Raw genomic sequence first — 144,179 nt, forward strand, 5'->3', positions numbered from 1 at the left:
TTTTTAATAACAGTAATATGAATTCTTATGCCCTCTTTCTCTGACGAAAGGAATACTTAATTTGTCAATGATCATCGTATTGCGCAGGTAATTCGTGACGTAAACTATACTCAGGTAAAACGAGATTAATCGAACCTTTACTAGTAACTTAGACTCATTGATTCTAGCTCTACTCAAGTAACATACCTTTCTCTTATCGGATATTATTTCCACTGTCGATGTGCTAGTGCAGTATCCAGTATATGTCATATTGTCATTCTAATTCATCACTTCCATCTAATTTTAAAATCTTAAGTATTTCACACATTACTTATATTACACACGCGTTCTTAATTACTTCATAAATCACCAAACTCTCAGCACATGCCAAAATAGATTGAGGGTGCAGATTGCAAGAAACTACTCTACTATAGAAAAGTATGGACTTAGCTCGTCAGTTGCTACATCTGGTCTGGTGGTTGCTCCGTCCTTCACTTGCTGCTAGACCCTCAGATTGGAACTGGATCTCTGTCTGAACTGGACATTCGCGGTCATCTGCTGGTTACATAGCTCGTCAGACCACTTCGTATCATCCGGTCTTTCGGCTGGCCGATGCTCATCCAACGTCATCATCTCCACTGGTTGGTCTGTCCAATAATCTCCGCCTGGTCATCTGATTCGACGGTACATATCCCCAGTTCGGTCCATCTTGATGAATTAGCAGACAGTCATCATCCTGTATCTGTTGACAATGAAAAGAATTCCCTGTGCGCAGTAATTAGTCATGATATTCTGCATTTTCTGTTATTTAAAATAATCGCTAAAGTTTTTCTTTCTGTAAAAAGTTTTCTCCGTAAATAATTATTATTTTTTACTGCTACGGTAGTTATACTCTTCTCGTGTGTAGTTATTAAATATTTCACAATGGTGAATTCCGATTCTTTCGATCGTTACGTTGCTACTTGATATTCAAAATCCGTCGTATACCACCAAAATTTATATATTTATATTTTTTCTCGGCTCATCTACTGGCATACAGCGATGAATACTTTAATTATATGCTGTCGCGAATATATATAATTAATATTCTTCTTCAGTAGGCAAATCTATTCTTGGAATATGTAGATCTGCTCGCATCTGCGTCTTGTCTACATGAAAGTAATTTTTTAGAGTCTCGTTAAACAATTCACCCGCTGCTATATTTTTTTTAAAACAATTCAAATGAACCTCTACTGTTCTCCAGTGTCTTCGAAACCTATCCTTTCCGTGACGTACATAGCCTCCTATACGTTGCATTGATACGAAGTTCATTGCCTTAGTAGATCGCATGGGCCATACCTTCCTACGCCGCCATTTTGTTGTTGGTCTACGAGATGCGAACGGGCACAATATCTTCGTATCAAGAAAACAAGAGCACTTCTCCTCAAACTACACAGAGAAATGATTGAAGGACTTAAAATACGAGCACGAGATCATCGGAATACTACCGATGAAATGTCATCATTGTACCATCTCATTCGTGAGAGTAAACGAGGCAAACAAAAATATATTTCGAAACTGGCATCGTCAAGTGGTGAGTCTTCTGGGGATGTCAATATCATTAAGAACACTATTGAGCATTTCTTTACACAGTTGTATGAACAAACGAATGATGTTCTTCTTGACAGCAACAGCGCCTTTTTTGATTCTGTTCGAGGAAGACTGACACATGTGCAACAAGACTATCTTATTGAAGAATTGCGGGAGGAAGACATTTATGAAGCCATACAGCGCAGTCTGCCTAACAAATCCCCTGGATTAGATGGCCTTGGACGAGAATTCTACCTGACATTTTGGCCAGTTATCAAGGAAGACCTTACGCTAGCTTTAAATGATGTGTTATATTCAAGACCAAATATAAGTCGCCTAAAAGAGGGATTGATTGTACTGGTACCAAAAAAGCCTAATCCTAAGAGTATAGATGATTACAGACCAATTACTCTGCTGAATTTCGATTACAAGTTACTCACCCGATGTCTTAAACAGCGACTGACCTTCCTTATGTCCGATGCTTTAGGGGCACACCAATCGTGCGGAGCTCCCGGTAGGAGCATTATACACTCAGTATGTGCAATAAGAGACATTATCAGTGATTGTAGGGTCAGACGACAGTGTAAACAACTAATATCTTTAGATTTCGATCACGCGTTTGACAGAGTGAATCATACCTATTTAATTGCTGTTCTCCGTGCAATGGGACTAGACAACCGCTTTTTTGGTATCCTACAACATGTTCTTCAGGGCGGTTCTACGAAGGTCCAATTTAATGGTTTTTTACTAAGGCAATTAACATAAAAACAGGAGTACAACAAGGATGTCCGTTATCTATGTTATTATTTGTGCTATCTCTGGAACCACTATTGAGTAATTTAGCATGTTTACGCGACCGAGATATGATGGAAATCCTTGCCTTTGCTGATGATGTCACTATCATTGCGGACCGCAGAACAAACGCACAAGATCTCCAAAAAACTATCAGTGACTACTGCAATATATCTGGTGCACAGCTGAACGTTAATAAATCGTGTTTGTTAAAACTAGGAGCAAGCCATATACGTGATAAACCTTTGTTAAACTGGGCAACAGTTCAGAACGAGGTAAAAATCTTAGGCCTTAGTTGTTTTAACAGTATTCATCAAATGATCCAGCGTAACTGGGGCAAAACAGTGAATGTGATACGCGGACTGTTACAGCGAGAAAAATACAGGAATTTATCATTACTGCAAAGAATTCAGTACATCAATACATACATAATCAGTCAACTGGGTTACATGGGTCAAATCCTACCTCTGCCTCGGGTATCCGGTATTAAGATAATGTCTGCTGTAGGATGGTACATATGGCAAGGTTCAATCCTACGGGTGAATCGTGATACTTTAACTCTGTCAAGATCTACTGGTGGATTAGGACTCAAGAATATCCGGAACCATGTGACAGCCTTATTCCTCAATCGACACATAAAATTCCTTATTGGTGAAGGTCATCCGTATTCTCAAAATTTTCTCCAACAGTGGTGCAGTTTACAGCAGTTGCCTAACCCTCCCCCTTTCCATGATGTAGATAAATTCGCCCCTCATGCGCGATATTTGAAATATGAAATGAGCTATCTACCACAAACTTTTATGAACAATAACGTGACCTCGAGAAGCATCTATATGTTTCTGCAGCGTAGCCAATATGTAGCTCCCAGGATTCAGCAGTCTATTTTGGTATGCAACTGGAATCGCATCTGGAGGAATATTACGCATCGGGTTCTTCCTCTTGAACTTCAAGCAAAGTGGTATATAGTTGTTCATGATATTGTGCCAACAAATAGTAAACTGTATAATATTCGTATGGCAGAAAGTTCACTATGTACCGTGTGTCGCAGAGGAGAAGACACTCTTCTCCACCGTCTGCATGATTGTGCCCGTGTTACGCAAGCTTGGCGATATGTGACGTATATCATCAAACGGACTGCTCGATCCCAACATTTTGAAGTACCACCGGAATGGCTTGTCCGCCCCACCTTTGGGACAACTTCAGCTCATTTTACACCTGTGCTCGTGTTAGTGCTTGCAGTGTACGTGCATACAGTATTAAAAACTCCTGGAACTTGGAACTCTCGACACAATAGTTTGTGTCCAGATATTCAAGATGGTATTGGTCAAGTTTTATCGTCACCAAAAGCTAAATATGTGGGGGAATATAGTCCGTTATTGTACTCAATCATGGAAGACTTCTATACTGAAAACAACATGAATAATTAAGCAACTTATTTATTTTTAATGTTTTTTGTAATTCTCCGAAACGTGTGCTACTGTTTCAGCTCGGTAAAGCCAAAAAGAGTGTGTTGCTATTTTATTTTATTATTTGTATTTATTTTCATCCTAACGTTTACATAATAATGCTTTCTAACAAACTTCAATAGTGCCAAGTTATCAAAGCAAAAAGAGACCTTTTACTTTTTTTTTACTCTCTATATTTCTACTAAGGCATTGTTTGTTAAATTTGTACTGTCATCTATGTCATTATTGGTGTTGTATTCTGTATGTGTACCAACTGCGCCGAAGGATTAGGCACAAGAACTATTCCTTTTTTTGCCCAAGACCAGGTCGTTAATGGTCATCAATTAATGTCATAGCAATGTAAGAATGTTCCAGAACTGACAAGTGGTAGTGGAAGTGGAACGGACTTACTGTAGACCAGGAGACCTGTAAACCTACCAACTGTAAAACTTGTAAGCATGTATTTGTCTCAATAAAAGTTGTTATAAAAAAAATGCACCAGAAGGGAATCTAAACATCCTGTATCCGGCAGTAGAGACTTTACTACAATTAGGTGCAGAACAACTCACCATTATGTAATAAATATGCACACAAATTTAGCACTATTCTGTCTCTGCACGCGGTGATTAAAGCAGTACGTTCAATGTGACAAAGCGAGCGCACGTAGGAGAAACTAGAGTTTGATCACACGGTCCCTTGCGCATGTATGAACCAAAATGGCGGCTAAGCATACCCATCTTATAGAGCTTGCTGCGTTCCGGAGTATGCCGCGGTCCATGCGACCCCTCGCGTAGTGACTCCATTTCCAAGAAAGTTTCTTAAGTAAAGTTCATGAGGTTTATGGTGGCTTTCAGTGAAGTGTGCTGCTGTAGTTTTATATTGAATTGTGACCAAATCATTCATTGAAATGTTGAGGCCATTTGCTCACGCGTGACCTCTCGCGTTCTTTAAAACCTCTCGTAACTTTACCAGATTTTGGGAAAAAATTCATGAATGCTTTTACATTGAAAAAATAATATTCCTGGGTAATTATGTTAGTACTAGTAGAAAGGCAGTTAAAATGGGTACATATTTATATTTTTATCAGAGCATTCACCGCCAAAGGTAAATAGCAGCTCATTAAAATATTAAGCGTGAGCAACTTGCCTTCGCGTGTTAACCTAATTCCTGGATAACACTCTACGCTGGTACCCTTTCCTCCATACGCTTTCCCGACATGTCCAACAATGGAATCCCCCATGGCCAGAGCCTCAACCCTACCCACCTCATTTGAGCCCCTCCCCCCCTGGTCAGTCCTATCCTACCAGACAGCTACAGAAGCTACTTCATCTTCCCTTTTCAACATCCCATTACCCTGTTCCACCCGTCTTTTCCTATCCATTACTCCAGATTTCCCTTTCCTACCTTTTCCCTTTCTCCTACTTCCATACTTCTCAGCAAAAGTTCCCAGTTCCACATCTTCCCTCGGTTGTTCTACCTGCTTGACTCGTACCGATTTCTCACAGACACCTGTCTGGAATTCCGATCCTGAATGGAGCCCTTAGCCTGCAATCTCCTTCCCCTTAAAACGTTAGACCAGCTGTCTTCCACAATTCCCCCCCTTTCCTTCCCATCCCTCTTTTAAACCTACTGTATCCTATACATAGTTTGAGGCAGGCCTACTTTCCTTCCCGTTGCTTCAGAGAATCCTAATTATCTCCTTTAAACTCTCCAATTCCTCCCTCATACTCCTTAATGACTGCCCACACCCACATTTCCTTTACGTGCGCTACTTAGTCATTCTTTGCTCAATAATAAAAAGAAAAGGAAAATAAGATAACTTAATCTGTGCAAAATAAAAATGAAAGGAAATAAATATTGTCTAGGATAGTTTACAAATATCACATGACAATAAGGTAATTAATAGAGGTTACTACTACACTACAATACTACTTAAATTGTACGACTTTTTATTCCTACAAGACCCTAACAGGATGAAAATTGCTGTTGGTTACTGGAAACAGAGAATAATACACAAAAATTACACAATTCTAAACTGCAGTTAAGTCGACAACAGAATTCTAGTATGGGAGTTACTACACAATTATTCCACAGTAATAGAACAAACACACTACTTTATTATAAAATACTATAATACACTAAAATAATTTTAAACTACGTTCAGACTACGTTCAGATACTACACTACACTAAATAATTTTAAATTACGTTGGATTAATAATGTATTTTTAGGAGAAAGTAAAATAATAAGTTGAAAGACACACTTACCACTGTCCGTAGTTCAAACTATAGTATTAGGTTTCATATTTTAATTTTTATTGTAAATTATTTATAAAATAAGAAAAAAGAAATGGAAATGTTTCGTAAGTGGGCAAAAATGCCGGTTGAACAATAAAATTAAATAAATAAATAAATAAATAAATAAATAAATAAATAAATAAATAAATAAATAAATAAATAAATAAATAAATAAATAAATAAATAAATAAATAAATAAATAAATAAATAAATAAATAAATAAATAAATAAATAAATACAACAGGTTTTTACTAAGCAGAAAAAAAAATTATAATTAAAGTTCGAAATTTGCAAGACTGCTCAAAATAATGGAATAAGAACTCTAATTTCTATAAGTTACTTAGGTACACTAAAACAATATTTAAATTACATTCAGAGGTATCCTATTTAGAATAGGTTATTACTAAGCACAAATAGAAATGGAAATTCCAATTAGGCCTAAAGTTAGATATTCGCAATAACTACCGGTACTCAAGGATTACCAACAAAGTTAAACACGTAGACAAATTAATATTAGTGTACCGGGAGGTACACCTCAACTCCGCTCATTCAAAACAAGCACCTTAACAAACTCCTCTACCGATCAAAAGGTGAACTGATACTACATGAACCTGGAAATTAAATCAGAAAATGTCACTATTGAAATATTAAGTAATTGTGTTATTGTGAAGTTTCCTAAACTGATTGAATTTCTCCTTGTTTTTTTCGCTATACATCAAGAAGTTTAAACATTTTCCCACAGATAACACTACCTAAAACTATGATCATGCACTCTGGTGCAAGGTGGAAGAACTATAACACATAAATTTCGTATTCCTAGGTTTTTCATAACTGAATCTATGTTCATTTTTTGGGGTTGGCAACACTACTTTTTCTTTCCACCATTTTTTAATCTGGCCAATCATACATTTTTGGAATTAATTTTCAACCAATCCCGCATTTCTTGTTCGCTTCGAATTTGCCAATAAAAATTGAGAGGTTGTGGCCGGATTAGTCCTGAATTCTCTCGAACCTTCCCTGAGGGTATAAAAACTGCGGCATGTATGGCTACCTTGTCAATTGATCGCTGTGTTTCTAAGTGTGTGTGTGTGTTAAGGCAGGAGGCGGGGCGCCTCTTTCTTCGGCCGGCAGAACATCTACAAAGTAATGGCCACGTAAATTCTGTCTTTCTTGCTGTCTCCGCACATTCATCCGAGGAGAACATCCGAATCTTTATCTATGTAACAAAATTTCTAAAATGTAAATCTCTTTTCGGCTAATGTAAAAATTCCAGTCTTTAACTGTAAATCGGGGATAGAGAGTGAGTTACCCTCTCGAGCTCCCCTTCATCTTGGTTGAGGTGACTACGTTTTCGTAACTGTTTTCTTCATGTAATGTATTAAAGTTATTTCCATACGAGACACCTCAGTAGTTTGCGAATAACCCCTGTTTCGTTGACCGAGAGCGCTGTAGGTTTTCATTTTTCAACATCTTGGAGCGCTGTGTACGCCTCCATTCGGTTTGTGTTCGGGCCGTTTATTTAGCCTGTTCTTTTTCGCAAAGGCCCTGTAGGTTGGGTACTAGATACCCCTGTACAAAACTGTTTCTATTTGTAAGTTGTGCCTTGAGAGGCCAGAGTTTGTAAGTTTTTGATGTTGCCTCGAGTAGGCTGGAAGAAAATGAGAGCCTGTTAGCTCTTTCAAAGTTATGTAATAGTGAAGGGTGTCTCTGGAAGGCTAGATATTGCAACTTAGGGAGCAAGTGCTCTTGAATTAGGGGATTTCTGCCCTTGACTAAATTATTTCTCATTTTGAATTGTAAACTTGAGCTGGTAGCTCAGAAATTGTAAAATTAGGGGCTTGAAGCCCAAAATTGTTAACGTTCTGGATCTTGGATTTTTCCAAGTCTCATTTCAAGATTGGCTTCGTACCAGATTTTTCATTGTGATTCCACCTAGAGGAAATTTGTTAAATTTGTTTTCATTTAATATTGAAAGGAATATCACCGTTGTAAAAATTTTAATTCACTTCATGGTATTGTCGTTAGACCCATTCAAACCCGTACCTTCTTTCACCATCTCTGCGTTCTGCAGACACCCCGGAACATTAGTAGTAGTTTATCCTACTATGCTGTAATAGAAATGAAACCTGCCGTTTGCACAAAAATACTATCTAATATACGGCATCTACACTACAATAATGAAATGTTCGCAGATGATGGATTACTATTATTCTCCCTGCTGCGTGGGACGGAGAGTAAAAGTGTCCTTAAATGCTGAAAAATATGAGGCTGTTTACAATAATGTCTATATATTGCACCCGCCCACCTCCTGAGTCCCAGACTAGCATTTATCTCAGGGGTGATCAGTTCGAAAACGATAAAAAAATGTATCTAAAGAAAATCAAAAAAATATATATCGGCGCATCAAATGAACACAGGGATGAACGGGGCATGAAAATTTAAGGTTACGGGGGACGACTCATTCATGGATACAAAATTCTGACTCCACAATAGGACTGGGAAGTGACAACTTAAATTCCATGGGCATACTGGACTAACTACAATGAAAAGATATGGAAGCTGTTTCCTATTGAAATTGCAATGAGGAGCAATTTATTCACTTATTTTGCATACTACACATGATGACAAATTTACATTGGGACACTTTTAATCCTGAAAAATAAATGACATAATATTTGGATTTTACCTCACTACTCTGGTAGTGTAAAACATCTGGTGAATTCGTCCCAATTGGTTACTGGGGATCGAATTCACATCCGTATGATTGGACGTTTCACCGCTGGAGATATTCTTTCGGCGACGAAGGCACGACAGTAACTTTTTACTGTCGTCTCCTCGTTCCGTTTGGACATGAGACACTTCCGGTATGTACATTCTGGTGAGCCGGACACCCACCGTAGAAAATGTTATCGCCTCGAAAAAACGGGAATTTATAATACGGACAAACTTTAGCCTATTATTTCCAGATTCACAAACACACCAGGTAGAGTTCATTAACTCAAAAGCTACTTTAATATTTACACTTGTCAATACGACAAGACGTACGGAAAGGTTCATTACTCTGCTCTGACCCTGGGTTATTTACGTATCTACCGCTGACAATCGCTCCGTGAAAACCCAACATCTGGTTCAGAGCAATTCGACACAGGATGACTGTCCCTAGCATATCCTCCTATTATTATTAGATAATATCATTACCATTCTTTATCTGATCATTAGCATATACTTTGACTACCATCAATTAATTTATCATTATCATTAATTTCAATTATAATCCTGTATTTGATTATTATCATTTGTCATCCGGGATGATTATATGCCAACCCTTGCCGACGTTTCAAACGAAGGTTAGTTCTTCCTACTAATTTATCTGCACAATATAATGATCAGCTTCCTCATAAATATTATTATTATTATTATTATTATTATTATTATTATTATTATTATTATTATTATTATTATTATTTAAAAATCTCAAATCTTTCATTTCAACTCCTAACATCATTATTATGTCCAAAATAAAAAAAAATTCTTCAAAAAAATAAAAAAAAGTCGTTTTTCTTAATATTTATTATTATTATTATTTTTAAAAAAACTTAAATTCGCCTGTTACACGGTAGTTCACTCTTAATATGTTTAACGCATAACCCCTTTTACAATTTCGATTTATCTTGGCACTAAGCACTTGATTTAAGACAAGATTCACTTGGAGTATGATTATTGTTATTATTATTATTAAAAATGGAAAGATGATATTTTAATTTCCACTCTTTAGAATTTAATCACATATGTTAAATCCCGTTATGAACCACTAATATCTGCTTTATATCGGGCGGGAACACGGTATTCGGGACCGTACCTTCACTTTCGTACTGCCGTTAATTTTATATGGGGACACACGTCCTCCCAAGATACATCTCACAACCTATGGCACATCGCGGCTGGGCAAATACCTCCAATGCCGGCGATTGCTAAACTATTCCTTCCAATTTGAAGTCCATTTCCTTTCATCGGAACTCTTCAAACATTTAATTCATAAATTAATCCTCGGTGCGTGGATTCTACCACTAAGAACACCGGCATATGCATTTATATCATCTTAGGCCTTGAGATTCATCTATTTCATCATTACAAACAATACGGCTCAATTTATTTCACGCCGGATATTCGTCCCTCATGACTTCCGACTTTATATGGGCTCAAATCATTCTGGGCTTTTAACATATCGTGACCATTCTAATTCACGTGCCTATATCGCTCCTAAACAAAATTTTAATGGTTAAAATAAAGTCCAAAAACGTAAAATCAAAAATTTACGTAAAATCAAACTGACTACGCGAATGAAAGTCTTTAACGCTACATGTCATCTCCACTTTGATTATTATATCTGCACTGGCTAACTCGCGAAGCACCGTCATTATTATTATTATACTTTAACCCGCAAACGCATAAATATTATTATTATTATTACTACTTTACTTTCCTTTGTCAACTCACAAACATTATTATTATTATTAGTATTTTAATGACCTTCCGTACGCAACACAAATCTTACATACTCTGGCTCTTTCATAATCTGGATGTCTAATAGAAAATATTCCTAATTAAAATACAAATGATCACCGCAGTGAATGAAATTCAAATAAATGGGTTAGCACAAAAAAAGAATTTAACACTTGAAATGAACTTAATTCAAAGTATTACAAACAGCATGCATTAATTGAAAGAAATATATCCCATATTTACATTATATACAACAAACAATTACTCAAATTAATTAATCTAACCCATTATTACGTTAATATAAATCAGTTCGTCCGTCTAACAAAAAAATAAAATCATGGACTCGGGAAGCGGACCATGTTAAGTAACCATAATTAATTTACACTGAACCCCGTTTAGTCGCGATAACATCCCCTAAATATCAAAATTGTGTACTCATTCCTGTGTAGAATTCCATTGTCTCGTAGCGGAGGAGATATAGGCTTTACGGCCCCATGGTGATTTACACGTCCATCATGTCGCACAATACAAATTTTACACAATAAAACACTTCTGGGTGACTACCCATGATTAATACCTTATTACACTAATTTACACAAGAATAATAATAACAAAAAAAAACACTTATCGGTGCTCCTAGACCCCTGACACTCGCACAATATACTCTTCATATACGCCCGAAACACACGTCGTGACACATTACGACGAAATGTCGTTCATTTGAACCGGCGCGTATCGCGTCTTCAATCGGCACTTCCTGGTTTATTTTCAAGCCGTCTTGATCCTCGCCTAGCTCCTATAATTCCCTGCTCGGATAGTTATTCACCGTCTATCTTGAGGTGTTTACTTCAGGCTCCGCACACTGCCTTCCAAAGGTACTATCGGCGTTCCGTTAGTTAGTTATTATTTAAACACATGACATTCATTAATTTCAACTTACAATTGTACTGATTATACACACTCGGTACTATGGATAATTTCACTGTTCGTATTCATTCTCCTAATAATTCACGTACTTTCAGCTCTAACTGACTTCGAATACGTCCCGAGGTACTGACTTACAGAGTCAACGTGTCAGAGTCTCAACTACTTCATACGACTGACACGACTGGTGACCGATAACGACTGGTGACTGGTAAGAACTGAGTGCTGGTAAGAACTGCTGTGATGTGAGGTCCGCTACTGGACTTTTATGGACGATATGATTTCCCGCCGGGGTCATCCGCGGTCAACTTCTGGAGAGGGGGGTTGGTTATCCTAAATCGGCAGATGCAGGTGGAGTTGGATCTCTTGCTTTATCCTACTTAATACACTGGTGATACACATTCATGTGTCGTATTCTGAACTCCTATCGTTCGGTGATCATGGAAATATCACTTAATTTCTGTCCTCCACCTTTCGCGCGCTAACTCGGCGTCCCTGATGGCGTGCCCATCTCGACCAATGGCGAGATAGCGTGGGTCATTTCCACGAATTCAATACTTTAATTTATTATGATTACAATTAATCAACATGGGAATGATATCACAAAAATCCCCTCTATTCAATCATGTGGTTGGAATAATTTAATTATTGTTATCGGAGAAGCTAACTGGAGTTCACTCTGAGTTTTTCTTACGTTGGTTCATCTGCGGGCTTACGATAAATTTTCTCATTGGTCAGCACTGCTTTGGTTAGTTTGAAATCTCTGCCTGTGAAACGTGGCCACACCAAATGCCTCGGGCGTGGACAAAACCCGTACGTCATATTCTCGGTATTGGTGATACATCTTGCTCGCCCTTGGTCCGAAATATATACTCTTTCACTTCCTTGTAGTAATTATTCTGTTGTTGTGAGCTCTAGATTTAATCCTCTTATCTTTTGACCAGGAAACCTTCTTCCCCTTAATGACAAGCTTACCGTGGCGCCGGACTGTCGCGATCATGTTGAAATTTTCCCGTCCACACAAAACTGACACTGTATTTATTTAATATTCCAATATATCTGTATTTCTCATATCAAAATCAAATCATGAAACTAGGGGCTATCTCATCAGGGTACAATATATTCCTGTCTAAACTACGCCATGGACTTGAACTACAATTATTGGGATGTAGGAACTTAATTATTAGCTAACCGCTCATAAATACTGAAATGTCGAGGGTGTGAAATTTAAATTACGGATACTTTAACTGGCTACTCAAAACTACAAATGATAGGAATACAAGAATCAGCTGATTTTTATTTATGTTTTCTTGATACACTACACCCTTTGTTCACGACTGTAGCCAACAATGCCAATATTTGAATACGAAGAACGACAATAATCAATAACAATACGACTTTTAACTATTTCGCCCATGAAATACTGTATATTCTGTTGAAATCCTTTCTTTCAACAAAATTTGCAACAGTATCGTGTTATTTAAAGAAGTTATTAACCGTTGAACTGCTATTTTAAATACCCTGTCAATAATAAACTATAACCACTGCCGAAGGTACGACACTTTTTAATTACCGTCTTTGTAAGTACGTTATCAACCAACCTCCTGATACTTTAATAATAATATTAAAATACAAATTATATTAAGTTATCATTTACTAAATTATTATTAAATTATTATTGTACCGGGAAGTATACTTTAATAATAATATTAAAGTAGAAATCGTATTAAATTATCATTAAATTGTCATTAAATTATTACTAAATGATTATTATTATTGTACCGGGAGGTACACCTCAACTCCACTCATTCAAAATCAGCACCTTAATGAACTCCTCTCCCGACCAAAATGTGAAATTGCTACTACACAAAGTTGAGACTTTAATCAGAAGATGTCACTACCGAAGTATTAAGCAGTTGTGTTATTCTGAAGTTGCCTAAACTGACTGGTTTTATTTGCTGTGTGTTTGTCTACATCTGGAAATTTGTACGTTTTTCAACAGACGTCACTACCAAAAAACTATAGTCGTGCACTCTGAAAGAAATTTTGTATTTGTAGGTTTTCTCAACTTTCATTTGTTTTTAATGTAATTCTAGGTTTGCAATGCTTCTGTCTCATTCCGCCAGTTTTCAATCTGACCAATGAACATTTTCTGTAATTAATTTTCAGCCTATCACAGGCTTCTTGTTCAGTTTTGAGTGTAACTTTTGGGTTCAACCAATAAAAATGAGAGGGTGTGTACGGATTAGCCCAGAATCCTCTTGAAACTTCTCTGAGGGTATATACGTTCCGGCTTTTCGAGTTTTCTTGCCTATTGATGGTCGTCTTTCTGAGTGTGGGTGTTAGGGCCTCCTTCTTCGGCCGGCAGAACATATACCAGGTAATGGCCACGTAAATTCAATCTTTCTTGCTGTTTCCGCATAATTACCCGAGGAGAAGGTCCAAATTTCTATCTATGTAACCGTTTTAATGGAAACTTCTTCTTTCTGATGTAAAATTTCGTAAAGTCTTGAACTGTAAATCGGGGATAGAGAGTGAGTTACCCTATCGAGCTCTCCTTCATCTTGGCTTGAGGTTACTACGATTTCGCAACTTTCGTTTTCTGTTATATATTAAAGTTATTTCCATGCGAACCACCTCAATAGTCTAGGACTAGCCCCAGTTTCGAGCCCTGTAGGTTTTTATCTGGGAACGCAGTGTACGCTTCCATTCAAGTTGTGTTCGGGCCATTTATTTAACCTGTTATTTTTCCGCAGTAGCTTGGGTACTAGATATCCCTGTGTAAAACAATTTCCATTTGTAATTTGTGCCTTCTGAGGACAGAGGGTGTAAGATTGTGATGTGATGTTGCCTTGAGTCGACTGTTAGAAATCGAGAGCATGTAAGCTCTTTTCAAGGTTTTGTAATAGTGAAGGGTGCCACTGGAAGGTTAGATATTGTAATTTTGGAAGCAAGTGCTCTTGAACTAGGGGATTTCTGCCCTTGCCTAAATTATTCCTCATTTGTGAATTTCGTAAACTTGAGCTCGTAGCTCAGAAATTGTAAATCATGGGCTTGAAACCCAAAATTTTTAATTTCCTTCTTCTGGGGTGTTCCACCCTTGTTTTGGCGTTGTACCTGAGATATCATTGTCGTTGTCACCTAGTGAAACTTTGTTATGTTGTTTTGAAGAAAAACAATTTCAGTTCAAGTTTTAAATTAATTTTGATATTGTAGATAGACCCATTCACCCCAGCACCTTCTTTCAGCTCTGTGCTATCCACCAAACCCAGGTAACAATTATATTATATATTATATTATATATATGATATTAAACTTAATATTAAAAGGAAAGGGATACTTCCTCTTTCACGCAGTCCTAAATTACAGGTTGTAATATAGCGAACGTCTGGACCCCGGCTAAGCTTAATTTAGTGGATGTGGCCGGAGCAATGCATTTTTCCTACTGTTGCCATTTCACTGCGAAAGCCAACCAGCAGGAGTTGTGATGTATCGTATTATTGAGAACACATCAAACATTGTGCCCTGAGTTCGTTAGACATTGTCATTATTTCCCTGACTGAGGAGTGGTAAGTATCCCTCATTCATATATTTGTGAGAGACATCGTCTTTATCTCGGTGATCGAGAAGTGTTAGTGGTCCGTTCCTCACATGTTTGTGATAGCTATCGTCGTTATCTCGTGACTCTGGAGGGATGAGGACATGATTCCCTGGAGCTGAAAAGGGCAAGTCCGTAGCCATGACGACTGAGTAATGACTGCCTTGTTGTTAATTGGCGAGTGCCTACATTGCACGATAACAACGCATATTTGGTTTGGATTTTCTCTCGTTTTTGCATTCACTTGTCGAGATATTTGGCGCAAGTTTGTGAGAAATGTAGTCGTGAATGTCTCAATTGTTGACAACTAATATTATGAACGCCCCTGTGTACCAGTGAACGAGCGTAGTTATACTTCCCCAGTGATGCCATAATAAACATCTAATGCCAGAGCAAAATGTAGTGAGCGAGAAGAGTTACACTACTACTCTGCGGTGCATCTAATAGCGCTAGAGCGCAAAGGGTGCAGCGAACTAAGACGGTCTAGGTTTTCCTCACAGTCTGATAAACTTTAGTAGTTTACTGAACCTCGCTACTTTTTGGGGTTCAGAAATAGCGTCACTTACCTCGAAGAGGAACCTTTAAGTACCAACTCAGGGCTAATAAAGGAGACTTAGTTGTTCTTTTGCGTTTTCCGTTCCTGGCCATTTAATTTAACGAGCGTAAAAAATCTCTCTCGACTGACTTCACCTATTACAACCGGTACTGCCCATCATAAAATGTTAGCAATATCTTGTCATAAAATGGGCAGTAAATACTCCTGCTTTCAAACTGCTTTACCACTAAACAGAGGTAGAACGAAGGTGTGGCGAGAGAAAACAGGGGCCAAAAAAGAGCGTGAGAATAAAAAAATCCCATCACCTCACAAATTTAATACCATTTGGGTGGGAATATCTGGAGAGGTCAGACACAAATCTTGTACACGTAAGTGAGAAGAGTGCCTGACTCAGACGCTCTGACATGAACGCTATCACACATTTTTCGAAGTCCGTTAGTGGTAATTCATGCACTCCTCTGGATGAAACGTTTCCTATGTTGGCTACACATGCACATATTGAACCCGATATTAGCCTGTCGCTGAACTAAGCCGGTGATATTTGTTTAAAAATAAAATGGTTCTTTTCTTAGGAATACAACAATAAACATCCTTGAAAATTACAGATAATCATGTTAAATAAAGTGTATTCAAGTGATGCTGAGACTGCAGACCTGTAAATAGAAAATATGATCAATGTTAAATTTACATTTTAAACATTTTCCACACTAATTTCAAACAAATTAAGCGCCTCCAAGAGAGCCACTCTTCCTTTCTTTCATTTCTTCACGTTCTGTCTCAGAAACCGCACTTGCACTTTATAAACTTAGGCCAGCTAGTTTTCTGACACAGTTCTTCGGACAAGTAAGAGCTCTCCTTATCCAGATACTGATATCCGAGTGTGTATCTTCTCTACTTGCACGACATAAGTGAGATACGTTGTGCACATAGTAACAGCACTACTGCAGATGCCTTAAAACTGAAGGTCAGACGGCTTAGCCAGTCAGAGGCAATGTAGATGTCTGACTGATTTATAACGGATTGTACAAGCCCCCTAAATTTTCTCCATACCTCCTGACGACTTCACACTGAGCAAGTCTGTGATGTACGGTATCACTACAGCTCCTGCATGACGTGCACAAATCCCTTTCCTTCATATGGATGCGGTCTACCTTACCGTTTCTGATCGTATACCGAGTGACCCGAGGTGTTTCGATGCATTCCTCCATACACGGTATAGATGAAAATGAGCGCCATCTTCATGATGTTAGTGGCTTGATATTGTTGCGGAGCATAGGGTGTACTACTTCTTCGTTGTTATTTCTGTAGATGTAAGTAGATCCAGAGGAAGATAACCAAGTTCATATCTCAAGTATCGTTCATGCGGCGCGTGCTGATTGATATTATATATTGCAGGCGGATTACTACTTTCGCTTTCCAGTGAACTCAGTAACAATGTCACTGATCTCCAAAACCAGGGTATTATTTTTAAAATTATCTCAGTTTAAAGCGCAAACTTCAAATTTTCAAAACAGGATGCCTATTCATAGCTGCTCCTAAGATAACAATGCTCAAAACATTTCATTTTAAGAAGAATTTCACTTGAATCTGCACTACTCCCTGAGTCAGAAGGCGGTCTCCTCGGTGTTGTGGCAGAAGTGCTGCTTTTCTAGAGACTAAATGTGCCTTCTGACTGTGTTGTCACTCACAGCTGAGCCATATCTGCATGGCAAGTTCGTAAATATTACTGTTCGGTTATTGATAATGGCCTCTTCTGGCTTCACCTTGACTGACTTAACAACTTCCTTAATTGTACTAGACACGGCAGCTCCCTCGATGTTGGACACGGATGGTCAGTATCTTTCCGACGAGGTGTGAATTTTATCTCTTTGACTCGATTCTTTGCTTTGGTTTTGAGTGAAGAATAAAAATGGACCCCACGCAGATCGGAGTTGCGTCTTTGACTTACAGAAAAGTCTTTAAACGATTCAAACTTAGCCCATATCACCATACTTCTCTTTCCCTTGCTGATTAATATACTTCAGGAATTTTTACGTAATATTTGTTCTATTATCTGTAGCTGATTGATATGTTTCGTTCGCTTCTCTGTAAGAATGGACTGCATGTTGTTCTTGTGGTTATTGTGTTTATGATATGTTGATGTTTGGGTCTCATATTACTTCTGTTCGTGTGCGCTGCATTTTTCATTTTTATGTAATTTCCCATCTGATGGCTGTTTGCCCTTTGTGTCGCGCGAGCTTCCACTCGTGTCGTACGAAGTGCCTGATGGGTTTGTGCATGACTGCGGGATTTCTCTGATCCCACAGCTGAATTCGTTTGTCCTGTGCACGTAGCTTCTGTTTAAATGAGGCCTCGTTTGTGACCTTGGAGTCATGCTATATGGAATTGAGTTCGTCTTTTAACTGACGTTGCTGCTCATATTGCTTGCCGATACCGGCTGTGCCTAAATGGGTGCGCGAATGTTAGTATGAGAGGGGAGTGAAAGAATGACGTATCAAGCAACCGAATTTACATTTTGATCTTGTTTCTGTATCGTATTCCCGCATTTTCGTATGGTGCTACTTCTTTTACCTTCGCACCTGCCTTGGCCGCTCGGTTACCTTTAGGGCCACCATGTTTTATGTTTCTTTCATTTTGGCTATGCGAATGCCTGGGATTTTCCCCTTTTGTTATTTATATTATCTCCTTGGTCCGGAGTTAAGTCTCTGATATCTTATATATTATATTTTATTTTCAACTCGGGGTTTTCTCCTTGATGCGTGGGAGTTAGACGATCTGTGGTGATTGGTGTCGGAACGATGTTGTGTGAAAAATGAAAAGAAATATATATAAAGAACGATCCCTTTTGATCTGTGGCACATTCAATAATGGTATTGCACTTAACTGAGTGGGTTTGGTAACTTCATGCACATATAACAATGTTGCGCCATCAACGGGACCAGGACTGTTTATGTATGAACCCGTTCTTATCCTTTTAATTGATTATTTTCCTTTCCTCCTATATTTATTTTATATTTTCAAGAAACCCTTGTTACATGTACTTGAATTTTATTACTTATATAATTAGTCTCTTACTATTTTTAGTTTGTAAAGAGGCTCCTTTCCAGTTCAAGGCATTTTTGCCCTTTCCTAGTCGCGATCTACGCCTCAATATCTTTCATGGTATTTATTTGTGCTGGGATTGTTTCCGAGATAGAGGGGGCTGTGGCTCACAGCTACGTTGTGGACCTGCGTCACACCACTGCGAGCCACAAACACTGTGAGGTGTCGGTTCACTCAACACTTTAGCAGAAGTGCACTTACTGCGGCCTGAGCCAGGCTTTCTGTGGTGAGATACAGCCCGATGAATGCTTGTGGAAAACCTCAGCTACATAGCGGTAGGTGTGTCCAACATTCACCAATGCTACTGCTTTTCACCAAGTCCATCGAGCTTTGACTCGTGTTGATGAGTTGTTTATGACTCGGGTAATGCTTAAAGTCTGGTCAATCAGCGTCAAAGAACGACTGGCGTTCTGATTGGCACGAAGTGAATAAGGAATGTGAGGGAGCACTCACCATTGCTGATTGGGGGATTGATTGTTGCCTCTCCTTCCATAATGTTCATAGTAATCGTCTTCAACGTGGAATTTAACTGAGCTTCCTACCAAAATATCAAGTTCGAAGCTTTTATTTGTCACCTAAGTCTCGTTTTCTCCGATTTAACTCTCAAACTCGGGCGTGTTCGGTGTACGCCCTCTTACGAACATCTAACTACATACACTTCCACTGACAGGGTGGAGCTATCCTAAACACTCGATAAATTTAATCAAATTTATTCGAATGAAGTGCAATAGAAAATCATTCAACAAGCAGACATCAGAAATCTCCACTGAAATGAACAGGAATTTATACGAATCGAAATTCACCGATGTAACTTGAAATCATATAGTCTGTGGACTTAACAAACTGGCAGACTACCAAGGATGGAACGGTAAATTCAAGTATTTCTTATTATTATTATTCTTATTATATATATTACACCCTTCCGGGCTTCGAATGGATGACCCACGCATAAGAATGCCTCCACGTGACGGGGTAAACACCCACGGATGAGATTGGATTGAAGAGCGGGTCGAATTGCTTAACGAGCTTCGAACCGCTCCCCTTCCTACTTTCTGTGCTGGCCCGGCAGCCTGAGCACTTGGGGGGGTGGTACGTTCGAAAGAAAGAAAACAAATACTTAAGATGGAGCCTTATGTCTATAATATGAAAGTAGGATCTCTGGGTTCAAATGCCTATTGGATACTGCTTAGCACTGCTACAAATGACAAGAATCATAAAATAGGGGTTACCAATACGAATTTATTCAAATATGACATATTAAAGAAGTTGACACAGCTCTATTCAATGAACTCTCCACATATGGGAAGAAAATAAAATAATGATCACTTTAAAATATGAATCGCCCATGGGCGTCGTCTGCATAACGGTATGATTGAGGTTTTGCGACTTGCTATCGTTCATCTTTCCTCATTAGTTCAGACCGTTCATGAAATTTTTATATTATTCTGTCGATCACACCGTGAGATGATCTGATGTCCCTATTCACAAATTACTTGTTGTTCTTAGCACGAACATAACCGGGGCCTACGCTACATAATTATCATATTAAAAGAAACATTTACATGATACACAAACAAACACACACACCATTTAGCTAAACCCCGGACTCCTCATCTATCACCAAGACCACACAACGTGCACATAGGTTCTGTTTGAACGCAAAAATATATGCACATAATTACGAAACATACACAGATATACGGATATATACACTTCATGCACAAAGGAGAGCCATTCCTAGAAAGAAACAGCATGGTTATCAATGTCTCCGGCCCAAGGCGCAAGCCTGGAGCAGCCCGCTCAAGGGCGCCATCATAATCCGGAGTCGAACTGGCCGACTCCCGACCGAGAGGTACTGTGGGTTTCTGTAGATCCCTAGAATAGCTACAGTCTCATATCACCGGATATCTGGGGGAGATCCCTACTCATTTATTAAATACCTTTTAAAATTACCGTGATATTATCATTATACAAGTATTCTTAGCTAAGCCATTTAAACCAAACAGAAGAGCACGGGGTTGACCCAGGGCTCCAAGTCTTAACACAATGGTACAAAGGGATCCCCCTGTCACGAGGGCGAGAGCCAGACATTCACAAAAAAAGGAGGGCGGCCATTCACTTCGCACGGCCGTTTCTCATTCATTGGCCACGCCAGATTCTTCTCTCCCTCACACGTCCACCCTCTCATCTCGGGGACACATATCCATGGCCCACATCATTTGTTTATTCATATTATCGTGGAATTCCCCTGAAATACTCTTTTATTCTCTCCCTTCTCATTATTATCGCTGATCGCCGACTGTGGGCACGATCACTTCTAACTCATCTCATCATAAATTACTAGGGCATTCGGCCCTCTCACTACGTCTCATATCGCGTATCTTCTTCCCTTGGGCATAGGGCTCTCATGACTATATCGTTCCTGCCACAGGAAATATACTTATATTTAAATCTTCTGACCAAAGATTAGGGACTTCTGCCTCTGGGCCTCACCCCGGCTATAGATTAGAAGAAAAACACTCCAAACCATTCTGGCCAGTTAATCAAAAATCACGGGAGACTTGCACATGGTCCCTCACACCTACCTAAATAATACAACCTATACCTCTCCCGGTCGGGATTTCTTCTTTCTTGCTGTTCATGCACTGATTATATGTGTAAGCTAGGCATGCATTGTCTGACTGACCCATGAGTTTCCCCGGCATACGCGACAGCCACGTGGGACAGTAACTACCAACATTTTGACATGGTTTTCCCTGCTCGCCAGCACTATTGTTCCAACCACCCCTAAGGGAAACTCAAATATTCTCCTAACCTTGTTCCCATATTTGCTAGGACATTCTACATATTACTAAAAATATAACCCTCACGATAAGCTAATCATTAAGAAAAAATGAGTCGTCCGGGAATTTAGCTCCCTTGAATTTACTCCAACATTATAAAAATCAATAAAATTTCCATATAGGACATGCATTATCTTACAACATTTTGATATTTACAAAGAAAGCTAATCCTATCCCCCGGTTATGTTATCATGCTTAGAAATTAGATTTGGACATCACTCATCTGTTTGGTGGCCGTTGTTTCTCCTTCCACGGGAGACCCATGGTGGAGCTTTAGTGCTGCATGGCCCCGCGGTTGGTGGCGGGCGTGCAGTCCTTCATCCCTGGTCCATACAAGTCCGACATCCTGGGGAACTCGTTCACAGCTGAAATCTTACAGTAATCCAAAATGGGTAACACTTTACACTCGTCACACGGCCTCTATTTCCAGAGTTTACACCACGAATAAGACGGTCTTTCAAATCACGGCGGGCGCGTTCACAGCAAGAATCGGGTGGCTCACGAGACTCGAGCCCCCTGATTCAGAGTAACACTTTGGATGATACCAAATTATGAATTTCACTGACTCATTAAAGCCGGCACCGTCTCAGCCGTATTCTGCTACTCGTTTGTAAATTATGCTCGCGGATTAACTAATTTGACACGCAGCACAGAGACAATTCACCTAGGCTCGTTTGGCCTCCCGTTCACTTCACAAAGGCTTTGTACTACACAGCGGCGCTGGACACAATAACCCTTAGTAAGCGGTCAATGGGTTCGGACCGTAGAACTAGAGCACCGCGGGTCACAGTGTCCTTCTCAACGACCCGCAAAGAAACAACTCTCTTCTCCGATGGCCAGCCCGGCCTATATCATTTTGCCCGCCGGAAGCCTGGGGGCGTAAACGTTCACGGTTCATTAAAAACAAGAGCTCCTTTCATACCAAGAATTGAAGACATTTAAATAGTGCATCTTGTGGCCCTCTATCTGCTCTTTCATTTGTGCAAGGCGTGCTGGACCTACGATCGGCAGTTTTTATGTAATTTGCTTCCCGCCTTTGATTAATTCATTAGCGTCCCTCGGGGGTGGAGTCATCTTTGAGCGCGACTCTTAGCTTGGGTGACGCTGTTGTATTCACATGTGTTAGCAATATGTTACATCTGGACAGCTGGTGACCTCATTTCTTCCCCTGAATAAGTTATTACATATTTTTAGTCTGGGAACCGCAGAAAATTCCGCTCTATTCAATGGTGCGTCTCACATAATTTTCCTATGTCTGGATCAAAAATATCATCCCATTTTTACGCGCGAAAATCCGACGTTGGCACCCGTGACACGTGCATAAAAAACCGGAAGTTCCTTATGTTAGTTTGGAACTCTGGGAAGCTAAGCCACACCTCGGGGCGTATCTGACTACTCCAGCATCGCGTCCTCTTCTATCTCTCTCTGCAAGTTGAGAGGGTATTTCCGTGGGGGCTTGGCTCTTGCTCTGTCTTCCCTTTGTTTTGCAGGCGCTCTTTCGCGGGTTCCGTTCTGGCCGGACGCCGCTCGATCCGCTTCGATCATACTGTTACCAATGACGCGACCTTTAGGAGTAATTTTAATGGAGTAGAAAGGAACATATCATTCCCATGAGCTGTACAGGACACTGTACGGTTTCAATATATATAATTCTCTGGGGCCATCAAGGATCACGTTAAGTCTGGTTGCATTTGATACTAAATTTGGCCTTCTTTAGAGCAGAAATTTCCCCTCATTCTTTGTGAGTGGGCCTGCTTACGCTCCTCTGTCCAAGGGGCACCGTGTCTTCTCTTCGGTTGTTCGTCTCGGTTTAGCCCGTTCGTTAATATTTTCTTGCGGAAGAGATCTCTGTTAAGGGCGTCTTCAGCTGAGATATGTAGCATTTGCAGGTCTTCTTTGGTATTTCTAAACCAGGCAATTGTGGTTTTGGGGTTTGAATAAAAAAAGTGAAAGATTTCTTTAGTTACCTAACTTTCTTCCGTCCATTCTTTTCAGATGAGAGTAAAATCGTGCCCGTCTTTTTCTGATTGTGTCGGTAATTTTCTCTATTTTGCTGTAGACTTCCTTGTTGGATCTCCTTTGATGGATTCCATTTCTGTACTTTGATCCCAAGATTCCTCTCACAATTTTGCGTTCTCTTTTCTCCAGTTCTTCAAGGAGTCCTTTGTTGGCATTTAGAGACAGGGTTTTATTATTATTATTATTATTATTATTATTATTATTATTATTATTATTATTATTATTATTATTGTACCGGGAGATATACCTCAAATCCGCACATTGAAAGTAAGTGCCTCAATGAATTACTCTATCGACCAAAAGGTGAAACTGATACTACATGAATTTGGAACTTTAAACATAAGATCTCACCACTGAAGTATTAAGTATTTTTTTCAAATAAGTTATTTTCTTCTTCTTTCGAATGGGCCAACAGAGGACCACGTGCCAATTTCAATTCCTTCTTCTTTGTTCTTTCCTTTTCTTCCAGTACGCTTTCATCTGTTCACTATGTTTCTTCTTTCTGTCTTCAGACCACTTTGAATCAGTCTTTTTTACTTTCCTACCTTGGAATCCTTCTATTTTCAATACTTTTTCCCGAAAGCCTTCTCTATTATTTATTTCTTCTGTTGTTATATTGTTTTTTTGTAAATCCTTTCTTAACTTCATTGACCCAGCTTGTCGTTGATTTCTTACCCCACAAATATATGAAAATCTTACTGGTTAATTTACTATCTTGCATTCGATATAAATGTCCAAAAATCATAAGTCTCCTTTTTCTCATTACATCTGATATATTTTCTATTTTTTGATATATTTCAGCATTATTTCGTAATTTCCAACCTTCTGCTGTGTTTTGTGGGCTTAATATTTTCCTCATGATTCGCCTTTCTAGTATTTCTAGTTTATCTAAATTATAGTTTAATGCCAGACATTCGCTTTCATATAGGCATTCTGGCTTCACTACTGTGTTGTAATGCCTTATTTTTGCATTTTTGGATAGACATCTTTTATTGTAGATATCTTTGGTGACACCATAAGCTCTCTCCATTTTATGTACCCTCTCCTCTACTGCAGATTTTTCTAAAAATATTTCTTGGATTATTTTATTTCATTTTATTTTTATTTTCATTTTTTCCGAAAGGAATAGCTAAGGAGCGCGAGTGTACAAACTGTGGGTGTGGCGAGGCATTGAGGGGTATGAGGGACGAGTTGGAGAGTTTGAGGGAGATAATTAGGATTCTCGCAGAAGACAGGAAGGAAGATATGACTCCCTCAAACAATGTACAGGTTACAGTAGGTGTACAAGCGGGAGGGGAAGGAAAGGGAGGAGTTGTAGACGACAGGTGGTCTAATGTTCTAAGATTGCAGGCTAAGGGCTCCATTCAGGATCAAAATTCAGGACAGGAGTGTGTGTGTGTGAAATCGGTACGAGTCACTCCAGGTAGAATAACAGAGGGAAGATGAGGGACAGGGAACTGTTGCTGAGATGTGTGGAAGTAGGAGGAAGGGAAAAGGTAGGAAAGGGAAATGTAGAGTAGAGGATAGGAAAAGACAGGTGGAACAGAGTCATGGGAAGGAGAAAAGGGAGGAGGAAGTAGCTTCTGCAGCTATCAGGCAAGATGGTGCTGTCCAGGAGGGGAGGGGATCAAATGAGGTGGGTAGGGTTGAGGCTCTTGTCATGGGGGATTCCATCGTTAGACACGTCGGGAAAGTGTGTGGAGGAAAGGGAACCAGGATACAGTGCTATGCAGGGATTGGGTTGAGGCAGTTCTTGAGGAAAGTAGAAGAGAGGGAGGAGGGGAAGAAGAAGGTGGTAGTGTTTCACGATGCTACCAACAACGTAAGGCAAGCTGATATAAGTACCAACATAGTTGGAGATGTGTGTGATTTGGTAAATGCAGCACGGATGAAATTTAAGAAAGCGGAGATTGTTATTAGTGGAATACTGTGTAGGAGGGATACTGACTGTAGGGTGATTGGGGATTTAAATGAGACTATGGAGTGGGTATGCGGGAAACAGGGGGTGATATTTCTAGATCCTAATGGGTGGGTAGGAGAAAGGGATCTGCGCACAGATGGCCTTCACTTAAACCGCAGTGGTACGTGTAAGTTAGGAAATTTTTTTGGAAGGGTAATAGGGAGGTACATTCAGGGAAACGGGGTGGCCTAGGGAGCAATGATAAGGGAAGAGCGAACTGGAAATCAAGTAGGGATGACATAAAATCGTTAGTGTTGAACTGTAGAAGTAGTATAAAGAAAGGAATAGAATTAAGTAATTTAATAGATATATATTTATCAGATATTGTAATAGGGGTTGAATCATGGCTAAGAAATTATATAATGGATGCAGAAATTTTCTCACGTAACTGGAGTGTGTATCGTAGAGATAGGAATGGTGGGAGGGGGAGTATTCATTCTGGTGAAAGAAGAATTTGTAAGCTACGAAAAAGTTAAAGATGAGACACATGAAATTCTAGGTGCAAGGCTCATTTCTAAAGATAATAGGCAACTTGATATATTTGGAGTGTACAGAGCGGGAAAGGGTAGCACTGACACAGATTCAGAATTATTTGATAAGATAATCAACTCTGTAGGAAACGACACGAAAAGAAATGTGATTGTAGCGAGAGATCTGAATTTACCAGATGTCAATTGGGAAGGAAATGCGAACGGCAGGAAGCATGACCAACAAATGGCAAATAAGTTAATATGGGAAGGGGAGCGGATTCAGAAAGTGATGGAACCAACCAGAGGGAAAAGTATCCTGTATGTGGTGCTGATAAAACCAGATGAGCTCTATAGAGAAACTGAAGTAATAGATGGTATTAGTGATCTTGAAGCTGTTTTTGTTGTAGTTAAAAATAAATGTGATAGAAAGAAGGTCTTAAAAGTAGGAATATTAGGCAGTACCACACGGCTGATAAAGCAAGCATGAGGCAGTTTCTAAAAAGTAAATATGATCGGTGGAAAACGGTAAATAAAAATGTAAACAGACTCTGGGATGGGTTTAAAGCAATTGTTGGGGAATGCGAAAACAGGTTTGTACCTGTAAAGGTTTTAAGGAATGGTAAAGACCCTCCTTATTATAATAGAGAAATAAAGAGACTAAGAAGGAGGTGCAGACTGGAAAAAAATAGAGTTAGAAATGGCTGTGGAAGTAAGGAGAAATTGAAGGAACTTACTAGAAAATTGAATCTAGAAAAGAAGGCAGCTCAGGATAACATGATGGCAAGCATAATTGGCAGTCATACAAATTTGAGTGAAAAATGGAAGGGTATGTGTAGGTATTTTAAGGCAGAAACAGGTTCCAAGAAGGACATTCCAGGAAGTGTATGTGAGGATCTTCAAAAGGCAGAAGTATTCAGTCAGGAGTATGCAAAGATTGTTGGTTACAAGGATAATGTCCAGATGGAGGACAAGACTAAGGCTAAAGAAGTATTAAAATTTACATATGATAACAATGACATTTACAATAAGATACAAAAGTTGAAAACCAGGAAAGCGGCTGGAATTTATAAGATTTCTGGGGATATACTAAAGACAATGGGTTGAGATATAGTACCAAACCTGAAGTACATATTTGATTATTGTTTGGTCGGAGGAGCTATACCAGATGAATGGTGAGTTGCTATCGTAGCCCCTGTGTATAAAGGAAAGGGTGATAGACATTAAGCTGAAAATGACAGGCCAGTAAGTTTGACATGCATTGTATGTAAGCTTTGGGAAGGCATACTTTCTGGTTATACTAGACATGTTTGCGAAATTAATAACTGGTTCGATAGAAGGCAGTTCGGTTTTTAGAAAAGGTTAATCAACTGAAACTCAACTTGTAGGATTCCAACAGGATATAGCGGATATCTTGGATTCTGAAGGTCAAATGGACTGTATCGCGATTGACCTGTCTAAAGCATTTGATACGGTGGAACATGGGAGACTACTGGCAAAATGAGTGCAATTGGACTAGTCAAAAGTGTGACTGAATGGATTGCTATATTTCTAGAAAATAGATCTCAGAGAATTAGAGTAGGCGAAGCTTTATCTGACCCTGTAATAATTAAGAGAGGAATTATTCAAGGCAGTATTATCGGACCTTTATGTTTTCTTATATATATAAATGATATGAGTAAAGAAGTGGGATCAGAGGTAAGGCTTTTTGCGGATGATGTTATTCTGTACAGAGTAATAAATAAGTTACAAGATTGTGAGCAACTGTAACGTGACTTCGAAAATGTTGTGAGTAGGACAGCAGGCAATGGTATGTTGATAAACGGGGTTAAATGTCAGGTTGTGGGTTTCACAAATAGGTAAAGTCCTCTCAGTTTCAATTACTGCGTTGATGGGGTGAATGTTCCTTTTGGGGATCATTATAAGTATCTAGGTGTTAATATAAGGAAAGACCTTCATTGGGGTAATCACATAAATTGGATTATAAATAAAGGGTACTGTACCAGTAAAAGAGCCCGACTTTAAGATTTTAATTTTAACTAAGCATGAAATAGTTCTCAGGGCGAGACTAGATGGACACTAGCTAGGGCTTGGTACAGGAGGCAGGGTTCTATCTACAAGAACAAATTTAATCAGATTGAATAAGAGTTTATTCTTGAAATGCATATCAAATTGCACATCACCTCATTGTAGATAAGGGTTATGTTCAACATCGTCCTTTAAATGGTCCGGGTCTCCAGCTCACCGGGCCGAACAGGCTGGAACACGTTCCGGAAGATGCCAAATACTCCGTTAAAATGAGGCCGGAACACCCAGGTTGGTTGTGTATGAATAAGTCTCGAACTCCCGATGTTCTGGATGATCTCCGATGGTCTCTGACGACGTTGCAGGTAGTCACTCATTACCTAAGTCCAATGTGGCTGATAGAATCAACGTCCACGAAGACTTCGAAAATGTGTTCTTCATCACTCGCAGAATTTACAAGTCAGTGTTCATAAAGACTTTCAATAATTGGTTTCTCACCACTGGCAAAATTACAAGTCACTGTCCATAAAGACTTTAAAGAATTTGTTCCTTAACACTTGCAAAAATGACAAGTCCATGTTCATAAATACTTTGAATAATTATAGAGTTCATCACTGGCGAAAATTACAAGTCACTGTTCATAAAGATTGATTGATTGATTGATTGATTGATTGATTGATTGATTGATTGATTGATTGATTGATTGATTGATTGATTGATTGATTGATTGATTGATTGATTGATTGATTGATTGATTGATTGATTGATTGATTGATTGATTGATTGATTGATTGATTTATTGGTTGGTTGGTTGGTTGGTTGGTTTATTGATTGATTGATTGATTGATTGATTGATTGATTGATTGATTGATTGATTGATTGATTAATTGATTGATTGATTGATTGATTGATTGATTGATTGATTGATTGATTGATTGATTGATTGATTGATTGATTGATTGATTGATTGATTGATTGATTGATTGATTGATTGATTGATTGAAGTACTTGTGTTATTGTGAAGTTTCCGAAACTAATACGATTTCTGTTGGTTTTGTTTTTGCTGTACATCAAGAAGTTTGAACATTTTCCATCGATGTCACTACCAAAAACAATGGTCATGCACTCTGGTCCAAGGTAAAGGAAGTTGTTATTGAAATAAATGTTGTGTTTATTGGTTTTCTCAACTTTCATTTGTTTTTATGTAATTCTAGGTTTGAAACACTTCTTTCTCAATCGGCCACTTTTGAAACTGGCCAATGAATATTTTCTGTAATTAATGTTCAGCCTATCACAGGCTTCTTGTTCAGTTTAAAGTGTAACTTTTGGGTTCAGCGAATAAAAATGAGAGAGAAGGTCCGGATTAGCCCAGAATCCTCTCGAACCTTCCCTGAGGGTATATAAGTTGCGGCTTTTCAAATTTCCAAGTCTCTTGATCGTCGTCTTTCTGAGTGTGTGCGTTAAGAGAGGAGGCGGGGATCCTCTTTCTTCGGCAGGCAGAACATCCGCCAGGTAATGACCATCAGACTTAGTTTTCTGTAGCTACCTCCGCGGCCTTATCCAAATGGAAGTTCCGAACTTTTAACTATGGAACAAACTTTTCTAAAATGTAAATTTTCTTTCGGCTAATGTAAAATTTCATAAAGTCTTTAACTGTAAATCGGGGATAGAGAGTGAGTTACCCTCTCGAGCTCCCCTTCATCTTGGTTTGAGGTAACTACGATTTCGTAATTGTTTTCTTTCCTGTAATATATTAAATTTATTTCCATGCAAGCCACCTCAGTAGCTTGGCACTAGCGCCTACTTCATCGGGCGGAGAGCCCTGTTAGGTTTGTAATATTTCACTATCTGGGAGCACAGTGAACGCCCCCATTGTGTGTGTGTTCGTGCCATTTATTTGACCTCTTCTTTTTTCCGCAAAGGCACAGTAGGTTGGGTACTAAATACCGCTGTGTAAAACTTTTTCTATTGGTAAATCGTGCCTTGTGAGGCCAGAGAGTGTAAGATTTTGCTGTAAGGTTGCCTTGAAACTTCTGGGGTAAGTGCCCTAAATTGGGATATTTTCGTCCTTGTCTAAACATTGAGAGTTCACAAGTTTTGTAAACTGGATCCGGTATCTCAGAAAATGTAAACAAAGGCTTGAAGCCTTAAATCTGTAGAATTTCACCAATCTTGAATTATCCTAGTCTTGTTTCGAGATTGGTATTGTACCTGATATTTCATTGTTATTTCACCAAGTGAAAATTTGTTGTTATTGTTAAAGAAACAACCTTTTAAAGTTTTAATTCAATTCATGATATTGTAGTTAGACCCATTCAAGCCCACACCATCCTTCACCTCTCTGCGATCCACCAAAACACGGTAACAAGTGGTAGCAGAGCGTGGTTGAATAGGTCAAAATGAAGTCCCCTTTGCCGGCTAAACATAGGATCCGCGTCGAACTCTAAGAATTTTCTCGGTCGCTGGGAAGTTTTCAAAATTGTAGTTTTTCTGTAATCATGTCCGGCCCTCGCAAATTCCTCCTTCCTGGGTTCTTCCACAAAGAGGAATTGATCTATGAGTTACACATAGGAAAGTTCAATCTGGAGGCACGGTTTCGGCAGATATTTTCAAACTTAGAGAATCCTTAGAATTTCCAATTTGTATCCCCATTTTGGGGGAAAAGGAAATTGATGAAGCTCTCTCCACTATCACGGACAACACCACCAAGGAAGCGTCAGCAGGTAATTTTTTTGAAGTAAACGATCCACCTACTAACCAACTTAAAAGAGTACAAGCTAGACTGCTCCATTTTTACCACCAGGCTAGGGACCTATTGTCTCTCAAATTAAAAGAATATCATGCTAAGGAGGGTAGTAATCTTGTTGAACAACTTTCAGAAATGTCAAATAGAGTTAGTCAATTGTTGACTGGGGCAGCTGCTCCCAAAATCGATTAAGCCCCTTTAATCAATTTGCCTACTGAGGAGGATTCTTCAAAAGTTGTAGAAAGTAGTGTTACAGACTTCTCAACCTTCTATGCCGTCACCAATTATGTAACCCTTTTTCAGTAGTTACCTCATCCATTGGCTATGTTGCTTAGAGGAATTTCTAAATTTTCAATAAACTCCACTAATGATGTCATATCATTTCTCATGTTCTTCGTTGAATTTCAAGATCACGCTTTAGTCTTTTCCCTCTCTGATTCTCAAATTCTTCAAATCATGTATCCATATTCCGTAGGCGTCCTCTCGAACAAAGTAGTTAAAGCCATTGCTGATCGCTCATCCACATAAGACTTCCACCTACACATTTTGGCAAATTTCTTTCCGACTAGAGCAATGTCATCTTTGGTCCAAAAGTTCTATTTTAGAGTACAGCGATTGGATGAAAATATTGCCGATTTCATCCAAGACATTAAATTCTACACTAGGGTGATCGCACTCCACTTTTTGGCAGACCAAATAGTGCAAACTATTGTGGAAGATATCTAGCCACCTTATAGATCTTACTTATGCTTTGCGTCTCGTCCCCAAACTTTTGTAGAGGGGCAAGGTATGCGGACACCTTACGAGTCGCTAAGGAGCCCCCTCCATTCTCTCAAAGTTTTCGGCCTCCACCTCACCGAACTTTCACCACCCGCAAATGCTTTTGCTTCCTACCGCATTTAACCTACTCTTTTCCACTTACTAACACCTCCTCATATCCAGAACACTTAACTGCATCTCGCTAGTCAACCAAACCTTCCACTCGAACTTGCTTACATTTCACTTATATATATCACTCACCCTGCTCCAGTAACCTTGACTGACAACACAGCGACCCCAACTCAGCCCGGCAAAGTGCGGAACGTAAACAATACACAAGTTTGTGTGGCTAACACAAACAGAGTTTCCTACTCTTCAAGAAAAAACATCTAAACGGATGAAAATAGACAGCGGTGAATCCCATTTCCATAATTCCTTTCTGTCATCGACAACTGAACTCACTGGCGACCATGCACCTTTTTCCCAGGTTACTGATATTTCCATCCCATCCTCTAATCGAGCGCCCCGAGTTGACAGTGAAAAGTAGTGGTGATCCTCGTTTGCGTACAGTGTTGAGCGGATGGAAGACCACCCTAAGTCACGTGATGTTTGCAGTCGACCAAATGGTTTCTAACGTTACTCTGTCTTCTTGTTATGCCTTCAATTCTAACGAGTTTTGCCACGGAGTGAGAAGTGACACAGCGTTGGGACCAGCAGTCATTTAGTTTAATTATGGTTATGTAGTAAACATTGGTGACAGTGCCCAAGGAACTGCTATTGTGTACTGGACATGACAATGGACCACACGGGAAGAATATTATCAGCCTCTTTTAATAATATAACGATCATTAACGTGTACAGTCCATCTGGTTCCCCGTTTAAACAGAAACAGAATTCATTTTTCACTCAGGACATTCTACCACATATAGCGACACCGAATACTGTCCTTCTGATAGGCGACTTCAATTGCATTTTACAACCACGTGACTCAACAGGTGTTTTTAACTTCTGCGCAGCACTACAGACCCTAGTACAAAGAATATAGTTGGCTGATGTTTGGGAGACACTCCATGCTTTTCGTGTTGAATATACATTTTGCCGCGGTGATACAAAATCTCGGATAGACAGAGCGTATATCTCTGCAACAAAGGCAAATATTCTAGAATACTGCAGAGTCGTACCAGTTGCATTCAGCGATCATCATAGCGTAATATTCACGTTAAACGTTGCCAGATTATCCATTTCTCAGCCAGGAAGGGGGATTTGGAAAATGAATAAACATGTTTTTAGGACTGAGGAAGATGTTCAGGTGTTCAGCGATTTCGTGTTACGTATCATCAGTGCAAAAGCAGTCTTTCGCGTTATAGGAATATTATGGACTGGTGGATGCAGAAATTGAAACCGGCTATGAAATCAGAGGCAAGGACCATAGATCATGAACACCGGCGGGAACTTCATTCTAGTCTAGAATTCTATGAGCGGGTAATGTGCGATTTACATTCCAAAGAAAAACGTGGGGAAAATGTGTTCAATGAAATGAAAACGATTAAACAGACCATCTTACGACTCAACGAGCACAATTTACAACGTCTTCAGCAACACGTTAAAAGATCTCTCCTCTTGGACAAGGAAAGGATATCTTTACACCACGTAGCAAATGTGCTTAAATCTGGTAATCGACAATTTATACACCAGTGGATAGACTCTCAGGGGAACATTCTTACCTCCAAAGACGAGCTGCTACGCGAGGGTGAACGATACTTCCACGAAATGTTTGCAGACGATGACGAGTCCGGCATAGGTGTGGACAACATGCTTTCCCTTGTAGTACACCCTTGCGGGCCTCGAACGGACGACCCACGCATAAGAATGCCTCCGCGTAACCTGGTAAGCAAACACGGACGAGACAGAGCGGCACGGAGCTCCTAGTTTCTGTGCTAGATCGAGCACTTGGGGGTCGTACGTTCGCAACAAGAGCGGAGCCTTATATAATGTGCAAGAAGGATCTCTGGGTTCAACTGTCTACTGGATGCTATTATAAATGACAAGAATCATATAATGGAGGTTACCAGGACTAATTTATTCAGAAATATGACATAAAAACATTCCTATACAATGAATTCTCCACATACGGGAGGAAAAGAAAATAATTAACACTTTAAATTAACCCGCCTGAGGGCGTCGTCTGCACAAAGGTATAATTGAAGTTTTGCGACCAATATCGTCTATCTTTCCCTCATTTGTTCGAACCTTTGTCGTAAAATTTATTATTCCGTCGATCACACCGTGTTAATCTGACCTGATGTCCCCCTACTTGATACATACTGTTCTTAGCGGTTCCTACACTACATGATTGCCATATTAAAAAGATATTTACAGAAATACACAGACACAAACACACTTACCATTCCGGACTTCCTTTATCTGGCACCTAGAAAAACAACGTTCAATCAATCAATCAATCAATCAATACTGATCTGCATTTAGGTCAGTTGCCCAGGTGGCAGATTCCCTGTCTGTTGTTTTCCTAGCCTTTTCCTAAATGATTTCAAAGAAATTGGAAATTTATTGAACATCTCCCTTGGTAAGTTATTCCAATCCCTAACTCCCCTTCCTATAAAGGAATATTTGCCGCAGTTTGTCTTCGTGAATTCAAACTTTATCTTCATATTGTGATCTTTCCTACTTTTATGAACGCCACTCAAACTTATTCGTCTACTAATGTCATTCCACGCAATCTCACCGCTGACAGCTCGGAACATACCACTTAGTCGAGCAGCTCTTCTTCTTACTCCAAATTCTTCCGAGCCCAAACTTTGCAACATTTTTATAACGCTACTATTTTGTCGGAAATCACCCAGAACAAATCGAGCTGTTCTTCTTTGGATTTTTCCAGAACATCAGTTCTGTTCGAACTCAAAATAATGCACACTAAACACTAAACACACTCATATGTACACACCGTGTATAAATGGTTCAATTCCTGTAAGGAAAACATGGTTATCAATGTCTTCTGCCCCAGCGCAAGCTTAATGCAAGCTTGCCCAACGTGGCCCACTCTGACCTGGGCTCGAACTGGACGACTTCCGACTGAGAGGTACATTTCTGAAATCTCTAACTAGCTACGGCCTCATACTACCGGATATAGGGGGAGATCCATAATCATTTGTTAATTACCTATTAAATCACCGTGATATTTTCATTTACATAAGTGTTCTTAGCCGAACCATTTAAAACAAACTAACCGCACGGCGTGAAAACCCAGAGCCCCGAGTCCTTAATTACAATAGCACCGAAGGCCGCTTTGTTGCGAAGGGAGAGAAGCAAACACACACACAAAAAGGAAGGATATTCCCTTTACTACAACATCACTCATTCATTGGCTACGACGGATTCATGACCCCTCTCAATTACAACGGCCAGCCCTCCTTTCTCGGAGACACACATTTCTGGCCTACTTCATTTGTTTATCTTACCGCAGAATTCCCAAGAAATATTCATTTATTCTCTACCTTCTCATTCTTATCGTTGAGCGCCGACTGTGAGCACCATCACTTCCGAATTATCTCATCGTAAAACTATCTGGGGATTCGGCCCTCTCATTACGTCTCATATCGCGTATCTTCTTTCCTTGGGCATAGGACTCTCATGATTCCTCAGTTCCACGCTTCTCATCCTCTTCGTTCATCGCCCAAAATTTAGGTATATTTTATATTTTGACCATACATTAAAGACTCCGGCCTCCCACGGTCTCATCCCGGGTACAGACCAAAAGGCACTTCATACAATTCTGGTTAAATAATAAGGAATCACGGGAAACTCGCAAATTGTCCATCACACAAATTAAATAACACAGTTATGTGCCTCTCTCGGTCAGGACTTCTTCTCTCTTGCTGCACATGCAATGATTATATGTATAAGCTACGCATGCATCGTCTGACTGACCCATGGATTTCCCCAGCATATACGATAGCCATATTGGATATTAACTAACAACCTTTGGACATGGTTTTCCTCGCTCATCAACACCATTGTTCCAACCACCGCTAGGGGAACTCAAATATTCTTCTATCCTTATTTCCCATACTTGCTAGGATATTCTACATATTACTAATAATAATCCCTCACCAAAAACTAATCACTAAGGAAGAAATGGGTCGTCCGGGGAGTTAGCTCCCTTGAATTTACGTTATCATCATTGTACCGGGAGGTACACCTCTACGCCGCACATTTAAATCTTGCGCCAATTAGAACTCCTCTACAGGAGAAACACTGAACTTGGAACTTGACCTACTTAAAATTTTCCTCAGAAGATGTCACTACCGTAATTTTGTGATTATGAAGTTGCCATTACTGTGTTAATTTCCACTTCTTTAGTTTTCCATTCATCAAGAATTTTGGATATTCTCTAATAGATGCAACTACAAAAACAACTTTGATCATGCACCCTGGTGCGAAGTGAAGGAACTTTGTTGAAGGAATTTTGTATTCATAAGTTTTTACTTACTAAATTTCGTTCATTTCATTGGTGGCTTGGCAATAATTATCTCTTCTTTCCGTCAGTTTCGAATTTAGCCAATCCAAAATTTCTGTAATAAATTTCCAACCGATCACAGGCTTCTTCTTCGATTTTGTGTGTAACTTTTCATCTTCCAATAAAATTGAGAGGGTGTGGCTTCATTATTCATGAAAGTTCTCGAACTTTCCCCGAGGGTTTATAAACTGCGGATTTTCACGTCTCTTCGCCACTTGATCAATATCTAACTAAGTGTGTGTGTGAAGCAGGAGGCGGGTGGAGCCTCTTTCATCTGGCAGCAGTACTCCGACAAGGTATGGCCACTTAACATCTTCAACTTTTACTAGCTCCGCAGTTTAGCCCGAGGGATAGGTCCGAAACTTTGATAAGTAACCAACTTACCTTACATGTAATTTTCTGACGGCTTATGTAAAACTTCAAAACATCTTTGAGTGTAAAACCGGAGATAGAGAGTGATATACCCTCTCGAGTTCCCCTTCATCTTGGTTTGAGGTACAGCATTTGTTTCTGCAATGTATTGAAGTAATTTCCATGCGCGCTACCTCCGAAGTGTGGTATTAGCCCCTGTTTTGTTGGCCAAGTGCCCTATATGTCTGAAAATTATTTTGGGAGCTCAATCTTTGACTCCATTCCTGTCGTACTCGGGCCGTTTATTGAACCTGCTCTTCTTCACTAAGGCCCCGTAGGTTGGGTACTAGATACCTCTGTATAATAAGATGGCTATTTCTAAATAGTGCCGTGTAAGGCCAGTGATTATTAGATTCTTATGTTGTGTTGCCTGGAATAGGCTTTAGAGCTGAGAGCGTGTGAGCTCTTTTTCAAGCGTTGTAAAATTGCCTCTGGGAGGCCAGATTTTGCAATTGTAGGAGCAAGCGCTCCAGGTTTTAGGGAATTTCTGCCCTTTGGGTAAATGTATATCTCTTGTAAAATTGAGTTGGGTAACCCAAAAATTGTGAAACTATGGGCTTGCTGCCCACGAGTGTTAAAATTCTGAAATCTTGGAACCTTCTAAGTTTTATTTTTAAATTGCTATGCCTTTGTAATTTCTCTAAGTGAAAAGTTGTTACATTTTGTTGTTATCGATTGTTAAAACTCCAAGAATATAACCTTGTTAAAGTTTTAAATTAACTTTGATGTGGTAGTTAGACCCTTTCACCCCAGCACCTTCTTTTCACCTCTGCTGATCCACCGACGACGGTAACAAGTAATTAAGCCCGTTTGGACGGCTAAGCATTGCATTCGATTTGAACTCTAACCATTTTCTCAGTCGCTGAAATTTTTCTTCTCCAGTTTTCTAAATTTCGTAAGTTGCTGTTATCATGTCCGGCCCTCGCGAAGTCCTCCATCCCGGCTACTTGCGCAAGGAGGAAGTGATTTATGAATTAGCTATTAGAAATGTTCAATCTGGAGGCACGGTTGCGGCAGATACTACTAAGCTCAAAGAATCATTAGGTTTACCTCTTAGTCTCCCAACCTAGAGAAAGAAGGACATTGATGAGGCTCTGTCCACTATCATGGACAACACCACCGAGCTAGCTTCGGTAGTAAGTTTTTGGAAGTGATGCATCTCCAAATCAACTCAAAAGAGTACAAGCTAGAGTGTTCCATTTTTACCATAGAGTTAGTGATCTATTCCCTCTTAAGTTAAACGTAGTTCAGTTTAAGGAGGCAAGTAATCTTGTTGAACACATTTCTAGTATATCCAGTAAAGTTAGTCAATTGTTAACTGCGTCTCCTACTCCCAAAACCGACCAGCCCCCTGTGGTAAACATAGCTAATGAGGAGGATTCTTCCAAGGGTGAAGAAGGTAGAAAATCGGTAGCTACTCAACAAACTTCTGCCCCATTAGGAAATGAATCTGATCGCCGTACCTCAATTCCACATTTCGTTTTGAATAATGCTGTCTCTGAACCCATTATGTCACCTGGGTTTAGTAGTTTGCCTCATCCTTTAGCTATGTTACTTCCATCAATTCTACTAGTGATGTCATTGCTTTTTTAAGATTTTTAGTTGAGTTTCAGGATCACGCTCTGGTGTTTTCTCTTTCCCCTTCTGAAATTCTTCAGATTATTTACCCTTACTCCATAGGTGTCCTCTCGGATAAGATCGTTGGAGCCATCGCTGAGCAATCTTCTATTGAAGACTTCCATGCACACCTTCTGGCAAACTTCATTCCCGCTCGAGGCATGTCGTCATTAATACAAAAGTATTATTACAGAGTACAGCGACTGGATGAAAACCTTGCCGACATCTTCCAGGATATTAAATTTTACACATGGGTATTTGCTCTTCATTTCCCAGAAGATGAAATTTTGCAAAGCATTGTGGAAGGAATTTCACCACTCTACAGGTCATATTTGTGTTTTGCGTCGCGTCCGCTAACTTTTGCTGAGCTAGAGGCCATGGCTGTCTCAGCCGAAGGAGTTAGGTATGCCGACACCTTACATGTCGCGAAGGAGACCCCTCCGTCGTCGAATAATTTTCGGCCTCCATCTCGCCGAACATCAACCACCCGCAAATGTTATGCTTGTGGGTCGGAAGATCACCTCCGAAACAAGTGTCCCTTGATTAAATCCAGTAGGACAAAGAACGGAGCAGGGTCATCCCAAGGCTGTTTTAAATGCGGCTCGTTTTCCCATATAGCCAGGAATTGCCCTAATGCTAATAGCAGCCCCTCCTGTTCAACTTCTGGTGCAACTTCCACCAACCCAAATAATCAAAAGTGACTAGTGGCATCGGCTGAGTCGACAAATTCATCTTTCCAAGGCTCAGCCCCGGTTAAAGCCTCCGAAAGCTTGGGAAAGGGTAGAAGTTCTTCTAAACCATCAGTGGAATGCCCTAAAGAATGTATTAAGATTGCGGCGGAGACCCCCGAACCTGTACCTTTTCTGACAATTGAGTTGAATAATGAACACGTTACCGCTCTATTAGACTCTGGGATCGTTTCTTCTATTATTTCAGCTGAATGGTACTCTAAATTAAAGTCTGTCTGGAAATTTCCCGATTATTGTTCCCCTTCGGTTCAATGCGTTTCGCCTAACTCCCCTCCATTAGAAATTTTAGGTTTCATCTTTGCAAAAATTCGTACGTCAAAATTTACTTGGAAAGTAAAACTGTTTGTGGCCAAGCACTTGTCTTGTCCCATTACATTAGGAGCAGATTTCATGTCTCACACTGGTCTAGTACTCAACATTCAGAGCAAGTCGTGCACCTTCAAATTTGCTAGTAATTGTAAAATCCCCTTACTAAAATGGAATTCTGTGTCATGTTCATCTGTTTCGCCTACCCAGGATGAGATGTTATTAGACCTTAGACATCTACCTGAGGAGCTGTCTGAGAGTATTCGTAAGTTGTGTCAGTAATTTCCAGATGTTTTTCTGATACTCTTGGTGTTACTGACCTTATCGAATACACGATTGAGGTTAATGATTCGATCCCAGTTAGGTTTCAACCTTATTGGTTACCTCCACCTAAAATGAAAGCTCTCAAGGAGATCATAGGTCATATGCTGAGAGATGGTATAATTCGGCCCTCTAAGTCGGCATATTCCTCGCCTATTTTCCTGGTTCCAAAACCCCAAGGTGGCTTCAGGCCTGTGATTGACTATAGGGCTTTAAATCGGAAGGTGGTGTTACAACCTGTGCCTCTTCCCGACCTTCACTCTTGTTTTTCACGGTTTCGGAAAGCTAAGTTCTTCATCATAATAGACCTTAATCAGGCTTATAATCAAAACCCCATTGCCCAAGAATCCAAATATCCGACAGCTTTTGCCACGGATTGGAACTTGTATGAGTACAACCACGTGCCGTTCGGGCTCCCCAAGGGTCGGCCGTGCTAACGAGACAGCTAGATATGGTCTTCTCTGACATCAAATTTGAATACATGTACAATTATCTTGATGATGTCGTATTTCCTGAGACCTTTGAAGAACACCTTGATCATCTGAAAGAGGTCCTTAGTCGCCTTCGTAAGGCAGCGTTAACGGTGAAGTTATCTATGGTTGCCTTTGCTAAGCCTTCCATGTCATTTCTAGGGCATATTGTGTCGCCCGATGGTGTTTCGATCAATCATTCTAGAACACAGGCCATCCGTGATATCAGACCTCCTAAGAATATTAAATGTATTGCCAGGTTCATTGGCATGGTGAATTTCTTCAGGATATTTATTCCTAATTTCGCTAACAGAGCGGCGCCTTTGAACTTACTTCATAGGAAAGGCGTCAAATTTGAGTGGGCGCCCTCTCAACAAGCCGCTTTCGAAGACCTGATATTATCTCTGTGTAATGCCCCTGTTCTTGCTATGCCTGATTTCTGGAATAAAGTCATTGTTCAAACCGACGCGTCGTCACCGGCGGCGGCTGCAGTGCGTTTTCAAGAGACTGAACTTGGTAGGCGACCCATCGCCTATGCGTCTAGGACACTATCGGCTCAAGAAGCCAAGTATTCCATCTATTAACTTGAAGGTTTAGCAGTCTTATTTGCACTAGAGAAATTCCGCCTCTATCTGGAACATGTCAAGTTCGACTTGGAAACAGACAATGAAGCCTTAAGTTGGGTCCTAGCTAGATCGCGTCGTACGGGTCGTATAGCCCGATGGGCCATCTGGATTTCGGCCTTCCAGTTTGATGTTAGGCATATAAGAGGATCTGAAAATATTGGGGCGGACGCACTAAGCCGTACGTTTTCTAATAATGTGGAGACCTCTGAATTGGAAGATAGTTCTTCTCTACCCGAGGCCATACCTATTGGTGTAAATGCCATGCTAACCGATGCCCCATGTTGTTTAGGGACCTTGAAAAATATCAACGCGGAGATCCAGTGCTGGCTCCTATTATGGAAACCCTTCCTTCTGGGGAACATATCGTCCCTTATGTGTTGAAGAATGGGGTTTTATGTTGCCCGTCGCGGCATGATAAGAAAATGAAATTTGTGGTTCCAACGGGTCTTGTACCTATGATCTTCAAGTACTACCATGAGACCCCATTAGAAGGGCATTTAGGAAACTTCAAAACCCGAGAAAAGATCCGAGAAATGTTCATTTGGAAAGGCATGGACGATGAAATTCGCGAATTGGTAAAAGCTTGTAAATCTTGTTGGCTTAGTAAGCCCACATTGTCCACTAAGCTATGTCTATTGTCTTCTCATCAAGCGTCGCGCCCCATGGAAAGCCTCTATAGCGACTACGTAGGACCCTTCCCCCAATCAGAGGGGAATGCCTACAAATTCATTCTTGTGTGTGTAGATGGGTTCACAAGATTTTCCAGGTTATTTCTGACTAAGCTGGCTACCGCTCAGTCCACCATTTCGTGTTTAAATATCATCTTTTCTTCCTTTGGCCCGTGTCAATATATAGTTTCTGATAATGCTAAAGCTTTTACTTCCAATCTCTTCCGCAAGTTCTGTTTTGACTTGTCTATATCACACGTAAATACTTCAGCGTATTATCCCCAACCATCTCTGGCTAAGCGGATCAATCGTAATCTAAGGTCGGCTCTTATTACCTATCATCATGATGATCATTCCAGGTGGGATACATCCCTGCATTGGTTGGCCTTCGCTTTGAATTCGGCCGTTCATAACTCTCATAAGTTCACCCCAGCTTCCTTCATGTTTAAATTTGTACCCAACCGGTGCTCTGTAACCTTTGGTCTCTTAGTGATATTCTACCTGAGACAATAAATCCCGATAATATTAGAAGAAGGCTAAGGCCAATCTTAAAGTTTGTCATAAAAAGGTTATGGAAAAATATGATCGTGGACGGAGGCCCACCAATCTAAAAGTAGGAGATCAAGTCATGGTAAGGATCTTTTTTCCCGCGGCCAAGCTTGCCCCCAGATTTCATGGGCCGTGCACCATTTTGGATTTCCTGACTCCAGTAACGTTGTTGGTGAGCAATCCGGCCACGGAGAGGATATTTAGAGTGCACATATCTCAGGTGAAACCTGTGTAATATCATTGTATACTTTGCCATCTAAGGTTTGCAAGTGTGCATGGGTGGCCTTCGGCTGCAATTTATCTTAATTGCTATAGAAATATGTACTGGAAGTACGATCTTTCCCTCTGATTTTCCTGCTGTCTGTTACCAAGCCCCGCCTCCTACAGATCCACACGTGGCACGTAAAGCCTTCCACGTCGCCCAGTCCTCAGCATCACCAATAATGATCACAAGTCACCAAAAACCATCTTTGCTATCGCCGAGATCTTACTGTTTCGGTGTCCACGCAGCCGTTGGTCACCGTACCTCCACTGTGGTGGGGCACGGGTCACTCCACTCCCGCATGTCTGGGTCAATTTCCTGACAAGGCTGATGGCGGCGCACCAACCGCCAACTCATCTGGGGACTGTAAATACTCTTTTGATCTGCGGCGTCCTTCACGACGATTACCCCTCTCATAGAAGCGGTAAAGGTGTATCTGAGGATACTTGAGTGGTCCGGGCGAATTCAACTGGATGTCGGCAGCGGCGGCAGGACTTGTCGTCAAAAATATTCATATGTATTTCACATATGCATCAACAAAGACACTCTAAAGCTGAAATTTAACAAGTTGCTACCTGACTACTAAAAAATTAATTTTTTTCTCTAATGTTAAGGAATAATTTTAAAAAGTCTTCTGTGTAACCCCTTGGAAGGACATTTGGGCGGGAGAGGTCTGTACCGGGAGGTACACCTCTACGCCGCACATTTAAATCTTGCGCCAATTAGAACTCCTCTACAGGAGAAACACTGAACTTGGAACTTGACCTACTTAAAATCTTCCTCAGAAGATGTCACTACCGTAATTTTGTGATTATGAAGTTGCCATTACTGTGTTAATTTCCACTTCTTTAGTTTTTCATTCATCAAGAATTTTGGATGTTCTCTAATAGATGCCACTACAAAAACAACTTTGATCATGCACCCTGGTGTGAAGTGAAGGAACTTTGTTGAAGGAATTTTGTATTCATAAGTTTTTAGTTACTCAATTTCGTTCGTTGCATTGGTGGGTTGGCAATAATTATCTCTTCTTTCCGTCAGTTTCGAATTTAGCCAATCCAAAATTTCTGTAATTAATTTCCAACCAATCACGGGCTTCTTCTTCGATTTTGTGTGTAACTTTTCATCTTCCAATAAAATTGAGAGGGTGTGGCTTCATTATTCATGAAAGTTCTCGAACTTTCCCCGAGGGTTTATAAACTGTGGATTTTCACGTCTCTTGGCCACTTGATCAACATCCAACTAAGTGTGTGTGTGAAGCAGGAGGCGGGTGGTGCCTCTTTCATCTGGCAGCAGTACTCCGACAAGGTATGGCCATTTAACATCTTCAACTTTTACTAGCTCCGCAGTTTAGCCCGAGGGATAGGTCCGAAACTTTGATAAGTAACCAATTTACCTAACATGTAATTTTCTGACGGCTTATGTAAAAACTTCAAAACATCTTTAAGTGTAAAACCGGAGATAGAGAGTGATATACCGTCTCGAGCTCCCCTTCATCTTGGTTTGAGGTACAGCATTTGTTTCTGCAATGTATTGAAGTAATTTCCATGCGCGCTACCTCCGTAGTGTGGGATTAGCCCCTGTTTTGTTTACCAAGTGCCCTATATGTCTGAAAATTCTTTTGGGAGCTCAATCGTTGACTCCATTCCTGTCTTACTTGGGCCGTTTAATGAACCTGTTCTTTTTCACTAAGGCCCCGTAGGTTGGGTACAGGTTACCTCTGTATAATAGGATGGCTATTTGTAAATAGTGCCGTGTAAGGCCAGTGATTATTAGATTCTTATGTTATGTTGCCTGGAATAGGCTTTAGAACTGAGAGCGTGTGAGCTCTTTTTCATGCGTTGTAAAATTGCCTCTGGAAGACCTGATTTTGCAATTTTAGGAGCAAGTGCTCAAGGTTTTAGGGAATTTCTGCCCTTTGGGTAACAGTATATCCCTTGTAAAATTGAGCTGGGTAACCAAAAAATTGTAAAACTATGGGCTTGCTGTCCACGAGTGTTAAAATTCTGAAATCTTGGATCCTTCTAAGTTTTGTTTTTAAATTGCTACGTCTTTGTAATTTCTCTAAGTGAAAAGTTGTTAAATTTTGTTGTTATCGATTGTTAAAACTCAGAGAATATAACCTTGTTAAAGTTTTAAATTAACTTTGATGTGGTAGTTAGACCCTTTCACAGCGGCACCTTCTTTTCACCTCTGCTTATCCACCGACCACGGTAACAATGATAAAAACAATAATATTTCCATATTAGGACATGCAATATTTTACATTTAGGAATTACAAAAGAAAAGGACATCCTACGACTTGGCTATACTTTAACGTGCTAAGAAGATTATATCTTGACATCAACTCATCTGTTTGATGGCCGTGGTTTTACCTTCCACGGGAGACCCATGGCGGAGCTTACTGCTGCATGGCCTAGGCGCTGGAGACGAGCGTGTTGTCCTTCGACCCTGGTCCACACAAGTCCGTCATCCTATTTGGCTCGTTCACTGCTACAATCTTAAAGTAATCCAAAGGGGATAACACTCCACAACTCGTCACACGGTGCTCTGTTTACCGCGACACTCACGCAGAATGTACACAATAAACAGGCAGGTCATTCTAATCACAGGCGAGTACGAATCGGGTGGCTCACGGAACTTGACAACCCTGACTGAGAGTAGCGATTTGGATGATACCAATTTACTGATGCATCGTACTCATTTAGGCCGGCATTGTCCATAGCCGACTCCCGTTACTCATTCATAAATTATGCTCGCAGCTTGCGGCACAAAGACATTTGCCTAGGTTCGCTTGGCTTCCCGTCTACACTTCACAAGGCTTTTATAATTCACGGCCGGGACGGACACAATTACACTGCCTTAGTATGCGGTCATTAGGTTTCGGACTGTAAAAACTGGAACGGAATGTAACACACTGTCCTCTCTCAACGACCCGCTAGGAACTGTGTCCAGCCAGGGCACGCCCGGCCTTTATTACCTGCACACCGGCAAAATGGGGGCGTTGATCTTTCACGGTTCATTAAGGACAACAGCTCCTTTCATCCCAGGAATTCAAGACATTTAAATGATGCGTATTGTAATCCTCCCTTTCCTCCTCTGTTTGAACCAGGTGTGATCTACCGACGATCGGCTGTTCTCACGTAATTTGATTCCCGCCTTTTAATTATTCCATTAGCGTCCTCTGGTGGATGGAGTCATCTTTGAGCGCGACTCTTAACTTGGGGGACACTTTTCATTCACATGTGTTTGCTATACGTTACAGCCGGATATACGGTGACCTCATTTCGCCCCTTGAATAAAGTATTCCATATTTTAGTCTGAGATACGCAGAAAATTCAGCTCTATTCATTGGTATGCCTATCATAATTTTCCCATGTCTGGATCAAAATAACCTATAATTTTTATGCGTCAAAATTCGACGTCGGCATCCTTCTGTTAGTTTGGAACCCTAGGAAACTAGGCCACACCTCGGGGCCTGTTTGACAATCATAATTTTGCGGCGTATTTCCAACTCTATCCGCAAGTTGAGAGGGCCTTTTCACGAAGGCTCGTCTCCTGCCCAACCTTTCCTTTGTTTTCCAGGCGATCTTTTGTGGGTTTCGTTCTGGCCACAAGCCGCTCGATTCCATTCGCCCGTCATCGAACAAATGAGTCGACTTTTAGAAATGATTTTAATGGGGTAGGAAGGCACCTATGATTTCAATGAGCTGTACAGGACACTGTATGGTTTCATTCTCCCCTGCTTCACCAAACAAAAATCACGAACTCGGGATTTTTCTTTCTGATTCAACTGTCTCGGAACGTAGTTGCTGGCGACGTTCTCAATCAAGTCTGTGTTCTCGAGCTGTATCTGGTAATACAGGTTAATTAAGGCGTTCCTAAGAGAATGTTCACACTTCTCACTACAGAGAAAACAAATATAAATCGAAAAAGACACAGTTCAGAACTCTTCAAAATTTACAATAGCGACATCTTCTGAGAAACTTTAGAATTAACATGGTTGTTGAAGTTCAGGCTTCCTCCAGTAGAGGAGTTTCAGCTGGCGCAATGTTTAATTAGCGGCGCGGAGGTATACCGCCCGGTACAGACCTCCCCCCCAAAAGTACCACCAAGGGGTAACACCGAAGAACACCAAATTTTGTTTTAAATCATGGTCCAAGTTATAATGTTGACATAGAAATTAATTGCAGAAGGATTTACAAACAAGTTTTCTTAAAGTGGTTGGATCCAGTTTCAAAATTCTTTGTAGTAACTTTTGATGTAATGTCTTCATGCTTGTAGTAGTTGAATTCAGAAGGAAAAACTTTTAATTCTTGAAAGGAAAAAAATTCTAAGTCCACCAAATGTTGCAGTTGGATCCAAAAATGTAGTAATTGTTGATATGAAATGTCCATGTAGCTGATGAAGTACATTAAATGTTAATTAAGTTTGACGGCCAGACCAGCCGCCGCTGCTTGTGTCCAGAGGACCCCGCTCGGGCCCCTCAAGTACCCTGAGATACCGCTCTCCCGCACTATGAGAGGGGTAGTGGTGCTGAAGCACGCCGCACGCGCGGCGAACATTTACAGACTGCGGGCAAGTTGCAGGTCGTGCGCCGCACATCAGCCTTGGCCGGGAGGAGGGTTCCGGCTCGCCGTACACTGGTTGACCTCACTGAAGTAGATCGGGCCCGTACTCTACTCCAGTAGCGGCACGGCGCCGCGCGGCTGTGGGGGCACTGAAACATTAAGATCTCGACGGCAGAATTTGTTGGACCATAATGATTTCGGGTACAGTACTTGTGGTGGAGCCACTGTGTGTTTGAGCAGGAGACGGGAGCGTGGTAATGGCCATGGCAAGGACAGGATAGCAGTTTAACTGGTCGGGGGAGGTTGTACAATGAACTTTAGGAAACAAAGAACAAAATTCCAAGGGCAGAGGGCTCAAAATGAAACCAAAAATATAACCTTCAGATTTCTTTAAAAATGTAACAAAAAACAAAAACTAGCTAAGTTAGTGCGGAAATTACACAGTTCCACCTGCGACAGGTGAACCCTAAATATCCTCTCGGTGGCTGGATTGCTTAATAATAAGATAACGGGTGTAAGGAAATCAAGAATAAGGCACGGCCCATGAAATCTGGGCGCAAGCTTGCCCGCGGGAACAAAATACTTGACCATAACCTGGTCACCTACCTTCAAATGAGTGGGTCTCCTTCCACGATCATATCTTTCCCTAACATTTTCATGAGACACTTTAAGATTGGCTTTAGCCTTCTTCCAAAGATCTTTAATATTATCTGGATCTATTGTCTCAGGTAGAATATCACTAAGAGACCAAAGGTTAGAGAGCGGCGTGTTGGGAACAAACTTGAACATCAAAGAAGCTGGAGTAAACCTATGAGATTCATAAACCGCCGAATTCAACCAAAAGCTAACCAATGCAAGGACGTGTCCCACCTAGAATGATCGTCGTGGTGATAGGCAATAAGGGCCGACCTCAGATTACGATTGACCCGTTCAGCTAGGGATGGTTGAGGATAATAAGCCGAAGTAGTCACATGAGATATGGACAGATCAAAACAGAATTTACGAAAGAGATTGGATGTGAAAGCTTTAGCATTATCAGATACAATATATTGACACGGACCGAAAGAAGCAATAATGGAATTTAAACATGTAATAGTGGACTGAGCGGTGGCCAGCCTAGTCGGAAATAACCAAGAAAATCTTGTAAAACCATCTACACATACAAAGATAAACTTGTTAGCGTTCCCCTTTGACTGGGGGAAGGGTCCTACATAATCGATGTAGAGACGTTCCATGGGGCGCGACGCTTGATGAGAAGACAAAAGCCCTTGTTTAGTGGACATGGTGGGTTTACTAAGCCAACATGATTTACAAGATTTTACCAATTCACGGATTTCTCCGTACATACCAGTAGTATAATAAGCGGGTTCTGGAGCCACCGCCACCGCAGGTTCCCAGAGGCCACCTACACCACCACCACAGCCAGAGGCCTCCCAGAGGCCACTTCCACCACCACCACAGCCAGAGGCCTCCCAGATGCCTCCTCCACCACCACCACAGCCAGAGGCCTCCCAGAGGTCTCCTCCACCACCCGCGGGAAATTTCAATTTGTAAACAAAGCCACGTGCTTTTTGACATCTGTTATCGACAACAACGCATCGCTAACCTCAGTACTGCCATCTCGACGGGCCTAAACCTCAGTAGTGCCAACTTAACCTAACTAGCGCGATATAAACAAAGCCACGTGTTTTTGACAGCCACGTGCTTTTTGACAGACAACAACGCATCGCTAACCTCAGTACTGCCACCTTGACGGGCCTAAACCTCAGTAGTACCAACTTAATCTAACTAGCGCAAGATAAACAAATCCACGTGTTTTTGAGAGCCACGTGCTTTTTTGACAGCTGTCATCCGCCATCTTTAAACCACAGAGCACTTTATCGTAGTAGATTTAAATTCGTCACCTGTCATCGACAGTGCTGCCATCTTGGCGGGCCTAAACCTTAGTGCTACCAACTTAACCTCACTAGCGTGAGATAAACAAATCCACGTGCAGCTGTCACCCGCCATCTTTAAACTACAGAGCACAGTGCTGCCCTCTTTAGCTACTTACCTTTGAAATGTGGTACGTCACAGCTGTCATCCGCCATCTTGCATCGCAAACCTCAGTGCTGCACTCTTTAGCTAGATACCTTTGAAATGTAGTTTCGGTAATTTGAGAAATTATTTATGCTCTTGTTTGTAAACAAATACACGTGCAGCTGCCATCCGCCATCTTTAATCCATAGAGCACCATGCTGCCCTCTTTAGCTACTTACCTTTGAAATGTGGTACGTCACAGCTGTCATCCGCCATCTTGCATCGCAAACCTCAGTGCTGCACTCTTTAGCTAGATACCTTTGAAATGTAGTGGTGGCAATTTGAGAAATTCTTTATGCTCTTGTTTGGAAACAAAGCCACGTGCTTTTTTGACAGCTGTCATCCACCATCTTTAATCCAGAGAGCACCGTGCTGCCCTCTTTAGCTACTTACCTTTGAAATGTGGTACGTCACAGCTGTCATCCGCCATCTTGCATCGCAAACCTCAGTGCTGCACTCTTTAGCTAGATACCTTTGAAATGTAGTGGCGGCAATTTGACAAATTCTTTATGCTCTTGTTTGGAAACAAACCTATGCGCTTTTTTGACAGCTATCATCCGCTATCTTTAATCCAGAGAGCACCGTGTTGCCCTCTATGTGGGGGTGGTAAATTCTACGCGCTCTTGTATGGAAACAAACATATGTGCTTTTCTGACAGCTGTCGACCGCCAGAGAGCACCGTGCTGCCCTCTTTGTGCCGGTGGCAAATTCCACGTGCTTTTTGACAGCTGTCATCCGCCATCTTGCATCACAAACTTCAGTGCTGTACTCTTTAGCTAGATACCTTTGAAATGTGGTGGCGGCAAATTCTATGTGCTCTTGTTTGGAAACAAAGCCACGTGCTTTTTTGACAGCTGTCGTCCGCCATCTTTAATCAATAGAGCACTGTCCTGCTATCATGCGGGTAATTTCGTCAGCTGTCATCCACCATCTTTAATCTACAGAGCAACGTGCTGCTCTCTGTAGTAGCGGGTAATTTGAAAAGTTCGGTTACTTGTCATCCGTCATCTTTAATCAAGAGAGCACCGTGCTGCCATCTTTAGCTAGATACTTTTGAACTGTGGTGGCGGCAAATTCCACGTGCTCTTGTTTAGTAAACAAACTCACGCGCTTTTTGTCAGCTGTCATCCGCCATCTTACATCGCAAACCTCAGTGCTACACTCTTTAGTTGAAAAATGGTGGCGGATAATTTAAAAAGAAAAATTCTACAGCAGCCATGGCTCGACGCTAATTGCACAAGATGGTAGCTATACATGACTCCTTAAAGGTGCTTATGCAAGATGATCGCTATACATAGTTTCTTATGAGACTCCCTTGGGATGCTTGCGCAAGATGTCGGTTATACAAGGCTCCTTATGAGACACCCTAGGGATGCTTGCGCAAGATGGTGGTTGCTCTTATGAGGCGGCTTAAGGATCCTTGCACAAGATTTCTAGAGACGCCCCCCCTAAGGATGCTTGTCCAAGATGGTGGCTATACATAGCTCCTTATGAGACAACCTAGGGGGTGCTCGCACAAGATGGCGGCTACTCTTATGAAGAAAGCTAGCTTAGAGGCTACTGCGCAAGATAACGGTTGCTGTTATGCATGCGGAGGAGAGCAAATTGAAATTCTATGTGCTTAATCAACAGAGCACCCTGCTACCCTCTTTAGCTGAAATGTGGTGGTGGATAATTTGAAAAATTCTTTTGACAGGTGTCATCTTTAAACAATGACGACTATACATAGGCTGTTAAGACCTTATCATTCTCCTCCTCCTCCTTCTCTACCTCCGCCTCTTATGTCAAGGCATAGCTTTATATCGAACAAGTTTAAACCTGCATCGCGAAGGCAAGCGTGTGCAGCGATAACATTATTGTACATGTTTAGACTTGCGAAACATAATAAGGGTAGAATCAAACGCTGTACTCGATACAACATGTGATCAGAACATTGATTGATGTGTTCAGAACACAAAATAAGTGATCAAGACTAGAATCGAACACTGTACTCGATGTCGTTAACTTCAACATGGGTTTAAAACATTGTTTGGTGTGTTCAGAACACTACATAAGTAGAATCGAACGCTGTACTTAATACAACATGTTAGGGGATACCTTTGTTCTAAGAAGATCAGATTGAAACATAACAAGACTAGAATCGAACACTGCACTCGATGTCGTTAACCTTAATATGTGATCAGAACATTGATTGATGTGTTCAGATCACCAAACAAGTAGAACCGAATACTGTACTCGATACAACATGTTAGGGGATACCTTTGTTCTAAGAAAATTAGATTGAAACATAACAAGACTAGAATCGAACACTGCACTCGATGTCGTTAACCTTAACATGTGATCAGAACATTGATTGATGTGTTCAGATCACTAAACAAGTAGAACCGAACACTGTACAACATGTCAGGGGATACCTTTGTTCTAAGAAAATTAGATTGAAACATAACAAGACTAGAATCGAACACTGCACTCGATGTCGTTAACCTTAACATGTGATCAGAACATTGATTGATGTGTTCAGATCACTAAACAAGTAGAACCGAACACTGTACAACATGTCAGGGGATAACTTTGTTCTAAGAAAATTAGATTGAAATATAACAAGACTAGAACCGAACACTGTACTCGATACAACACGTTAGGGGATACGTATGTTCTAAGAAAATTAGATTGAAACATAACAAGACTAGAATTGAACACTGCACTCGATACAACATGTGATCAGAACATTGATTGATGTGTTCAGATCACTAAACAAGTAGAACCGAACACTGTACAACATGTTAGGGGATACCTTTGTTCTAAGAACATTATATTGAAACATAACAAGCTATAATCGAACACTACACTCGATGTCGTTAACCTTAACATGTGATCCGATACAACATGTTAGGGGATACCTTTGTTCTAAGAAAATTAGATTGAAACATAGAGAGACTAGAATCGAACACTGTAAGAACATTGTTTGATGTGTTCAGAGCAAAAGTACAACTTCAATGATTTACCTAGTGTAAAAATCAAAAACACTCACTGTGCACAAATCGCATAGCTATCTCGCCTGTCACTTGCCTAGTATGAAAATCAAAAACACACTGTGCACATATCGCATAGCTAACTCGGCAACACTTCAAATGATTTGCTTAGTACGAAAATAAAAAATAAAAATCTATACCGCGTAGCTAACTCGTTCATCGCATTGCTAAGACGCTTAGTAATTGCGAATACACTGATATATCTCATACGAAAATCAAGAAAGCACACTGCGTAGCCAACTCGCTCGGTCACCCGCTTAGTAATTGCAACACGACTAGAACACTGATACACGTTACTCATTTTGTTTCTCGAAACACACACACACGGATAAGAATGTTGCGAGATACTACATACTTACATGGTTTTTTTTTAAAATAGGGGGTGTGAAAGATCATAAATTATATGTACACATGTTGTCTCCTCCAAGTTGTAAGACGAAATAGACGCAGTACTGCGAGTTTCCGCTATAGCTGGCGAACGGAAGTAGCATGATATCTCAGCAAAAATACGCGTGAGCTTGCATACACACAAGTCAGACACAATGATGGATACCGCGATTCAAATCCTGGCAACTTATGCCGTCAGGAAGGCATCCGGCTAGATCATGTTATGACGATCGCGCAGGTCCCTCGCCTAGCATTTGCTATTTTTTACGGCTTCCGACAGTAGGAGTTCGAACCTGCTATCTCCCGAAGTAGCGAGAATGATTGCGGGTACAATTGTGTTGAGGGTGATTCATTTGTTGGATGGGGGTGATCCTACTGTTGCATATTACATTCTCACCTAGTTTCGAGGGCGTGCAAAGAGCCAGCATTAAGTAAGGGCTGTTGATGGGGACGTTAAACCTTGTGCAGACTCCTTCGAAAATGATTGTGAGTACAAGATCTTGACAGTGATTCATCTGTCGGATGGAGGCGATAAGCTGTGTGCAGGCTGAGGGCGTGCAAAAAGCCAGCATTAAGTAAGGGCTGTTGATGGGGGCGTTAAACCTTGTGCAGACTCCTTCGAAAATGATTATGAGTAAAAGATGTTGATGGCGATTCATCTGTCGGATGGAGGCGTTAAGCCTTGTACAGGCTTCTTCGGTAGGAGTAGGCTATGTACCGGCACCGGGTTTTACCCTCTCCCTACTATTGTATATTACATTCTTAGGTAGTTTTGAGGGCGTGCAAAAAGCCAGCATTAAGTAAGGGCTGTTGATGGGGGCGTTAAACCTTGTGCAGGCTTCCCCGAAACTGATTGTGAGTACAAGATGTTGAGGGTGATTCATCTGTCGGATGGGGGCGTTAAGCCTTGTGCAGGCTTCTTCAGTAGGAGTAGGCTATGTGCCGGCACTGTGTTTTACACTCTCCCTACTGTTGTATATTACATTCTTAGGTAGTTTCGAGGGCATGCAAAAAGCCAGCATTAAGTAAGGGCTGTTGATGGGGGCGTTAAACCATGTGTAGACTCCTTCAACAGGAGTAGTCTATACGCCAGCGTCGTGCAGGCTCTTTCGATAGGGGTAGGCTATATGCTGGTACTGTGTTTTAAACTCTCCGTACAATCATAATATTTTATGTTAGGAACTTACACCAGCTAAATGCTACACACAGCTAAGAAGACGTTCCGTGAGTTACAAGTGGCTTATCAGCACGCAGTGTCCCCGTTCAAGGTTAGTGCAGCCGGAAGATGCGTGTACAATTTCAGTCAACACATGCATTCCGCACATCGCTCTGAATGACTGCGCCGATACAAATTCGAAGACTGTGGAACAAAAAAATGTAACCTATAGCCTACAGTTTGGTTTAGTGTGCTTGCCTCTCACCCGGCAGTCTCGGGTTCGATTCTCTTGGATTAAAAATATGTTTTACAGCCGAGTGCCCCCTCCTGACGCAAGAGTTTAAATCACAAGAATCTGTTTTACAGCCGATTGCCCTTCCTGACGCGATATTTTAAATCACAAGAATCTGTTTTACTACTAGATACCCTTCTAGGATTTCAAAAAGCAGTATATAACCTCTTACATCATACACTGTTGTTTTACAGTACGGCCGGTTGCCCTTCCTGACGCGAGATTTTAAATCACAAGAATCTGTTTTACGACTGGTTGCCCTTCCTGACACAAAACTAGCAATATCTATCCTCTTATATCATACACTATTGTTTTCGACCGGTTGCCCTTCCTGACGTCAAAGAACTCGGATTAAGAATCTGTTTTACAACTAGTTGCCCTTTCTAACACGAGAATCGGGGATTTACAGCTAGATGCTCTTCTTAGTGCAGGAACTGATATTTTAAATCGCTGTATCACGAACTATTGTTTTACAGCCGGATGCCCTTCCTGACGCAAAATAAGATTTTAAATCGCAAGAATTTGTTTTAAGACTAGTTGCCCTTCCTGACGCAAAACTAGCAGTATTTAGCCTCTTACATCATACACTATTGTTTTCGACTAGTTGCCCTTCCTGACGTTAAAGAACTCGGATTAAGAATCTTTTTTACAACTACTTGCCCTTTCTAACACGAGAATCGGGGATTTACAGCTGGATGCTCTTCTTAGTGCAGGAACTAAGATTTTAAATCGCTGTATCATGAACTATTGTTTTACAGCCGGATGCCCTTCCTGACGCAAAAGTAAGATTTTAAATCAGAAGAATTTGTTTTTGGACTAGTTGCCCTTCCTGACACAAAACTGGCAGTATCTAGCCTCCTACATCATACACTATTGTTTTCGACTGGTTGCCCTTGCTGACGTCAAAGAACTGGTATTAAGAATGTTTTACAACAAGTTGCCCTTTCTAACATGAGAATCGGGGATTTACAGCTAGATGCTCGCCGGATGCCCTTCCTGGCGACATAAGTTGCCAGGATTTGAATCGCGGTATCCATCATTGTGTCTGACTTGCGTGTATGCAAGCTCACGCGTATTTTTGCTGAGATATCATGCTACTTCCGTTCGCCAGCTATAGCGGAAACTCGCAGTACTGCGTCTATTTCGTCTTACAACTTGGAGGAGACAACATGTGTACATATAATTTATGATCTTTCACCCCCCTATTTTTTTAAAAAAATGTAAGTATGTAGTATCTCGCAACATTCTTATCCGTGTGTGTGTGTTTCGAGAAAAAAAGAGTAATGTGTTTGACTGTTCTAGTCGTGTTGCAATTACTAAGCCAGTGACCAAGCGAGTTGGCTTCGCAGTGTGCTTTCTTGATTTTCGTATGAGATATATCTGTGTATTCGCAATTACTAAGCGTCTTAGCAGTGCGATGAACGAGTTAGCTACGCGGTATAGATTTTTATTTTTTATTTTCGTACTAAGCAAATCATTTGAAGTGTTGCCGAGTTAGCTATGCGATATGTGCACAGTGTGTTTTTGATTTTCATACTAGGCAAGTGATAGGCGAGATAGCTATGCGATTTGTGCACAGTGTGTGTTTTTGATTTTTACACTAGGTAAATCATTGAAGTTGTACTTTTGCTCTGAACACATCAAACAATGTTCTAACAGTGTTCGATTCTAGTCTTGCTATGTTTCAATCTAATTTTCTTAGAACAAAGGTATCCCCTAACATGTTGTATCGGATCACATGTTAAGGTTAACGACATCGAGTTTAGTGTTCGATTCTAGTCTTGTTATGTTTCAATCTAATGTTCTTAGAACAAAGGTATCCCCTAACATGTTGTACAGTGTTCGGTTCTACTTGTTGAGTGATTTGAACACATCAATCAATGTTCTGATCACATGTTGTATCGAGTGCAGTGTTCAATTCTAGTCTTGTTATGTTTCAATCTAATTTTCTTAGAACATACGTATCTCCTAACATGTTGTATCGAGTACAGCGTTCGGTTCTAGTCTTGTTATGTTTCAATCTAATTTTCTTAGAACAAAGTTATCCCCTGACATGTTGTACAGTGTTCGGTTCTACTTGTTTAGTGATCTGAACACATCAATCAATGTTCTGATCACATGTTAAGGTTAACGACATCGAGTGCAGTGTTCGATTCTAGTCTTGTTATGTTTCAATCTAATTTACTTAGAACAAAGGTATCCCCTGACATGTTGTACCGTGTTCGGTTCTACTTGTTTAGTGATCTGAACACATCAATCAATGTTCTGATCACATGTTAGTCAATCAATCAATCCATGAATACTGATCTGCATTTAGGGCAGTCGCCCAGGTGGCAGATTCCCTATCTGTTGTTTTCCTAGCCTTTTCCTAAATGTTTCAAAGAAATTGGAAATTTATTGAACGTCTCCCTTGGTAAGTTATTCCAATCCGTAACTCCCCTTCCTATAAATGCATATTTGCCCCTGTTTGCCCTCTTGATTTCCAACTTTATCTTCATATTGTGATCTTTCCTACTTTTATAAACGCCACTCAAACTTATTCGTCTAGTAATGTCATTCCACGCCACCTCTCCGCTGACAGCTCGGAACATACCACTTACAAGTTACAAGTAACTATTCTCATTTTTGTTCCGTATTGAAGATGACGTATTGAACCCTTGAACTTACCATTCCATCGTTGGTCGGCCACGGCTGCTACAGTAGAACAATTTAGAACTCTTAAATCTTGGGTCGTTGCGGGAATAAATTCGGTCACGATCTTAACCAAACGATGGGGTTCAGAAGAGAGCCTAACTACTTGAAATGAGGAGCAAAAATGTGCTTACTAACTTTTATTAAATTGAAAGAGCACGATAACATCATTAATTCAATATGCATTCTTGCAAAATAAAAAAATATATAAACTATTGATTTTTGAATGTTCCAAACACAGTCACATTACAGAACGTCAATTTGTGTCTTACAATGTCGAAGAGTTGCTTCGGAGAAGCTAATATGTTAGTGGAAAGCGAAACTGAAAACTGAAAAAGGGGAAGACCTGAAAACCGGGCACCTATTATTCCAAACGAGAACTGAGAATTAATCCACACGATCCGTGGAAAATCTGACTTTCAACAAGTAGAACGCCTGATTTTCTCCCAATTAAGGTTATCCACCAGTCAAATACCCTTCACGGATATGGAACACCCGCCGAATGGACCCTTAATCGAACCAAACTGACTATCAGTTGCTTTGGATAGGTTGCGAAATATTATGGGAAAGCATGGTGTTCACTACAAGTTAACAGCATCATTCACAATTGAAATAAAATCCCACCATGTATTTGTCATTCATGACACCCTTAAGTGATAAGGTAATCCCGATGCTAAATGTGCATCACCCAAAAACAGCTGTTCGAAAGGAACCAACAACAACATGATCCGAGAGGATCTTACGTTATGTCGTTCTGAAGGAACAAAACTGCGAAATGCAGGAAACAATTACTAATCATGCATTTAGAAGAAATGCCAAACACTGAAGTTAATTAAAAGTGGAAAGTCACTTGAAAAATATTATTATCGAACCGATTTTCAGGTTAGAAATGGGTTGGTTATGCTTAATAAAATTACCAGTCCACGCTAAAATTTACTACAACTTTAAGGAATTCTTTCCCTTGAAAAACAATGCTACCAGTACAGATCTCTCTATTTACTGTCTGTCCCAACACACTACTTGTAAAGTGATTACTTACTTACTTTAACTATGAATAAAAATGAAAGTACGACAGAATTGAAACTAAATATGTTACTGGCTGACGAATCGAAACCGCATTCGCAACTCAAGTCTCACACTAATACACTGAGTGTCAATATGCACACTATCAAACGAGAACGGACGTCAAAACAAGAAAACAATAAAGTCTGTAAAAAATAAATTAACATCTCGAAGTCATTAACGCTTAACACGCACGAAGAATTACAGTAAAAGCATTTAATCTATATCGAGCCGATATCCAACACTTGGACAACCCTCACTTATCAACAGCTGTCCCGTTATCTCAATGGAGAGCTACGCTTTGACCCTCTTCATAAATCATATCGTACTGTAACTGCTACCTTCCTCCAGGCCGCTTCAACAAACAAAAAAAAAAAAAGAGAAATATCTAAGCTGAGACTTGAGTGTGTACAGCTACCATCCCAGACCTATCGTCGGGCTCACTTGAAATCTGCACACCCTAACCCTAATCATTATGTACATGATGCCTTCCAAATTCTATCGTCGGGCGCGACCTAGGACGTCTCATCATCAATGACTCCAAGAATAACATGTGACGTCCTAAATCTATCGTCGGGCGTCAAAGTGGGTCGTACTACGCCTCCCTTAACATATCAGGCGAACTAGCAATTTCAAACATCTCCGACATTTAATACAAATCTGGTCAGACAAAATACGCACGACGGAACCACGTCTCTTACTATCAGATGAATACAAGTCGAAAAACACAGTAAGTCTCTACCATTACAATACATGAACTCAAAATAAATATACGTGACGAACGATTCTCCACCTCGAACACAATCTCAGCCTGTGCACTGAAGTGTTAGGGAAGCAAATGAAAATTCCCAACACACCTTTGCCATTTAGTGGATGCCTTCAAAATAATAATCATCACTACAGCATTCGAAATTCTCAAATCGTCTATCATCAATTCCAACTATATTATCAATGACCTCTCAAGTGAACAAATTCAATATAACCCAACCGTGTGTCCAAAGTGCTCTTTGATCCTTGAGGTCGCTCATTATCTTATCATCCATACGGGCTTTTCGTAACAAAAATCACTGGGTGTTTACTACCCAGACTTTAACATTTTACTAGAGTCGTTTTCACTTGGAATCGTTCTATAAATTTACAATGCTTCACACCATAGTCGTCTCAAATTCGGATTGATTGCGGAAAACAATACAGCCTGCCTCAACACAGCCTGTTCCTGAATACTTCCTCTACAAAATACAGCTTGTCTCAAACTCCTTCTCCTCGCTTTATTCCAGCGGTATCACTTCCATCTATCTCGTCTCCACATACATATAAATTCGTCGCTCTCAATTCCTCTTCCTTCAAGACCCTTTTTCATACTTCGATCCCCTGGTGAAAACGACAACCCTTATTAAACACATCTCTTACTTTACTATTATTACGACTTTCGAACCTCGAGAATCCAAGAGCACCCAGCGACCTTTCGTATCATTGACATACACGATGTCTCAAAATTTCCTTCCCATTAATGACTGTGACTCTAACAATTTTTCACCGAAATCATCTAAATATGCCTGCGATCCTTGTAAAAATATACTGGTTAACTGTACTTTAACATAGAAAAATTTCCTTATCCCGCGGTAGACATTATTATTATTATTACTATTATTATTATTATTATTATTATTATTATTATTATTATTATTATTATTATCGACCAACATTTATGAATGCAACTGACACCTGAGATTAAGATATTCGCCACGACAAATTTACACTTATAACGTTCACAAATCCACACTTTGAATGATATCTCATCTCAACACAAAATTTTAAGCGTCGCATTTTACCGTTCTTGACATGAACTTTACACACTGAAATTTTCACACGCTGACCAAAATTTACAACGCCTTTCGCCTGATAATTACGAATATCAACCCGACAATCATCTGGAAAAGTTGGTTAGGACAGACAGTAACTAACTAACTACCACATAATGTAAAATAGACAGACCTGCACAATGGTGACATTCCCAGCATTCTGATTACATCGTCAGCAGCTACCTCGGGCTTAGCCGCTCATTTTCACAGATAACATTTTCATTTCCAAAATCTCACTTATACAAACACTACCCTTCACACACACGAGATTAAAATTACCATATAAATAATGCACTTTCTCTGTAACTTGCACCACGAACTTCCCTCGTCCTGCAGTCGACTACAACTGTCCGATGCGTTCCCAGAGTGGTTTCTCTCTCCGTTGTTTCAATAAAAACAGGTGTTCGGCCGATAAGGGAGCAGAACTACTTTGAATAGCTTCCCCCAAGACTCTGCTTCACTTTCAAATGTACACAAGATGATATAAATAAAACCTGCTGCGGATATTTCAACCAGCCTACACCTTCCTTATTCGTCGGCAAACGTTCAGAACTTTCCCAATCACTTTTCTTCTTAACCAAGTATATGGACCTTAGCCACGGACATGTATTTAATTATTGTCGGTCAATCTGGCGCGAATTTCCAATGGCGGCGGGCGCAAGCTCCCGCGGCTTCAAGTTCCAGATCGGCACTGAAAAATCTACGGTGGGGGTTTCTTTTATAATTTCAGGAGGGACGCTATCCCCTCTATGAGGCTTGGTTGTGTAATCTGCCAATTTTGCGTCTAATAGACCAATTTCGATAAGACTTGTCCCAGAACTCCGGACAGACTTGCACTTAGGTGTTAATTTTATAATTTTTCTACACTCACAGCAGGAGAAATAAATTGTTTCTGCCCGTGCGTTTCGCGCGTTTTCTTCTTCCCCTGACCTTGGCACGTGTAGCTGGTTCGCTGGTCTCACGCTAACATGTACTTAAGCTTAACTGCCTTTAAGTTTTCCCTGGTGTCACTAACTTCACGGAGGGTGTACGAATAATTTTGCTTATTTATTTCTTTCTTTACTATATTGTCAGAATCCCTCGTTGTGCAGAATTCCATGAATTTAAAGAATTGTCGGGCACTCGAGTCCCACCGAGGTGTCCCGGCAATTCACGAGCTCACCGTGAGAGAGAACCTTCCCACGCGACATCGGGGCTCGTGGGAGCGCAACATGGCTGCCTTCAAACACAAAAGTACTTTCTTAATACCAAATAAATATTTGAGAAAAAAAATTTTCTCACCGTAGAATTATGGGTTCAGTATGTCTCAAATATTATTACAATATTGTAAGTCCACCCGTTCAATCCCATAGAATAATGTTAAGGTTAACGACATCGAGTGCAGTGTTCGATTCTAGTCTTGTTATGTTTCAATCTGATCTTCTTAGAACAAGGGTATCCCCTAACATGTTGTATTAAGTACAGCGTTCGATTCTACTTATGTAGTGTTCTGAACACACCAAACAATGTTTTAAACACATGTTGAAGTTAACGACATCGAGTACAGTGTTCGATTCTAGTCTTGATCACTTATTTCGTGTTCTGAACACATCAATCAATGTTCTGATCACATGTTGTATCGAGTACAGCGTTTGATTCTACCCTTATTATGTTTCGCAAGTCTAAACATGTACAATAATATTATCGCTGCACACGCTTGCCTTCGCGATGCAGGTTTAAACTTGTTGGATATAAAGCTATGCCTTGACATAAGAGGCGGAGGTAGAGAAGGAGAAGGAGGAGAATGATAAGGTCTTAACAGCCTATGTATAGTCGTCATTGTTTAAAGATGACACCTGTCAAAAGAATTTTTCAAATTATCCACCACCACATTTCAGCTATAGAGGGTAGCAGGGTGCTCTGTTGATTAAGCACATAGAATTTCAATTTGCTCTCCTCCGCATGCATAACAGCAACCGTTATCTTGCGCAGTAGCCTCTAAGCTAGCTTTCTTCATAAGAGTAGCCGCCATCTTGTGCGAGCACTCCCTAGGTTGTCTCATAAGGAGCTATGTATAGCCGCCATCTTGGACAAGCATCCTTAGGGTGGCGTCTCTAGCCATCTTGTGCAAGGATCCTTAAGCCGCCTCATAAGAGCAACCACCATCTTGCGCAAGCATCCCTAGGGTGTCTCATAAGGAGCCTTGTATAACCGCCATCTTGCGCAAGCATCCCAAGGGCGTCTCATAAGAAACTATGTATAGCGATCATCTTGCATAAGCACCTTTAAGGAGTCATGTATAGCTACCATCTTGTGCAATTAGCGTCGAGAGATGGCTGCAGTAGAATTTTTCTTTTTAAATTATCCGCCACCATTTTTCAACTAAAGAGTGTAGCACTGAGGTTTGCGATGTAAGATGGCGGATGACAGCTGACAAAAAGCGCGTGAGTTTGTTTACTAAACAAGAGCACGTGGAATTTGCCGCCACCACAGTTCAAAGGTATCTAGCTAAAGATGGCAGCACGGTGCTCTCTTGATTAAAGATGACGGATGACAAGTAACCGAACTTTTCAAATTACCCGCTACTACAGAGAGCAGCACGTTGCTCTGTAGATTAAAGATGGTGGATGACAGCTGACGAAATTACCCGCATGATAGCAGGACAGTGCTCTATTGATTAAAGATGGCGGACGACAGCTGTCAAAAAAGCACGTGGCTTTGTTTCCAAACAAGAGCACATAGAATTTGCCGCCACCACATTTCAAAGGTATCTAGCTAAAGAGTACAGCACTGAAGTTTGTGATGCAAGATGGCGGATGACAGCTGTCAAAAAGCACGTGGAATTTGCCACCGGCACAAAGAGGGCAGCACGGTGCTCTCTGGCGGTTGACAGCTGTCAGAAAAGCACATGGGTTTGTTTCCAAACAAGAGCGCGTAGAATTTACCACCCCCACATAGAGGGCAACACGGTGCTCTCTGGATTAAAGATGGCGGATGATAGCTGTCAAAAAAAGCGCATAGGTTTGTTTCCAAACAAGAGCATAAAGAATTTGTCAAATTGCCGCCACTACATTTCAAAGGTATCTAGCTAAAGAGTGCAGCACTGAGGTTTGCGATGCAAGATGGCGGATGACAGCTGTGACGTACCACATTTCAAAGGTAAGTAGCTAAAGAGGGCAGCACGGTGCTCTCTGGATTAAAGATGGTGGATGACAGCTGTCAAAAAAGCACGTGGCTTTGATTCCAAACAAGAGCATAAAGAATTTCTCAAATTGCCGCCACTACATTTCAAAGGTATCTAGCTAAAGAGTGCAGCACTGAGGTTTGCGATGCAAGATGGCGGATGACAGCTGTGACGTACCACATTTCAAAGGTAAGTAGCTAAAGAGGGCAGCATGGTGCTCTATGGATTAAAGATGGCGGATGGCAGCTGCACGTGTATTTGTTTACAAACAAGAGCATAAATAATTTCTCAAATTACCGAAACTACATTTCAAAGGTATCTAGCTAAAGAGTGCAGCACTGAGGTTTGCGATGCAAGATGGCGGATGACAGCTGTGACGTACCACATTTCAAAGGTAAGTAGCTAAAGAGGGCAGCACTGTGCTCTGTAGTTTAAAGATGGCGGGTGACAGCTGCACGTGGATTTGTTTATCTCACGCTAGTGAGGTTAAGTTGGTAGCACTAAGGTTTAGGCCCGCCAAGATGGCAGCACTGTCGATGACAGGTGACGAATTTAAATCTACTACGATAAAGTGCTCTGTGGTTTAAAGATGGCGGATGACAGCTGTCAAAAAAGCACGTGGCTGTCAAAAACACGTGGATTTGTTTACCACTCGCTAGTTAGGTTAAGTTGGTACTACTGAGGTTTAGGCCCGTCAAGATGGCAGTACTGAGGTTAGCGATGCGTTGTTGTCTGTCAAAAAGCACGTGGCTGTCAAAAAACACATGGCTTTGTTTATCTCGCGCTAGTTAGGTTAAGTTGGCACTACTGAGGTTTAGGCCCGTCAAGATGGCAGTACTGAGGTTAGCGATACGTTGTTGTCGATGACAGCTGTCAAAAAGCACGTGGCTTTGTTTACAAATTGAAATTTCTCGCGGGTGGTGGAGGAGACCTCTGGGAGGCCTCTGGCTGTGGTGGTGGTGGAGGAGGCATCTGGGAGGTCTCTGGCTGTGGTGGTGGTGGAGGTGGCCTCTGGGAGCCTGCGGTGGCGGTGGCGCCAGAACCCGCTTATTATACTACTCATACCCTTCCAGATTAACATTTCACGAATCTTTTCACGGGTTTTAAAGGTGCCTAAATGCCCCATTGGTCTCATGATAGTACTTGAAGATCATTGGTACAAGAACAGCTGGAACTACGACTTTCATTTTTTGATCATGCCTCGACGGGCAACATAAAACACCATTCCTCAATACATAAGGGACGACATGTTCCCCAGAAGAAAGGGTTTCCATGATCGGAGCCAGCGTCGGATCTTCACGTTCATATTTCTCAATATCCCTAAAGAGCATGGGAACATCTGTTAAGATGGCATTAACCTCAGATAGTATGGACACGGGAGGTGAAGAACTATCATCCAGATCAGGAGTCTCTACATCATTAGAAAACATACGGCTTAGTCCGTCAGCAACCACGTTTTCAGAACCTCTGATATGCCTAACATCAAATTGGAAGGCAGAAATTCGGATGGCCCATCGGGCTATACGACCAGTACGACTCGGCCTACCTAAGACCCAACGTAAGGCTTGGGTATCGGTCTCCAAGTCAAATTTGACATGTTCCAGATAGAGACGGAACTTTTCTAAAGCAAATAAGACTGCCAAACCTTCGAGCTCATAGATGGAATACTTGGCTCCTTGAGCCGATAGAGTCCTAGAGGCATAGGCGATGGGGCGCGTCCCTAGTTCAGTCTCTTGAAGAAGGACTGCAGCTACCGCCGACGACGACGCGTCGGTTTGGACGATGAATTTCTTGGAGTAATCGGGCATAGCCAGAACAGGGGCATTACACAGACCTAATTTGAGATCGTCAAAAGCGGCTTGTTGAGAGAGTCCCCACTCAAATTTGACGCCTTTCCTACGCAGTAAGTTCAAGGGTGCCGCTCTATTGGCAAAATTTGGAATACATTTCCTGAAGAAATTCACCATAAAAATGAATCTGGCGATACCTTTGATGTCCTTGGGAGGCTTGAAATCACGGATTGCCTGTGTTCTCGAGTGATCGACTGCAACACCATCGGGCGACACAATATGCCCTAGGAATGACATGGAGGGCTTAGCGAAGGCAACCTTGGACAACTTCACAGTTAACCCAGCCTTACGGAGGCGCTTGAGGACTTCTCGCAGATGATCTAGGTGTTCTTCGAAGGTCTCCGAAAATACGACGACATCATCAAGATAGTGGTACAAGTACTCAAACTTGATGTCGGAGAAGACCCTTTCTAGCAGTCTAGTGAGTACAGCTGCTCCCATGGGGAGCCCGAAAGGCACGCGGTTGTATTCATACAAATTCCAATCCGTTGCAAACGCTGTCAGGTGCTTGGATTCCTCTGCTAACGGTATCTGATTATACGCCTGGTTACGATCTAAGATGGTGAAGAACTTAGCTTTACGAAACCAAGAAAAACAAGAGTGAAGGTCTGGAAGGGGCAGGGATTGTAACACCACCTTCCAATTGAGAGCCCTATAATCAATGACAGGCCTGAAGCCACCTTGGGGTTTCGGGACTAGAAAAATAGGCGAAGAATACGCCGACTTAGGGGGCCGAATAATGCCATCCTTCAGCATTTGATCAATGATTTCTTTCAGCGCCTTCATTTTAGGTGGAGATAGCCTATAAGGGGGAAAACGGACTGGAATCGAATCCGTGACCTCAATTTTGTTTTCAATAAGGTCAGTAACACCAAGAGTGTCCGAGAACACCTCTGGAAACGACTGACACAGCTTACGAATACTATCAGCCTGCTCCTCAGGTAGATGTCTAAGATCTAACAACATCTCATCCTGGGTAGGCGAAATAGACGAACATGATACAGAATTACATTTCAATAAGGGGATTTTACAATTAGAAGCAAATTTGAATGTGCACGACTTACTTTGAAGATCGAGCGCTAGACCAGTATGGGACATGAAGTCGGCTCCCAATATAATGGGGCAAGATAAGTGCTTTGCCACAAACAATTTGACTTTTCAAGTAAATTTAGAAATCCGAATTTTGGCATATCAAAAACCTAAAATTACTAATGGAGAAGAATTAGCCGAAATATATTGAACTGAAGATGAGCAATAGGCAGGAAGTTTACAAACAGTTTTCAATTTGGAGTTCCATTCAGCCGAAATAATAGAACACACACTGCCTGAATCTAATAAAGCTATTACCGGTTCATTATTTAATTCAATTTTGAGAAGAGGAACAGGTGCGTGGGTATCCGCCGCAATCCTAAGACATTCTTTGGGACCTTCAAAAGATAAATTTGAAGCCTGAGTTTTCCTTGGGAATTCGGCCGTTGTACTTGGGGCTCAGCCTCGGAATGAAGAATTGATCGACTCAGCCGAAGCCACTAGTCACTTTTGATTGTTGTTGGAAGTTGCACCCGAAGTTGAGCAAGAGGGGGTGCTGTTAGTATTAGGGCAGTTCTTGGCAATATTTGAGAACGCGCCGCATTTAAAGCAGCCTTGGGATGAACCTGCCCCATTATTAGTCCTACTAGATTTGATCAATGGACATTTATTGCGTAGATGGTCGGGCGACCCGCAAGCGTAACATTTACGGGGTGTGATGGGTCGGCGAGGTGGAGGCCGAAAACTACTAGAGGATGGAGCGGGTTCTTTGGCGACACGCAAGGTATCGGCGTATCTAACTCCTTCGGCTAAGACAGCCATAGCCTCTAATTCAGCGAAAGTTTGCGGACGCGACGCAAAACACAGGTATGATATGTAAGGTGGTGAAATACCATCTACAATAGCCTGAACAATTTGATCTTCGGGGAAATGAAGGGCAAATACAGTAGTGTAAAACTTAATGTCTTAGATGAAGTCTGCTAAATTTTCATCCAACCGTTGTACTCGGTAGTAGTACTTTTGAATGAGCGATGACCTAACTCGGGCGGGGATAAAATTTGCCAACAGATGGGCATGGAAGTCTTCTATGGATGACTGTTCAGCAATTGCACTAACTATCTTGTCGGATAGAACACCAATTGCATAGGGATAGATGATCTGCAAAATCTGACACGCAGAAAGAGAAAAAACAGGGGCATGATCCTGAAACTCAACTAAAAACCTTAAGAATGAAATTACGTCACTGGTAGAGTTAACGGAAAACTTAGAAATATCTCTGAGCAATATTGCTAAAGGATGGGACAAACTGCTGAAACCCGGAGACGTAGTAGGAAGGGGCCTAAGTGGCGGAGAAGCAGAACCTCGCGAGGGCCGGACATGATGACAGAAATTTTTGAAGAAAAACAATTTTTCCAGCGACTGAGAAAATTGTTAGAGTTCGAATGGAATACAATATTTAGCCGTCAAAAAGGGACTAAATTGAGACTCATTCAACTACGCTCTGCTACCATTTGTTACGGAGTTTTGGTGGACTGGCAGATGTGAAAGAAGGTGCTGGGATGAATAGGTCTCAACAACGAAATTAAAATTAATTTAAAATTTAAGAAAGGTTATATTTTCTATTCGAGATCAAGAAATAACAAGTATAACAGGAACTCAGTTGTATATCAACAAGTTAAGAATGTACAATTACAGTTTATTAATGGATTTTGTGCTTCGAGCCCCAGATTCACAATCCCTGAGCAATGAGCCCAACTTTACCTATACACAAGGTTCAACAAAGGGGCAGAAAACCCCAATCATGCCAAGAAGCATATGCTCCCAATTACCCAGTTAAGCCTGCTCGAGGCACACAGAAAATACAATTTTTAGAAAGAGCGAACCCGCTCTCAAAGTTCAAGCCAATTCAGAGGCCACACCAAACTCCACCTTCAAGCTGCCCTCCAGGCTCACAAGAACAGGGGTAAAAATACCCAACCTATTGAGGCCTATTCACTAAAGAAACAGGACAATTACATGGCCCCAAAATACCAACTAAATGGAGGCGTAACTTGCACTCCTAATACACCTTTTAAAACCTATTTGGCACTAGGCCGCTTATGCAAGGGCTAATCCCATACTACGGAGGTGACACGATAGGAAAACTTTATTACATTACAAAAAGAAGAGAAACTGTTATGAAAACGTAGTTATCTCAAAACAGTATGAGTGGGAGCTCGAGAGGGTTAGGCACTCTCTATCCCAATTTGTAGTTAAAGAGATAGAATTTTATACCAAGTGCCTTTTACATTTTAAAGGAAAGTTACATGATAAAAGTTTCGAACCTGCCCAGAGGGTTAAACTGCTGAGCTAGCAAGAAATGAAGTTATTAAAAGGCCATTACCTGATGGATGAACTGCTGCCCGAAGAAAGTGGTCCCGCCCCCTGCTACATAATCACACTAGGATAGATGTTACTGAAGTGGCCCGGAGACAAGAAAGTCAGCAGTTTAAATACCCTCGTGGAACATTCAAGACCTTTCAAGAATGAGAACCCACACCCCCGTCAATTTTATTGGCTAGGATCAAGCAACATATCCACATCGGAGAAGACATACGTTATTGGTCAAAAATTAATTAGAGAAATTCGGGATTGGCTAAATTCAAAACAAGCGGAAAGAGAAGGGTTATACTGCCAACCCAAAAAATGTCTGAAAGAAATTTAACAAAGAACAAAATTATGAACACAAAATTTTTCAAAAAAACAGTTCCTTCACTTCGCACCAGGGTGCACAATTGTAATTCTTCAGTAGTGCCATCTAGAAGAGAATGTTCACACTTCTCACTACAGAGAAAACAAATATAAATCGAAAAAGACACAGTTCAGAACTCTTCAAAATTTACAATAGCGACATCTTCTGAGAAACTTTAGAAATAACATGGTTGTTGAAGTTCAGGCTTCCTCCAGTAGAGGAGTTTCAGCTGGCGCAATGTTTGAATTAGCGGCGCGGAGGTGTACCAGCCGGTAAACCATCGACCCGCGTTTTCCTCGTCATCTTCAGCTTCTCCGGGTTCTTCTTCCTCCCGACCTTCTTCAGGGTGTTGTCCTGGGGCGTGGTAAAGTTTGAGATTTTCTGCATTGTAAGTGGTCTCTGTTCTCCCGTCCATTGACTGTACTTTGTAAGCGTTATCATCTAGGTTCTGGATTACCCTGTATGGCCCGATGTAAAGTTCTGCAAACTAGTGGCAGTACTTCCTCGGAGGGTCGGATATGGCTGGACGCTAGACTAGGACTAGTTCTCCCATACGGAGTGGCCGATGAAATCTCCGGTTTCGATGACGTCTGAGCCTCTTTTCTGCCTGGGCTTTGATGATGATGCTTGTTGTTTTAAGGGGCCTAACATCGAAGGTCATCGGCCCCGGCCTGGGCTTTGGGATGGTCCAAAGCTATCCTAACACGAAGTTCGGCCGAAGGCCTGGGATCTTCCGGACACTGCAGCACGCGGTGCCACGGTCTCTCTGGTTTCTGATCAACCCATCGCCAATGCTGTCTGGCGCAGTAAACTCTTCAAATTTTTGCTATTTCGCGCATGATCATTTCTGATGTATTTGACTCGGGCTGCCAAATAGAACTGTAGATACGCTGGATTTGGAGTTGCTCGATCTCGCGTTTGAACATGGCGGAGGTAAATTGAGACCCATGATCGCTCAATATCTTGTCAGGCCTCCCCATTGATGGAATGATCTTATTTCGGATCTGTTTCAGTACCGACCTGGAGGTCGCCTTCTGCACTGGGCACAGCGTCACATATTCCTACAAAACATATACGTAGACCAAAATGAATTGTAACCCTCGAATCGCCTTGGGTAAGGGCCCGTAAAAGTCTGTCGCAAACATCTCTCGCGGCTTCTCTGGCAACAGCCGTTTAGGTGGTTGCCGCAGGAGATAAGTTTTGGGTTTGATCCGTTGACAGTTGTCACATGTTGTCAACACGGTCCTATCCATCCACCTCATTCTAGGCCGGACAAAAGTCTCCTGGAGTATTGAGGTAACTATATCGATCCCCGCATGACCGATGGAATGATGCGCGAGCCAAATCAGTTCCACTTTAAGCACGGGTGGAACAACAATACGGCAATTCGTACGGTCTTCATATATGAACTGGTGAAGTATCCCGTTAGAATAGTTATATTTGGATGCCTGTCTCTCAATCTCGTGGCATTCGGGTGTTCCCGCTGGTAGCCTCTTCGTGAAGAAATCGATCAAACATCTGGTCGCGGACCAGTTCCTTTGCTCTCCGCCGACGCGTTACAGCCTGTCCAATGTTTCACGGTCACCCTCGCTCAACTCGATGTGGTGAATAACTTGGCCTTCCGGTTCGGGCTTTCGGCTAAACGCGTCAGCAATCACGTCGTCCTTTCTTGCAAATTGCTCGATCTCTACGTCGAATTGTTGAATGAATAACTTCCAGCGATTTACTCTCTCGGATGCCATCGTCGACTTCAAAGCGAAGGTCAAAGCTTTATGGTCAGTTCGCAGCATGACTGGTAATCCGTATATGTACTTCTTCCAGTGACTTTGGGCTGTAACGATTGAAAACATCTCCAATTCCATGACGGTATACTGGCATTCATGAGCCCGAACTCTACGACTCATGAACGCGATGCAGTTTCTGCGTTTTTCCTGATCCGGCGTCTCCTGGTACAATACCGCACCTACGCCTATCATGGATGCGTCGGTTTGGAGCACGAATCTGCTCGAAAAGTCAGGGTACCCAAGCTTAATGCTGTTGGCAAGTAATTCCTTTTTCCTTTGGAAAGCTTCGTCACAGGTCAAATCCCATTTCCATCCATTATTCTTCAGAAGGTCCTGAAGAGGAGCTACAGCCTCGGTGTAACCGGGGCAATGATCGACAAAAACCCGCAGATTCCCAAAAACTGCCTGGTGTGTTTGACTCGTGTTGGTTTGGGGAAATTTTGAATAGCCTGAATCTTTACGGTGTTCGGAGCGACACCCGCCGAATCTATGACGTGTCCCAGCAACAAAATGCTCTTCTGGCAAAGTTCGACTTATCCAAATTAATTTCGAACTTGTTCTTATTCAATTCTGCTAATAACATGTTCAGGTGTTCCAAATGCTCCTCCAGAGTCTCGCTCGCACTCAGAATGTCGTCCACATAACGCACCGTGATGTCCTTCACCTGTTCGCTCAGATTCCTATCAAGTGCCCTTATCAAGGCGCATCCTGAGTTCTTCATCCTGAACTTCAAGCGGTTGTAGATGTACTTCTGTCCATCGAAAATGAATCCCGTCAGTACCTTAGATTCACCTGACAATTCAATGTGGTGGTAGGACGATCTCAAGTCTACCCCAGAGAAATAGCTTTGTGGCTTAATTTCTTCAGAATATCTTTAATGTTTGGTGCCCTAACGTATTCTGGTACCAAACGCTCGTTAATAGCCCGTGCGTCTAGGCACACCCTCAGCAAACCGTTCGCCTTCTCCACGAGGACTAAAGGGTTTAAAAATGGCGTAGGAGCTTTCGAAATTAACTGGTTATCTCCCATATCCTTGACGATAGGTCGAACCTTGGCATAATGTTTCTCGGGAATCGGGCATAGATTCCGTCGAAATGGCTCCCAACTAGTGAAGACGAAATAGCATTTGAAATTTGAAATTTTCCCCGGTTGTGATCCAAATGCATCTCGGTGGTGTTCCAAGATTTCTTTCAGCCTAGTTCTTCCCTCTTCACTTATTATGGCTTTATTAACTTTCGAGAGCACGGCCTCCTCAAATGTCGGTTTTTCCTCCTCCTGATCCAAGTTTGCAACAATTCTCCCGAATCCGATTGTTATATCTTCTTCCTGACGTTTCCCATTTAGAATTTGCTCCGGACGAACTTCCTCGTCGTAGGTAACTTGGGTAGTCCAGATCCTCTCATCACCTACGCAATTTCCATTTCCATTTAGTTTCTCTCCTTCCGAATGCATGTTGATCTCTAATCTGATCTCATTGCGGTGCATGTCGATAACTGCCTTATAGTCCCTCCAGAAGATGGCGACTAATATAATATTGCATTCCATCTTCTCGAGGATGATAAACGGATGTGAAGTTATGGCCTCTCCAATCTGTAAATCTGAATACATCTGAGCCTTGCACACTGTGGTGCGATCTGGGATTATTCCTCGTACCTTCATATTAGAGACTGGTAACAGTAGAATCTGCTTCTTAGATTGTATTTCCCGTATGAGCGTTCGAGAGACGACGCTTACGCTGGTTCCCGTGTCCACAAGTGAGCGACCGCGCAATCCATGAGCTCTGATGACCACAACTGGTAACTCCCTGATAATCCTCTTATTCTGTCGGTTTTCATCTTCGAACAAGTCCTCGGGTTGGAACACCCACGCAGCTGTGGTGACTGACGTCCACTGCGACATGAAAGAATGGTTGTTCTCCGAACCGCAGGCTATCTCCTCACTGGTTAAGCGAATCTTTTGCGCCCCGGAGCAATTGGCATACTCCGGAGCCTGGGGTTCAACTCTATTCCACGCCCTTCTTTCCTGTGGATTGCAGTTGTAGGCTTTCTGCCCCTTTGCACAGTCCCGTGGCGGCCATACACTTTATGGGTCTATGCCACTTGTCCATCCCGGGCGGGGAGTTTCGCAGTTGTTCGACATACTGTCGAGACTCATTCCAGCGACCTGTATGTATTCTTCTTTCCTTCCTGGTCGCTGCCCGGTTGGCCGTTGTCCGCTCCGTCCCCAGTTCTGGTACGGTCTCCTCCGCTGACCATATTGGCGGTACCGCAGTCTTGGCCCCTGATACTTCCTCTCCCGGGGTCCTGGATCGCGGGCGTTCCTACCATCCTGGTATTCCCATTTCGGTCCATTCCATGTCGGAGGTCCCCAATCATTCCTGATCCTCGATAGATACTGTTACGGAGTTATCCGTGGAAGGAAGAGGTGAAAGAAGATGCGGGCTGGAATGTGTCTAACTACAAGGCCAAAAGATGAATTTAAAATATCAATAAAGGTTATATTTTCAAAATATCAAAACTTAACAAGACTTAACAAAGAGCTTTAGACAACAACAAAAACCAGCGAGTCAAACAATTACCAACTATCTGGTCCAAGACCAAGAAAACAATTTTCCACTAGGTGGAATAACAATGATAGGCAGGTACAAGTATAATTTTACCAGTTCGGGGATTTTTACAAGTTTTGGGCTTCGAGCCCCACATTCACAATCCTTGAGCTATTAGCCCAACTTTACTAAGGTACCAATTTGAACAAAGGAGCAGAAATACCCATCATACCAAGGAGCACTTGCTAATAATTACCATGTTAAGCCTCCTAGGGGCACTCAGAGATCAAATAATGAAAGAGCAAACCGGCTCACAGTTACTCACGCCCTTTTAGGGCAACGTCAAATTTTACAATCACATGCCATACAGGCAAGACTTACAAATTTAAACAGGGGTATATAATACCCAAGCTATTGGGCTTTAATGGAAAAACTAGGTTAATTTTAAATAGCCCTAAAAGCAAAAGGAATGGGGCGTGAACTAGCCCTCCTAAATACACATTTTAAAAACCTAAGAGGCACTCGACCGATTACACAGGGGACAATCCCAATCTATGGAGGTGACTAGCTTACAAAGTAAATTTAACACGTTAAGAAGGAAGAGAAAAACGATTACGAAAACGTAGTCCCCTCAAGTTCCAAAATGAAGGGGAGCTCGAGAGGGTAAGGCACTCTCTATCCCCGAATTACAGTTCAAGATAAATGAAGTTTTACCAGATAGGAAGGATTGCATGTTTTAAGTTATGGTTTACATATTAAAGGTTTCGAACCTGCCCCGCGGGTTAAACTTCTGAGCTAGCAAGAAAATATGTTAAATGGCCATTACCTTGTTGAAGGGCTGCTGCCTGAAGAACGAGGCGCTTCCCGCCCCTTGCTACATATTCACGCACTGAGCTAGATGTTATTCGAGTGGCCCAAAGACAAGAAAATCAGCAGTTTTTATACCCTCGTGGAAAGTTCGAGACCTTTCATGAATGATAACAACCCGCCCTCAAACTTTTATTGGCTACAGTACACAGTTGCACACAAAATTGAAAAAGAAAGCCCCGATTAGCCGAAAATTAATTACAGAAATTCCTGATTGGCTACATTCAAATCAGGCGGAAAGAAAGGATTAATATTGCCAACCCACAAATGACAGAACAACATTTAGTAAAGACAAAACTTATGAATACAAAATTTCTCCAAGAAAGTTCATTCCTTCACACCAGAGTGCATTATCATAGTTTTTGGTAGAGACATCTGTTAGAGAAAGTCCACACTTCTTGATCAATAAAAAACGAAAGAAAATCAAAACACTCAGTGACATGTTCTGATAAACCGTAGAGTTGATTCAGTTGTTAAAGTTCAGGGTTTCTCCAGTAGAAATGTACTTTAAGGCGGAAAATTCAAATGTGCGGCATAGAGGTGTACCAACCGGTACAGACCTCCCATCCAAAAGTCCTTCCAAGGGGTGACACAGAGGAAGTTCTTTAACAATGTTACAAGTGAACTATGTAGTGCGAGTGGAATGTATTTTTTTTGAAGACTTTATTTGTAAAATACGATATGATGTTTTATTTTTAATGACCTAACCTGTACTGTTTAATATTGTAACATGGGCATTTGTAAATAGTAGAATTCTGTCCTATATTTCCTGGAAGGATCCAGAAAATTACATGAATTATGGAACAGGGTGTGTTATTTTGTGGGTAATGTATCTAGAAAATATTTCTGACTGTTCTGGAAATACGATATTCGCGATCAGGCGTATTCTAGAATGTTAGTCAAAGTTCGCGATCGAAAGTAAGGTTGTGATTGGTGAGTCTAGGTGGTGATAGGTAGCTCGTGCACGCTGATTGGCTGCCTCCAAGGCCGGAATTTTCTATATATAGTGCACCCGTCTACCTCCCGAGTCCCAGACTAGCATTAATCTCAGGGGTGTCGGTTCATTATTTAAGTCCACAAATATATAAATATAGAGGCATAATAGAATACGGGAATGAACGGAGCAATTTAAAATTAAAATGGGGAAAGCTCGATTTAAACTTGAATTTAAGGACTCCATGATAGGACTAGGAAGTGACTGTTAACTTTAAAAAGGGTATCATCTAACTACAATAAAAAGATTACGAGAATGGTTTCCTTTGAAATAATTGCCAGAAGGCGCAGTTTATTACGCCATCCGACGTACGAAACTTTGATACATTTGGCAATGATATTTAAATTTCCACACATTTTACATAAATAAATCACTTGCTATACCGCAAGTGGTATCAATATGTTGCTGGGTTGCTTCTGGAAGAAATTACAATTGGAGTATAAGTTATGGGTCGATTCCATTTGAATCGAACCGTTGTTCAAGGATATAGCTTCCTTCTATCGGGAGCCCGAGCATAACCCATGTTACGGTCGGCTTCTCGATTTAACTAAGATGACGTACCCCGGCTATATACATTTTTCCGATACCGGTACTCGGACTGGGTAATGTTTCTCGTGAATTACGAAAAATGGATTACACGGACAGTTCCTATCTTACGATGTCCAGCTGATGCCATACCACTGAATTAGCATTTATATTTTATTTACACATGATCTGAAATGTTACAAAGTAGCCTCAGTAGACTACTGCCACAGATGAGATAACGAGAAGCGGTGGGAAATACCGTGCCGATGACCTCCCCTCGCATCACAAGCGAAGTAAACAAACACACTAAGTAATACTTTAACTCGTCCCGTGCGGAAACCGTATGATACCGAGGTAACAAATGACTATAATATTTATCATTCACATTATTATTCAAACATACGAGTAGAGGGATGTTGTCACCAATTAATTAATTAATTCACTATCGTCAGAATTTTCATTCATCCCCGAAATTATCATCCTTGAAATTATTATTATTATTATTATTATAATGATTATTATTATTATTATTATTATTATTATTATTATTATTATTATTATTATTATTATCAACGGTTCCTGGCACTGCCACGTTTGATTAATATCGTCATTATTATGCGGGACGCAAACACAAATGGTTATTATTGTTATTATTATTATATCCCTCTTGTGATTATTATTATTATTATTATATCCCTCTTGTGGTTATTATTTTTTTATTATTATTATTATATCCCTCTTGTGATTATTATTATTATTATTATATCCCTCTTGTGGTTATTATTATTATTATTATTATTATTATTATTATTATTATTATTATTATTATTATTATTATTATTATTATTAATGAATAGGTGACTCGAGATATTATCATTATTATTAATGTCACTCAAGATTTATTATTATTACTGAACCGGTCACTTCCGCCACCCTGCATTAAGATATCGGTCGCGAGTAAAATTTTACTGGTCAACCAAAAGACGTCATTACTGTTATTATTATGTCAATTATTATTAATCTGACCGCGATGATTTGACATCGTCCTAACATTGTTACTATTATTATCGGTTGCATATTCTCATTTAGATTCCCGTTTAACATCTTTATCAACGCTCATTTAATTAAGGCGGTCCAATCCTTTATCTGCAATATTTATTATTATTATTATTATTATTATTATTATTATTATTATTATTATTATTATTATTATTATTATTATTATTATTATTATTATTATTATTATTATTATTATTATTATTATTATTATCACGGCATCATGATTGTCATCACCCGTCATTACAATGATTACAATATACGATCATTTATGTGGACTCTGAACTCTCATTATCCTTAGATCCGTAGTATCTCGACGAATAACGGTGCAGTCTATTTATTTCGTACATGCTGTCACGGGTTCGAATTCTACCCGCTACGTAACTCAGTATTTCTCTGTGACACTGCCCGTACATTTTACACTCATTTCAATATCCTAAGTGTCTCTCGTACGGAATTTATATCCCGTTCTATCTCAATATTCCTTGATTCATTTATTTCTCACAGAATTATCAACTGACTTATTTATTCACTTCTGACATCGTACGACCTTTTATTATCTGACTGTAGATTCTTTAACATTTTTCTATCTCATTTTGATCTACGCCTTAGTTCGTTCTCCACAAATAATCGTAACATCTTGAAATTATATTTACCAAAATTTGACAATCATGGTTTCGTAATATTAGTCCTACGTGTTCCGGCTACTGAATTGCAAATTTAAGACACGACATTTATACGTAAAAAAATATTGGACCGTAATTTAAACCACACGTTCATTAACATATACGGATTATTAACACCGATCTACATTTCATAATTATTAATTTATCAAGTTAAATTACCACACACTTTATTTCCGAATTAAAAACGACATCCCGTCATTAAATGATTCCTGATAAACTCAACACCTGATCACTTAAATTTTATTATTACGCACGGCTCACTAAAATTCCAATATCTCATGAATTATTATTATTATTATTAATATCGCTTCTCACAAATTTAACAACTTTACTTTGGCATGACAAGGCTGGACTTTCCCTCAATGTTATTATATAACTTGTCAAACTGACAAACAGAAAAGCATATATCGAGTCTATTTGACTATGATAACAAAATCAAATGTAAAAAAATATTCTTGCCTACAAAGAAATATGAATGCATGCATGACTTAACGTACTACCCTGTATCTACAAAATTTACACCTACAACAAACTGAATACATAAAAAGACCCGATTATTTACATTATTATTACTTAATACTGTCCGTGCTCCAAATTTAGGATGGGGTCGTTAAGCGACTCATCTTGCTACCGAAGGTAACCAAGTCTAATCAAATTATTCCCATTTTTCCATTCACGCTAACATTTCCCAAATATTATCTACATTTTAGTACTCATCTTAGTTATTGGTAATCCATTGCAGCTTGGCAGATGAGAGGCTCCTTTCGGCCCCTATCCGCCGTACTACTCGTTCATTCTTGATGGCGTAGTTCCACAAATGATTTCCTGGCACATTACCATTTTTACACTAATACCTTAACTATCACAATACTTCACCATTGACAACGTTAACACTGAAAATTTTACTTTTATAAAACAAATTAATACCCTAGACCCAAAAATTTAATATTTTACACTGTTTTAAGCTTCGTCCAATTACCGCACAATGGACATGGACACGTACGACGGTGTGTCGAATTTTACGCCCGTCGCGATTTATGTCGTCCGACGCGATACGCCTGTTTCAAACGGCCCTCTTGAAGTGTTCATGATAGCGGTTCGATATTCCAAAGTACAGGCTATTATTCCCTCAAAGTACTGTTCGTCACACAGTATGTTATTTACGTACTTATTGCGGTGCAATTTATATTACTCACTCTTACAATGCAATTAATTGACTTCACTATGAAATTTATAACTGGCAAACACTGTCCTAAGTTAACTACTTCCAGTTTATGTTGCTTGAGCGCGATCACATTTTATAAGTACTGGCGGATGCTCGCGCCATTAAATGTTGAGTTACTGTACGCCCGACGGATTTGAAGTCAGCTGCGAACGACGGTTCAGCTCCAGAGATTCATTTCAAGTGTGGTGGCGAGTATCCCTTGCGCCCGTATATATGGATGAAGCTTTCCCTCGCGGATTCATTGACGTCATGCCCATGAGGGAGGGGGTGGAATTTTAATATCGGCACTTGCACTCCGAATTGGATGTTAAAATTTATATCAAATTTATCCACTCCTCTAGCTTATTTGATGGATTAAATATGAACTCCTGGCGATCATAGATTTAGGAGATACGGGTGGATTTAGCTCCTCACATTTCGCGGCTTTGGAAGCGTCCCTTACAACGTGGTTTTCGTCCAGCCAATGAGATTCAAGCTGTCTGGTTTCCAAGAAATCCAGCCTTCAATTTATTTAATTTGCCAATAATTATTGATTATTTTTCCATGCCTGACATCTAATATATTCATTACATTGCTCCGTGTACTCACAATAATTTATTACTGATTACTTTCGAAGTTACATTTGTGTCTCATCCCCCTTCTCTTAAGATGGTATCCCTGAGTCTTCCATCAGCTTTTAGCGATTGGCCTGCAAGTGGTCACGTGATATAAGTTTCCACCTGCCCGAACCTAGGCTAGCGAATGTCCTCGCAACCACTGTACTTTTCCATGACGTCGCGGAAATTTCCGTCCGCCCAAAATATCCCAGCGCACTGCACGTGTGGCAAGCTTTCATTGTCTCAACTACCCCGTTCTCTTTCTGACCAAGACTTATTTGTGGACTTGTATTTTTCCTGGTCGCCAACTAATGGGCTCCCCTGCTGTGAAGCAACTAAATTCTGTTGTGCCAGGCTAAGCCTCACGGCTCCAGTCTGTCGCGTATTCAACCTATTACTTCAACACAGCTTGTGCGGAATAAGTTTTCTGTATTTCAATAAATGTACCATATATTATTTTATCAATCAAATCATGACTGACTATGGACCTATGTCACTCGGGTTCAATAGTGAGCGAGGCAGTGTTCGAATGAATTCTGTCGTTCTTGGTCTATCTGTCTGCGAGCAGCCTATCTGGTTGACGTCCCCCGGTTTCCGGGATGGCACTCTCCTCGGATAACCACTCTTGAATTCCGTTCCTGCTAAAATTTCGGTAATGTTCCGATTTGCTCTTCATACAGGAGTCTGCCCTAACATCGCCTATATTCACCAAATTAGTTACTTACGACGCCTTAGTTTTCAGCTGGACTTACCTGTTCGTTTCCTAGGCATTCCCATTTCTTGTTTCACTAATATACGTAGATTGTAGTTTAATATTATTTCCCTTGGGGTTTGCCTCTGGTAGATCTGTATCACTTGAGGTACGCTAGATTTGGAGAAACTGTTCCACTTCACTGTATAGTGCATTGTACAAGTGCATTGGTCAATAGATGTATAGTTGATTTGATATTTGAATTTACACTGCCACGAAATAAGCTATGCATATCACTGAACTCATAGCTCGTAACTTGGAATTGTATGTGAAATGTATTTGTAAAATTACTTGGTAAATAATATTTTTCAAATCTAAGGATCACGGCCATTTATTTCTGAATCCGCTATCTAAGCCATGTCCATGCCTTTGGTAGGTCCACAGCCCTTTTCATCTTCCCGGATTGTTGTTCACTAGTTGGCCCTACTAATATTTACGTACATGTTTTGTTGGCGATCCGCGTAATGCCAGCTACTGTTTTTCCGAGTGTATAGTGATTTCTTATAGTGTAGTTTGCTCTTACCTTCCCCTTTCAACTCTGTTTGTGCTTTGTTTGGTGTTACCACTGTAGTAGAGGTAACAAACAATATTTTAAAACAATTGTCATATTTGGTGATTGAGAAATTAATTGGTTTCCAGCTTCCTTGCAATTAGATGTGTGAAAAAATATTGAAGGCACATTAATCGATGAAAAGTCTTTTTTGCTGAATAGCAGATGAATTTTGAAGAAAAGAAAAAATTTTCAAAATCTTTTATGTTTGATCAAGAATTAATCAACATTTTCCGATTCGTTGTAAATAGCTTTGTTGAAAATTTTTTGAAGAGGTATTAATGGTTGAAATTGATATGCAGAATAATTTTCGAGACGTTACCCAAAGGAAAATTTTCACAGTTTCTTTTTGAAGTGGATTTATAGAAATTATTTATTATTTAGCCTTCTTCCAAAGATCTCTAATATAATCTGGATCTATCGTCTCAGGTAGAATATCACTAAGAGACCAAAGGTTAGAGAGCGGCGTGTTGGGAACAAACTTAAACATCAAAGAAGCTGGAGTAAACTTATGAGATTCATGAACCGCCGAATTTAAAGCGAAAGCTAACCAATGCAAGGACGTGTCCCACCTAGAATGATCATCATGATGATAGGCAATAAGAGCCGACCTAAGATTACGATTGACCAGTTCAGTAAGAGAAGATTGAGGATAGTATGCAGAAGTTGTTACATGTGAGATGAATAGATCAAAACAAAATTTACGGAAAAGATTGGAGGTAAAGGCTTTAGCATTATCAGAAACGATATATTGACACGGACCAAAAGAAGCGAAGATGGAATTTAAACAAGAAATAGTCGACTGAGCGGTAGCCAGCTTAGTCGGAAATAACCAGGAAAATCTTGTAAAACCATCTACACTCACAAGGATGAATTTGTTGGAATTCCCCTTTGATTGGGGGAAGGGTCCCACGTAGTCGATGTAAAGACGTTCCATGGAGCGCGACGCTTGATGGGAGGACAGAAGACCTAGCTTGGTGGACATGGTAGGTTTATTTAGCCAACAAGCTTTACAAGCTTTTACCAATTCACGAATTTCTCTGTCCATACCCTTCCAAATGAACATCTCTCTGATCTTTTCTCGAGTTTTGAAGATGCCTAAATGCCCCCCTAATGGGGTCTCATGATATTACTTGAAGATCATAGGCACCAGAACTGCTGGAACCACTACTTTCATCATCTTATCATGCCCCGACGGGCAACATAAAAAACCATTCCTCAATACATAAGGGAATTCATGTTCCCCTCAAAGAAAGAGTTTCCATGATCGGAGCCAGCGTCGGATCTTCACGTTGATATTTTTCAATATCCCTAAAGAGCATGGCAGCATCAGTTAGAATGGCATTAACCTCAGGTAGTATGGACTCGCGAAGTGAAGAATTATCAACCCGTTCAGGGATCTCTACATCCTTGGCAAACATACGGCTTAGTCCATCTGCCACAACATTTTCCGTTCCTCTTATATGCCTGATATCAAATTTGAAGGCAGAAATTCTGATGGCCCAGCGGGCTATGCGACCAGTACGACGCGACCTAGCTAAGACCTAGCTTAAGGCTTGGTTATCCGTTTCTAAGTCGAACGTGACGTGTTCCAGATAGAGACGGAACTTCTCTAATGCAAATAAGACAGCCAAACCCTCAAGTTCATAGTTGGAATACTTGGCTTCTTGAGTCGATAATGTCCTAGACGCGTAGGCGATGGGTCGCCTCCCTAGTTCAGTCTCTTGAAGAAGGACTGCAGCCACCGCCGACGACGACGCGTCGGTTTGGACGACGAATTTCTTCTATAAATCTGCCATAGCAAGAACAGGGGCATTACAAAGAGCTAATTTCAGGTCTTCAAAAGCGGCTTGTTGAGAAGGCCCCCACTAAAATTTGACGCCTGTCCTGAGGAGTAAGTTCAAGGGCGCAGCTCTATTAGCGAAATTTGGAATAAATTTCCTGAAGAAGTTCACCATGCCTATGAACTTGGCAATACATTTGATGTCCTTGGGAGGTTTGAAATCACGGATGGCCTGTGTTCTAGAATGATCCACTGCGACACCATCGGGTGACGCAATTTGCCCTAGGAATGACATGGAAGGTTTAGCGAAGGCACCCTAGATAACTTCACAGTTTACCCTGCCTTACGAAGGCGATTAAGGACCTATTTCAGATGATCTAGATATTCTTCAAAGGTCTCTGAAAATACGACGACATCATGCAGATAATGATATAGGTACTCGAATTTGATGTCGGTGAAGACACTATTTAGCAATCTCGTAAGCACAGCTGCTCCCGTGGGGAGCCCGAAATGCACGCGGTTGTATTCGTACAAGTTCCAATCCGTGGCAAAAGCTGTCAGGTGTATAGATTCCTCTGCGAGCGGTATCTGATTATACGCCTGATTAAGATCTAAGATGGTGAAGAACTTACCTTTACGAAACCATGAAAAACAAGATTGAAGTTCGGGAAGGGGCACAGATTGTAACACCACCTTCCGATTGAGAGCCCTGTAATCAATCACAGGCCTGAAGCTACCCTGGGGTTTTGGTACTAGGAAAATAGGCAAAATGCGTATTTAGAGGGCCGAATAATACCGTCTTTTAGCATCTGATCTATGAATTCTTTCAGAACCTTCATTTTAGGTGGAGATAGCCTATAAGGTAGAAACCGGAGAGGAATCGAATCCGTAACCTCGATCTTGTATTCGATAAGGTCAGTAACACCAAGAGTATCAGAGAAAACATCTGGAAACGACTGACACAAGTTACGAATACTCTCTGCCTGCTCCTCAGGGAGATATCTAAGGTCTAACAATATCTCATCCTGGGTAGGCGAAACAGATGAGCACGACACAGAATTACATTTTAACAAGGGGATTTCGAAATTACTAGCAAACTTGAAAGTGCACAACTTGCTCTGAATGTCGAGCACTAGACCAGTGTGAGACATGGAGTCCGCTCCCTATATAACGGGACAAGACAAGTGTTTAGCCACCAACTGTTTATCTTTCCAAGTAAATTTAGCTACTCTAATTTTGGCATATAGAAAACCTAAAATTTCTAATGGAGATAAGTTACCCGAAACATATTGAACCGACGTCGAACAAAAATCAAAAAGTTTACTCACAGGTTTTAATTTGGAATACCATTCAGCCGAAGTAATGGAACAAACACTGCCTGAGTCTAAAAGAGCAATTACAGGCTCATTATTCAATTCGACTTTGAGAAATGGTACCGGTGCGGGGGTATCCGCCGAAATCCTAAGACGTTCTTTGGGGCCTTGAAATGATAAGTTAGAAGACTGAGTTTTCCTTGAGATTTCGGCTGGTTTGCTTGGGGCTGAGCCTCGGAAAGGTGAGTTAGCCGACTCATCCGACGCTACTAGCCACTTTTGAGTATGGGTGGGAGTTGCACCCGAAGTTGAGCAGGAGGGATTGCTATTAGAAGTCGGGCAATTCTTGGCAATATCGGAAAAAATCCGCATTTAAAACAGGCTTGTGATGACCCTGCTCCATTCCTGGTGATATTGAGTTTAATCAAGGGGCACTTGTTCCGAAGATGGTCAGTTGACCCACAAGCATAACATTTGCGGGCAGTGAAGGTTCGGCGAGGTGGAGACCGAAGATTGCTTGAAGATGGAGGGGGTTTCTTTGCGACACGTAAGGTGTCGGCATATCTAACCCCTTCGGCTGAGACAGCCATAGCTTCCAACTCGGCAAAAGTTTGCGGATGCGACACAAAGCACAAATATGACCTGTAAGATGGTGAAATTCCTTCCACAATGGCCTGTACAATTTGTTCTTCAGGAAAATGAAGAGAAAATACCCTCGTGTAGAATTTAATGTCTTGGATGAAGTCGGCAGGTTTTTCATCCAGACACTGTACACGGTAATAGTACTTCTGAATTAGTGATGACCTAGCTCGGGCCGTAATAAAATTGGCTAACAGATGGGCATGGATGTTTTCTATGGATGATTGTTCAGCAATTGCCCTAACTATCTTGTCTGAGAGGACAGAAATAGAATAAGGGTAAATAATTTGAAGGATTTGACACGGAGAAAGAGAAAAAACAAGAGCATGATCCTGAAACTCAACGAAAAATCTTAGAAAGGCAATAACATCACTGGTGGAATTGACGGAGAACTTAGAAATACCTCTGAGCAACATTGCTAAAGGATGGGGCAAACTGCTGAAGCCAGGTGAGATAGTAGGTAGAGGCCTAAGTGGCGGAGAAGCTGTTTCAGAATGGGCATTATTTAACGAGGTACGACGCTCAGATTCGTTTTCTAATGGGGCAGATGTTTGTTGGACTCCTACAGATTTCCTACTTTCTTCCCCCATGGGAGAATCCTCCTCGCTAACTACGTTTACCGTAGCGGGTTGGTCGTTTTTGGGAGGGACTGCCCCAGTTAGCAATAGGCTAACCTTACTAGACAATTTAGAAAGGTTTTCGAGAAGAGCACTAGCCTCTTTCCCTTGAATGTCACTCAACTTAAGAGACAATAGATCACTAACTCTATTGGAAAAATGGTACAATCTAGCTTGTACACGTTTGTGTTGATTAGGTGATGGATCACCCCCTTCAAAGAAACTAACTACAGATGCTAGCTCAATATCATTATCAGTGATCGTGGAGAGAGCGTCGGCAATATCGTTCTCCCCCAAAGAGAATATTTAAGCTTAGTGGTATCGGCCGCAACCGTGCCTCCAGATTGAACATTTCTAATTGTTAATTCATAGATCAATTCCTCCTTGCGCAAATAGCCGTGATTGAGGACATCGCGAGGGCCGGACATGATGACAGACTTTAGAAAAATCGAAAAATCCAAGTGACTGAGAAAATGGTTAAAAGTTCAAAAGCAAAGCAATGTTTAGCCGTCAAAAGGGGCTAAATGAGACCCATTCAACCATGCTCTGCTACCACTTGTTACGGAGTTATCCGTGGAAGGCAGAGGTGAAAGAAGGTGCGGGCTGGAATGGGTCGAACTACAAGGCCAAAAGATGAATTTAAAATTTCAATAAAGGTTATATTTTCAAAATATCAAAACAATATTTAACAAAGAGCTTTAGACTTCAACAAAAACAGCGAGTAAAACAATAACCAACTATCCGGTCCAAGGCCAAGAAAACAATTTTCCACTAGGTGAAATAACAATGAAAGGCAGGTACAAGTATAATTTTACCAGTTCAAGGATTTTTTACAATCCTTGAGCTATCAGCCCAACTTTACCAAGGTACAAATTTGAACCAAGGGGCAGAAATCCCCATCATACCAAGGAGAACTTGCTAATAATTACCATGTTAAGCCTCCTAGGGGAACTCAGAGATCAAATAATGAAATAGCAAACCGACTCACAGTTACTCTAGCCCTTTTAGGGCAACGTCAACTTTTACAATCACTTGCCATACAGGCACGACTTACAAATTTCATCAGGGGTATATAATACCCAAGCTACTGGGCTTTAATAGAAAAAATAGGTTAATTTTAAATGGCCCTAAAAGCAAAAGGAATGGAGCGTGAACTAGCCCTCCTAAATACACATTTTAAAACCTAAGAGGCACTCGGCCGATTACACAGGGGCTAATCCCAATCTATGGAGGTGACTAGCCTACAAAATAAATTCAACACATTAAGAAGGAAGAGAAAAACGATTACGAAAACGTAGTCTCCTCAAGTTCCAAAATGAAGGGGAGCTCGAGAGGGTAAGGCACTCTCTATCCCCGAATTACAGTTCAAGATAAATGACGTTTTACCAGATAGGAAGGATTACATGTTTTATGTTATGTTTTATATATTAAAGGTTTCGAACCTGCCCCGCGGGTTAAACTGCTGAGCTAGCAAGAAAATATGTTAAACGGCCATTACCTTGTTGAAGGGCTGCTGCCTGAAGAACGAGGCGCTTCCCGCACCCTGCTGCATATTCACACACTGAGCTAGATGTTATTCGAGTGGCCCGGAGGCAAGAAAATCAGCAGTTTTTATACCCTCGTGGAAAGTTCGAGACCTTTCATGAATGATAACAACCCGCCCTCAAAATTTTATTGGCTACAGCACATAGTTACACACAAAATTGAAGAAGAAAGCCCCGATTGGCCGAAAATTAATTACAGAAATTCCTGATTGGCTACATTCAAAACAGGCGGAAAGAAAGGATTAATATTGCCAACCCACAAATGACAGAACAACATTTAGTAAAGACAAAACTTATGAATACAAAATTTCTCCAAGAAAGCCTCAAAGATTCTATATATATCAATACAGTTTCGCCAGATAGCTGCTTCCTAGTTGCCAATTTGTGTCGGGCAAGTATCTCGTTCACGGGCTTCGAAAAATACTAACCAAGATACTAATGGCGTCATTATAAGTTTTGGCTTCATTGATATATTCGTAAACGGTAGGTGAAACATGCTTGATCAATATGCGTAATTTGTCAGCGTCACTTACTTGATACGCCAAAATGAAGTTCTTGAATGTGCTGCAGCAATGTTTCCATCCTTGTTGAGCGTTACTGGATTCCGGGTCAATGCTTAAACGTTCCGGACGAAGTAATTTTTCTTGCTTTCTTCTTAAGTTTAATAAATTGCTGTGAAAGAACATGTAATCACCTTTTATAAGGTTTTATTAAACTTAAGACGACCAACTGGAGCATAAACAAATTCAGTGTCAACAGTAACATCTGACTAGAAAGTGTCAGAGAAAATATACAAATAAGGCAACTTTAAAACTTGATTAAGACATGTCAAAGAGATCACATAAATAAATTATATCAGGCAGCATTGTCCATACAATGCGGCTTTAGTAACAAAGAAAATATTGCTCAAAACCGGACACAAACGAAAGGCTAGGGGGTAAAACACCAGCACTCCTTATAGAAATGGTTAAAACCTTAATTTGGCGTATGGACCACTGATACGGAGACTAATCCTATACTAAAAGGACGGGAATTAAGGGGATAGACAAGATTTTAGAAATTTTGAAATTTTAACAACTTAAGTCACGTATGCAAGGCTGAATAGGAAACTACAGATGGTCACCTCTCTTGTTATCTTACATTAAATATTTCCCAGTAGGGAATAGAATCAGGCTACTCAGACTTCACCGAATATTCTACATTGAAACCACCAGTTTCAAAATTACATTAAAAGAAATGAGGTTGAAACATTTCCCTACAACTACCCGCAGGGGCTGTCACATGTCTAGGTTAATTCAGCCATTACATTGTGGCGCTAGATCGTCCTCACGCAGGCCTCGTACCTGCCTCCTAGGTCAAGTAGCACTCCCAGGCACTGGAGCAATTCAGAGCGGACGTCCCTAAAGTGCCCTGCTTGTATGGTTCCATAAGGGGAAGCTCCTAGAACTCTTTGTTGTTAGGATGGATTCCTGTGCACACCTTCGGTTTTAATTGGCTACAGAACATATTTCTTAGTATCGGATAGGTAGATTGCAATCGATGTGGAACCAGCTGAAGTGCTGACAAATTTGGTACACTAAAACATCCTCAGAACCCGATTTATCAACTACAAAATAAACATTACTCTATCAAGTAGTTTCAAATAGACGGTCTAGCCATCTGACGATAGGCGTTTACAAGTTGAAGTCGTTGGTATAGATGGCGTTAGAAAAGACGCGTAGGTCTACCCCAGGTACAAATGGAACCAAAACTAAACGACTTCATTAAAACGCCACCCAAATCAATGGCTGTTTATCTACAAATACAATGACATTTCAGTAAACGTCTGAAAGAATTCATGAACGTGTATGATAGACTAGTCTCGTTGTGAAGAACTATGAAAGAAGAAGAGTTTTTGTGGTCTAGCTCCTTGTAATGAACATTTCTGGAGTGTTCTGAAGACATGCTTGAGGGGTATTAAGAGGGTGTAAAGTAATTCAGACTTCGGCGGGGTGAAGGTGATTCTTGCCCGTGGTGCCCCTGCTAAAGTAGTTGGAATTTAATTTCCATTACTGAACTGAATATCAGCACTTGGCGGTCAGACTCTCTCTCGAGATCTCCTGACTAATGGTACACAAACAAATGACAGCTCACAGAAGCTCTCTTCAAAGCCAATCAACCAAACCCTTGGGTCCTGTATTAAGAGTCCTTCAAATTAACATAGAAGGCATGAGTAAATCTAAGACCGACTATTTGTCCAAACTGTCATTAGAAAATAACATTGATTTAATCTGTATTCAAGAAACTCTTATCTCTGATGAGTCACAAATGCACGCAAGAGGAAAGATCCATGGTTACAGATTATTGGGAGTTACTACTCATCAATCATACGGTAATGCGACCTATATTTGCAACTCCAACATGGATGCTCATCTAGTCTTTACGCACCATGAGAACAACATTTCTAACTTTGTGACTCAGGTTAACAGCTTCACAGTTGTGAACACTTATAAACCTCCAGGTATCCCATGGCCTGATAATGTTCTTCCAAACTTTGCACATCCTGCTGTCTATGTGGGTGACTTAAACAGCCATCACACCCAATGGGGATACAGATCAAATTACCTTCGTGGAGAAAAACTTACTGAATGGTCAGACTTGTCCAATATTCAGCTCATCTTCAACCCAAAGGAAAAAGGCTCCTTTAAATCAGCAAGGTGGAACACAGAAACCATTCCTGACTTATGTTTTGTGTCCACTGATCACCGGGGATACAGTTTACCTGCTATTCGTAGAGTACTCACAAACTTTCCACACAGTCAGCACCGTTCTGTTCTTTTGGAAATAGGCACTCAGATCCCCATTATTAGATCGTCTCCTCTTCCACGGTGGAATTTTGTCAAAGCTAACTGGGAGAGTTTCTCTGCTGATCTTGATAGCAGCCTAAGATGGATTCGTCCTGTTAAAACAACTACTGTAGATTTGTTAAAGCAATACTTGCCGCTGCAAAAAGACACATTCCTAGAGGGGACAGAAAGGAGTATATACCGGTATGGAATGAAACATGTGAAAAACTCAACAGTGATTTTCAAGAGAATGGAGAAACAGATGTTGCTGATGAACTCATGAACAACTTAGATGAAGCCAGACGGAACTAGTGGACAGAAACTGTGGAGACTATGGATTTTAAACATTCTAGCAGAAATGCTTGGAGCCTCTTAAAGAAGTTGGAGAGATCACTTCACTTTCCACAGCCCGAATCTGCTGTATCACCTGATCAAGTTGTCAAACGGATTGCTGGATTGTCTAAAGTGAAACACAAGAAAGAACTCAATCGGATAATAAGAAAAGAACTAACCTTCGTGCAAAGACGTAATATTGGTTCATCAAATATTTCTGCCCCTTTCACCGAAGAATATCTCCTGTCTGCTCTGATGACAACAAAAAAAGGCAAAGCACCGGGTTTTGATGGCATTCACCCTGAATTCCTCAAGCATTGTTGGAAGAACGCAAGGAAATGGTTGTTACGGTTTTTCTCAAATATTCTAATTACAGGTAAACTTCCTCCAGAGTTCAAACGAACCAAGATTCTGGCTATTCTGAAACCAGGTAAACCTTCCGATTGTCCTGAAAGTTATCGTCCAATTGCTCTAATGAGTGTTTGTTACAAACTTCTGGAATGGCTCATCTACAATAGAATAAGCCCTCTAATTTTACGATCACTTCCAGCAGAACAAGCCGGTTTTAGACCTAACCGTAGTTGTGAAGACCAAGTTCTTGCGTTAACAACCCACATTGAAGCAGGTTTTGAAAAACGACTGAAGTTTAGTGCAGTGTTCATAGACCTTACAGCCGCTTATGATACGGTTTGGAGAGAGAGAGTTGTGTATAAGTTTTCTAAACTTGTTGGATGCAGAGTAATGTCACAACTCATAAATAACATGCTATCAGATAGATTGATCCAGGTAGTTATGGATAACAAACATAGTAAAGTTAGAAAGCTCAACAAAGGTCTCCCTCAAGGATCTGTGCTCTCTCCATTGCTGTTTAATATGTACATTGCCGATATACCCCGCACTACATCACGCCAATTCGCTTACCCGGATGACCTAGCAATAGTTACTCAGCAATCCAATGTGAATGAGATAGAAGCAATTCTGAACAGAGACCTTGTCATTTTGAGCGAGTACTTCGATAAGTGGTGTTTGATACCTAGCACCAGCAAAACGGAAACCTGTCTCTTTCGCTTTAATAACAGGTTGGCAAACATTACTTTGAATGTTTCCCTCGTCAGCTCTCCCCTACCGTACAATCCTAATCCCAAGTACCTTGGAGTAACTCTTGATCGGACACTATCCTTCAGGAAACATTTAATGAATACCGCTGCTAAACTGAAGACCAGGAACAATATCATTCAGAAACTTGCAGGTTCTACATGGGGAGCATCAGCATCCACTCTTAGGTCATCATCACTGGGACTGGTATACTCTACAGCCGAGTATTGTTCTTCTGTTTTGCTGAATAGCCCTGATGTTAAGAATATTGATGTTTTTCTGAATCAGAATATGCGCATTGTCAGCGGCGCAGTCAGATCTACTCCTCTTTTCTGGTTGCCAGTCTTGAGCCACATAACACCTCCAAGGATTCTGAGACAAAACAACCTAATTCGCGAGTTCAGGAAGATAACAATGAACCCAAGTCTTCCCGTTCATGAAGACATGGTTGTTAGTTATTTACGTCTGAAGTCAAGATCTCCGCCCTTTCAGACTGCAAGGGAACTTATCAATAGGAACTTTAACGGTTATGATGAATGGCAATTGGAGTGGACCAACTCAGCTCCAGATGAATGGTAGACCCTCTTAAGTCGCCAACATCTACCACCTGGTTTTAATCTCCCCAGAAGGACTTGGATTCTTCTCAACAGAGTCCGTACCAATCATGGACGATGTGGATCATTGTTGCATATGTGGGGTATGCGCTCCTCCCCTGAGTGCGGCTGTGATGAGAAGAAACAGACCATCCGTCATATTGTCACCAAATGTCCTTGGAGGTCATACTCCGGTCAGCTGAAGGAGTTTGTGTGTGCTTCTGACGGGATTGTACAATGGTTGGACAGCTTAGATCTAAGTTTGTGAACTGTTTTAGAGATTGGTTGATTGTTTAAGGTGTTATATTGTTTGTTATATGTTATATGTTATATGTTATGTTATATGTTATATGTTATATGTTGTATGTTATATGTTATATGTTATATGTTATATGTTATATGTTATATGTTATATGTTATATGTTATATGTTATATGTTGCACTAGCCATAAGCTAAATAAATAAAAATCCTTGGAGGGTACCACTTATGCTGTATTGCAGCTTGTCACCACTCAGATGGGTCTCCACTCAGTCAATAACATGTTGAGATATGAGTCTAGGCGACATTCTCACGTGGAAGTCTATCAGCACAATGACACACAGTGAATAAACATTATTTTATTTGAATCTGTCAATTGTACACATTGTTTAAACGTAACATAACATCAACAAATTTACTTTCTTCAGAATTGAAATTACATTCTACGGACCTAATGACCTTTTCCCGAAACTGAGGTTATTTTTTTCCTAAAACAGGAGTTTCCGACACTAAATCTGGAGAGGTTTAGGGCTGCAGGAGGACTTATCACATAACTTTCAAGAAAGAAGTCGATACAAATCTGCGGTAAAGTTGCGAGTGAGCTACGGTCCCCAGACGTCCGTGTTCACACTTCAGATCGGTGTACAGAGATGAGGCGAATCATCACTTTCTTACAAAGTACCGCGTTTCGAACTTCAGTAAGGTGTGTAGTTCATCGTCGATCGGAGGTAGTTGCCGCTCGACCAACACTTCATAATCGTAGACGAGATACTCCTTGCGCTTGTAAGGAATTAACAGTCCACTCCGGTATGCATAAATCTGAAAGATAGAGATAACATTATCAGGTTAGATCGGGTAACGAGTACAATAAATAAGAACATAGTTTTCTGATTAAGAATAACAAAGTTTTCGTGCAAAGTAAATGAGGAAATGGGACTGAATCTCTCTTGAAGCGGAAAGAAGTTCTTGTCTTAGTTTTCGAGCTTCCGTTCATTCAAGCTCGTTCTATTGCACACACCAGCTTCATTAACATTAGGAAGTCACGTTATTTGGTCGCCTACAAAACTATTCAGAACGTATTGGTTGATGACGTTAACTCGTTCTTTTCTGGGGCAAACACAGTTAGCAGTTCGGAAAACATTGCACTCTGCCTTGGATGGAAAGAAGAACCAAGTAAATCTCCTACAATATTTTTTGAAATAAACTATTTTCTTTTTCAATATCAATAGTGCCATTCAGCCTAGTTCTCAGTTTTAGAAGCCATTAAAGGAATTACGGTAATTCATAATTTTGGGTCACAGATTATAATATTTGAAACTTGACTGAATAACACTTATTCTTTAACAATTTCTCGACCAATCAAGATTACTTTTCTAGCGAAAGGTAGTAATTTGTTGTTCATTGTAAGTAGCTGACCTATTGCTTAAGATACCTAAAGGGTAGCCATGATTGCCTCTTTCCATATAATTAACTTAACATATCGGATTCTTATGTTAGAACTACAAGCCTACGAATTTAGAGTCATTTCGCTGTCTTTCTTCTGACTTAACTTTAGGCTACTCAATTCATCTTTCTCAAATGTGTCATTCTGGATTCAATTGTTTGTCTCTGCAATTGCATATTTTATCTTTCCCACTTTCGCATATGTTTACTCTTTCCGTCTTCCTCGTGAAGTTTCAGTGCGTTGCATTTTAAAAATTAATTTAACACCCGATATTCCTGCAGCCATTGAGATCGAAAATTGAAGTGAATGGATTGTAGGACGCAGAGGCCTGGCCATTAGACCCGCCATGGAACTAAAACTCACACATCTACCTCCATAGCTGTTGACCTTGATCATATTGTTCTTACTACAAGAACCATAATTAGCCATATCTGGCTACGATATACACTAGCACCAAGGACTTCATCAGCCCTCATTCCGTTTCGGAACTGCGCAATTGTTTGAAATCTAATCCAGGATTTTCCATTGTTTGTCTCTGCACCTTGTTCAAATCAGTAGATCTGTTCAGAGGCTCTGTGGGTTTCTTGTCCCATAAGAAGAATGTGAGGCTCTATAGGTTCCCTGCCCCATAAGATCAATACACAGCAGCCACATTTTTAAAGGAGTACCTTAGCTCCGAGCTTCTGTTGTTGTTCTGTACTATATCCCATAAGAAGAATCTGAGGCTCTGCAGGTTTCCTGTCCCATAAGAAGAACGTGCGGGTCTATAGTTTTCCCGTCCCATAAGAAGAATGGGAGGTTCTGTAGGATTCCTGCCCGAAAGACCAATATACAACCACCTTATTTTCAATGCAGTAGCTCATATGCGAGAAAGTGCTGTTGTCCTGTGTTATACTCCATAAGAAAATTTGAGGTTTTATGGCTGCCTGTACCATGTCCTATAAGAAGAATGTGATGGTCTGTAGGTTTCGTGTCCCATAAGATCAATATAAAACCACAACCTTCTCAGCTCAGCTTCGAGCCTCTGTTGTTGTTCTGAACCATATCCGATAAGAAGAAAGTGAGTCTCTGTGGGTGTCCTCTCCCATGTCCCAAAAGAAGAATGTGTGGCACTGTAGGTTTTCTATCCCATAAGAAACTGCGACGATCAGTGGTTGTTCTGTACCATGTCACATAAGAAGAATAAGAGGCTCGGTAGGTTCCTGTCAAAAAAGAAGAATGTGAGGCTCTGTAGGTTTCTTGTCCCATATTGTCAATATACAACCACCATATTTTCAAAACTGCAGCTCAGCTCCGAGCTTCTGTTGCCGTCCTACACTACCTCCCATAAGAAAATGTGAGGCTCTGTAGGTTACCTGACGGTTAAGATCGATATACAACCACCATACATTCAAAGCAGTAGCTCAGCTACGAGACTCTGTTGTTGTCCTGTATCATCTCCCGTAAGAAAATGTGAGGCTCTGTGGTTGTCCTGTACCATCTCCCATAAGAAAATGTGAGGCTCTCTAGGCTTCCTGTCCCATAAGTACAATACACATCCACCATCTTTCCAATGAAGTACCTCAGTTCAGAGCCTCTGTTGATGCCCTGTACCACATCCCATAAGAAGAATGCGTGGCACTATAGGTTTCCTGACCCATAATATCATTATACAACTACCATCTCTCAAAAGCAGTAGCTGATATCCGAGCCTGTTTGGACGTCTTGTACCATCTCCCATAAGAAAATGTGAGGCACTATAGGAAACTTGTCCCATAAGATCAATATACAACCACCATATCTTCAAAGCAGTAGCTCAGCTCAGAGCCCCTTTTGTTGTGCTGTGCCTTATCCAAGATAAAATATGCGAGGCTCTGTAAGTTCACTGCCCCACAAGATCAATATACAACCACCATATTTTCAAAGCAGTAGCTCAGCTCCGAACATCTGTTGATGTCCTATACCATATCTCCTAAGAAGAATGTGAGATTCTGTAGGTTTCTTGCCTCATAATATCGACATACGACCGCCATTTTTCAAAGCAGTAACTCAGCTCCGAGCCTTTTGCGTTGTCCTGGACTAACCACATAAGAAGAATGTGCGGCTCCGTAGCTTTCCTGTCCTATAAATTCAATGTTCAACCACCATCCTTGACAGCAGTAGCTCAGCACCGATCCTCTCTTATTGTCCTGTACTAATCCCACAAGAAGGATGTGAGGCTATGTAGGTTTCCTGTCCCGTAACATCAATATACAACCACCATCTCTTCAAAGCAGTAGCTCAGCTCCGAGCATCTGTTGTTCCCCTGTACTAATCCCATAGGTAACTTGCGAGGCTCTGTAGGTTTCCTGCCCCATAATATCAATATAAAAACACCATAATTTTCAAAGGAATACCTCAGCGCAAATCACTGTTGTTGGCGTGTACTATGCCTCATAAGAGGTTTGTGAGGCACTACAGGTTTCCTGTCCCATGAGATCAAGTTACAACCACCACGTTCATCAAAGCAGTAGCTCAGCTCCGAGCACTGTTGTTTCCTGTACTAACACCATAAGAGGAATGTTAGACTCTGTGGTTTTCCGGTCCCATAATGTCAATATACAGCCAAAATCATTTTCTAAGCAGCAGCTCAGCTCCAAGCCTATGCCGGTGTCCTGTGCTATATCGCATAAGAAGAAAGTGAGGCTTTGTAGGTTACCTGTCCCATCAGATCAATATACTAGCACCATTTCTGAAAGGAGTCGCTCAGCTCCAAACCTCTGTGGTTGTCCTATACCATATCCCATAACAATCTGTGAGGCTCTGTGGTTGTCCATTACCATCTCCCATAAGAAGATGCAATGCTCAGTGGTAGTTCTGTACCATAAGAACAATATACTACCCACATCTTTTTAAAGCAGTAGTTGAGCTCCGAGCCTCTGTTCTTGTCCTGTATTATATGCCATAAGAAAATGTCAGGGCTCCGTTGGTTTCCTGTCGCATAAGATCAATACATTACCACAATATTTTCAAAACAGTAGGTCAACACCGAGCCTCTGCTGTCCTTTACCATGTCCCAGGAGTAATAGAGAGGCTATGTAGCTGTCCTTAACAATTTCCCAAAAGAAAATTTTAGGCTCTGTGGTTATACTGTATCAACGCCCATAAGAAAATGTGAGGCTCTGCGCTTTTCCTGTACCAGGCCCAAAAGAAAATGTGAGGATCTGTAGGTTTCCTGTCCCATAAGATCTATTTACAAACCACCATGTTTCAAAGCAGTAGCTCAGATGCGAGCGTTTGTTGTTGTCCTTTACCATTTCCCATAATTAAATGTAAAGCTCCTTTACCATGTCCCAGGAGTAATAGAGAGGCTATGTAGCTGTCCATAACAATTTCCCAAAAGAAAATTTGAGGCTCTGTGGTTATACTGTACCATCTCCCATAAGAATATGTTAGGCTCTATAGGTTTCCTGTCCCATAAGATCAATAACCACCATCATATTTCCAAAGCAGTAGCTCAGCTGTGAGCCTCTTTTGATGTCCTGTACCATATAACATCAGAAGAATGTGAGGCACTGCGATCTCCTCTCCCAAAATGTCAATAAACAACCACCATTTTTCAAAGCAGTAGCTCAGCTCCGAGCATCGGTTCTTTTCCTGTACTAATCCCATAAGGAAAATGTGAGGTTTTGTAGGTTTCCTGTCCCATAAACTCAACATATGTAGCTGAGCGCCGAGCACCTGTTGTTTTCCTGTACTAATCCCATAGGAAACTTGTGAGGCTCTGTAGGGTTCCTGTCCCATAAGATCAATGTACAAACACCATCATTTCGTAACAGTAGCTCAGCTCTGTGCACTCTTGTCATCCTGTACTAATACCATAAGCAGAATGTGCGGCTTTGTAGGTTCCCTGTCCCATAACATCAATATAGCCACCGTTTTTTCGAAGATATACACTAGCTCAGCTCCCTGCATCGGTTATTATTCTGTTCTAATACCATAATAGAACGTAAGGCTCTGTGGGTTTCCTGTCCCATAAGATCAATATACAACCATCACCATGTTCAAATCAGTACCTCGGCACGAGCAACTGTTTGCCCTGTAATATGTCCCGTAAAAAGAATGTGAGGCTCCATCGTTTACCTGTCCCATGAGATCAATATACAATCACCATTAATTCAAAGCAGTAGCTCAGCTCCTAGCCTCAGTTGTTGCTTCTTCCCATAAGAGGAATGTAAGGCTCTGTGGTTTTTCCCTCCCATAAGGTCAATATACAGCCAAAATCATTTTCAAAGCAGTAGCTCAGCTCCAAGACTATGCCGTTGTCCTGTATTATATCGCGTGAGAAGAGCATGAGGCATTGTAGGGTACTTGTCCCATGAGATCAATATACTACCACCATTTCTGAAAGGAGTCGCTCACCTCCGAGGCTCAGTTGTAGTTTTGTACTATATCAAATAAGAAGAACGTGAGGCCCTGTAGGTTTCCTGTCAAATAAGGTCATAATGCAAGAACCATTTTTTCAAAGAGGTAGCTCAGCTCTGAGGCTCTGTTCCTGTCCTGTACCAAGTCCCACACGGAGAATATGGGACGCTGTAGGCTACTTGTCCCATAAGAAAATGTGAGTATCTGTGGCAGTCTTGTACGTGTACCATAAGAAGGATGTGAGGTTATACGTGATTCAAACCACATAAGAACAATTAACAACCACCACATTTTCAAAGCAATACCACTGCTCAGAGCCTCCGTTATCATGGAAATCAATCAATACTGATCTGCATTTAGGGCAGTCGCCCAGGTGGCAGATTCCCTATCTGTTGCTTTCCTAGCCTTTTCCTAAATGATTTCAGAGAAATTGGAAATTTATTGAACGTTTCCCTTGGTAAGTTATTCCAATCCCTAACTCCCCTTCCTATAAATGAATATTTGCTCCAGTTTGTCCTCTTGAATTCCAACTTCATCTTCATATTGTGATCTTTCCTACTTTTATAAACGCCACTCAAACTTATTCGTCTACTAATGTCATTCCACGCCATCTCTCCGGTGACAGCTCGGAACATATTACTTAGTCGAGCAGCTCTTTTTCTTTCTCTCAATTCTTCCCAACTGAAACTTTGCAACATTTTTGTAACGCTACTCTTTTGTCGGAAATCACCCAGAACAAATTGAACTGCTTTTCTTTGGATTTTTTCCCAGTTCTTGAATCAGGTAATCCTGGTGAGGGTCCCATACACTGGAACCATACTCTAGTTGGGGTGTTACCAGAGACTTATATGCCCTCTCCTTTACATCCTTACTACAACACCTAAACACGCTCATAACGATGTGCAGAGATCTGTACCCTTTATTTACAATTCCATTTATGTGATTACCCCAATGAAGATCTTTCCTTATATTAACACCTAGATACTTACAATGATCCCCAAAAGGAACTTTCACCCCATCAACGCAGTAATTAAAACTGAGAGGACTTTTCCTATTTGTGAATCTCACAGCCTGACTTTTAACCCCGTTTATCAACATACCATTGCCTGCTGTCCATCTCACAACATTTTCGAGGTCACGCTGCAGTTGCTCATAATCTTGTAACTTATTTATCACTCTATAGAGAATAACATCATCCGCAAAAAGCCTTACCTCCGATTCCACTCCGTTATTGTCCTGAACTATATACCATAAGAAAATGTGAGGCCGTCCAGATTTCCTGTCGCATAAGAAAATGTGAGCCTCTGCGGCTGTCTTGTACCATGTCCCTTAAGAGGAATGTGAGGTTATGTGGGTTTCAAATCCCATGAGACCAATTAGCATCCACCACATTTTCAAAGCAGTAGCTCAGATCCGAGCCTCTGTTGTTGTCCTGTACAATATCCCTTGAGAAGTATGTGATGCTCTGTAGGTTTCCTGTCCCATAAGGTCAATAAAAAACCACCATCGTTTACAAAGCAATACCTCAGTACGAGCCACAGTTGTTGCCCTGTAGTATGTCCCATAAGAAGATTGTGAGGCTCTATAGGTCTCCTGTCGCATAAGGTCAATAACAATAACCACCATATTTCCAAAGCAGTAGCTCAGATGAGAGCCTCCGTTGATGTCCTGTACCATATCCCATAAGAAGAATGCGAGGCACTGTCGTTTTCTATCCCAAAAATCAATAAACAACCACCACATTTTCAAAGCAGTAGCTCAGCTCCGAGCCTCTGTTGCTGTCCTGTACTATATACCATAAGAAAATGCGATGTCCTGCAGGTTCCTGTCCCATAAAAAAAAATGTGATGCCCTGTGGCTGTTTTGTGCCATGTACCAGAAGAAGGATGTGAGGTTATGTGGGTTTAAAGTCCCGTAAGATCAATTTTCAACCACCACAATTTCAAAGCAGTCTCTCAGCACCCAACCTCTGATGCTGTCCTGTATTATATCCCGTAAGAAAAATCGAGGCTCAGTTATTGTCCCGTACCATGTCCCATAGAAAATATGAGGCTCAGTAGGTTCCTTGTTCCGTGAGATCAACATACAACCACCACATTTTCAAAGCAGTAACTCAGCTCCGAGCCTCTGTTACTGTCCTGTACTATATCCCACAAGATAAACGTCAGCCTCTACAGTTTTCCTGTCCCATAATGCCAATATACTACCACAATTTTTGATAACAGTAGCTGAGCGTTCAACCTCTGTGGTTGTCCTATACCATGTTTCGTAATAAATTGTGAGTCTCTGTAGTTTTCCCTTCCCATAACATCAATATAAAACCAACACTTTTCAAAGCAGTAGGTCAGCACCGAGCCTCCGTTGTGGGCCTGTACTATATCCCATAGCAAACTGTGAGGCTCTGTGGTTGTCCTGTACCTTCTCCCATAAGAATATGTGAGGCTCTGTGGTTGTTGTGTACCATGTCCCATCAGAAGATGTGAGGACCTGCGGTTGTCCTGTTCCATAAGATCAATATATATCCACCATTTTTTTCAAAGCATCCGCACAGAAACAAGCCTCCGTTGTTGTACTGTACCATCTCCCATAAGGAAATGTGAGGCTCTGCGGTTGTCCTTTACCATATCCCATCAGAACATGTGGTGATCTGTGGTTGTCTTGTACCATATGATCAATATACAATCACTATTTTATCAAAGCATTAGCTCAGACCCGAGCAACTGTTATTGCCCTGTACCATCTCCCATAAAGAATGGTGGGGACTGTGGTTGTCCTGTTCCAGCTCCCATAAGAAAATGTGCAGCTCCGTACGTTTCCTGTCGCATAAGGTCAATACATTACTACAAAATTTTCAAAACAGTACCTCAGCCCAGAGCCTCTGTTGTTGTTCTTTACCATGTCCCATAAGAAATTGTGAGACTATGTGGTTGTCCATTACCACTTCTCATAAGGAAATGTGAGGCACTCTTTTTGTCCTGTACCAATTCCCATAAGAAAAGATGAGAATCTGTGGTTTTCCTGTTCCATGCCCAAGAGAAAACGTGAGAATCTATAGGTTTCCTGTCCCATAAGATCAATCCACAACAACGAAACTTCCAAAGCTATAGTTCCGCTGAGAGCTTCTCTTGATGACCTGTACCATATCCCAAAAGAAGAATGTGAGTCACTGTAGGTCTCCTGTCTCATAAGATCAATAAACAAGCACCATATTTTCAAAGCAGTAGCTAATCTCCGAGGCTCTGTTGTTCTCCTGTACGGTCTCCCAGAAGGTCAATATATATCCACAATATTTTCAAAGGAGTAGCTCACCTCAGAGCCCCTCTTGTTGTCCTGTACTATGTCCCATAAGAAGAATGTGAGGGTCTATAGGTTTCCTGTGCCATAAAATCATTATACAACCACCGTCTTTTTCAAAGCTTTAGGTCAACTCCGAGCCACTTTTGTTGTCCTGTACTATATCCCAGAAGAATGGTGGGAGGCTCGTTGGTTTCAATGCCCCTAAGATCAATATATAACCACCATATTTTCAAAGCGGTATCTCAGCGCCGATGCTCTGAGGCCCTCCTGTACCATGTCCCATAAATATAATGTGAGGCCCTGTAGGTCTTATTTCCCATAAGCAAATGTGAGGATCTGTGGTTTTCTTGTACCATAAAATCAACTTTCAACCACCATATTTTCTAACCATTAGGTCAGCTCCCAGCCTCTGTTGTTGTCCTCTACTATATCCCATAACAAGAATATGAGGTTCTGTATGTTTCCTGCCTCGTAGGAAAATGTGATGCTCTGTGGGTGTTCTACACCATGCCCCAAAATATGAATGTGACGTTCTGTAGGTTTCCTGTCCCATAAGAAAATGTGGGGCTCTGTAGATTTCCTGTCCCGTAAGATCAACATACAACCACAAGGTTGTTAGCGCAGTACCAATGTTCTAAGCCTCTGTTGTTGTTCTGTACCATACCCTTTGGGATGAATATGACGCATTGTATGTTTCCTGTCCCATAAGGAAATGTGAGCACTGTTCTTGTCCTATACTACATCCCGTAAGCAGAATGTGAGGTTCTGCGGTGTTCATGTCCCATACGATCAATACACAACCACCATCATGTTCAATGCAGAATCACACCTCCGCACCTCTGTTGTTTTCTACTATATCCCACGAAAGGATTTTGAGACCCGTCCTATAACACAAATATACAATCATCATTTTCAAAGCAGTAGCTCAGCTCGGAGCCTCAGTTTTTGTCCTGTACAATATCCCAAAAGAAGAATGTGAGGATCTGAGGGTTTTCTGATATATAAGGTCAATAGACAAAACCACTTTTCTAAGCAGTTGCTCAGATCCGAGCCCTGGTTGTTGCCTCGTACTATATCCCATAAGAAGAATGTAAGTCTCTGTAGGTTTCCAGTCGCAAAAGGTCAATATACAACCACAATATATCTAAGCAACTGCTCGGATCCGATCGTCTGTGATTGTCCTGTATTATATCCCATAAGAAAATGTGAAAACCTGCAGGATTCCTACCCCATAAGAAAATGTGTGTCTCTGTGGCTGTCCTGTACCAAGTCCCATAAGAAGAATGTGAGGTTCTGTGGATTTCCAGCCCCTTAAGTTCAATATATATAACCACTATTATTTTCGAAGCAGTAGGTCAGCTCCGAGCCTCTGTTTTCCTCCTGTACCATATCCCGTAAGAAGAATGTGAGGCTCAGTAGGTTTCCTGTCCCCTAAGAAAATGTCAGGCCCTGTTGTTGTTCTGTACCATCTCGCAACAGGAGAAGTGAGGCTCTGTGGTTGTTTACCTTGTCCCACAAGAAGAATGTCAGGTTCCATGAGATTCCTGTCCCATAAGATAAATACACGACCACCATATCTTCAAAGCAGTAGCTAAGATCCGAGCCTCTATTATTGTCCTCTACTATATCCCATAAGAAATCATGAGGCTCCGTAGGTTTCCTGTCCCGTAAGAAAATTTGTGACTCTGTGGCTGTTCTGAACCATGTCCCATAAGAAGAATGTGAAGATCTGCGGGTGTCCTGTACAATAATATTAATATAAAACTGCCTTCTATTCCAAAGCAGTCGCTCAGCACCGAACTTCTGTTGTTTTTTCTGTACCATATCGCATAAGCAAAATGAGAGTCTCTCTAGATCTTCTTTCCGTTAAGATTAATATACAACCATCATCTTATTAAAGCAGTAGGTCAGCTCCGAGCCTCGGATGTTGTCCTTTACTATATCCCATAAGAAGAATGCCTGGATATGTAGATTTCCTGCCCCAAAAGAAGAATGTGAGGCTCTGTAGGTTACCTGTCCCAGAAGAAGAGTGTGATGCTCTGTAGGTTTCCTCTCCCATAAGATCAATATACAACCACCATTTTTCGAAAGTAGTAGCTCAGCTCTGAACGTCTGTTGTTTTCTGTACTTATATCCAATAAGAAGAGGGTGGTGCTCTGAAGGTTTCCTCTACCATGAGAAGAATGTGAGGCTTCGTAGGTTTCCTGTTCATAAGAAGAATGTGAGGCTCTGTAGAATTCCTGTCCCATAAGAATAACTTGAGCCTTTATGGGTTTTTGTATCATAAAGTCAATATATAACCATCAGTATTTTCAAGGCAGTTGTTCAGCTCCGAGCCTGTGTTCGTGTCCTCTACTGTACCCGATAAGAAGAATGCGATGCTCTGTAGGTTTTCTGTCCCATAAGAAAATGTGCGACACTGTGGCTGTCCTGTACCATGGCCCGTATGGAGAATTTGATTTCTGTAGGTTTCCTGACCCATACGATCAATATAAAACCATCATTTTTACTAAGCAGTAGCTCAGCTTCGAGCCTCTGTTTTTGTCCTTTACTATATCCCATACATAGAATGCGAGGTTCTGGGGGTTTTCTGTCCCGTGTGGATCTGTGGTGTCCTATACTACGTCCCTTAAGGAGAATGTGAGTTACTGTAGGCTCTGTAGGTTTCCCGTCCCATAAGATAAATATACAACCATCATCATTTTCAGTGTAGTTGCTCACCTCCGAGTGTCTGTTGTTGTGCACTATATCCAATAAGGAAAATGCGAGGCTCTGTAGGTTTCAATATACATCCACGTTCATTTTAAAAGCAGTTGCTCAACTACGAGCTTCGGCGGTTGTCCTGAACTATATCGCATAAGAATAATGTGAGGCTCTCTAGGTTACCTGACCCATCAGATCAATATAATACGACCATTTTTGAAATTAGTAGCTCAGCGCCAAGCATCTGTGGTTGTCCTGTACCATATCACATAAGAATATGTGAGTCTCTGTAGGTTTCGTGTCCCATAACATCAATATACAAGTACCACTATTCAAAGCAGTAACTAGCAGCGAGCCTCTGTTGTGGGCCAGTAGTATATCCCATATCAAACTGTGAGGCTCTGTGCTTGTCCTCTACCATCTCACATGAGGAAATAGGTCTGTACCATAAGGTCAATATACAACCCGCAACTTTTCAAAGCAGTAGTTGAGCTCCAAGCATCTGTTCTTTTCCTGTAATATCTGCCATAAGAAAATGTAAAGCTCCAAAGGATTTCTGTCGAGTAAAATCAATACACTACCACCATATTTTCAAAACAGTAGCTAACACCGAGCCTCTGTTGTTGTCCTTTACAATGTCCATAAGTAAAGTGAGGCTATGTTGTATTCCATTACAATTTCCCATAAGAAAATGTGAGGCTCTCTGGTCATCCTGTACCATCTCCCATAAGAAAATATGAGGCTGTGTGCTTTTCCTATACAATCTCCGATAACCAAATGTGGCGCTCTATAGGTTTCCTGTAACATAAGATCAATAACAACCACAATGTTTCCAAAGCAGCAGCTCAGCTGAAAGCCTGTCTCGATGTCCTGTACCATATCCCATAAGAAAAATGCGAGGCACTGTGGTTTCCTGTCACAAAAGTTCAATAAACAACCACCATCTTTTCAAAGCTGTAGCTCAGCTCAGAGCCTCTGTTGCTGTCCTGTACAATATCCCTTAAGTAGAATGTGGTGCTCTGCAAGTCTTTTCTCCGTAAAATCAATATACAGCCACCACTTTTTCTAAGCAGTACCTCACACCCGAACCTCTGTTATTGTTCTTAAACATCTACCATAAACATGTGAGGTCTGTGGTTACCCTGTACCATCTCCCATAAGAATATGTGATTCTTTATAGGTTTCCTGTCCCATAAGATCAAAAACATCCACCATATTTCCAAAGCAGTAGTTCAGCTTCGAACCTCAGATAATGTTTCGTACCATATCTCATAAGAATTTAGTGAGCTTCTGTGGATTTCCCTTCCGAAAAAATCAATATACAACCACCATATTTTAGAAGAAGTAGCTCACCTCTGAGGCTCAGTTGTATTTTTGTACTCTATCAAATAAAAGAACGTGAGGCTCCGTAGGTTTCCTGTCAAATAAGATCAATATACAAGGTCTAGCTCAGCTCCGAGGCTCTGTTCCTGTCCTGTACCAAGTCCCAAAAGAAGAATGTGGGACTCTGTAAGTTTCTTGTCACATAAGAAAATGTCGTTGTCTTCTACTATCTACCATAACGAGGTTGTGAGGTTATGTGAGTTTCAAGTCCCATAAGAACAAATAGCGTCCACCACATTTTCAAAGCAGTAGCTCAGCTCCAAACCTCTGTTGTTGTCCTGAACCATATCCCATAAGAAGAATGTGAGGCTCTGCAAGTCTTCTTTCCGTAAGATCAATATACAGCCACCAAATTTTCTAAGCGGTAGCTCACATCCGAGCCTCTGTTGTTGTTCTTTACCATCTGCCATAAAAATGCGAGCTCTGTGGTTATCCCGTACCATCTCCCATAATAAAATGTGATTCTTTATTGGTTTCCTTTCCCATAAGGTCAATAACATCCACCATATTTCCAAAGCAGTAGCTCAGATGAGAGCCTCTGTTGATGCCCCATACCATATCACATAAGTAGGCACTGTGGTTTTCTGACCCAAAAGATCAATAAACAACCACCTCATTTGAAAAGCAGTAGCTCAGCTCCGAGCCTGAGCTTCTGTCCTGTACTATATTCCACAAGGGAATCGCGAGCCTCAGTAGGTTTCTTGTCCCATAAGAAAATGTGAGGCTCTGTCGCTGAGGCCAATATTCCACCAATATTTTGGATTGGTTATCTCAATTCCGAGCCTCTGTGGTTGTCCTGTACCATGTTCCATAAGATATGTGAGTCTCTGTATGTTTCCCTTCCCGTAACATCAATGAGCTGATCCGGGGTTGTCCAGTACCATGAGAACAATATACTACCACCATCTTATCAAAGCATTAGCTCAGATTCGAGCATCTGTTATTGTCCTGTACCATCTCCCATAAAAATTGTGGCGTACTGTGGTTGTCCTCTTCCATCTCCCATAAGAAAATGTGAGGCCCCATATGTTTCCTGTCGCATAATATCAATACATTAACACAATATTTTCAAAAGAGTAGGTCAGCTCCGAACCTCCGTTGTTGTCTTTACCATGTCCCATGAGATATTGTGAGGCACTGGGGTTGTCCATTACCATCATACACAAGAAAATTTGAGGCTCTGTAGTTGTCCTATACCAATTCATTTATGAAAATATGAGGATCTGTGGTTTTCCTGTACCATGCCCAAAAAAGCGTGAGTTTCTACAGGTCTCCTGTCCCACAAGGTCAATACACCTCCACTATCCTTCCAAAGCTATAGCACTCCTGAGAGCTTCTGTTGATGTCCTGCACCACATTCCATAAGAAGAATGTGGGACACTGTACGCCTCCTGTCCCATAAGATCAATAAACAACCAATATCTTTTCAAAGCAGTAGGTAATCTACGAGCCTCTGTTGTTCTCTTGTACCGTCTCCCCCAAAAAACGTGAGGCACCGTAGGTTTCTTGCCCCAAAACATCTATATCCATCCACCATATTTTCAAAGCAGTAGCTCACCTCAGAGCCCCTGTTGTTGTCCTGTACTATATCCCATAAACAGCATGTGAAGTCCTGTAGGATCCCTATCCCTTAAGATCAGCATACACCATACTTTAAAGCAGTAGCTCATCTCAGAGCCCCTGTTGTTGTCCAGTACTATATTCCATAAAAAGTATGTGAGGCTCTGTAGGTTTCCTGTCCAATAAGATGAATATACAACTGCCAAATTTTCAAAGTATATCTCAGCTCGGAGGGTCTGATGTTGTTCTGCACCATATCCCATAAAAATGCGAAGGTCTGTCTTTGTCTTTTACCATATGATTGATATACAACCAACATCATTTTCAAGGCAGTAACTGAGTTCGGATCTTCTGTCCTTCTCATGTAGTATCTCCCAGAGGAAGATGCGGGATCTGTAGTTTAGCTGTCCCATAAGATCAATATACAACTACCATCGTTTTCAAAGCAGTAGCTCAGCTCGGAGCCGCTGTTTTTGTCCTGTACTATATCCCAAAAGAAGAATGTGAGTATCTGTGGGTTTCCTGTCTTATAAGGTAAATATACAGTACAACCACCAATTTTCTACGTTGTTGCTCAGCTCCGAGCCTCTGTTGTTGCCCTGTACTATATCCCATAAGAAGAATGTAAGTCAGTGTAGGTTTCCTGTCCCATAAGATCAATACACAACCACCATTTTCCTAAGCAATTGCTCAAATCCGATCGTCTGTGATTGTCCTCTACTATATCGCAAAAGAAGAATGTGCAGCTCTGTGGGTTTCTTCTCCCATTAGAAAGAGTGAGGCTCCGTGGTTGTCCTGTACCATGTCCCATAAGAAGAATGTCAGGTTCCTAGTGTTCCCTGTCCAAAAAAATCAATACACAACCACCGTATCATCAAAACAGTAGCTCATGCCCGAGCCTCTATTATTGTCCCGTACTCTATCCCATACGACAACGCGAAGCTCTGTAAATTTCCTGTATCATAAGAAAATGTGAGACTTGTGGCTGTCCTATACCAGGTCCCATAAGAAGATGAGAGGCTATGTGGTTGTCCTTTACCGTGTCCCATAAGAACAATATAATGTAACGTGTGTTTCATGACCCATAAGATCAATATACAACCACCATATCTTCTAACCAGTAGCTCACCTCCGCTCCTCTCTTGTTCTGTACTATATCCCATAAGAATTATGTGAGGCTCTGTAGATTTCGTGTTCCCTAAGAAAATGTGAAACTATGTGGTTGTCCTTTACCATGTTCCATTAAATAATGTGAAGTTTTGTGGGTCTCCTGTCCCATTAGATCAATATAAAACCTCCGTCATTTCTAAACGAGTAAGTCAGCGCCGAACCTTTGTTGTTGTCCTGTACCATATCCCATAAGAAGAATGTGAGGCTCTGTAAGTTTCCTGTCCACCAAGAAAATGTGAGGCTTTGTGGTTGCTCTGTACCATCTCCCATAAGAAGATGAGAGGCTATGTGGTTGTCCTGTACCATGTCCGATAAGAAGAATGTCATGTAACGTGTGTTTGATGACAAATAAGATCAATCTACAACCACCATATCTTCTAACTAGTAGCTCACCTCCGCTCCTCTCTGTTCTATACTATATCCCACGAAAAGAATATGAGGTTGTGTAGGTTTCCCGTCCCATGTGGATATATACAACCATCTTCATTTTCAAAGCAGTAGCTGAGCTTGGAGCCTCGGTTGTAATCCTGTACTATTTCCCAAAAGGAGAATGTGAGGATCTGTGTGTTTCCTGTCTTATAAGGTCTGTTATGGAGTTATCCGTGGAAGGCAGAGGTGAAAGAAGGTGCGGGCTGGAATGGGTCTAACTACAAGGCCGAAAGATTAATTAAAATTTAAATAAAGGTTATATCTTCAATAGACAACAAGGTTTAACAAATTTTCACTAGGTGAAATAACAATGAAAAATCAGGTACAATTATAACTTTACAAACGAATGCACAAGTTAAGGTGTCTTTACAAATTCTGGGCTTCGAGCCCCAACTTTATAATTCCTGAGCTCTCAGCTCACCACCACAAATTACCAAAGGGCAGAAAACCCCTCATTCAAGGAGCATTTGCTGCCAACTTTTAACCTCAAGCCTCCCAGAGGCACTTTTCAAACACAAGAAAGAGCTGAGCCACTCTCAATTTTTCAATCCTATTAAAGGCATTACCAGACTATTACACAAATTGCCATTAAGGCTCCACTTACATCAGATGAAACGGGGTATCTTGTACCAAACCTACTGGGCCTTAGTGGAAAGAACAGATTAATTAAATGGCCCAAAATACCAAGATGAATGGAGGCGTTACTTGCACTCCTACATGAAACCGTATAAAACCTAAGGGGCACTAGGCCGATGATACAGGGTCTTTTCCCAAACTAGGGAGGTGACTCGTATAAGAAAATTTTAACACATTAAGAGTAGAAAATCAGTTATGAAAACGTAGTCATCTCAACTCAAAATGAAGGGGAAAACACTCTCTATCCCAGATTTACAGTTAAAGTAATAAGACATTTTTACATAAGCCGGCACTAAGTTACATTTTTAGAGAGGTAGGTTACATTTGAAAAGGTTTCGGACCTTCCCCGAGGGCTAAACTGCTGAGCTAACAAGAAATAGAGATGTTGAAAGGCCATTACCTTTGTTGAAGAGCTGCTGCCCGAAGGAAGAGGCCCTACCCGCCCCCTGCTATACTTCCATACACTAAGCTAGATGTTGTTGAAGTGGCCGAGAGACAAGAAAATCAGCAGTTTTTATACTCTCGGGGAAGATTCGAGACCTTTAATGAATAATTAAGACATACCCACGGGCGTTTATTGGCTAGCTTACAGTTACACAACAACATTGGAGAAGAAAGACGCCATTGGCTGAAAATTAATGACAGAAATTTACGATTGGCTAATTTCAAAACTGGCGGAAAGAAATGATTTATATTGCCAACCCACAAATGAAAGAACGAAATTTAGTTATAGGAAAACTTATGAGTATAAAATATCTTCAAGAAAAGTTCCATCATTTCGCACCAGGGTGCATGATCATAGTTTTCGGTAGAGACATCTGTGAGAGAATGTCCACACTTGATAATTAGTAAACAAAAACAATTCGAAATTAGCACAGTGACATCTGATAAACGGTTGAATTAATTCAGTTTTAAAGTTCAGAGTTTCAGAAGTAGAGGAGTACCTTAAGGCGGAAAATTCAAATGTGCGGCGTATAGGTGTACCAACCGGTATAGACCTCCCCCCTCCCAAATGTCCTTCCAAGGGGTGACACAGAAGACTGTTAAAAAATATATTTTCCAAAACAAAAGTCCAAGTTTTGTTTAACCCAACATTAATCATCACTTAAAGAAAATTATTGCTTCCTTGCTAAAAGATTTGTTGAAGTACATGGAAGAAACATTAATAGATGAAAAGTCTCTTAACGTTGAATAGCAGAAGAATATTGAAGAAAAGAGATTTTTTAAAGTCTATTTTGTGGATGACTAGATAAATTCCAGACTTAGAGTGTCTTTCTTGTTGTATACTGCAAAATACATGTTGCTGATTTTGACGGCCAGACCAGTCGCCGCTGCCAATGTCCAGTCGAGGTCGCCCGGACCCCTCAAGTACCCTGAGATACCTCTCCCGCACTATGAGAGTGGTTGGTAGTCGTGGTGAAGGGCGCCGCAGATGTTAAGTTTGTTTACAGTCCCCAGATAAGCTTGCGGTTGGTGCACCGCACTTCAGCCTGTGCCGGGAGATAGACTCGTGCGCGCCGTACACTGTAGGACATCACGGGAGTGGAGAGGGCCCTTACCCCACCACGGTGGCGGTAAGGCGCCGAACAGCTGCGGGGCACTGAAACAGTTGGATCTCGGCGCCAGAATTGTTGTTGATATCTGATTTCTTATTTTAGGGTACGATCTTTTTGGTGAGGCAGAGGGATCAGCGGCGTGGAAAAAAAAGAATTTTTTAAGCCACTGGTATGGTTTAGCAGGAGACGGGAGCTTGGTAATGGCAGCAAGGAAGAGACAGCAGAGTAACCACAGGAGAGGGTCTTACATATTTATACAGAGCAGATGAGAAAACAAAGGGCAGAAGGCCTAATATTAATAGAAAATATAACCTTTACACCATTGCAAGACAGCGATGGCAAGTTAACAATTACATTACACAGGTTTCACCTGAGAAAGGTGAACCCTAAAAATACTCTCGGTGGCTGGATTGCTCACTAATAAAGTTACTGGAGTTAGAAAATCTAAAAAGATACACGGCCCATGAAATCTGGGGGCAAGATTGCCCGCGGGAACAAAGTTTGTGACCATTACCCGATCTCCCATTTTTAAATTGGTGGGCCTTCGTCCACGATCATATCTTTCCCTAAACTTTTCATGAGAAACTTTAAGAGTGGCCTTAGCCTTCTTCCAAAGATCTCTAATATTATCTGGATCTATTATCTCGGGTAGAATATCACTAAGAGACCACAGGTTAGATTGCGGCGTGTTGGGAACAAAAACATCAAGGAAGCTGGATTAAACTTATGAGATTCATGAACCGCCGAATTCAAAGCGAAGGCTAACCAATGCAGAGATGTGTCCCACCTAGAATAATCATCATTATGATAGGCAATTAGAGCCGACCTCAGAATACGATTGACCCGTTCAGCTAGAGATGGTTGAGGATAGTATGCAGAAGTTGTTACATGAGAGATGGGCAGATCAAAACAGAATTTACGGAAGAGATTGGAGGTAAAGGCTTTAGCATTATCAAACACTAAATATTGACATGGACCAAAATAAGTAAAGATAGAATATAAACACGCAATAGTAGACTGAGCTGTACCCAGCTTAGTCGGAAGTAACCAGGAAAATCTTGTGAAACCATCCACACACACAAGAATGAATTCGTTGGCGTCCCCCTTTGATAGGGGGAAGGGTCCGACGTAGTCGATATAGAGGCGTTCCATGGGACGCGATGCTTGATGAGAAGGCAATAGCCCTTGCTTAGTTGACATGGTAGGTTTACTCAGCCAACAAGATTTACAGGCTTTTATCAATTCACGAATTTCACCGTCCATACCTTTCCAAATGAACATCTCTCTGATCTTTTCTCGAGTTTTGAAGATGCCTAAATGCCCCGCTAATGGGGTCTCATGGTAACACTTGAAGATCATAGGTACAAGAACAGCTGGAACCACAACTTTCATCTTCTGATCATGCCTCGACGGGCAACATAAAACACCATTCCTCAATACATAAGGGACGACATGTTCTCTAGAAGAAAGCGTTTCCATAATAGGAGCCAGCACTGGATCTTCACGTTGATATTTTCCAAGATCCCTAAACAACATGGGGGCATCCCTTAGGATGGCATTTACACCAGAAGATATGGACTCGGGAAGTGAAGAACTGTCTTCCAGTTCAAGAGGCTCTACCTCATTGGAAAACATACGGCTTAGTCCGTCTGCCACAACATTTTCATTTCCTCTTATATGCCTAAAATCAAATTGGAAGGCAGAAATTCTGATGGCCCAGCCGGCTATGCGACCAGTGCGACGCGGCCTAGCTAGGACCCAACTTAAGGCTTGGTTATCTGCCTCCTAGTCGAACTTGACATGTTCCAGATAGAGGCGGAACCATTCTAGTGCAAACAAGACTGCCAAACATTCAAGTTCATAAATGGAATACTTGGATTCTTGAGCCGATAAAGTCCTAGATGCATAGGCGATGGGTCGCCTCCCTAATTCAGTCTCTTGAAGAAGGACTGCAGCCACCGCCGACGACGACGCGTCGGTTTGGACGATAAATTTCTTCGAGAAATCAGGCATGGCAAGAACAGGGGCATTACACAGCGCTAATTTGAGGTCTTCGAAAGCGGCTTGTTGAGAAGTTCCCCACTCAAACTTGACGCCTTTCCTACGGAGTAAGTTCAAGGGCGTCGCTCTATTAGCTAAGGAATAAATTTCCTGAAGAAGTTCACCATGCCAATGAATCTGGCAATTCCTTTGATGTCCTTGGGAGGTTTGAAATCCCAGATGGCCTGTGTTCTAGAATGATCTACAGCGACACCATCGGGCGACAGAATATGCCCTAGAAATGACATGGAAGCTTTAGGGAAAGCAAACTTGGACAACTTCACCGTTAACCCTGCCTTACGAAGGCGACTCAGGACCTCTTTCAGATGGTCTAGGTGTTCTTCAAACGTCTCAGAAAATACATCATCAGGATAATGGTATAAATACTCAAATTTGATGTCGGAGAAGACCCTGTCTCGCAGTCTCGTAAGCACAGCTGCTCCCGTGGGGAGCCAGAAAGGCACGCGGTTGTACTCATACAAGTTCCAATCCGTGGCTAAAGCTGTCAGATGATTAGATTCTTCAGCTAGAGGGATCTGAATATACGCCTGATTGAGGTCTAAGATGGTGAAGAACTTAGCTTTTCGAAACCATGAGGAACAAGAGTGAAAGTCGGGAAGGGGTACAGATTGTAAAATCACCTTCCGATTTAAAGGCCTATAGTCAATCACAGCCCTGGAGCCGCCTTGGGGTTTCGGAATTAGAAAAATAGGTGATGAATACGCCGACTTAGAGGGTCGAATAATACCATCTTTTAACATCTGATCTATGATCTCCTTCAGAGCCTTCATTTTAGGTGGAGATAACCTATAAGGTGGAAATAGAACAGAAATCGAATCCGTAACTTCAATCTTGCATTCAATAAGGTCAGTACCACCAAGAGTATCAGAGAAAACCTCCGGAAATGACTGACACAACTTACGAATACTATCAGCCTGCTCCTCAGGGAGATGTCTAAGGTCTAACAACATCTCATCCTGGGTAGGCAAAACGGATGAACATGACACAGAACTACATTTAAGTAAGGGTATTTTGAAATTACTAGCAAATTTGAAAGTGCACGACTTGCTCAGAATGTCGAGCACTAGACCGGTGTGAGACATGAAATTCGCTCCCAATATAATGGGGCAAGACAAGTGCTTAGCCACAAACAGTTTAACTTTCCACGTAAATTTAGCAGTTCTAATTTTGGCATACAGAAAACCTAAAATTTCTAACGGAGATGTGTCAGCCGAAATGCATTGAACCGATGACGAACAAAAATCGGAAAATTTACAAACAGATTTTAATTTGGAAAACCATTCAGCTGAAATAATGGAGAACACACTCCCAGAGTCTAATAGAGCGGTGACATGTTCATTATTTAATTCAATTTTAAGAAATGGTATAGGTGCGGGGGAATCCGCCGCAGCCCAAAGACATTCTTTAGGGCCTTCAAATGTGGGGTTGGAAGACCTCCTACCATGATCTGAGCCTGAGATTTCGGCTAGTTTACTTGGGGCCGAGCCTTGAAAGGATGAGTTAGCCGACTCAGCCGAAGCCGCTAGTCACTTTTGGTTATTGGTGGAAGTTGCACCCGAAGTTGAGAAGGAGGGAGTGCTATTAGAATTCGGGCAATTCCTAGCAATATGGGAAAAAAGCGCCGCATTTAAAGCAGCTTTGGGAACACCCTGCTCCATTCTTGGTCCCTTTGGGTTTAATCAATGGACACTTATTCCGAAGATGATCTGCGGACCCACAAGCACAACATTTGCGGGTTGCGATGGTTCGGCGAGGTGGAGTCCGAAGATTACTTTAAGAAGGAGGGGGCTCCCTCGCGACACGTAGTGTGTCCGCATACCTAACTCCCCCGGCTGAGACAGCCATAGCTTCTAATTCGGCAGAAGTTTGCGGACGCAACGCAAAACACAAGTATGACCTCTAGGATGGTGAAAATTCCTTCCACAATAGCCTGCACAATTTGATCTTCGGGAAAATGGAGAGCAAATACCCTAGTGTAAAACTCAATATATTGATGAAGTCTGCCAAGTTTTCATCCAATCGTTGTACTCTATAATAGTACTTCTGTATTAGAGAGGACCTTGCCCTAGCCGGAATGAAGTTTGCTAATAGATGGGCGTGGAAGTCTTCTATAGATGATTGATCAGCAATGGCTCGTACTATTTTGTCAGGGAGGACACCAATGGAATAGGGATAAATAATCTGCAGAATTTGACACGGAGAAAGAGAAAATACAAGAGCGTGATCTTGGAACTCAACTAAAAACCTTAGGAATGAAATAACATCACTGGTAGAGTTAACAGAAATCTTAGAAATACCCCTGAGCAACATTGCTAATGGGTGAGGCAAACTACTGAACCCGGGTGACTTAGTGGGTAACGGCCTAGGGGGTGGAGAAGCTGTTTCAGATGGTGCATTATTCAACACAAATGGAGGGATTGATATATGACGACCTGACTCGGTTTCCAATGGGACAGATGTTTTTTGAGTTGCCACGGATTTTCTACCTCCTTCACCCGTGAGAGAATCATCCTCGCTAACTATACTAACTAGAGTAGGTTGGTCGGTTTAGGGAGCCACTGCCCCAGTTAACAATTGATTAACCTTATTGGACATTTTAGACAGGTGTTCACAAGAGCACTAGCCTCCTTCCCCTGAAGGTCATTTAATTTAAGAGACAATAGATCACTCACCCTATTATAAAAAAAGTACAATCTAGCTTGCACACGTTTAAGTTGATTAGGAGATGGATCACCCCCTTCAAGAAAACTAACTACAGATGTTAGCTCAGTGGTATTATCAGTGATCGTGGAGAGAGCGTCGCAATATCTTTCTCCCCCAAGGGGGAATACTAATCGGCAAATCAAGAGAATCTTTAAGCTTAATGGTATCGGCCGCAACCGTGCCTCCAGATTGAATATTTCTAATAGCTAATTCATAAATTAATTCCTTTTTGCGCAAATAGCCGGGATGGAGGACATCTCGAGGGCCGGACATGATGACAAAAGATTGACAAATTTAGAAAATAAGAAAGAAAATTCCAGCGACGGAGAAAATTGTTAGAGTTCAAAACAAAAGCAATGTTTAGCCGTCAAAAAGGGCAAAATTGAGACCCATTCAACCACGCTCTGCTACCACTTGTTAAGGAGTTATCCCTGGAAGGCAGAGGGGAAAGAAGGTGCGGGCTGGAATGGGTCTAACTACAAGGCCGAAAGATTAATTAAAATTTAAATAAAGGTTATATTTTCAATAGACAACAAGGTTTAACAAATTTTCACTAGGTGAAATAACAATGAAAAATCAGGTACAATTATAACTTTACAAACGAATGCACAAGTTAAGGGGTCTTTACAAATTCTGGGCTTCGAGCCCCAAGTTTTTAATTCCTGAGCTCTCAGCTCACCACCACAAATTACCAAAGGGCAGAAAACCCCTCATTCAAGGAGCATTTGCTCCCAACTTTTAACCTCAGCCTCCCAGAGGCACTTTTCAAACACAAGAAAGAGCTGAGCCACTCTCAATTTTTCAAGCCTATTAAAGGCATTACCAGACTATTACACAAAATGCCATCAAGGCTCCACTTACATCAAATGAAACGGGGGTATCTCGTACCAAACCTACTGGGCCTTAGTGGAAAGAACAGATTAATTAAATGGCCCAAAATACCAAGATGAATGGAGGCGTTACTTGCACTCCTACATGAAACCGTATAAAACCTAAGGGGCACTAGGCCGATGATACAGGGTCTTTTCCCAAACTAGGGAGGTGACTCGTATAAGAAAATTTTAACACATTAAGAGTAGAAAATCAGTTATGAAAACGTAGTCACCTCAACTCAAAATGAAGGGGAAAACACTCTCTGTCCCCGATTTACAGTTAAAGTAATAAGAAATTTTTACATAAGCCGGCACTAAGTTACATTTTTAGAGAGGTAGGTTACAATTGAAAAGGTTTCGGACCTTCCCCGAGGGCTAAACTGCTGAGCTAGCAAGAAATAGAGATGTTAAAAGGCGCCATTACCTTTGTTGAAGAGCTGCTGCCCGAAGGAAGAGGCCCTACCCGCCCCCTGCTATACTTCCATACACTAAGCTAGATGTTGTTGAAGTGGCCGGGAGACAAGAAAATCAGCAGTTTTTATACTCTCAGGGAAGATTCGAGACCTTTAATGAATAATTAAGACATACCCACGGGCGTTTATTGGCTAGCTTACAGTTACACAACAACATTGGTGAAGAAAGACGCCATTGGCTGAAAATTAATGACAGAAATTTACGATTGGCTAATTTCAAAACTGGCGGAAAGAAATGATTTATATTGCCAACCCACAAATGAAAGAACGAAATTTAGTTATAGGAAAACTTATGAGTATAAAATATCTTCAAGAAAAGTTCCATCATTTCGCACCAGGGTGCATGATCATAGTTTTCGGTAGAGACATATGTGAGAGAATGTCCACACTTGATAATTAGTAAACAAAAACAATTCGAAATTAGCACAGTGACATCTGATAAACGGTTGAATTAATTCAGTTTTAAAGTTCAGAGTTTCAGCTGTAGAGGAGTACCTTTAGGCGGAAAATTCAAATTTGCGGCGTATAGGTGTACAAGGTCAATATAAAACCACCATTTTTCTAAGCGATATCTCGGATCTGATCGTCTGTGATTGTCCTGTCCTATGTGCCAAAAGAAGAATGTGAAGCTCTGTGGCTTTCCTGTCCCATAAGAAAGTTTGAGGCTCCGTGGTTGTCCTGTACCATGTCCCATAATAGGAATGTCAGGTTCCGTGAGTTTCCTGTCCAATAAGATCAATACACTGCCTCTGTGGATCAGTGGTAGAGTGTCGGCCTCCGGATATCAAGATAGCGGGATTCAAACCCGGCAGAGGTAGTCGGATTTTTGAAGGCCGGGAAAAAGTCCATTCGACACTCCATGTCGTACGATGTCGTAATGTAAAAGATCTCTGGTGGCACATTTGGTGTTTACCCGACAAAATTAATTAAATCTCAGCCATAGACGCCCAAGAGAGTTTCTGTTTACTCAGTCTGCCATCTAGTGGACCTAGAGTAAAACGGAACGTCGAAATTGACGAACAGACAGCCAGATGGCGTCAACTTGAAATGTCTGCACTCAGTAGCTGAGGCCATACGATTATTGTTATTATTATTATTATTATTATTATTATTATTATTATTATTATTATTATTATTATTATTATTATTATTACCTAACCACCATAGATTTCAACGCAGTACCTCAGCGCGAGCCACTGTTGCTGCACTGTAAAATGTCCCATAATAAGAATGTGAAGTTCTGTAGCTTTCCTGTCCCATAAGATCAATATGCACCACCAACTTTTCAAAGCAATAGCTCAGCTCCGAGCCTCGGTTGTTGTCCTGTACTAGATCCCTTAAAAAGAATGCGAGAATCTGTCGGTTTCCTGTGTCATAAGAAGAATGTGAGGCTCTGTAGGTTTCCTGTCGCATAAGATCAATGTACAACCACCATTTTTCAAAAGCAGTAGCTCTGCTTTGAACGTCTGTTGTTTCCTGTACTATATCCCATAGGAAGTGTATGATGCTCTGTGGGTTTCCTCTCCCAAGAGATCAATATAAAACCACCATACTTTTCAAGCAATAGTGAACCCACAATTCTACGATAAAAATTACTTCCAAATGTTTAATTCAGCTACAAACTTTTTTGAGAGTAGCCATGTTTTTATTTCAAGAGCCTCTCAGTCTCGTGGGAACGAACTTGCCGTGACAAGCGAGCCGCGAGCTCGTGCATTGTCGATACACTTCGGTGGCCCTCGAGTAATGAATAATTTGTCATTTTCGAGAAATACTTCATAACGACAGATTTTGGTGACGTGGTAAATCCCGGAATAAAGGATCTAAATTATTTATAAACCGTATGTGAAGATAGAATCCCCAGGGTAAATATAAATGTAGTTAATCCCGGAGAAAAATTAGCCTCCTGCTCGCGGATCGGCGACACGTGGCGAGGTTATTTCCTGAAGAAAATGCCGCGAAATTCCAGGGCAGAAATAATTCATTTCGCCCGTTGCAAGTATGGGAAAAATATGAAATTAACACCGTAATGAATTGTAAGTCTGTCCGAAGTAATGGAATAAATTTCAAGAAAATTGGTCTAGTGGATGTGGAATTAGCAGATCGCTTAACCGAGCCTCGTGGATAGGGCTGCGTCTCTCCCAGAGGGTATAAAGAAACCTCCCTCCGCCTATTTTACACATTCTGTCTGATGGTCTGAACGGCGGAGCCCATGTCACTCGTCTGCAAGAATGTGCGGTGTTTTGTTCGTAAAGTAACTTGTTACACATTCATGTCAATGGTTCAGGCAGAATATTAAAGTGGAAGGTGATAGAAATGTTCCTGAACTGCCGCCGATGAAAACTTTGAAGGTTTAGTGATTTGGTTAAAATACGTAGCTGAGTTTCTCTCTGTATTACAATTGTGCGCGTTTAATATTTGTAAGTCTGGAGGTTAGCAGCGAGGTCTGATTTTCTTATCTGTTTGGAACACCTGGCCAGCAGTAGCAGGCTCCTGGGAAAACGCCATTTGAGAAGCGTGCTCGTCGAACGTGAAGAAAGTGCGGTATTTGCTGTATTAATCGACACCGAGTGTTAAGATCTATAGCTTAAGTTTTATAAGATGATGTCAAATGTAGCCATGGATGGCTAAGCACGGGGCCAGCTAGCTAAATGCAGCCAGAAATCCAGGATGACGACTATGATTAGAGGTCTGTAACTATAATTTTATCAATTTTCACTGCGTGCGTCGAATTTATATTTAATAATGATCAGGCGAATATATTACATTTCTGGTCGTCGTGCGAAAATCTTCAGGGCTGCAAAATTCACGTCGAGAAAGTATAAAATGCGAAGTTTAAATAATGTGTTAATATTATTTGAGATATTGTTCAAATTGTGTAAAATTAGGAAGGTGATAACAATCATGTAGTCGTGGTGAATGCCATGATTTTGAATATTAGTTCAGAAATTTTTGTCAGAATAATAATAATAATAATAATCGCGGGAGAAAATTTTTCTATGTTAAAAGTGTATTTAACCGATATGTTCCGTAAGATTTGTGTTGTCTTGAAATCCAGTGAAGTCTGATAAAGTTATGTTTTTTGTGGGAAGGCAATTTTGTGACATCGTGTATGTCGCTGATATGGGAAATCACGGTGTGTTGTTGTATTTCTGAAGTCCGAAAGTTTTAGTAAAAATAATTGAAAAAGGATTTTTATAAAAGTTTTTTGTCACGAGAGGATTGAGGTTTGAAATGTCTTGAAACAGAAGAAATGGATTTTGCGGGAATGATATGTTGAGATAAGAGTTGTATAGATGTTGAAGGCAGAGGAAGCCTGTATTACATGTGTAAAGCCGCCGTGAGAGGCGATGAGGATGAATTTATGAGACAGGCTATATTTGCTGATGGCGAACATTTTTGAGATAGGCTGTATATTAAATGTGATATTTCTGAGTCAGGCTGTAGTATATTCCGCTTGCAATCCGGGACAGCTGACCGAGTGAAGGTTGGTTCGAGATGAGTATTGTGTGATGCACAGTAAGATTTCTAGTTAAGATCCCCAGTGAAAAACATTTTCTGTTGAAGATTGTAACTCTTGCAGTTAAACCCAAGTGACTAGTTTACGTAAAGTCAGCATAATCAATATTATAGTATGCGACCTTAAGGGTAGAAGAGCATTCTGAATACACGGTTGGTGTTATTTGACTGTAATAACAAATTTCCACTCAGTAAATTTCATAAGTAGGAGACGATAATTTATCATTAAATCGGAAACATTGTGAGATGGTATATTGGACGTTCTTAAAGCGATAGTTTGGCTTTGTAGATTCACTGGATAGTTATGGTTACGATTTGTTTGGAATAATGAGATGGTAGGCGATTTGTGGACCTCACCCTAGAGTTACGTCGTGGATTTTAGCGCTGGTGATTATTACTGTTTTGGCGATATTCACGTAATATTGGACGGGTGTTGAAAGTTATTATTATTTTTACAAACTTCATTGTGTATGTCGAGATCGTGTTTGAGTTGTGGATTGCTTGCCACGCGTTATTTATTTTCAACTATTAAATGTACCTGTGTTTCGCTACGGTATTCTACATTGTATAGTAAATACTGTAGTGCAGTAAATAAGATTGTTTTAAAATTGCATGTCTCTTAGCTTTATCCGAGAAAGAGCATGGGGACGTCCCCATACGTTGATTCCAGTGTAAAGTGTTTGTTACGGATTTGTGATGATAATGGCAGACTCACTTGCCTACTGCCATTCACAATCGAGTTGGGAAGTTTACCTTATAATTGCAGGCCCCATTGCCTACTGCGCGGTCACAATTGATTTGGGGAGTTTTCGTTATAATCGCAGACACCCTTTCCTACTTCCAGACAGATTACAGTTAACGATTTTTATTACAATGGCAGGCAACTTCCTACTACCAGTCTAAATTGAGTTGTGCAGCTATCATTATAATTACAGGCCCCTTTTCCTACTGCCGGCCAGCTTACTGCCAGTCACACTGATTTGGTGAGTTTCCATCAAAATAGTAGCAACTATGCTTAATGCCAGTCAGATTTTATATGAGTACATTTGTTTATAATGCCGGGCACCCTTGCCTACAGCTGAACACAATCGGGTAGAGGAGTTTTAAACAAAACTGCATGCTTCCTTGCCTTTTGAATGTCAAATCGAGAATTGAATTATTCAGTGCAATGGTAGGCCTTCCTTACTAATGCCAGTTATACAGGAGTTGGAGAAGGACCCCATTCCTACTGCCAGTCAAAGTCGGTGTGGGGAGTACAGATTACACTAGCAGTCACTCGCTTTCTCGATCGCTACGGATCGACATCAGTGAATATACAGCATATAGGTCGACATACGAAAATATATGCATGTTTATAACACTGCAAACCTTCATTTACCGATTAACTGCTGCTAAACGGTACGTCATATCGACAAAATGATTGTACCATGAGACGCCGGATTTGGAGGCTTAAAAGGCTCGTCCTATGATATATCATCTATTGATGGGTCAGTTTGAGCTAGAAACGTTGAATAGAGTAAAATGTTTATAAGATTATCTCACATTGCATTACATTTCGAATAATTATGTGACAGCTACATACATAGCATTTGGCTCACATATGGCTACTGGGTGGGCCAATTTTAGCGTAGAGTTTAATGATTCTATCTTTCGTATAAGTGATTGAAAGTATGAATTGTGCATCTGAAAAGTCCAAATTTACTTAACGTCGAGAAATAGAGAAAACTCAAACGTAAAGGGATACAGATACGACAAAAAGTCATAAGACCAAGGTTGTCGATCACTCCAAATTGAACGGAGATAGTGCCATCCGTTATGTGATAGGACTTCCCGAATGTCTGCACAATCATTAAAATTGCCTCCATATTTCGATATTCTTCGGGAATAAAAAATTAAAAATTTAAAGGTCTTGAAAATTTTCTGACTGATACACGCTAAGACGTATAATTTTGCCAAATTTCAATTTTCTTGTTCATCTGGCAGATTATGCCGCAATCTGGATTTTGGGCGAGGAGGGTAAAAGTTAGGACTTTCAGGAAACTAAACGAAATAAATGTGCAGATGGTCATTATTACCCCTTAAATGGGTAGCTGTACGAATATTTTGCCAAAATAGTCAATGTACAGGCACACAGTCATTACGATTTTATTTATATAGATAGATAAGGAATCTGCTCCACGTACAACATATTCTGGGTTATGTCCGCTGCATTTAACCTGCAAAACCGACCATTCATGATATCTCCCTTAATAATCCTCCTGCCTAAAACAAATCACAGGAAAATAAAAAGTTTTAGAAATCGATTTCCATCAAGTTGGGAAGATTTCCAATCAGCTTGGTCTTGTACAGTATATATTGTGGAAGAGTAAAATCACCAATCCGGTTCCGTATAAACCGTCAGTCCATTCCGGAAACATGAAATGTTATTTACCTTTAAATACTCCCTTTGGACAGGTGGCTGCTAACTATAAAGTTTGATTCAAATGCAAGTTGTAAGAAATACGCTTAACACGACCCGCTCTTGAGTTATGTCCGGTGGTGCTTGTACCGAAGAACGGACCGTTAATGATACCTCCCTTATTAATCCTCGTATCGAAATGATGCAATTGAAAAGAAAGGTATAGGAATTAATTTCCATTAAGGCATGTATAGTTCCACTGAGTTTGGTTGTGTATATTTTGTGGGAGTGCAAAATCACGGTTTCGGATTCGTATAAACCCCCAGTCAGTTAAGGGATTTAGAAACAATATTTGGCATGAAATGAAATGGCGTAGGGCTTTTAGTGCCTGGAGTGTCCGAGGACATGTTCGGCTCACCAGGTGCAGGTCTTTCGATTTGACCCCCTTAGGCGACCTGCGTATCATGACGAGGATGAAATTATGATGAAGACGACACATACACCAAGCCCCCGTGCCAGAAAAATTAACCAATGATTGTTAAAATTCCCAACCCAGCCAGGTTTCGAACCCAGGCCCCTGCGACCAAAGGTCAGCATGCTAACCATTTAGGCATGGAGCTGGACAATATTTGCCCAAGGGCAGGGGGATTCTAAATATGAAGTTTGGTGAAGAGACAAACTGACAGACAGACACCAAAGCTAAAAATATGCAGATTGTCATTACAACTCCTGAAACGGATGACTGTACGGAAATATCGCCAAAATATTCAATGAAGAGACACACTCTAGAAGTGCTGACCTTTATTTCGAGAGTTACTGCTTTGTAACTGTACGACAAATCTACAAACGGACTTCACCATCAGACGCCTCTTTCAGTATTCTATATGGCTGGTCCCATGACATCTTCTTGTATCTCCTATATTTATGCTTTGATTGAGTTAGAGTCATTGAATGGGGTGAAATTTTGTACAGTTTTGGCATACTACTTTATATTTTTGATACTCATATGACAGCTAGAATCATAAAAATTGGCTATCACATGGCCACTTGTCATGTCAATGTGCGTGTCGAATGTCATGATTCCATCTTTCCTAAAAGTGTGCCAAATGACAACATATACGTGTACAAGTACAAAATTAACTTGAGATCAAGACATACAGCTGTATTTAACGTACTAGGGACAAAAAGTCATAGGACCAAAGTTGTAGATCTCTCCAAAATTAAACGCCATTTGCTTTCTGATTTGTGATACAACTTACCGATTAGCCACCAATTATCCCGAAACGAAGGACTGCACCGTCGTCAGAATTGCATCGATATTTCGATATTTTCCAGGGCCAAGAGTTATTCATTTGCATAGCTTGCAATATTTCCTCAAAGAAAAGAGTGTCCAGCTTTTGGAATTTAGCACTCGCATACAAACGGAGTAATTAAGGAAGAAAATAATACAGTTAAGAAAGCTGGCATTACTAGAGAATGGATTATTACTGAGGATAGCCGGATAACGACAAATATGTAAGCCAAGTGAATGTGTTGGAAAATCAAATACCCCTCAATAAATTATGCTGGTGTGAGTTATGGATATAAGAAAGTGTTAACACGGGAAAAATTTGGTCGCAGGTATTCTTAGGTAAACATATGACTAAAGGTGCTATTACTTAAGCTATTCGAGAACGGTTGTAAACTCCAACGATATTGCGCTAATATCCCGCAGAATGGTCGATTGACGCCTCTCTTGCCTTTTACCCAAGGAACAACCACGAATTTAAAAGCATGATGAGGAAAATGGCAATACGTTACTTCCCTCTTGGCATGCATTCAGAGACGTTGCCATGGGAACCTGCAGTCTGTCGGTCCCACAATTCAGAGCACGATACCCGCAGAAAATAGTAAATTTCTCCGTCATTTGAAGAGTAAGGTAAATTATGAATATAACGAAAGTTGTTTATAATGAAGATACGTTTCACATACGATCCAGGCAATTTACATAAAATCAATAGTATAACAGAAAATGGAGGAAAACCTATAAACTCCCCGTCTATTCAAAGATTTTAAAATTATATGCAAATCGAAACCTTCATCGAGATGAGTATCATCTAAATATGAAGTTTTGTAGAAATCTATCCAGCCGTTTTGCCGTCATGGTGGAACAAACAGACAGACAAACACAACACGAAAAATAAAAACCACCGATTAGGTCTTGAGTTGACCTAAAACGGATAAATATCTGAAAAACGGGCAAAACAAACGAAATTACAGACAGCGGACCCCCTACAACTTTATTTATATAGATTTCACGTTTTATTAACAATATAGGGACCTGTTGCATTTCCCGGCTTACGTTCATTCTGTGGCAAGATTTGTTTGATTGTGTGCTAGTAGTTTCGACAAGGTTTGCAGCTTAAATATCTAAGAGTGTGTTTGAAGTTACGATTTCGCCTGACATTCTAGAGGAAGCGTAGACAACCCAGTTTCCGCTCGACAATAGATTTAGGACGTCACATGTTATCCTAGGAGTATACTGATGATGAGACGTCCTAGTTCACGCTCAACGATAGGTTTAGGAAGGTGTGTGTATGTACATAGAGGTTAGTGTTAGGGTGTGCCGACGATAGGTTTAGGGTGTCGGCTGTATATACTCAAGTCTTAGATTAGATGTTTTGCGAAGTGACTTGAGCGACGGTAGTGTCTGCAGTAGTGTATGAAATGCGAAGAATATTAGCTAAGTAATATTGAGGCCATGTCTTGGCACAGCCCTTACTAGCTGGAAGGTGTTTACCTAAGATTATGGAACCACTAGTGGCATGAACGTGAGGGTTGTCTAATATTTGGTACTGACCTAACGGTGATTGAATATTTATTGCAGTGTGCCACGCGTGTTTGGGTTTATTTAATTTCAGTATTTTATTTTAGTTACGGACTTAATTGTTTTGTCATTCTGACGTCTGATTGCTTTGCTAGTGTGCATGTTGACACTTAGTTTATTTATGTGTGACTTGAGTTACGAATGCGGGTTCGATTCGTCCGCCGGGAATATATTTTATTTTCAATTTTCCGTTCTTTCATTTATATACGTAGTTGATTGTGGTCGATCAATGACTTTGTAGCTAGTCTGTTGGGAGAAACAATAAGTAGATGGATCTGTAATCGTAGTCGATGTTGTAAAGGAAAGAACTCCTAAAATTTTGATTTTATTTTACCGTGTGGACTTGTAATTTTATTAAGCGTAACGTAACCGTTTGCCCTATAACCTGAAAGTTGGTTTTGTAATAATATTTTTCAAGTGATTTACCACTTTTTAATTTAACTTCAGCGTTTGGCATTTCTTCTAAATGCGTAATGAATAAGTGTTTCCTGCATTTCGCAGTTTTCTTCCTTCAGAACGACGTAACGTAAGATCCTTTGGGATCGTGTTGTTATTGGTTCCTTCTGAACAGCTGTTTGGGTGGTGCACGTTTCAGCATCGGGATTATTTTATAACTTAAGGGTGTCACGAGATGACAATACATGGTGGAATTTTATTTTTCAATTGTGATGCGCTGTTATCTTGTAGTGAACACCATGCTTTCCAGTAATATTTCGCAACCTATCCAAAGCAACTGATAGTCAATTTGGTTCGATTAAGGGTCCATTCGGCGGGTGTTTCCATATCCGACAAGGTATTTGACTGGTGGATAACCTTAATTAAGATTAAATCTGGAACTCTACCTGTTGAAGATCTGATTTTCCACGGATCCTGTGGATTAATTCTCAGTTATCGTTTGAATCAATAGGTGCCCGATTTTCAGGTTGCTTTCCATTTCCCTAGTTTTCGCTGTCCACTAATCTGTGATATGTCTACTTGTCTCAGAAGAAAATTGTTCGACAATGTAATTAATAAAACTTACGCCATGCAATGTGACTGCGTTTGAAACATGGAATAATAAAAAAATTCTTGATCAAGGATTTGATATCAATAAACTTCTTTGTGCAGTTAATTGATTCAATAAAAGTTAGTAAGCACATATTTGCTTCTCATTTCAAGTAGTTAAGCTCTCTTCTGAAACCCATCGTTTGGTTAAGATCGTAACCGAATTATTCCCGCTACGACCCCAAGATTTAAGAGCTCGATATTGCTCTACTGCAGCAGCTGTGGCCGACCAACGATGGAATGGCAAGTCGAAGGGTTCAATAGTTCAGCACCGAGCCTCTGTTGCTTTCCTGTACTAAATCCCATAAGAAGAATGCGAGGCTCTGTAGGTTTGCTGTCCCATAAGAAGAATGTGAGGCTCTGTACGTTTTCCTGTACATTCAGAATAACGTGAGGCTCTGTAGGTTTCTGTCCCATAAAGTCAATATACAACCACCATTATTTCAAGGCACTTGTTCAGCTCCGAGATTCTGTTGTTGTCCTGTACTCTATCCCATAAGACGAATGCGAGGCTCTTTAGGTTTGCTGTCCCATAAGAAGAATGTGAGGCTCTGTACGTTTTCCTGTACATTCAGAATAACGTGAGGCTCTGTAGGTTTCTGTCCCATAAAGTCAATATACAACCACCATTATTTCAAGGCACTTGTTCAGCTCCGAGATTCTGTTGTTGTCCTGTACTCTATCCCATAAGACGAATGCGAGGCTCTGTAGGTTTTCTGTCCTATAAGGTCAATACACAACCACCATCCATTCAAAGCTGTAGCTCAGCTTCGAGCCTCTGTTGTTGTCCTGTAATATATCCTATAAGAAGAATGCGAGGCTCTGTAGGTTTCCTGTCCCATAAGAAAATGTGAGGTTCTGTGGATGTCCTATACATTGGCCCATAAGAAGAATGTGAGGTTGTGTAGCTTTCCTGTCCCATAAGATCAATATGCAATCACCACATATCCAAAGCAGTAACTCAGCACCGAACCTCTGTTGTTCTCCTGTACCATATCCCGTAAATAAATGATAGGCTCTGTAGGTGTCCTTTCCGTTAAGATCAATATACAACCATCATCATTTTCAAAGCAGTAGCTCAGCTCCGAGCCTCTGTTGTTGTCCTGTACCATATCCCAAAAGAAGAATGTGATTCCCTGTACGTTTCCTGTCCATAAGAAGAATGTGACGCTCTGTACGTTTCCTGTCCCTTCACAATAACGTGAGGCTCTGTAGGTTTCTGTCCCATAAAGTCAATATACAACCACAATTATTTCAAGGAATTTGTTCAGCTCCGAGCCTGTGTTGTTGCTCTGTACTCTATCCCATAAGAAGAATGCGAGGATCGGTAGGTTTTCTGTCCCACAAGATCAATACACAACCACCATCCATTCAAAGCAGTAACTTAGCTTCGAGCCTCTGTTGTTGTCCTGTACTATATCCTATAATAAGAATGCGAGGCTCTGTAGCTTTCCTGTCCCACAAGAAAATGTGAGGTTCTGTCGATGTCCTGTACAATGGCCCATAAGAAGAATGTGAGGTTGTGTAACTTTGATGACCCATAAGATCAATATACAACCACCACATCTTCAAAGCAGCAGCGCAGCTTCGAGCCCCTGTTGTTGTCCTGTACTACGCCCGCAAGAAGAATGCGAGTCTCTGGGGGTTTCCTATCCCATAAGAAAATGTGTGGATCTGTGGTGTCCTCTTCTAGGTCCCTAAGAAAAATGTGAGTTACTGTAGGTTTCCTATCCCATTAGATCAATATACAACCAATACATCCTCAAAGCTCTAGCTCAGCTCCGAGCCTCTGTTGTTGTCCTGTACTATATCACATAAAAAATTTGAGTATCTGTAGGATTCCTGTCCCATAACATCAATATGCAACCAACATTATTCAAAGCAGTAGCTAAGCAGCGAGCCACTGTGTGGGCCTGTAGTATACCCATATCAATCTGTGAGGCTCTGTGGATGTCCTTTACCATTCTCCATAAAGAAATGTGAATCTCTGTGGTAGTTCTGTACCATAAGATCAATATGCAACCCGCATCTCTTCAAACAGGTCGTTCAGCTCCGAGCCACTTTCCTTGTCCTGTAATATCTGACGCAAGAAAATGTGAGGTTCCATAGGTTTCGTGTCGCATAAGATCAAAAAAATTACCACCATATTTTCAAAACAGTAGCTCAACACCGAACCCCTGTTGTTGTCCTTTACAATGTCCCATAAGTAATAGTGATGCTATGTTGTAGTCCATTAACATTTCCTATAAGAAAATGTGAGGCTCTGTGGTTATCCTGTACCAACTCCCATAAGAAAATTTGAGGCTCTGTGGTTTTCCTGTGTCATGCCGAAACGGAAATGTGAGGATCTGTAGGTTTCCTGTCCCATATGATCAACTTACAACCACCATTTTTCAAAGCAGTAGCTCAGATCCGAGGCTCTGTTATTGATCTTACCATCTCCCATAACAAAATACTAGGCTCTGTGATTATTCTGTACCATCTTCCTTAAGCAAATGTGAGGCTCTATAGGTTTCCTGTGCCATAAGATCAATAACAGCCACCATACTTCCAAAGCATTAGCTCAGCTGAAAGCCTCTGTTGGTGTCCTGTACCATATCCCATAAGAAGTATGTAAGGAATTGTACCTTCCTGTCCCAAAAGTTCAATAAACAACCACCATCTTCTCAAAGCAGTAGCTCAGCTTAGAGCCTCTGTTGTTGTCTGTGACCAAAAGAAGATATGAGGCTCTGTTGTTTTCCTGTACCACATACCATAAGGTGAACGTCAGGCTCTGTAGGAAGTCTGCCCCATTATATTGATATACAACCGCAATTTTTCAAAGCTGTAGCTAATCTTCGAGCGTCTGCTGTTGTCCTGTACAACATCCCATCAGTATAATATGGTGCTCTGTGAATTTCCTGTCTACTAAGGTCAATATACAACCACCATCTTTTCAAAACCGTATCTCAGCTCCGAGCCTATGATGTTGGCTTTTTACCATATCCCATAAGACTTTAGTGAGTGGCTGTGTGTTTCCCGTCCCAAAAAATCAATATACAACAACCATACTTTAAAAGTAGTAGCTCACCTCCGATGCTCAGTTGTATTTTTCTACTATATCAAATAAATGTACGTGAGGCTCATGTCAAATAAGATCAATATACAACCGCCAAATATTCAAAGCATTATCTTAGCTCCGAGGGTCTGATGTTGTTCATCACAATATCCCATAAAAATGCGAAGCTCTGTGGTTGTCTTTTACCGCATGATCAATATACCACCAACATAATTTTCAAGGCAGTAACTAAGTTCGGAGCTTCTGTCCTTCTCCTGTAATATCTCCCAAAGGAAAATGCAGGCTCTGTAGTTTAGCTGTCCCATAAGATCAATATACAACCAACAGCTATTCAAACCAGCAGCTCAGGTCGCAGTCTCTATTGTTGTCCTGTACTATGTCCCATAAGAAGAATGTGACGTTCTCTGGGTCTCCTGTCCCATAAGATCACATAAAACCACCATAATTTCCAATGCAGTAGCTCAGCTCCGAGCCTCTGTTGTTGCCCTGTACTATATCTCATATGAAGAATCTAATGCTCTGTAGGTTTCTTGACCCATAAGATCAATATACAACCACCATGTTTTCTAAGCAATAGCTCAGCTCCGATCCTCGGTTATTGTCCTGTACTATATCCGAAAAGAAGAATGAGAGGCTCGATGTGTTTCCTGTCCCATAAGAAAATGCGGGCGGTGTTGTTGTCCTGTAGCATGTCCCATAAAAAGAATGTCAGGTTCCGTGAGCTTCCTGTCCTATAAGATCAATATTAGTCCAACCCTTCGTAAGGGTGTAGTGGCATCACGCAACAATCGTTTTGGTGATCTTCCTCCAGGAGTCTCTGCTTTGGGCATGGTGACTTGCTCGCTGTAAGCTCTTCCTGGTCGAGTTCTTGATCTGGTTCATCCATCGTAACGGCGCACGTCCTCTAGGTCTTCGACCTTCGACTTTTCTCTCTATTATAAGTATTTCCATTGCCTCCTGTCAGACTCAAGATCAATATAAGACCACCATATGTTCAAAGCATTGTCTCAGCTCCGAGGCCATGTTGTTGTCCTGTACTCTATCCCATAATAAGAATGCTTGGCTCTGTAGGCTTCCTGTCCCATAAAATCAATATACCACCTCCATCTATTCAAAGCAGTATATCAGCTCCGTGCCTCTGTTGTTGTCCTGTAATATATCCCATAAAAAGAATGCGAGGCTCTGTACTTTTCTTGTCCAATATGAAAATGTGAGGCACTGTGGCTGTGATGTACCATGGCCCATAGGAATAATGTGAGGTTCTGCAGGTTTTCTGTCCCATAAGATCAATATACAACCTCAATTTCCTCAAACCCGTAGCGCAGATTCGAGCGTCTGTTATTGTCTTGTGCTATATTTCAAAAGAAGATTGCGCGGCTCTAATTGCTTCCTGTCCCATAACATCAATACAAAACCACCATTTTTCAAAGCAGTAGCTCAGCTCAGAGCCTCTACTGTTGTCCTTTACTATATCCCATTAGAAAAATGCGATGCTCTGAGGGTTTATTGTCCCATAAGAAAATAAGTGGCTCTGTGGCAATCCTATACCATGTCCCATAACAAGAAAGTGAGTTTCTGTAGGTTTCCTGTCCCATAAGGTCAATATACAACCACTACATTCTCAAAGTACTAGCTAGCTCTGAGCCTCTGTTGTGGTCCTGTAGGTTGTTGTCCCGTAAGAAATATGGGGCTCAGAGGCTGTCCTCTACTATGTCCCTTAAAAATAATGTGAGGTGCTGTAGGTTTCTTGTCCCATAGGTTCAATATACAACCACTTTCGTTTTCAAAGCAGCAGTTTAATTCCGAGCCTCCGTTGTTTCTCTGTACCATATATCATAAAAAATGTGAGGCTGTGTAAGTTTCCTGTCCATAAGATCAATATACAGTCACAATCCTTTCAAAGCAGTAGCTCAGCTCCGAGTCACTGTTGTCTTTCTGTACTAGTACCGTAAGCAGAATGTGAGGTTCCGTAGTTTCCCTGCCCCCTAACATCAATATAACCACCATCTTTTCAAAGATGTAGCACAGCACGGAACATCTGTTGTTTTCCTGTACTAATCACATAAGAATGATCTGAGGCTCTATAGGTTTCCTGCCCCATAAAATCAATATACAACCACCATCTTTTCAAAGCAGTAGCTCAGCTCCGAGCCACTGTTGTCTTTCTGTACTAATACCATAAGGAGAATGTGAGGCCCTGTAGGTTCCCTGTCCCATAACATCAATATATCCACCAATTTTCGAAGGTGTGGCTCAGCTCCGAGCATCTGTTTTTGTCATGTACTAATCCCATAATAGAACGTAAGGTTCTTTGGGTTTCATGTCCCATAAGATCAACATAGAACACCCATCATTTTCGAAGCAGTACCTCAGCGCGGGCCACTGTTGTTGCCTGCACTATGTCCCATAAGAGGAAGGTGAGGCTTTGTATTTTTCCTGTCCAATATGATCAATATACAACCACCATCTTTTCAAAGCAGTAGATCAGCTCCGAGCCATTGTTTTTTCTGTACTAATATCATGAGGAGGATGTGAGGCTCTGTGGGTTCCCTGTCCCATAACATCAACATAATCACCTTCTTTTCGGAGATGTATCTCAGCTCGGAGCTTCTGTATTGTCCTGTACTAATCCCATAATAGAACGTGTGGCTCTATGGGTTTCCTATCCCAAAAAATCAATATACAACCACCCTCATTTTCTTAGCAGTACCTTAGCACGAGCCACTGCTGTTGCCCTGTACTATGTCCCATAATTAGAATGTGAGGCTCTGTAGGTTTCCTGTCCCATGAGATCAATATTTAACCACCTACTTATCAAAGATGTATCTCAGCTCCAAGCACCTGTTGTTTTCCTGTACTAATCTTCTTTTTCTTCGTGTGCCATGTTCTCGCAGAACGTTGGCGATTAGTAGCATGATCTGTTGTTTGTTCATAGCTGTTTTGAATAGAGTAAGCTTTGTCACCCCAAATCACTGGCTCAAGTTGCCGAGCCATGATGTCCTACTTCTCCCAGGACCACGTTTTCCATTACTTTTCACTTGGAGTATTACTTGCAGAAGGTGGTATTTACAGTTCCGCATCATATGGACAAAGTATTCTAGCTTCCTTCTCTTGATGGTGGCGAGAATTTCTGGTTCTTTGTTCATGCGGTGCAAAACGTCTATATTGGTCATTTTATCTGTCCAAGGTATCTTCAACATCCTTCGGTACATCCACATTTCAAATGTTCGCAACTTTTGCACATGGCCTCAGTTAGTGTCATCGCCTCAACGCCGTATAACAGAATGCTGAAAACGTAGCACCGGAGTAGTCGTGTCCGTAGTGAAATTGAAAGGTCGCGGCTTGTCAAAAGTTTTCTAAGTCTCTGAAAAGAAGTTCTGGCCCGCTCAATTCTGCATCGCGTCTCTCAGCGGACATTGGAGTGCTACAGGTTGGTGAGGGAGGGATGAGTGATATATAAGTGAAATATAAGCAAGTTCGAGTGAAGGTGGAAGGTTTGGTTGATTAGCGAGATGCAGTTAAGTGTTCTGGATATGAGGAAAAGAGTAGGTTAAGTGGGGTAGGAAGCGTAATTTTGTTTGCACGTAAGTCTGGGCAAACAGTGAGGTTAAGTAAGGTGAGTTTGCATACCGACTAGCTGAACAAAGAGCCTGGCAATGACAATCAATTCACTTGTGATACCAATAAATGTCTTGCCGCACATGTTGCACCAGTTGACGTTCTCGCCAGGGTGAACGCCTTAGTGATAATATTACTGCTGTGTCTTCCCTTACTAAAGTGAGCCAGCGGTTGCAATCTTGGTGATTGTATGTTAACACTTAGTGCAACTGCTGTGTCTAACCCCTGTGTGAATCAAGTTGTGCGGTGACTCGTTTCGTCCTGTCCAATAGGTAGAAAGGTATTCTCAAGCACAGGACTACGTGAGTAACTGACCATTGTAGGTGTACGGTAAGGCGAGTGCAGCATAACATGATCGGCATTGAGCAATACCGTGCGGCGATAGGTGGCTGGCTGGGGAGGCAGATGAAGACGTCAAAGCATGCGGCGAATAATGGAGAACTGGGGAAGATCGGAGAGGTGATTTTGGCAGCAACGGTAATAACTGTGCCTTTAATTATAGGAGGTGTGGAGATGAATCCAGGTCCTGACATGGGCTGGGAGTACTGGGAGAAAATCAAGGGGGTGATAGAAGAAGCGGTAAAAACAAACACCGGAGAGGTATTGGTTAATGAATTCAAAAAGGAACAAGCCTAGTGTTTTGAAGATATGAAGTCCTGGTTCAAGGGGCAGTGGGGGGCTACGGAAAAAAGAATAGAGGAGAATGAGAGAGCAACGAGTGTGCTAAAAGAGCAGGTTAAAATATGGAAAAGGAACTGACGTTTCTGAAGAATGAGCTCGGCCGCGTCAACGAACAAAGGATGAAGAAATGTATATACATCTATGGGTTACAGGAAGAACGAAATGAAGATAAAGTGACGCTTATATATAAAGTGGTGGACCTCATACAAAATAAGCTAAAACTTAACTTCAGTGAAGTGGATATGGACGATATCGAAAGAGTAGGAAAAGTGAAAGGTAGGAGACCAGTGAAAGTGAAGATGATGTCAACCATATTGGCGGACATAGTATTAAAACGCAAAGAACTTACAAGGGGAAAGGATTTGGATAAACAAAGACTTAGGAAAAGAAGGGATCGAGAATAACAATATCCGTAGAGCCAAACATCAGGGCCTTAAAGCATTTATTAAGGATCAAAGGCTAGTGGTAACAAATGGGTTATGGGTTATACTGTAACAAAACTAAAAAAAGATGGATGAAGAGCTGAAACAGGAAGAGGAACGCGCGAAACGGCCCAGAGAGAGGCAGGAGCACACTCAATAGGAGGGAGGAAATGTGGTAACCACAGCTGAAACACCGAGGCAAGTAAACAATACAGCGGAACATAGTGTGAGCGATCAAGTGATGCAGAGTGAAGTGAAAGGTGTAAGTGAAGACAATAGGAAGCAGGACAAGGACTCATCCTCACCGAAGAAAAGTAATGCAGAAAATAAAATGGAAAGAAGACAGGTCCTAAATAAGGAAAGATCATTGAGTTTGAAAGATTTATGGGGAAAGATAAAAGGCGTAGGCACGGAGAAAGGGAAGGAGGAAGAGAGGAAGGAAGAAGGGATGAGAGAGGGAGAAGACTTGCAAGAAAGGGTGACTAGGAGTAAGGGTGGAGGTGGAGAAGTAGAGAAACAGAGAGGGGGAGGAAAAATATAAGTAGAGATGACGATAGGGTTGTGGAATATTGAGGGGTTGATAGAGAAGCTAGGAAATAAAGAAATAGAGAAATTAGTCAAAGAGTTTGAGATAATAGCCTTTGTAGAGACTTGGATAGGGAAAGCGATAGAAATTGAATGGGAAGGGTATAGAGTAATCAATATCACAAAGAAAAAATAGGGAGGATGGGAAGGAACCCTGGAGGAATAACAGTCTTAATAAAAATGAGGTAGTAGGGAGAGTGGAGAGAATACAGAATGAGGTAGACGGGGTGTTGTGGTATAGAGTTAAAATGGGAAGTGAAGAGAAGGAGGCAATTTGTCTAGCTCTTTTGTACAATCATCCTAAAGATTCAGTGTATGCGAATAAATTTTTTTTTGAAGATCTGATGGAAGAAATAAATAAAATTAAAGGTACATATATAGAAGATGGAATGATGTTAATAGGATATTGGAATGCAAGAGTGAGCAATAGGGTACCGAATTATGGAAGGGAGGATACAGAAGTGAGGGGTTACAGAAGAAGCAGTAAAGACAAAGATAAATAGTAATGGTCTAAAGTTGCTAGAGCTATGTGCTATAGAAAATTATATATTTTAAATGGTTGGATGGAGGGATACAGTGCAGGAGAATTGACGTTCATCACATCGAAGGGAGGGAGTGTGATAGATATAGGAGTAAGCTCGGAAACAACTTTAAGGAAAAAAATAAGTTTTGAGGTGGTAGAGTGTGGGTCAACAGATCACATGCCCATTAGGATAAAATTAAGAGAGGAAAATGGCGAAGAAAAGAGAGGGTTAGGAAATAGGATGAAGCATAAAGAGAGATGGAAGTATATTTCGAATGAAGCTACGATCGAGAAATTGAGATTGGAGCTAAATGTGAGAGGTGATAGTATAAGAGTAGAAGCTGAAAGGGTGCTGGAAGAATAGAACATAGATAAAGCGTTAAAAATAATAGAACGCCCGGTATGGGAGGTGGGAAAGAAAGTGAAGATAAGAGAGGAGGGAGACAAAAGCAGGGCCACGGGATGGTTTGATGAAGACTGTAGGAGGGAACGTAAGATAGTTATGACAGCACTAGCAGAATATAAGAAAGGAGGGAAACAAGATAAAGGAGAGGAATATTGTAAATTAAGAAGAGAATATAAGAATTTACTGAAAGAGAAAAAGAAATGCTGGAAGGAGACGGAAGCGGATAGAGTGAATAGATATTGCAAAGAGAAAATATTTGAGAGAATATGGGAAACCATAAACAATCTTAAGAGAACAAGGTATACGGGGAAGGGAACAAACATAGAGGAAAAGGAGTGGGTAGGATACTTTACAGGTCTTTTGAGTGGGAGAGGAGACTGGCAGGAGGAAAGAAGTATGACATCTATCCGAAGGGATTTACAAGTAGGAGTACAGTTACTAGATGGAGAAATAACAATTCAAGAAGTAGTTAGTGTGTTAAGTAAAATAAAAGCGAAAGCAGTGGTTGGGGCGAATGGTATTAACAACAGAGTTTGGAAGGAAGTAGGAACAAATGAATCGATGCCGAAGGTGATTGTAAATTTTTTAACAAGATATGGGAATCGGCGAAGTTTCCTAGAGAATGGAGAAAAGGAGTATTATGTCCGATATACAAGAATAAAGGGAGTCGAAGTGATCCTAATAACTACAGAGGAATTACACTCCTGGACTCGCTATCGAAGGTGTATACAGGAATTTTAGCCAATAGGATTATAAATTGGGCAGAGATGTATGGAAGGATTTCGGAGTTTCAAAATGGGTTCAGAAAAAGAAATACGGTGGATAATATATGGATTTTGGATACCCTAATTACGAAATATGTCAAGATACAGGGATGAGATTATATGTAGCAGCAACAGATTTGGAGAAAGCCTTCGATGCAGTGAATAGAGAGGCGTTGTTTACTAGGTTAGGGGAAATTGGGTTATCAAAGAAAATGAGGATGGTAATAGAAGGAATATATGAGGAGGTAATGGTAATGATTAAATTACAAGGGGTGGGTTGAGTAAGTGCATAGAATCGAAGAGGGTGTAAGGCAAGGCTGTAAACTCTCACCGATTTTATTTTATTGTTTATAAACAATATATTAGATAGACATGGAGGGGAGGGCTGGCAATGTCCTTGGATCAGGAAACGGGAAATACCGGGTCTGCTTTTTGCGGATGATTTATTGATTTTGTCGATAACAGCAAGGGGGTTGAGAAAAGGGCTAGAAGAGTTGGTGGAATATACTAGAAGATGGGCACTTAGAATAAATGTGCAGAAGACACAGATAATGGTATGCAGGAAAAGGAAAGACAAGAAAGAATAGAAATTTTGGTTAGTAGAACAGGAAGAAATCAGAACAAAAAAATAAAATTGAGTATTTAGGAGCGATAATTAGCAGCAATGGAACATGGAAGGAACAGACCAAAAGAGCTTTATTAAAAGGGAGGGGAGCACTTGCAGTAGTGGGGGTTTTAGAGAATAAATGACCGGAAATTAAATATAAAATTCAGAGAATGGTGTTCCAATCAATGGTGAAAGGAAAAATGTTATATGGAGTAGAAGTGTGGGGACTGGAAGAGAATAGAAAGGAATTAAACCGGGTGGTGGCAAATGATGGGGATTCCTAACTGTACAGCTAATGTGGGATCTAGATTAGTATGTAAAGAATCGGTAGATATTACTATAGCTAAGAAGATAATGAAGTATTGGATGAGATTGGAAGAAGGAAAGGGAGGAGATTTGGTTCAAGAGGTGTATAGGTTCCAGAAAAGTATGGAGAACGAGGAATACTGGGTGAATAAATGCAAAAATATACTACGAAGGAGAATGGTCGGAAGGATGGGGAGAGAGGAAAGAATGGGTATTGAGAAAGGTGGAAAAGAGAGTGGCTGATATAGAAAGACAGAGTTTAATAATGGAATGTAGGGAAAGAAACTCATTATCAATATTAAACAAATTAGTAGAAATTACGAACCCGAGAACTGAATTTGAGGGTAGGAGGGATAAAAGAGTTTTATACTGGTGGGTTATGGGAATTTCAAAAAATATAGGATGGATAGGTCGTGGAAATAAGAATAGGTGTAGTCTATGTGGAGAAGGATGGAAGGATATGCATATATTTTCTAAATGTAGTGAATTAGAAGAGATGAGAAGGAAAGTGTTGAATAAGAAAGAGATAGATAAAGTAGAAAAGGGTTATAAGATGACGGCATGGCTATGCAGAGAATGGGAAAGAGGATCTAATATATCAAAATATTTAATTTTGGTTAGAGCTAGGTTTGTAAAGAAATTAAGTGAACAATAGAAAGGTGCCATGTGCTAGAAAATGAGTGTCAGAAGGAAAGTTTGTAGAATTAAATTGGAAATAAATAGTGGGTTTTTTATATCTTTAAGACTAAGAGATGTAAATAAGACGAAAGATCGGTGAGGAACAAGGAAACTGTAGAACGATTGACAGTTTGTGTTGACAAATGGTGTATAAAATATGAACTCCAAGTTATAATGTTGACAATATAGTGGATAAGTTATGTAAAGGTATTATATAATAGTTGAACAGGTGTAGGTATAGAAGGGAGTTGGAAAGATGTGGAAAAGGGAGGGAGGAGGATATAAGAGGGAAGGATGGGGTGAGAAAGACCCATCCCTAGATGAGATAAGCAAACATGTCCACATATAAATGGAGAGTCATGATGGGAGTAGGCAATGTGTAATAAGACGACGCAGACTAGTAGTCGGGGCAATAGATAAGAGCGAGACGAATCGAATCATGGTCTGGGTTCCAGCTCAGCGATTCGCCACGCAAAGAATTGGAGGGAACACATTGCGGTAGAGGTTTAGGTGGGGATGACATCTGACCCACGGCTGTGGCTGATAGCGGCATCATGGCTGGAAGGGGTTCCCTCATCACCAGGGATATGCCGTGATCAGCCAGTTGTTTTCTTTTTGCTTTTGTTTTTAGATGTATGTAGTATAAGTTTACATTTAGCGAAGGGTGGTGCAGCTTATGGTCCGGCTTTCCGCCTCTGCTGCGCCACCAAATTAGTTAGAGTACTGGAGTTAGTGGTTTTATAGTATATATTGTTTGTTTAGTGTAGGGTGGCGTTGCCCATGGTATGGTTATCCGCCTGGGTGACGCCACTAAATTAGAAGGGTACGTAGTTAGTAGTTTAAGGGGCGTAGATAGAGATTGTTTGTCTAAAATTGTGTTTTCTTTGTTTCTGTGTATTTTGTAGTATTTATTGTCTGAGATTGTTTGTCTAAAGTTTTGTTTTTTTGTTTCTGTGTATTTTGTAGTATTTATTGCCTGTAAGCCGATGGTGGATACTAGGGTGGGCAATAAATAAATAAATAAATAAATAAATAAATAAATAAATAAATAAATAAATAAATAAAACCATTCTGCATCGGATCTCGTGAGCAAGGTCCCAGTCATCATCGATGTGACATCCCAGGTATTGAAATGTCGCCACTCTCGCGATCTGTTCCTTTGTTGCTGTGAGATTACCTCGAATGCCATCTTCTTTCCTACTTATAACCATCCACTTGATCTTCTTTATATTAAGCCGCAAGCCCATTGCGCTGCTGGTTTCAGTGATAACATTAAGTAGTCCCTGTAGATCTTGGAGATTTGTTGCAAGTAGCACAGTGTCATCGGCGTACCTGATGTTTTTATGATGAAACCATTAACCACAACTCCTCGAGTCTTTCCGTAAAGAGCATCTCTAAAAGTCTTTTCTGAATAGATGTTGGAAAGCATGGAGGAAAGAATACAGCCTTGGCGAACTCCTTCCTTAATTGAGACTTCTTCCGAGACACGACCATCAACTCTTATGCCAGCACACTGGTTCTAGTAGAGATTACCAATGATACGAATGTCCCGTCCATCGAGTCCTTATTCTCGAAGAATGTTCATAAGTTCATCATGGCGGACTGTATCGAAGGCTTTTTCGTAATTGATGAAACAAGCAAAAACATCGACATTGACATCTCAGCACCGTTGGACTAATACCTGCAGACTAAATAATGCCTCTCTAGTACCAAAACCTTGTCTGAAACCAAACTGTGAGGTTATGATATTCTCCTCACATGTATGATAAATTCTCGCATGCAAGACTTTTAGGAATACTTTCAGAATGTGGCTCATCAAACTAATTGTTCTATATTCATTGCAGAATTTTTCTTGGCTCTCTTAGGCAATATTACGAAAGTCGATTTGAGCCAGTCTCGAGGAATGGTTCCACTGCGGTGAATACTGTTGAATAAGTCAACTAATAATGAAAGGGATTTTTCTTTCTCAAGCAGTTTCAGTATCTCAGCATACATCTCATCAGGGCCTGGAGCCTTCCCATTCTTCGCTGTTCTTATGGCATATTCTACTTCTGCACGTGTGATATCCACACCATCGTCTGTCCAAACACCATAATCCACATTTCTGCGATCCAAGAAGAGATTTTGTACATATTCCATCCATTCAGTTTCTCTTCTGTGCTCGTTAAGATGTCACCTCACCATTCTTATTAAGGAGGACTCCACTACCCTTCTTGTTATATGCACCGGTTACTTGTTCCACTTTCTTGTACATGTTAAAAAAATCATGTTTTGAATTCAGTAATTCTATTTCGTTGCATTCCTCAGAGAGTTGTTGTTCTTTCGCATTCCTCATACTTTGTCATAATAAATTCTGCAAACTTTTGTACTTTACAGGATCTTTGTTTTTAAAAGACCTTCTCTGGTCCGTCAGCTTCAGGATTTATTCTGTCATCCACGGCTTGTTTTCCCTTCTTCCAGCAACCATTAATTTTACTTGCCTTACGTCATTAATTGCACATTTGATGTGATTCCAAGTGCCTTCAACAACATTTACTTTAACGCCGTTTTGAACTTCCGCAAGTTTTACACGTAGGGCTGACTGAACTTCATCTTACAGTGCTTGATCTTGAAGCTTCTGGATCTCAATCCGACTAAAACTCTCCTTTAAATGGCATTTCTTCAGCCTGAGATTCACGGAAGCAAACAGTAGGCTATGGTCTGTGTTGATATCAGCACCAGGGTATGTTTTCACACATTTGATAGAATTTCTGAACCGCTTGTTAATTGTGATGTAATCAATCTGGTTCCTAATACTGCTGTCAGCATTAGAGGTCCACGTATAGAGGCGACGTGGAGGTAGTTGCAAATGAGTGTTTGCTATAATAAGGCCCTCCTACTGGCACATCTGGACCGGTCGATAACCTTGAGTATTGCTTGCTCCTAATCCGTAGTCACCGACTACATCATCCCGTCGACCATGGCCGACTTTAGCAATGAAATCGCCCATCACAATGTTTATCTCAGATGGTTTGGTGTATGACAGGGCTGCTTCGATTTTCGTGTAAAAATCTTCGACATGAACATCTGATGCATCATATGTTAGAGCATATACTTGGATGATATTCACTAAAATTGACCGTGCATTAAGCTGTAGTAAACATACCCTAACTGATACTGGTATACATGTTTTTACAGACTTACTGATATCTCGGTGTACAATGAAACCCACGCCATTAACATGGCGAGGATCGTCATTACCAGAATTGTATACTTGATAGCCACTGACCACACTCTTTCCTGAATGAGGCCAACGCATTTCGCTAATGCCAAGAACGTCGATCTTGAGTCACTCTATCTCTCAGATAGCGTTATGAATCTTTCCACTTTGAATCAAGTTGCGAACATTCCACGTTGCTATCCTCCTCATGACTGGCCCGGAGATTCTGAGCACCCCCTGCCCACTGGAGGGATGCCGGGGATTGGGGGTCTTGGTTTTATGTTTTCCAGTAATGCTAAAGATTTTCCTGGGGATTAAATACGAGGTGGTTTCCCGTTGCCATCCTCGCGCAGATTTGATACCGCTTACACCACTATGGTTGCGCTCCCAAATGTGTGTCACATCACCGTATCAGCTGATACCTTGGCTGACGCCAACGTGCACTAATGGCGAAGCTACTACCCTGTGTCTTTATGGATTCCAGTGGCATTTCCTCCACTGAGGGACCATATCCCTCCCTACAGGCTCAACTGCCCGAAGCGGTTGGCCTTTTAGGGGTCAGGTTATTTCCCGCCGCCCAACATTCGGCGGTGAGATACTAGCTGTACGGTCTACTCCATATATCATTACAGATTATGTGGTCTAGGTAACACCGGATATGTAGTGTGAAGTTCCTATATGAATCGTGGTTTCTATGGCAATTATGATGAATCGGACAAGTGACACTTAGGCAAGAGTATTGCCATTCTATCTAGCGTTATCAACGAGCTGGAATAATATAGAGATGCGGAAGCGCTGCCTGGGTGAAGCTAATAGAACGGACGTCCGCCATGTTTCCTGTGGTCACACAAGCAAGGGGATGGCCTTTAAATGACGAAAAGTGTAGAAAATACGCATTTTAGAATCGCTGGAGGAGAATTAAAGACCGTGAATACCGCCACTTCGTCATATTGCGGCACGATCAGTTGATTGTAGAGTAGTTCGAAATCATCGCACAGTGACATACGAACAAGAGCGTTACCCTGCTTGGCTGTTGTGGTTAAGCGTAAATTAGAATAAAAACAATGGACATAAATATTTATGACAGAAAGCCTTAAAATCATAGGGACCTACAATAGGTTACAACCTCATTCTGTTCACATTTTAAAATTATTGCATCCTCGTGAGTACTGTGTTCCTTTCTTAATCTGTTTACCCTCCCGGGTTGGTTTTTCCCACGGACTCGCCCAGGCGGCCGCACCTGCTATGCTGAACAGGGGACGTGTGGAGGGATGGGAAGATTGGAAGGGATAGATAAGCAAGAGGGAAACGGACAGCATCGACACTGTTCACAGGGTTTCTTCTTTCAACAAAAACAGTGAGAAGCCCGTAATCGTCAGATTTGTTCAACGCTCCAAAAAGGATGCTCTTTTGAAGTCAGCAAGACGCCAGAAGATCCTAACCTCTTCTCTCCTAGGCTTTGGTGGTCCAAAAGTGAATATATACTTGAACGAACACCTTACGCCCTACAATGAATCTCTCTTCAAGAAGGCTCGTGACGGTAGGACAAAGGGAATTGAACGTGCATTTGTGAGACAAGGGAGGATTCTGGCAAAAATCTCTACCACCTCCCTCGAAGTATTTACAATCAAATGTGAAGACGATATTGAAAAATTGATTAGGCTCGCAGCATCTAGGTCTAAATGAGGTGTCAGTCTTCACAGAGTCCTTCTTGTGTTTTACATTTATGTATGATTGTTTCTCTTCCTCTTCTTTTAAACTACACTAATGACAGAAAGACAATGGAACTCATACTTTCAATATAGTGACTTGGTTACCTCACTTGGAACAATTGCTCCAACCTTGAGAATAATGTATCTCAATTCTCGTAGCATACGAAATGGTAAGTTAGAGATGATTGCTGATCGATAGAGTTAATTCAGAATATTGATTTTATAGTTGTTGTCGAAACATGGTTGTCTGTAAAAGGTGATGAGTCTAACTTTTACAATATCACAGGTTATGAAGCATTTCATTCTTTAGAATTCCTTCTGAAAAATCACTTAAGGGTGGGGGAGTATCAATTTATGCTAAAACAAATTGTGGCAATGTAATATCATCTATAATGTCCAAAAGCATCATAATATTCTGGTTCTGGAGATTTCTAAGTCAGGGTGTAGTTATACACAAAATCCTTATGTTTAGGATGAAACCATTAAATCACAAATTGGACATGTTTCGCTCAATCTTAGTGAGCATCATCAGCAATAGAAAACCTAAAACATTGGTAGGTCAGGGCCCTGATCCTGGTGTATATCACAAAAGAATGTCTAAAATACAATGGTAAAATGTATGAATTTAACACTTTAAAAATAATCAATAAGATTATTTATGTCTATTAAAACAAAAATTAATCATTCAAATTGTTTAAAATGTAAAACGGAATGGATGGCTTAAATGTTAAAAATAGTTTATAGTGATTAGATGTTCTTAAAAACCGTTGTCCAATATATCTACGTTCGATTGCACTAAACTGTTTATGATAAAACCAGTTTTTTATATCTGTTTTTTAAAAAATAAACATGATAAGAAACGCCAAAAATCACACATAATGGTTGAAAACGAAGTCCACTGGTAACAAAACGTCGTGTAGATCGGCGTAAATTAGCCCTTATGGGATTCCTTGCGCTGTAATTTCAGCCATCATTTTGTGCAGTAATGTGTTGATTATTCTCCTAACGGAGAATTGCTGATCTAGTATGTGAAATTAAATCGGATGTATCCTGTAAAAGAAGAAAAAAGAGAGGGGGATATGAGTGTCATCTATTGGAAATTTAAGGAATGTAGCACCATAGGAGATAATAACGGAAAGCGCTTACCCGTGTGTGAACTGGTCCCTTGGTTGTTTATAGAGGTTTGATGGTAACTGGCTTACTGCTGCATGTGTTGTACGAATGCGGTCGTGGAGACGGGGAAGGTAGCGGTAAGGGGAAGGGGGGCGGGGCATTACGCGAGTTATCGGCCAATAGGGAGGATGCAGTGGTAGGAAGCGTTGTGGGTGTGGCTACTGTTGCTGCAGTTGCTACGGGAGGATTGCAAGCATGTTTATAATGGAAAATCTTCATGAAATTATTAGCATTAAATCCGAATTTAGCAATTAATTTGGGGACTTGCTCAATTATGGGGCTGTTAATGTCCGAGACTTCATTAAAATTACTATTTTTATTAAAGTATTGGTCCAAAGAAATGTAAACATTTTCATAACCGGTCATTAAACTGCTTTTATTTACGTATTTGAGTATTTGCATATTTTGATCGATAGTACTGAAATTATGCCCTGTGTTTCTCATATGAATACTCATAGCGGAATGCTTTCTGTGTTTCAGGGCACTATAATGTTCTAAATACCTTATTCTAAAACTGCGGCCAGTTTGCCCTATATAAGAAAAATTGCACTGTGTGCATATATGTCTACTGTATATATTCCCGAGTTTGAGAATTTGTCGTAAATTGTATTGACGGAATTGGAATTGAGAAAGATATTACGGTTGGTGTTACAGGTTCGGTATGCAATGTTAATATTATGCTTATTTAATGATTTAGTGACATTGTGAATAGCTGGGTTGGTAAAACTAAAAATAGCGAAATTTGATTTTTTGTTTTTTTGGGGAACTAGTGTAGTTGAACTCTTTAATCTAATTTTACCTATGATTCTGGTGATCATATCAGGTTTAAAACCATTTGTCATGGCTAGTTCTTTGATGAAACGTATTTCTTTTTCTCGATTAGCTTTATAAAGGGGAACGTTCATGGCCCTGTGAATCAAGCTGTAAAATGTTGCTTGCTTATTGGAGTGAGGGTGCAATGATTCGTTTTTTATTGTTATAGGGGCGGCAGATGGTTTCCTGTAAATTTGGTAAATGAACTTATCTTTATCTCTAGTCAAAGTTAAGTCTAAAAAGTTTAAGGAGTTGTTGATCTCATCCTCTTTAGTAAACTGAATACTAGGGTTAAGGTTGTTAAGAAGCCTGAGTACGTTGTCACTATTATTCAATTGTTTATCTACGATTACGAATGTATCATCCACAAATCTCAGCCAGAGATTTACGCCGTTAATTTTATCAATTATGAATTTGGTTTCCATATCGTCCATAAAGATATTGGCAAGAATGCCGGAAATTGGGTCGCCCATTGCTAATCCTTTTTGATGATATATTTTACTATTAAATGTGAAATAGTTATTGTTAAGAGCAAATTTCAATAAATTAATACAATCGTCT

This window comes from Anabrus simplex, chromosome 6 (genome assembly GCF_040414725.1).
Source record: "Anabrus simplex isolate iqAnaSimp1 chromosome 6, ASM4041472v1, whole genome shotgun sequence".
NCBI lineage: Eukaryota > Metazoa > Arthropoda > Insecta > Orthoptera > Tettigoniidae > Anabrus > Anabrus simplex.